The sequence below is a fragment of the Taudactylus pleione genome, unplaced genomic scaffold (genome assembly GCF_031769625.1).
Source record: "Taudactylus pleione unplaced genomic scaffold, aTauple2 ptg000644l, whole genome shotgun sequence".
Taxonomy (NCBI): Eukaryota; Metazoa; Chordata; class Amphibia; order Anura; family Myobatrachidae; genus Taudactylus; species Taudactylus pleione.
The window spans coordinates 1,106,533-1,232,740 of NW_028285046.1; the positions used below are offsets into that span (position 1 = coordinate 1,106,533).

At 45.2% G+C, this 126,208-nt stretch overlaps 3 protein-coding genes and 1 non-coding gene across 8 annotated transcripts; 1 reads left to right on the forward strand and 3 right to left on the reverse strand.

Moving 5' to 3' along the window:
- Positions 1-22,872: 22,872 nt before the first annotated feature.
- Positions 22,873-74,742, reverse strand: LOC148478925 (uncharacterized). Its single transcript, XM_088455189.1, has 5 exons — positions 74,307-74,742; positions 50,196-50,266; positions 47,158-47,284; positions 39,482-39,559; positions 22,873-24,301 (listed from the first exon to the last, which is right to left on the reverse strand). The coding sequence occupies exons 2-5, from the start codon at positions 50,220-50,222 to the stop codon at positions 23,007-23,009; spliced, it is 1,527 nt and encodes a 508-aa protein (XP_088311315.1). The 5' UTR covers positions 50,223-50,266; positions 74,307-74,742; the 3' UTR covers positions 22,873-23,006.
- On the reverse strand, positions 43,530-43,719 carry LOC148478926 (U2 spliceosomal RNA). Its single transcript, XR_015872017.1, has one exon. It is a non-coding gene; the product is annotated as a U2 spliceosomal RNA (small nuclear RNA).
- Positions 74,743-74,889: 147 nt separating the features above from the next.
- Positions 74,890-91,401, forward strand: LOC148478927 (uncharacterized). Of its 5 annotated transcripts, XM_088455185.1 has the most exons (5): positions 74,942-74,967; positions 75,566-75,683; positions 77,912-78,020; positions 81,119-81,206; positions 85,962-91,401. In XM_088455185.1, the coding sequence occupies exons 3-5, from the start codon at positions 77,949-77,951 to the stop codon at positions 87,578-87,580; spliced, it is 1,779 nt and encodes a 592-aa protein (XP_088311311.1). In that variant the 5' UTR covers positions 74,942-74,967; positions 75,566-75,683; positions 77,912-77,948; the 3' UTR covers positions 87,581-91,401. The 5 variants fall into 5 exon arrangements, with proteins under 5 accessions (XP_088311310.1, XP_088311311.1, XP_088311312.1 ...); XM_088455184.1 differs by lacking the exon at positions 75,566-75,683 and having other exon boundaries at positions 74,890-74,967; XM_088455186.1 differs by lacking the exons at positions 74,942-74,967; positions 75,566-75,683 and adding an exon at positions 75,039-75,258.
- An 11,593-nt stretch (positions 91,402-102,994) lies between these two features.
- On the reverse strand, positions 102,995-118,401 carry LOC148478928 (uncharacterized). Its single transcript, XM_088455190.1, has 3 exons — positions 118,344-118,401; positions 110,955-111,018; positions 102,995-106,202 (listed from the first exon to the last, which is right to left on the reverse strand). The coding sequence occupies exons 2-3, from the start codon at positions 110,989-110,991 to the stop codon at positions 104,863-104,865; spliced, it is 1,377 nt and encodes a 458-aa protein (XP_088311316.1). The 5' UTR covers positions 110,992-111,018; positions 118,344-118,401; the 3' UTR covers positions 102,995-104,862.
- Positions 118,402-126,208: the final 7,807 nt, after the last annotated feature.

The following is a 126,208-nucleotide window of genomic DNA, read 5'->3' on the forward strand; positions in this document are numbered from 1 at the left end:
GGAATATGTAAACTGCTATTTTTCCAAAAAAAAACATGATTTTACAATCTATACCGTTATTTATCGGGATAACTACTCAGTTAGGGGCCCATTTTTTAATTATTGCAATGCAATCAGGGCATGCAGTACCGCCCCTCATCGCACTGCAAAATTCCATCTTATCTGCCAGTTGTATTATCCGGGGCATGCAGGGAGACGGGCTCCGAAAAGAGCCTGTCCCTGTGATGTCCCCGGAGGGCAGTCGGGGCCTCTGCGCATGTGCATTCCCGTGGACTGCAAATGAGCGGCGCCCATTGCCGGCGGAGGGATTTGGGAGATCCCTCTGCCGGCAGAAAGGTGGTAAGTCCCTGTAGACTACAGCGGCAAACGCTGTTTTCAGATAGCTTTAGCTGCTGGATCCAAAATCGCTAATGCTTTGCATTCCCAATAATAATACATTTGGAAGCATCGCATCCCCCATAGAAACCTATGGGGGAGGCGGCTGCCGGCGACAATGGACGGGATCACAGCAGGTATCGGAGATACCTGCTGCGATCCCTCTTTCATACATCCAGGGGATACTTAATATTTGAGGTAAACCCCCTGAAAACAGGTGTTTTAGGGAAATTGACTCAAAATTACTTTGATAGATTGGACCCTTAGCCTGGCAAAGATTTACTCTTTGTTTTTGGACAAACGTTTCCCAAACTAAAGTTAGGGTTTGGAAAGCCACCCAGAAAAGAAAGGGAGCATAGAGGGGGATGGATGACTTGTTTGAGGGCAGGACCAATTAGCCATAAGTGACGGGAGTTTGCAGATTTTTTTTAAACAAATATCAATGTTTTAAACACAGATAGATAACATAATGTAAAAGTCAACAAACATAAAATAAAATATGGAAATATTTTAAATGAAAATATAGATTTGCAAACAGCTGTGCTGCTGTGAAAACTGTTCAACATTACTACTACAGCACTCACACTCTAGGGTGGTACAAGAAATCCACTGGGTGGCATCATGATGCCACGTCCATAAATCAGTGTAACAGTGTCTTTGAGGAACACGAAAAGATATTGAGAAAAGACACCACAGTTCTGCACCTAATACAATTGTAACAGATACACATCCATATGGGTTTACCCCAAACGGTAAAACACTATAAAATATGTGGCCTAAAAAGTATCCTCAAAAAATTCTTAAAAATTATCCATAATTCTATTTGACCTTGAAAAAGACCTTTAGCAGTGCACCCAGACATTCATGGAATTAAACAGATCACCCAAAACAGTACCCCCAGTAGTGACCCAAAGCAGTGACCTGCACAATGGCCCCAATAATGCCCAATATAATGAGCCCACTCCCCTCTGCTGAAACACTTACCTCTCTTTACCATGTACACAGGGGTTTGCATATGGAATGTCCGGCCACGCACCGTCTTGTTATCCTAAGTCCCGCGTGCCTCAAACATCATGCCATCACCACCGCCAGTGTGCATAGCCATTCACTAAAACATTATTTGTATGCCAGTGTCATGTTCCTGGTAGCACCAGTTGTAAGGGAATTTAATTCCAGCCTGGTCGGGTGCTAAGCCACATCATATGTGGTCACCGGTGGTGCACTGGTACAGGGGAATGGGGTGTGCAGCCAGCAGACGTGGTACAGCCCTCGGGTAAGTGCTCTTCATTTTCTTGTCACTCTGAAGAAGGGTGACACCCTATACAAGCTACAACCTCCTTATGACGTAATACTGTTTACATTAGTATAAACTAAAAAAAATATTTCAACAACAGTATGTACAAAAAAAACCCTTATTTTTTATATATTATACTTTGTTTGTCTGATTAAAGCAAAAAAAAACTTACAAATTATAAAAAAAAATGTACTTACATGAAAAATATGTATCCAGAAGATCTTGCCTGACTCGATTACCATTTGCAAGAGGTTCATCTGGAACAGACATCACATTGGCATCCACAAGAACTTTGGGGTCAATTTCTGCCAAATAATTCCCAGCTATGCAAATGTTGTGCAGTATACTGCATGCAAGAATAATATCTGAAGCCTTGGAAGCTGAATAGAAAAGAGTGCCTGCAGAACGATCCAAACATCTGAAACGAGTTTTCAGAATGCCAAAAGTGCGCTCAATAACACATCTTGTACGTGTATGTGCAGCTTGATATTTCTTTTCCGAAGGCATGTCAGGATTTGACAATGGAGTTAATAACCATGGCCTGATCCCATAACCGGCGTCACCTGGAAAAATTAAGGTAAACTAAGTAAAATACCAAGTTTATCTAAAAAAAAAAACATTGCAAAGAAACCCCCCCCCCCGCCCAAAAAAAAATGTGGAACACTGGCCCTGATTCAGAGCAGAATGCTCTGACATAGCGCTCGTTCTGATTCAGGGCCGTCCATCCTATTTTTAGAGCGGCCTCCTAGCCACTCGCAAAGCTGTGGTTGACCACCCACAGCTATAGCCAACGGGCAGGAAGATGGTTGCCATGGTCAAGACCATCGCTACCATCGGCCTTGAGACGAGACCCTTGTGGTAGGGTCTCGTTTGCCGCAAGCCCTAGAGTGCTTTCAGCTCTATCAGAGCCGAGAACACTCCCACTGACCTCACTTGTGAGGTCAGTGGGGCCTGGCCCCAGATGGTAGGCGTTCCCATTGGTAATGCCTCCGTTTGGGCAGCAAGGCCTCCTACACGCCCACCAAAGGGGGCGTGCTGTCACACACCATCGACAGCACGCCCCCTTTGTAGCGATTACAATAGCAACGGCTTGGCCGTCGCTATCTGGGTCTCGTGCGTGCACAAGACGGAACCGGCTCCCTCATGCGCATGCGCACTGGCCCAACATCGTCCCGCTTGCGTGCATTTAGTGCTCGCCAGCAGGTCTGAATTAGGCCCAGTGGGCAGAATTCAATTGTTTCTACCCCCCTTTGTGCCTGAGGAAGCTATTCAATTACTGCTCCTGTTGGGCACAATCAGCTGTCAGCACTCCATTTCAGTTCGCAGGCCCAGCAGGGTTCGAATTGAAAAGTGCAAAAATTAACCTGTTTGGCCACATTAACCAATTATCGAGAACTCGCCCAGCACTTTTGTCGGGGGTAGCTACTTTCCACGCCTAAACCCAACCACTTTGGCCGGAATTCAATTGATTATGCGGTCCGGATCTCCCGCCTAAAATGGCTGGAGTTTGTGGGCTAATTTTAAAATGTATTCAATTTTTGGGGCTGATTGCGCCTTGGGAAAAATTCAAATGATCCCTGCCCCCTGCGCGTCCAACTGAGCTATTCAATTACTGCTCCTGTCGGGCACGATCAGCTGACAGCGCTACATTTCAACTTGCAGCCTCAGGGGGTGAGAGCTTAAATGTGCGACAAATCACCTATTTGGCCACCCATACATCACTTTTCACAATCGCGCCCAGCATTTATGTCGGAGTTAGCTGCTTAACGCGGCTAAACCCAACCACTTTGGCCGCAAAAAACAACAAATTCAGCAAAAAAATCATAGCGCCACACGAAAACCTGACACTTTAGACAGGACATGCGGACCACGAAAAGCATTGAAAACCATTAAAAATGTACAGGGTTTAGTCACGTAAAGCAGCTACCCCCGACCAAAGTGCTGGCCGTCTCAACGAAAAGTGATGTAGGGGTGGCCAAAAAATGTACTTTAAGGAAAAATTAACTCACACCCTGCTGGGGCTAAAAAGCTGAAATGGAGCGCAGACAGCAGATCGCAACCAACAGGAGCAAAATTTAAATATATTCGTCGGGCACAAAGGGGGGGGGGGGAAACAATTGCATTCCGCCCTTTGTGTGCAATCACAAAAAAAATGGCAAAAAAACAATAGCGGCCCACGATCACCATTCACTTCAGACGTGAGATCCGGACCGCGTAAACAAATGAATTCCGCCCAATGTGAATTAGAGGGTGGGATTTATTTGGTGGAAACATGTTTTACAAAATAAACAACCTGTTGACGGCAAAAGAGTGGAAATTGTACAAGTTCTTAAATAAGGCACAAAACTGTTTTCCAGCCACTAATTTAATAAAAAAATGTGGCCCTAAGCTTTTTCGTAGCATTTCTGCTGCCATTCCCACAGGTGTGCTAGTTAAAAGCCTTAGGGGACCTTTTTTGAAGGTGGTTTAGGGGATGTTTTCAGGGGTTTAAACCTCAAATCAAAATATGCCATAGATGTATAATGGAGGGACCGCAGAAGGGATCACCGAAAACTTCCTACATTCCCTCCTTTGCCACCGGCAGCCACCTTCCCTATAGGTTTCTATGGGGGATGCGATGCTACAAAAAAAATTTTGAAAAAAAAATGCAAAGGATTTCGCATAAAGACCCCAGCAGCTAACACCATCTGAAGAAAGCTTAAGCCTCTGTAGACAAAAGACAACAGCGCACATTGGGGTACATGTATTATAGTGGCACGTTAAGTGCCGCTATAACGCTTCCTGCTTTGCCTCTTTACCGAGGCAAAGCAAGAAGCACAACCGGTGAGATGTGTGAACATCTCACCGGCAGGAGAGGGGGAGCATTAACTCACCCCTCCGGCGCTACCCGCTACAGACCACATAGCATCAGCCTACTGCTGATGCGATGTGTGTCAGGCCCGGCCGGCTCCACTGAGCATGCGCGGGATCTCGCAAGTATAGCATGATCCCCGTATGCAGCCCTGGAGCCGGCGGCCACCACAGCAGGGACAGCGCTGTCCCTGCTGTGGGGATAGGCTAGCGCCAGGCTGTAGCTGTCGATAACGGCAGCTACAGCCAGTCGAAGGGTCAGACGATCTGACCGTTCATAGCCCAGGCTGTCGGCGCTGCTATCTTGTAGATAGCAGCGGCGATAATGACAGCGGCGCATAGCTCCCCTGTCATTTACCGCCCAGACCCCCGATCATACATCGGGGAGAAACGGTATCAGCGCACATAACGTGCGCTGATACCGTTTCTGGCCTTCATACATCTTCCTCATTATTAGTCGGTGGAGTGATCTACCCGATCCCTCCCCATCTACGGTGGATGTGCATGTGCCATCCATGGGACGGTGCATGCGCAACGCCCCCTGCACTGACCGGACACTCTCTGCTAGCCTGCTGCCTGCAGTGATAACAGTGATACATCCTGACAGGGGGGAAACACCATAACATTTATCATACAAATAAAAAAAAAAACACAACCATTTCTTAAGAATTTAATAAAAAATCTTTATTTAGACTAGGGGTGAGCGGGTTCGGATTTCTGAAATCCGAGCCCCCCCGATCCGAGGCAGATCCGAGTCAGGCTCGACTTTTCCCGCCTGACTCGGATCTGAAATCGAGGCAAAACGTCATCATCCCGCCTTCCGGGTCTCGTGGGTTTTGGATCCTATATAAGGTACCCGCGTCGGCGCCATTTTCTCACTCGGCTGTGGACAGTGAAGAGGGAGGGTGGGAGTTAGGGCTGGCTGGGCTGTGTAGTGTAGTGTAGTGTAGTGCAGAGTAGTGTTGTGCTGTGCTGCGCTGCGCTGTGCTGCTGTTGTCCATAGGGGCTGTGTCCACTACTTCAAAGTCCATAGGGGCTGGCTGTGTTGTGCTGTGCTGCTGTTGTTAATAGGGGCTGTGTCCACTACTTCAAAGTCCATAGGGGCTGGCTGGACTGTGTTGTGCAGTCAGTTCTCCATAGGGGCTGTGTCCACTCCAAAGTCCTGTGCAGTGTCCCAGTCCTAAAGGGGTGCTGTAGTGTTGTCCAGGGGGTGCTCTGTCCATCAGGGGTGCTCCCCCCAAGTGCTAAAAAAATAATATTTTTTCTGTGTTTGTGAATTGTGTGCGCAGTAGCCGCACGTGCCAAGCGTGCGCCTGTGTCATAAGTAAAGGGCCGGCTGGCTTGACCGTTAAAGGGTGCTGTAACCCCCAAAGTACACTCCAGTCCAAACCAAAAAAAATAAAAATTTTCTGTGTTTGTGAATTGTGTGCGCAGTAGCCGCACGTGCATCAACAAAGTAGTGCCAAGCGTGCGCCTGTGTCATAAGTAAAGGGCCGGCTGGCTTGACCGTTAAAGGGTGCTGTAACCCCCAAAGTACACTCCAGTCCAAACCAAAAAAAAAAATATTTTCTGTGTTTGTGAATTGTGTGCGCAGTAGCCGCACGTGCATCAACAAAGTAGTGCCAAGCGTGCGCCTGTGTCATAAGTAAAGGGCCGGCTGGCTTGACCATTAAAGGGTGCTGTAATCCCCAAAGTACACTCTAGTCCAAACCAAAAAAAATAATATTTTCTGTGTTTGTGAATTGTGTGCGCAGTAGCCGCACGTGCATCAACAAAGTAGTGCCAAGCGTGCGCCTGTGTCATAAGTAAAGGGCCGGCTGGCTTGACCGTTAAAGGGTGCTGTAACCCCCAAAGTACACTCCAGTCCAAACCAAAAAAAAATATATTTCTGTGTTTGTGAATTGTGTGCGCAGTAGCCGCACGTGCATCAACAAAGGAGCAGCGCCAAGCGTGCGCCTGTGTCCCATAAGTAAAGAGCCGGCTGGCTCATTTCTTAAAGGGTGGTGTAACTCACAAAGTGCACTACTCTCCAGCAAAAATAAAAAAATATTTTCTGTGTTTGTGAATTGTGTGCGCAGTAGCCGCACGTGCAACAACAAAGGAGCAGCGCCAAGCGTGCGCCTGTGTCCCATAAGTAAAGAGCCGGCTGGCTCATTTCTTAAAGGGTGGTGTAACCCACAAAGTGCACTACTCTCCAGCAAAAATAAAAAAATATTTTCTGTGTTTAGCCGCACGTATATATCAAATCGATATAACATAAATGGAGGACTAAACTTTCTCCGATAAAAATAAAATAGAGAAAGATCAAGAACCACTTCCTCCTAGTGCTGAAGCTGCTGCCACTAGTCATGACATAGACGATAACATGCCATCAACGTCGTCTGCCAAGGCCGATGCCCAATGTCATAGTAGAGGGCACATACAATCCCAAATGACAAAGGCCCTCATTCAGAGCCGTACGCTCTGAGCAGAGCGCACGCTCTGAATGAGGGCCGGGCTCCATTTTCATGGAGCGTCCTCCTGGACGCTCGTATAGCTGTGGGTCACCACCCACAGGCTATACGAGCGTGCATTGTGATGGTCGCAATGGTCGAGACCATCGCGACCATCGAATTTGCGAGCCGGAGCCTGCGGTTGAGGTTTTCAACCGCAAGCTCCGGAGTGATTTTGGCTCTATCAGAGCCAAAATCACTCCCACTGACATCACTAGTGATGTCAGTGGGCCGGCTTCTGACGGGAGGCGTTCCCGTGGGAACGCCCCCGTCAGGGAGGCACGCCTCCGGCACGCCCACCAAAGGGGGCGTGCTGTCAATCAACATTGACAGCACGCCCCCTTTGATCGGACACAACGAGCGAAGGACTTTCCTTCGCTCGTCGCGTCTGGCGCATGCGCACGACGGAGCTCCCTCCGTCGTGCGCATGCTCAGTCCATAACATCGACCCACTTGCGAGCGGACAGCCGCTCGCGAGTGGGTCTGAATCAGGCCCAAAGTTCAGGAAAATGACCTTGAAAAAAACATTTAAATCATCTGAAGAGAAACGTAAACTTGCCAATATGCCATTTACGACACGGAGTGGCAAGGAACGGCTAAGGTCAATCCCTTGTATGTTCATGACTAGTGGTTCAGCTTCACATGACAATGGAAGCCCTCCTCCCACTAAAAAAATCAAAAGAGTTAAGCTGGCAAAAGCACAGCGAAGAACTGTGCTTTCTAAGAAGATATCACAAATCCCCAAGGAGAGTCCAAGTGTGGTGGTGGTTGCGATGCCTGACCTTCCCAGCACTGGACGGGAAGAGGTGGCTCTATCCACCATTTGCACGCCCCCTGCAAGTGCTGAAAGGAGCACCCACAGTCCACTTGCTAATATGCAAATTGAAGATGTCACTGTTGAAGTACAACAGGATGAGGATACTGGTGTAGCTGGCGCTGAGGAGGAAGTTGGCGAGGAGGATTCTGATGGTGATGTGGTTTGTTTAAATCAGGCTCCGGGGGAGACAGTTGTTGTCCGTGGGATGAAAAAGCCCATCACGGTCATGCCTGGGCAGAAGACCAAACATTCCACCTCTTTGGTCTGGCAATATTTCTATCCAAATCCGGACAACAACTGTCTTGCCATATGTACCATATGTAAAGGTGAAATAAGTAGGAGTAGGGACGTCAACCACCTAGGAACATCCTCCCTTATACGGCACCTGCAGCGCGTTCATAAAAAGTTACTGTCAAGTTCAGAAACTTTGGCTAAGACTGTAAGCAGTCCAGGGACACCTAAATCCCGTTGTCCTGTTGTATCCAAGCGCCTGCAAACCACACCGTCAACTCCCTCCTCGTCAATTTCCTCCTTAGTCAGGATCGGAAGTAGTCCTGCAGGCCATGTCACTGGCATGACTGACTCTCCTATCCGGGATTCCTCCGGAGGATCCTGCATTGCTACGCCTCCTGCTGCCGCTGCTGCTGTTGCTGCTGCTGGGAGTCGTTCATCATCCCAGAGAGGAAGTAGGAACACCACTACTTTTACTAAACAATTGACCCTCCAACAGTCCTTAGCGAGGAGGATGAAGTACGACAGCAGTCATCCTGAAGCAAAACGTATAACTGAGGCCTTGACTGCTATGTTGGTGTTAGACGTGCGTACGGTATCCGCCATTAGTGCAGTGGGATTTAGACAATTGATGGAGGTAGTGTGTCCCCAGTTCCAAATCCCGTCTAGATCCAATTCACTAGGCAGGCGATACCGAGACTGTACAGAAACGTCAGAAAAAGTGTCCTCAGTGTCCTGAAAAATGCCGTTGTACCCAATGTCCACTTAACCACGGACATGTGGACAAGTGGAACAGGGCAGACTAAGGACTATATGACTGTGACAGCCCACTGGGTAGATGTATCACCTTACGCAGCAACAGCAGCAGCGTCACCAGTAGCAGCATCTCAGAAACGCCAGCTCATTCCAAGGCAGGCTACGCTGTGTATCACCGGTTTCAGTAAGAGGCACACCGCCGACAACCTCTTAGAGAAACTGAGGGAAATCATCGCCCAGTGGCTTACCCCACTTAGACTCTCCTGGGGATTTGTGATATCTGACAACGCCACCAATATTGTGCGGGCATTACATCTGGGCAAATTCCAGCACGTCCCATGTCTTGCTCACACAATAAACTTGGTGGTGCAGAATTTTCTGAAAAGCGACAGGGGCATGCAGGAGACGCTTTGGGTGGCCCGAAAAATTTCTGGCCACTTTCGCCATTCAGCGACTACGTGCCGAAGACTGGAGTGCCAGCAAACACTCTTGAACCTGCCCCGCCATCACCTGAAGCAAGAGGTTGTGACGCGGTGGAACTCAACCCTCTATATGCTTCAGAGGATGGAGGAGCAGCAAAAGGCCATACAAGCCTATACATCCACCTATGACATAGGCAAAGGAGGGGGTATGCACATGACTCAAGCGCAGTGGAGAATGATTTCCGTGTTGTGCAAGGTTCTCCAGCCCTTCGAACTTGCCACACGTGAAGTCAGTTCAGACACTGCCAGCTTGAGTCAGGTCATTCCCCTCATCAGGCTTTTGCAGAAGCAGCTGGAGAAAGTGAAGGAGGAGCTAAGACGGAGCGATTCCGCTCGGCATGTGGGACTTGTGGATGAAACCCTTCATTTGCTTTGCCAGGATTCCAGGGTGGTCAATATGTTGAAATCAGACCACTACATTTTGGCCACCGTGCTCGATCCTAGGTTTAAAGCCTATGTGGTGTCTCTCTTTCCGGCCGACACAAGCCTGCAGAGGTGCAAAGACCTGCTGGTGAACACACTGTCAGCTGAAGCGGAACGTGACACGTCAACAGCTCCTTCTTCATTTTCTCCCGCAACTGGGGCTGCCAGGAAAAAACGTAGGTATCCTAAGCAACCCGCTGGCGGTGATGCAGGGCAGGCAGGACCAAGTTTGGACATCTGGTCTGGACTGAAGGACCTGGCAACAATTTCTGACATGTCTACTGTCACTACATATGATACTGTCACCATTGACAGAATGGTGGAGGATTACATCGGTGACAGCAACCAAGTAGGCATGTCAGACAGTCCATACCTGTACTGGCAGGAAAAAGAGGCAATTTGGAGGCCCCTGTACAAACTGGCTCTATTTAACCTGAGTTGCCCCCCCTCCAGTGTGTACTCCGAAAGAGTGTTTAGTGCAGCCGGGAACCTTGTCAGCGAAAGGCGTAGGAGGTTGCTTCCACAAAATGTGGAGAAGATGATGTTCATCAAAATGAATTATCAACTCTTCCAGGGAGACCAGCCTCCAGAACGTACAGAGGGACCTGTGGTGGTGGATTCCAGTGGGGATGAGTTAATACTCTGTGAGGATGAGGATGTACACAACACTGAAGAGGGTGAGGAATCGGTGGATGAGGAGGATGAGGACGACATCTTGCCTCCGTAGAGCCAGTTTGTGCAGGGACAGATTAATTGCCAGCTTGTTTTGTGGGGGCCCAAACGAACCAATCATTTCAGCCACAGTCGTGTGGCAGACCCTGGCGCTGAAATGATTGCTTTGTTAAAGTGTGCATGTCCTGTTTATACAACATAAGGGTGGGTGGGAGGGCCCAAGGACAATTCCATCTTGCACCTCTTTTTTTTCTTTGCATTATGTACAGTTTGGGGCCTAGTTTTTAAAACTGCCATCCTGTCTGCCACTGCAGTGTCACTCCTAGATGGGTCACGTGTTTGTGCCGCCCACTCGTGTCGCTTAGCATAGTCATCCAGCTACCTCGGTGCAGCCTTTTGGACATAAAAACACTATTGTGAGGTGTGAGGTGTTCAGAATAGACTGGAAATTAGTGGAAATTAAGGTTATTGAGGTTAATAATAGCATAGGAGCAGAAAAACCAACACATTCTGTGATTTTAGCTGTTTTTATGCTTTTTTTCAAAAAAATACAGATCCAAAACACAAAACCCAGAACCCAAAACATGGAAGGGTGGTTTTGGCAAAACCAATCCAGATCCAAAACACGGAGAAAGATCCAGATCCAAAACCAAAACACAAAAAGTGGCCAGAGCACACCCCTAATTTAGACACATTTCAAACAAAAGTAACTATTTTCAACAATACTCGCTCCCCCAAGGACAATGGAGAAATAATGCGCGTCAACGGGGACAAATAAACGCAAAAAAAAACAAAAAACAAAAAAAACGCGCCCATTACAAAGATTTGAATGGCCATCCCCATTGTGAAATACGCTACAACATGGGCGCTCTTTCTTTACTGTATCGCGTCTTTGTAAAAGGTGAAAAGAATAGCACATGGAAATCGCGCTCAAACGACGCACAAAACGGGAGAATGTGACAATTGAATTCCGCCCAGAAACTGAACAATTTTTTTGAACGATAACGACGTAGTTATAGTTAAATCGTTCAAAAAATCGTTACGTGTGTATGCACCTTTAGTATTTATTTTCAGTTACATAGTACACACATATTCACATGTGGCTAAATGCTCATTGAGTGGAAAACGGGGCATTTTCACCTAGGCTAAAGCTGGGTACACACCTGAACAATGTAACAATGTAATGTGATGGCCGTTCCAGATTCATTTACAATCATATGATCCCAGAACACACAATTTTGTGTGTACACACTATGTTATGTTTGTACTGAGGGCACCATACAGTAGACCGCGTAAGATGATCGTATCCTATTAATCATTGTGCACTATGAGCCTGATTCAGAGATGGATGCGATGTCAATGTTGTACGCTGTGGAGCGATATTTTTCTCCACTGCGTATGAATCTAAGCCGCATGGTGCATGCGCCACAATGTTTTTGCAACAACATTCGCATAGAGGATTTATACGCAAAGTGATTGACTGGTAGGGACTATTTGTGGGCGGGGACAGGGGTGTGGCAGATCAAACACATACGATTCACAACCGTTTTCAGTGCGTGTGTCAGCCTGCGACTAATGCTGGGTACACACTGGCCGATATTTTGTACACACTGGCCCGTCAGCCAGTGTGTACAGGCGTTATGTCTGTGAACCACATAGTTCAGACATATCGCATTGGCTGTGCTGCAAAGCCGATGGACAGATATGTCTGCAGACCGCACACACAAAGAGTCAGCTGCGGGAAGGGGGCCACCCTGTCAGCGGGACCCGCAGCTGCCGGATAGATATTGGTTGTTCAGTGTGTATGAATGACCATCATCTAAAAGATATATCTGAAGATCACTCGATCTGCAGATATATCTTTCAGGTGTGTACCCACCTTTAGATATAGAAATCTTGGCTCTGGCATCTCAGTTCCTGCAGCTACTCTGCGCTACCATAGGTGCGTCTCTGTACGCAGTCACTTGGATTTGCGAAACCACCGGAGGAAGTTTCAATACAAATCCAGGGGGCTGCAGCGGCATCAGCGTACGTCTCTGAAATAGGCCCTATGTGCAGTTGTACATACACACTACACGATGCAGCACATCAGATGGACGATGTAATGAAGGATGTGTGTAAAGGATAGATTGGGTGTACACACTACACGATGGTCATGCAGATTGGTCACTAGTCATATGATTGCACAAAATATTGTATAGTGTGTATCCACCTTTAGTTCTTTGGGGTTGTATCGCGGGTGTGTAAGCGGAATTGTAGTCTATATTGAGTTGTGAGCACTATTATTGGAAAGGTAGAAGATTAAGGGGTCTATTTACTAACCAGTGTTAGAAGTGAAGAGTGAAAAGTGATAAGGTGCCAGCCAATCCGCTCCTAACTGCCATCTCACAGGCTGTGTTTGAAAAATGACAGTTGGGTGCTGATTGGCTGGCACCTTATCACTTTTCACTCTTCACTTTTCACTTCTCATAACACTGCTTAGTACATAGACAACTTAAATAAAGTTCAAATTTGAATCCCTTATAATTTACATTTTAAAATCTCATTGGGAAAACACAGATATCCATAAGCCAAGTGTGGCCAACCCTGTCCTCGAGGACCCCTAACAGTTCCTGTTTTCCGGACCACGAGCTGTTGCACAGGCGTTGTCATTACTAAAGCTGGGTACACACCTAACAAATATATCTACAGATGAGGGTTGTTCATTTACACTGAACAACCATCATCTGTCATCTGGCAGCGGGTCCCCCTGGCCAGGGGGCGGTTTGCGCCCCCTCCCCGTGGCCACTGCTGAAAATATATGGGCAGTCGGCTGATCGCCCATACACACAACACGATGCCCAAATATATCTGCAGATATATTGGGCATCGGCTGTGCAGCACAGCCAACGCAATATGGGCCTCATTCAGAGTCGGTCGTTGCGGCCGCACGTTCGTAAGGGAAAAGGGGCCGGATATGAAAATGATGCACTCGCAAGTTGTGTCCTTAAGATCGGATCGTTAGCTGGCCGACCAAGGGGAGGATGCGGCCGTAAGACAAAAAATATGCCCCCTTCTCGTACGCATTACACGTCATCTCCGGCCATATAAGGATTAATCAAGACCATCGGTAACCATCGGAACTGGTCGTAGAGCTTAAGGTTAACCATACCCTCTCTTAAGCACTACGATCAGGTCAGTGTACAAACCACCCATGTCACGTGTGCCATGACACTACTTTGTTAATTATGCACTCCCATAAAACGCTGTTCGCATAATTAGGCACGCCTGCGTTCGGATCTCCACTACCCCGTTTTAAAGCACCTTCCCCTGTTACCACCCACAAACGCCTCATTCTGTCACTCAAACTACCGACTTGGCTGTGTTCAAAGAGAAATTTCTGATCGTAGCCGCTAGTTTGCGCACACGCATTGCGAACTTTACGCATGCGCAGTTTAGCGAACATCGGTGGCGTACGACAGTGAGGCCGCAACGACCGACTCTGAATGAGGTCCCATGTCTGTGAACAACGTTGTTTAGACATATCGCTGGTACACACTGACCAACGCACACACAATATATTGGGCAATCAATTGATCAGCCAACATATCTGCCAGTGTGTACCCAGCATAACTGTTACATTTTAGAAGAGGTGGTGCCTTCATTCCTAACGGACACATTATACAGATTCACAGGTGGTCTGGAAAACATGAACAGTTAGAGGTCCATGAGGTTCGGTTTGAACACCCCTGCCATAAGCAACTGACTTGGGCAACAATTTTGTGTTATATAAGCAGCAGTTTGTATCTTGTAAGAGTTTCTATAAGTTAAAAAGTAATTACCTGATCAGACGCTATTCTAGATTGTAAGACTCCTCCTTTGCCAAACCTCAGATTTTTCCATCCAAAAATAATATTAGGTTTATAATGAAGAGCCGGCACTGTATAAGTGATAAGCTCAGCAAATCTATGTCTTAGCAGATGGCTTCCAGGACACAGAATGTTGCCGGCCTCATAACAACAGAACACAGATGATGTCATAATTGTTCTGTGACATAATGAAAAGAGTGGTCAACACATGCAGTAACTGCAGTATACAATTAACATTAAATGGGAAGTGTCTAAGGGCCCTGGATAGTCTTTTTAAATTAATAGAGATTAATTTTGCCACTGCGCAATTATCACAACAGAAAGTTCAACCAGACTGCCTGAGCAAACTAGCCTGGTGTCTGACTGCTAAGTCATTATTACCATAAACTCTAATTTTACTACAGAGGATCCCCCCATTGGTGGGTACACAATTAAATGGAAAAGCACTATGATTAACATTGTAATATCCTATTTATTTATTACAGCAAGACAAGCACCTAACAAACTAATAGCATATGATTTATAAATGCGAGAATGTGAACATGAAAAGAGGTAGTGTGTTGAATTATGACTAATTATCTTCAAGATATACATAGGAATGGCCATCTGCAACTGAGGTCCTGTAAATTACAATTCCACTCTAACAGGGAAGTACAGTACCCCCAACTTTAGAGGGCAATAATCACCACAAAATTCACATATTGAATTGTGTGGGGTTACAGCAGAGATCTCATTCGGGACCCTAAATGCTAACACAACTATACGATTAACTACATACAGGGATATATGCAAATAAACACCTCTATAGGGGTACTGGTGATATTGGTAGAAGAGAAACCTTAATAGAGGCGATTTCTACAGACCCCATTGCTACGCTGGTATACAGACAGATAGAAATTTGAATAAGCCATTTATTAGGAAATACTTGTAGCCTCATCTTGTCGCCAAGTCTACAATTAATTCAGAAGAAAAGGAATATATGCGCTCAGCTATAGTTCACCATGCTTAAATGCGGAATGTTAAATTGGGAACTAAAGGATATAATCAATATTCTAAATGTGCTTCTAAGTGACAGGATGAGATATATACAAATGAATAGAATGTAATAAAAGAAAAAACACTTTACTGATATGAAAAACGCAAAACACATATATGAAAGCAGTGTTTGAAAGAACAGAAACACATGCATACAATGAATGCAATATCAAAAGGTCGTAGTAATATCGGGTCTGCCAGGGGAACCCCCAACATGAATAGATGCTAACAAGCAAATAATGATAATCCAAAGTATCATTGACTCTTAAGTGTTCTACTGAGTCTAGTACATGAAAATGTTCCACCAAGAAGAAGTGAGTGTGAAGGAAAAAGCTGGCTTGTACTGATAGTAAATAGCGGCGTCCCGCTAGGGTACAATGTACATACAGTGCTGCTGGCCCAGGGTGATCTTCCCGAGGAAGACAGTACGGGTATGCGGCAATGGATGGTGGAACTCCACACAATTGGCGGTAAAGTGTAAAAAATTGTTATTGTTATTGATCATGGTTATAAAGTTAGACAGTGAAAGTTCACTGCCTCGCCAAATGAAGAATACATCATCGATGCATCTTCTCCAGAGTACGAGATTTGCCCCAAGCTCTGCCCGACCCCAGACATGCTGGTCTTCCCACCAACTCATAAATAAGTTGGCATAGCTTGGAGCAAATCTCGTACCCATTGTGGTGCCCGTTGATTGCAGATAAAATTGGTTGTCAAACCACACATAATTATGTTTTAGTATGAAATTAATACTATCAATGATAAACTCCCTTTGAGTCTCTGTCATAGTATCATCTTTTTCTAAATGGTATTTGATGCTAGAAATGCCTTGTGTGTGGTCTATCACGGAGTATAGTGACGTACTGTCTGTAGTGACAAGCCAAAAATCATCCTCCCATTCAATGTCACTGAGAATATTGAGGATTTGAGTTGTGTCTTTTAAGTATGCTGTTTGTCTGCAAACATAGGGCTGTAGTATTGTATCCAAGTATTCTGACAGGTTGGAAGTTAATGATCCAATACCCGATATAATCGGCCTGCCCGGTGGTCTTGCTGCATTTCACACTCAGACTCTGCCAGGACAGGACTATTCCCCCAGAGAATTATTGCTAGTATCCACCAATTGGCTGAACGTTATACCATCACGTGGTACAACCCAGAAACAGCAGATGGATTACAGGCATACAGAAAGGTGAGTCTCCATTCAAGGAGGGGGTGCACGAGGGACGGCGTCAGCAAGCCCGAGCCTTTGACATCTCCTCCCCGTCCACAGCAGCTTCCGCAGCGTGCACTGCGGGCAGACCTCCACGACGGGTGTGCTGCCGGCTAGAGCACCAGACGTTAGCAGCTTATGTGGAGTTCCACCGTCCATTGCCGCATACCCGTACTGTCTTGCTCGGGAAGATCACCCTGGGCCAGCAGCACTGTATGTACATTGTACCCTAGCGGGACGCCGCTATTTACTATCAGTACAAGCCAGCTTTTTTCTTCACACTCACTTCTACTTGGTGGAACATTTTCATGTACTAGACTCAGTAGAACACTTAGGAGTCTATGATTCTTTGGATTATCATTATTTGCTTGTTAGCATCTATTCCGTGTTGGGGGTTCCCCTGGCAGACCCGATATTACTATGCCATTTTGATATTGCATTCAATGTATGCATGTGTTTATGTTCTTTCAAACACTGCTTTCATATATATGTTTTGCATTTTTCATATCAGTAAAGTGTTTTTTTCTTTTATTACATTCTATTCATTTGTATATATCTCATCCTGTCACTTAGAAGCACATTTAGAATATTGATTATATCCTTTAGTTCCCAATTTAACATTCCGCATTTAAGCATGGTGAACTATAGCTGAGCGCATATATTCCTTTTCTTCTAACCATTTACGATAGAGTCAGCTATCATTTGTATATTGCAGCTCGCCATAGATCCATAGATCCACATTCTATCTCAGTGCGCAGGTTTCCACCCCCTTTCTTTACAATTAATTCAGGACAGATTGATCCAGGTTTTAGAGATTAGCCATTAAATTGCAATACATGACAAGCTAAAACGACACACTGAGCTCATTGAACAAATTCACTTTATTCACTTATTTCTATTTGCACATTCCTTATTTTAATAGTTTGCTACTTAAATTGTGTAATGGGTTCAACAGTATTTAATAAACAAGTTATATTTTGAAAATTGTTGATATCATCCATTGTACCTGCAATCTACCATTTTTTTCTCTTTTGAATTCCTTGTATGATAAACATCTGTCTCTAGTCTGTCTCTTCTCCATCAATTGCAGTGGTCCTGTACAAGTTAGAAATATTCTCATCTACTGACTTGTCTTTACATCCCTATTAGGTTGACAGTATTGTCACTTTCAAGAGCCCCAAGGGTAGATTACATAAATATATAAAGACAAGTATATAGTGTAAAACCTTTAAAACAGATTTGAGAGGAGTGCCAAAATAAAATGATGAGATTCGGAAGGAGCGTGTCTGCACTCGAATCTATATTGCAGTGTAAAAATAAAGCTGTCCAGTATTTGTGCACTATGGGCATGAATCGGCACGGAACGCAATTTCGATCGCAGCTACTTAATCGCACACAATGAAGCTGCGAAAATATGCTAATATCTGCCACCGCGCAGCCAGCATAGAGACGCGTACTGCTGCTTTCTCACATCCGTAATACATCGCAGTTCTGCGTATACATCGGAGCACATCGGCACATCATGCACAAATACAGCAGGTCTGACTTGTCGCAGAAACTGCAAGTCTCATCGCACACAGTGAGTACTCAAGCTGCGTATGCAATTGCAGTGGCTAATTTATGCAATTTTAAAATGGACATACACTCCTGTGTTTCTCCAACCACTCCCCCGTCACCACCCCCAAATGCTGACAGCCTGTCATTCACTCTGCGATGGATTCCTATCTGCGTGTGTAATTGGCTTTCACACATGCACAATGGCTAACAGTATGTGCAGTATGTATCGACTGCCCTATATCAGACGTCGCATCGTTGTGTACACACATCGGCAAGTGTGTACCCAGCTGAAGACTGGCAAGGGAATGAGGTATGAAAAGAGGGAGGATGTAAAAATATGGAGCTGGTGTATAAGGAGAAGAGCAATGTAGGCAGATAAGGCTGTTCACACACTAACATATTTAGGTTAGAGAAGAGGGGGAATAAAGGAAGTTAGGCAGGTAGAGAGTGAGGACAAAGAGACACCCCCATAAATTGGGCTTTTTTTAATGGGCTTTTTAGGAATGGTGCCGGCTTGTTTTTTACTTATAGGTTGCTTGTTTTCCATTTCAGAGTTGGCAACACTGGTGCAGGTTTATCTTTTCCAAACACTTCACATTATCTGTAGTACAAACAGGCTATTTTGAGTACTGGCTGCCACCCCATTGTAAATTAAGTGTGTGTTATTTGTTTATAAAATAGCAACTTATCCTTGTTGATAGTCAGCTTAAGGTTTTTCATATGCAAACTTTTATTGAGTATTAATTAAACATTAGTTTGCAATTAAGAATTTTATGACTGCAATCTGATGCAGTGTGGTGTATGCGCACAGCACCTTAATCAAAGGATTCACTGTAGTTTGTGTGTGTTCACGTAGGGAAGTCCTTAGCAGGGAAATTCAGCTTCAGTTAAATGGGGAGAGAATCCCATTGTTCCCATGAAGAGGTAGATTGATTGTTATAATGCTGATTAGGGTGGCACACCCTGGTTTTAAACCCTTACAGGATGTTTGAGGACTCAAATGCTGTGCAGGGCTCTAGTACCAGGCTTGCCTACCCTCCCGAATATCGGGTGCCACTCCCGACCCCCCGGAAAGGCAGGCAAGCCTCCTGGCTGCCACCTACCCCCCCCCCCGAACTACTGCTAAAAAATCCCGCAGCGGGGGGGCCCGATGACGCGATTCGCGCTGAATTCGCGTCATCGTGGCTCCGCCCCGTTTCACAATGCCTTTTTCCCGCCCCCAAAACGGCATTATAGCCAGGCCACGCACCCCGCAGAATGCAGGCATTCAGCTCCCTCCCGGAAGGAAGGAGCTGAATGTCGGCAAGTATGCTAGTACTGCTATACAGGTTGAGTCACCCATATCAAAATATTCCTAAATACAGAATTTTTTTTAGCATGACTGAGATTGTGAAACCGTTGCTTTTTGATGGTTCAATGTACACAAACTTTATTTAAGGCACAAAATTATTAAAAATATTGTATAAAATTACCTTCAGTCTGTGTATAAGGTGTATATGAAACATAAATTAATTTCATGTATGTACGCAAACTTTGTTAGAGCCACAAAATTATTGAAAATATTGTATAAAATAACCTGCAGACTGTGTGTATAAGGTGTACATAATACATAAATGCATTCTGTGTTTAGATTTGGATCTCATTCCCAGGATATTTCATTATGATATGCAATTATTCCAAAATACGGAATGTTCCGATGTCCAAAATACCCCTGGTCCCAAGCATTTTCGATATGGGAGACTCAACCTGTAGCATGTTCATGACTTTTTAAAACCCTAATCCTAGATTGACTAACCATCTCACACACCCATTAGGGTTGTTAAATATTTAAAGTGCTTATTTAAACTCATGGCTGCTTGGGGAGGTATAGGAGTCTATACGAAGACATTTCTGTGGTTGAGCTTCTCTCTGCAACCTGGAAGAACAGAATTTCAGGGCTGGCGTGGGTTTATATCTCCCACAAAACCGAATCTAGATTAGAGCGCTACATAAGGATGGCAGAGTTCACTTTCCTTAATACCTGCAGGTTTTGTGCATCCATCAAGAATCGAATAAGAGTGTAGCAGAACCTGCAGCATTGTCAGTAGAATCACGTATTCACAATCGTGATATAGCCCAGACAGTAAACCCAATTTGGCTATTAATAAACAAGTACAGTATGTTTCCCTTGTAGTTTACCATTGAAACTGATGGGTCAGTGTATGTAATACAATGCTTACACATGCTGTAATTGTTGTGCTTCTATTTATTATTATCTTCAACATTGGTACTCCTTTTTGATCTTTTATTAATAATATTAACTTATTATGTTTGCGTGGCTGTGGAGTGTGTTCCCACATCCTTAATACTCAGGTCAGGCAATAGGCACAAGGCAGCATTGGAAGGAGCAAACTTGGAAGTAAGAATCATTGCTGGTTATGACAGTTAGCCAGGCACAAAAGCCACAGGATAACGAGCTGTGTAAGGTACCAAAAGACAATGGAGACATCAAGACAGGACTGACCAGGGTTAAGACACCTCCGAACTGCAATGAATCAGTCTATAGCAAAGGAGTACCAGAGGACATCTTTCTGTTCTCATTCTCTGTGGGTCCTGTGTAAGCCTGTGTACAACAAAAGTAAAGTGTCGTTGAAGCTGAATCTCTGCTTTGTTGGCAGAAGGGGTGTGGGGCCCTATTTCTACTGGACCGTGCCCAAGGCAGATAGCCAATCAAAGTATTATTTCCCTATATATTACATTGCAATGTTATACTGTGATTAAGGGGTCTATGTACTAAGCCTTGAAGAGAGATAAACAACCAACCAATCAGCTCCTTGCTGTCATTTTTCAAACACAGCCTGTACAGTGACAGGAGCTGATTGGTTGTTGCTTTATTTCCATCGACTTTCTCTCTCTCCAAAGCTTAGTATACAAACCCCTAAGACTTTCATAAAAGTCATATAGCTGTAAGCGCATTGTACGCTAAATAAACTTTAGGGGGTATATTTACTAACCAGCAGATTGTCAAACCCACCGATTAACAGCAGCTTTGACCAACAGATTTAAAACGGCAATAGAAATAAGTGCTAAGTCAGGCTTGCTTAGCATTTATTTCTATTGCCGTTTTAAATCGGTAAAATCCGCTGATGATCGTCAGCCAAACCGCTGGTTAGTAAATATGCCCCTAAGTATTCTATGTTTAGATGTTTGTCTGGGTATAAAAATACTTTCCCACATTAATAGTTTTGGGCTGGATGGAATGCTGGAAGACAGCCTGGTGAAGCCCAAATAAGTGGGCAAATAGCCTGTATGTGCCATTTAAAGAAAAGAGTGGATCTTAGCCAATGGCAAAATACTGCCTGCACTAATCACTAGCACAATGTGTTGCTGGATACAGAGCGCGCGATGCTGAGTTGCACACACGCAATTGGTCGAAATTTTTCAACGGCTTCTAATTACAGTAGTAAGTTGCACAGCTCATAAGTCCCAAGGTGTATACACACAGTTGTGACAATCTTAGAAACGTATCGGGTGTTCCTGGACGGTGGCTGTACCAACGCACGGAGATGTACCTTCTGATGGCATGTTATAGGAGTATCGCCGGCAAGTTGCATAACTGGTTGCAAATTCAGATGCTTAAATCGCTTACATCAGATTCCATACTCTAGAGCAGTGGCCAGACTATTGGACTCGATGATCTACTTTTAAAACAAAAAACCTTTTGTGGTCTACCAACCCCCAAAAAGGGAGCGTGGTATGCAAATAGGGGGCATGACCTTACAGCAAGGGACGAGTGGTCTGTCCTGCTGCAATCACACATAGTATCCCAAATTCAAATTACTGCACACAGTAGCACAATCTTATTCACATTACACCACATACAGTAGTAGTCCCTTCATTCACGTTACGACACGGTAGTGCCCCTTATACAATGACCACTATTAGTGGCCCTTATTCAATGCCACCAGTAGTAGTGCCCATTATGCAATGCCCCCAGTAGTAGTGTCCCTTATGCAATGCCCCCAGTAGTGCCCATTATGCAGTTCCCTCTGTAGTTGGGACCATTATGCAATGCCCCCCTGTATTAGAGCCCATTATGCAATGCCCCCTGTATTAGAGCCCATTATGCAATGCCCTCTGTATTAGAGCCCCTTATGCAGTGCCCCTGTAGTTGTGCCCCTTATGCGGTTGCCCCAGAAGTGCCCCTTAAACAGTACCCCCAGTAATGTCCCTAATGCTGTTCCGCGAGTAATGCCCCCAGTATTGGTGCCCTATGCTTACTTACCTGGCCAGCGCTCCCACGAAGACGTCCACTCCCTGCTGCTGGCTGGATCTAACTAGATCCAGCAGGCGCACAGGCTCTTCACATCTCGTCATGACGTCACCCACGCTCCCGAGCACTGCATTACTGGGAACGCTCGCCTCTGAAGTGATCAGAGGCTTCTTTAGAGTGTGATCACTTCAGAGACCAGCATCCCCAGAAACTGCAGCAGGTTGGTCGCGATATACAGGCGGGAGCGCCACGAGCTACCGGTAGATCACTATCGACCTTTGGCGGGCCCTGCTCTAGAGAATCTAAACATAGCATGGGGCAGGTGCAATTTTCGATGGTGCAACCGCTGGTAGCGTCTAAAGTACTAATTGGGCTTGTAGTCTCTAAAGACGCACAAAGTTGCAGTCTCAGTTCTTGCACATTCAGGCACACGCTTGTACACCGGGGGATGGGCTGATACTAGTATTAGCATTAAAACACAAATGTGGCTACATCAAAGGACGCTAAAACGTTCACAGTAGTGTTACTCTGAATAAGCCCCAGGGCCTGCTGTATTTAAAGATCCAGAATTAGCATAATTTAAATAAATATTTTATTTGCCTTTAGTCATATGTTACAACAAGCGCCACATACAGCCAATAACCGAAATGTTTAATTTAATGAATAGGAACATTTATGGAACACACAGATTAAGAATTTCCATCTCTAGTCACACCATTGTACTTTTATTGTGAGTCCTCTTGTGTTTAACCAGAACAGAACTATAAGTGAAACTTTTCCCACACTCTGCACATGTGTACGGCCGCTCCCCTGTGTGAGTCCGCTGGTGTTTAACAAGTGATGAGGTTTGTGTAAAACATTTCCCGCAATCTGAACAAGAAAATGGTTTCTCTCCTGTATGAGTCCTTTGGTGATTCACAAGGGCAGAGGTCTGAGAAAAGCTTTTCCCACATTTTCCACATGAATATGGCTTCTCTCCAGTGTGAATACGGAAATGTTTCACTAGTGCTGAGCTGTGAGAAAAGGTTTTTCCACAGTCCTTACAAGCATAGGGACGCTCCCCAGTGTGCGTTCTTTGGTGATTAGCCAAAGCAGACTTGTCCATGAAGGCCTTCGGACACTGGGTGCAGGCATACGGCTTCTCCCCAGTGTGCGTTCTCTGGTGTTTTAGCAGAGCTGAACTCTCTGTGAAACTTTTCCCACATTCGTGGCAAGCATAAGGACCCTGTCCAGTATGAATCCGTTGGTGCCGTACCACATGTGACCTGCGGATAAAACACTTCCCACACTGAGTACAGGAATAGGGCTTCTCTCCCGTATGAGTTCTTAAGTGGGTGAGAAGATTTGAGCTCTGAGCAAACCTTTTCCCGCACTTACTACAGATGTACGGACGCTCACCTGTGTGTGATCGCTGGTGTCTAACAAGATGTAACTTGCATATAAAGCTTTTCTCACAATCACTACAGGTATATGGTTTCTCTCCTGTATGTGTTCTCCGATGTATTACAAGCTGGGAGCTGTCAACAAAACTTTTTCCACATTTGCCACAGAAATATGGCCTCTCGCCAACATGGATTCTTTTGTGCCTTAGAAGATGTGTACTGCGGGTAAAACATTTGCCACAATCTGTGCATGTGTAATGCTTCTCAGTGAGGTGAAATTTACAATTAGCCAGAAACTCAGATTCGGCAGTGCCAGACTCATTCCATGTAATCCCTTTATACCGGCCACTTATGACATCACTATGTGACTCTGTACGACTTTTTGTGTCATTATTATAGAACCTTTGGATGAACAGAGGTCTAAACTGTATATTCAGAGATTCTCGCATAGTATTATCTGTAAGGGATGAAGACAAGTCTTTCCCATTCCATACCCCTAATGGATTAACCTGTTTGTTACAACTAGAGCTTTCTACTCTCCAGTATCTGGTGTTGGTCTTCTGCTCCTCCAAATGCACAGACAAGCGCAACTGTTCCTCTGTAATCTTGACGGGCTGAATATCTGTAAAAGAAAAAATCTGTTATAAATAAATGTTCGAAGTATAAACTTGTTAGAGGCGCATTTATCTTTCTACATCAATGTGATAAAAGCCCCCCGTCCCTTCTCTACATTTGTAGTTGCTGCCATTTCCCATCTCACATCATAATGTTGTCTGTCTTATGCTGGGTACACACTGGCAGATATATTGGCTGATCAATTGATCTGACAATATATTGTGTGTGCGTTGGCCAGTGTGTACCTGCCTTATGTGGGTTAGCGACGTCGTCGACAGACACATCGTGTCAACTGTGCTGCACAGCCAATGGCAGATATATCTGTCCATTGTGCTGTGTGCACGGGCGGTTAGAAGACCACCTGTACACTTGCAGCAGAGGCCACGGGGAGAGTGGTGCGACATGCCCCCGGCCAGATGACGGTTGTTCAGTGTGTATGAACAACCATCAACTGCAGATCAATCGATCTGTAGATATATCTTTTAGGTGTGTACACAGCTTCAGCCCTCAATAATCATCACATCAATGACCATGGCACTAGCTCCCACATGAGCAGCATACTTATCCCCTGTACTGCATTGCGCTTTCCCATCCCAGACTACGGACGTCCCATAGGACCAGAAAATTTGGGCTGAGTAAAATAAAGTGCACCATGTCAAATACATCTTAATAATGTAGAAACCATAATAAAGTAGCATTGTGCCTCAATTCATGCAGGGATGCTTAGATTTACAGGACAGACCACGGTTTTGCAGGGCACATTAGCAGTAAAATTGTTGAAATTATACAAAGCAGTGGCATGGGTACATTATTTAGTTGTGCTGTAAGAAAATGTTCTGTTACTATATGTACTTGTAGAGTTGGATGTCTAATAACACTATGCATACATCCATGATTAAAGAAGCAGAAAAGGAGAGTTAAAGTGACCTAAAGGTTGGGCCGAGCCCACCATCAGCATGTTCACTAATATGATAATCATGTTTTATTTATATGTGTCACATATTCCATAGTGTATGACGCATATGAGAACTGGAAGTTCAACACTAAATGCATGGGCGTAGTTAATATAAATCACATAGCATACTGAGAATATTTTGTGGGACACAAGAGTTACATGGACAAAGGATGTCCATGAGATAAAAGGTACAGATAACCCTTCCAGTGACAGATATATTCTAGAGCAAAAGGTTCTCAAACTCAGGGCCTGATTCCGACCCGGTCGCAAGCGCTGAGCGCTCGCAACCGGGTCGATGGTGGCCCAGAGCGCATGCGCACGACGGAGCCGGCTCCGTCATGTGCGAGACCCGGATAGCGACGGGCAATCCGTCACTCCGGGTCTCGCACCAAAGTGGGCGTGCTGTTGATGTTGAGTGACAGCACGCCCCCTTTGGTGGGCGGGCCGGGGGGGTGGCTGCCCAGACGGAGGCGTTCCCATGAGAACGCCTACCGTCTGGGGGCGGCCCCACTGACATCACAAGTGATGTCAGTTGGAGAGCTTTCGTCTCAGTTTGAGCCGAAAGCTCTCTGGGGCTTGCGGCCACGAGACCCTACCACAAGGGTCTCGTTGCAAGCCCGATGGTCGTGATGGTCTTTACCATCGCGACCATCATCCTGGCCACTCGCATTAGCTGTGGGTGGCAACCCACAGCAATGCGAGCGACCAGGAGGCCGCTACATACAAAAAAAAAAAAAAAAAAGACGCCCTGATTCAGAGCGAGCGCTCTGTCAGAGCGTCTGGCTCTGAATCAGGGCCTCAGTCCTCAGGACCCAAAATATTGCATATTTTCCAGGTCTCCTCACAGAATCACAAGTGAAATAATTAGTTCCACCTGTGGATCTTTTAAAATGAGTCATTGAGTAATGAATACACCTGTGCATCTGAGGTGACCTAGAAAATGTGACCTGTGTGGGGTCCTAAGGACCGAGTTTGAGAACCACTGATCTAGAGGGAAGGTGCATAACAATAGGATCAAGCGGACAGTTAAGTTTGTGGCATGGAACAGGAGCTGGAGAGTGCAGTGACATGGAAACAATATGCAAAGTAAAGGTACACAGTAGTGAAGATAATGTTTAGAAGGTCCATGATGGTGTGATAACAGGTGGTACTAAGGGAGTCAAGACAGGAGTAGTAAAGTAGAGAGTAGAGTAGAGGGAGAATGGAGTAATGTAAGACAGAGGGGTAGATAAGGAAGATACTGGGAAGGGGTTGCAGATAAAAGAAGATAAATATGTTAGGCAGCGGGGATGAATGCAGGTCATTCCCTTGTAGGCCGCAGTAAGGGACTAGAGTTGCTCTGAGTCCAAGTAGAGTGTTTGCTCACCAAGGATTCCTGTGAAATATTAGTGTCCCCTTTTAGGTGCATGGCCAATGCTACAAGCTGTTGTGATGAATTGGGAGGCATGTGGGCCCAAAGAAAGTTGATATCCACTGAGCAGAGGAGTAGGCCAAAGGCGTGATTTGTTGATCCTGGCCAGGCAATGAGAGTAAGGCAGCATCCAAGGGCAGTGATTGGAGTCAGTACGCCAGAAGAGAAGCATCTAGTCCACACTGCTTGTCTCTGTATAGTCAACAATCAGATCAGATCAGTTGTACTGCTCCCCTCTCTTATTTCAGGACAGTACTGACTAGAAATTAAGGTCCCTTTTGGACTGGTCCAGAATCATTCCAATTATTGGATTTCAAAGTCTGCACAGACAGACTCCAAAAAGAAGGAGGGTATTGGGCTTGGACCCTGCCTCATTGGAATAGGAGTGCACAACAAGAATGGTCATTACAGCCCCTTTATGGTCGGGTTGTTCAGTAGGCTCTCTGTGATAAACCCCTTGGCTTTTGTGAATTGTATGGAGTACCCTGGTGTGATTTGAAATTAAATATCTATCTAGGCATTCGGTATAAAAGATTCAAAATAGAATTAACAGCGCTCTAGAGAGGGAAATATCTAGGTGTCTCAGTGGTGGCGGCTCGGCAAGTGGGCAGTCCTACCCACGTATTATAATCTAAAGCAATCAAGTTCTGTGTCAAGCGCTAACCTCTGAGGGTCAGTATTCGTGCATGTAGTGAAATGACATCCAATTACCAAATATGGTGGGGGATAAACTCATTCGTTATGAGGGTGTGCAATTGAAATGCGACTATGGGATGAAAGTGTATTCCTGCTGACATGAAGTAATGGTATTCAAGCAATCCTATTGATCCTAAGGACTTGAAAAGACGTTATTATAATTTCAATATATTTATTAAGAAAATGTCACAGGGTTTGTGTGCACATTTGTAAAATCATCTGTATGTGGTGGCCGGAAGTAAGGATCAAGTGGTAAGTTATGTCCAAGTGAGTCACTTATGTAAACTTGGCATGCCTTGTATGGTGATGAAGTATTGTCTATAGAGATGCGGCATCCCGCGATCTCTATGGGCTGAATTCCTGGTATCAAATGAGCGAATGGAGTGAGGATGATCGGTGGTGTAACGTTGCCCGGGATGTCTTCGGGCTAGGGGGGGGACGCACACAGGTCTCACCGGTGTGTCCCGGTTCGTGCTGCCCACAGCGTGGATCTGTTCGGCCGTGCACTACTGTGAAAGTGCCGGTCGTTCAGTCCAACCTCGTGGGTAAGCAGTCTTGGGAGGAAGCAAACCAGCTCAGGTATGTGAACCTGACGTTGGAAGCCCCCTCCACTGAACGGGAACTTACCTGGTCTGACCGCTCGTGAAACGTCCTCACCCCTCCGCGGAAGCCCTCTCCGTTCCGTCCTCTGTTGTGCTGATCCACTTGCTTCCCGTGGGCGCCCTGTAGTGTTGTTGTTTGTTCAGCACGGTCTGGTCTCCGACCCTATGCGCGTGGACGTGTTGGGTCACGTGACCGTGATCCCGATGATTGGTGACTGGGGGAACAATGATGCCACTGATGGCTGGGTGAGTTGCTGTCTCCAGGAATGTATCCGGAATGTAACCAACGCGTTTCGGCCTATAGTGGGCCTTTGTCAAGGATAACTTTGCGTGTCAGAGATCAGTATATATTCTGTTATACACCAATCAGTCTGGGTGGGTGTGGTGTGCAATCGTCATCAATCAACATTAATTGCCGTCAGGCAGTGCTTGTTATATGACAATTCCACAGAGCTGAGCCTATTTATAAACTGATCGAATTATGAATCCTCATGTGCCTTATATCACTCAAGTGAGTGATAGTCTGATGTATTCATTTATGCTTAATACAACCGGATCAGAAATATGTGAAGTAAAAATGAAAATAAAAATAAAAAGCTAGTGTGTAGAAAATACGAATTATGGGGTCTTGTGTAAAAACACATAGTGTTTGACTCAATATATCTCTCTCTGGCATAAAGTGGATGTAAATGCTGGGTTAATAACCTTAGGTTACCCACTGCATGTGTATTATTGCACAGACTGTGTGGGCCAGAATGAACAAGTATCAAGCTGAGACCATGCATTTCAAAGCAGTGCATTTGTGTTAAATTCAATATTAAGTCCCTGAGGTGTCATGGTTTTCAGTAAGAAAACCCATTTCATCTCTGCCCTGTCAAGCACACGTAGGTAATCACCTCCTCTCCAATTTGGCTGCGGGTGTTCAAGGCCCATAAAGAACAGTCCTGATGGATCAGAATTGTGCTGTTCCTTGAAGTGCTGTGATACACTATGGTTTGAATAACCAATCCTAATATTTCTAATGTGTTCATATATCCTAGTCTTTAAAGATCTAGTGGTCCTGCCGATATATTCTAGATCACAAGAACATCTCAACAGATAAATCATTCCTTTGGTATTACATGTCGTTTCCTCTTTTAATTTAAATGTCATATTTGGGGTGGTGCAGGTAAACTCTGTTAGTTTTTTACCATTTGTGTTGGAGTTCGTAATTTTGCAACCTGTGCATCTACCGCAATAGTGGAAGCCTTTGTGACAGGTTGTTGGAAACATGGTCGACTGTACTGAGCTCTTGGGTTTTAAATGATTCCTAATAAGTTTTTTGTTTAAATCCGGGGCTTTTCTGTAGATGATGTGTGGTGTATCTGAAAGATGTTTATTTAGGACTTCATCTTTCATTAGTAGTCCCCAATGTTTCTGAAGGATTTGTTTGATGGCTCTAGCCGAATTATTGTATTGTGTGATAAATTGCACGTGAGTGCCCAAATCTCTAGTCTCTTTTTGTTTATGTTTCAGGAGCTCATGTCTATCCATACTTGCTACTTCTGAAAATGCCTTTTCCACTGTTTGTGCATTATATTGTTTGTCTAAGAACTGTTGTTTCATAAGACCTCCTTGTGCTAAGTAGTCAGTTTGTTATGAACAGTTTCTTTTGATTCTGCAGAACTGTCCCTTAGGGATGTTGTCCAACCATGCCCGATGATGACCACTGGTGGCTAGTATGTAGCTAATAACATCTACGTTTTTCCTAAATGTCCTCGTGTGAATGTTACCATCTTGAATGAAGATCTCCAGATCTAAAAACTGGACGGTGACCTGACTAATGTTCATTGTGAATTTCAAATTACGATCATTATCAGATATATGATGGATGAACTGGTCTAATGTGTCACGCGTACCTTGCCATATGAACAGAATGTCATCATTAAACCTCCGCCATAGGATCAAGTGTCGCCCCGAGTCATGCCCCCCCCCCATATGCACTCCTCCTCCCATTTGCACATTAAGTGATTGGCATAACTCGGAGCCACCCTCGATCCAATGGCAGTGCTGGTAGTCTGTAAATAAAAAGTGTTGTTAAACCAAACGTAATTGTGATGCAGTATGAAATCTATTGATGCAACCAAAAAATTGATTTGTTCATGATGTAGAGTAGTGTCCTTCTCCAGATAGTATCTAGTACTCTCCGATCCTTGTTGGTGCTTTATTGTGGTATAAAGTGAAGTTACATCACAAGTAATAAGCCAGTAGTCAGGTCTCCATGTTACTGTTTGTAAATTGTTAATAATGTCTGTAGTGTCTTTAATGTAGGATGGTTGATTTTTGACTATGTCTTGTAGAAACGAATCTGTATATTGTGCTAAATTTGATGTAATGGATTGTATTCCAGAAATAATGGGTCATCCTGGCGGATTAAATTGGTCTTTATGTATTTTTGGAAGATGATAAAAAACCGGTATGATGGGATTTTTATTTTGAAGATATTGGAATTGTGTCTTGGTGAGTATACCTGTATGAAGTCTTTGCTTCAACAATGCGTCAAGTTTAGTTTGAAATATCTGTGTTGGGTCAGATTTCAAGGGTGTGTAGGTGTCGGTATCCCCCAGAAGTTTAAGTAATTCGTCTATGTATTGATTCTTATTAAGTATGACTATTCCCCCTCCCTTGTCGGCCGGCTTGATAACAATGCTATCATTTTGTTCTAGTTCTTTTAGTGCCTTTCGTTCATTGATGGTGAGGTTGTCATGATATGGTGTTGGTCTGTGTCTACTCTTTGTTTGAAGGTTCTTAGATTCCAACTTCTCCATATCCTCTGTAACTAACAGTTCGAAGGTTTTGATCAAATGATTTTTGTATTGATGGGGAAAGAAAGTTGATTTGGATTTGAACTGGGTGTGTGTATATTCTCTATGTCCTGACTGATCTGTATCTGTAGTGTTTCTTAGAATTGGGTTACTGGCGAAATATTTTTTGAGAGTCAGTTTCCTAATGAATGCTTGCAGGTCACAATATGTGTTGAATTTATTCGGGCCTCTGGTAGGTGCGAATTTCAGGCCTTTTGATAATACATTTTCTTGGTCATTCGTCAGTGTAATGTTACTTAGGTTGAATATACTTTGTTGGATTCTTGAGTTTGTTTGTTTTTTTCTTTTGTTTTTTGGGAGTGTTTCCCACCTCTGCATCCCCTTCTGCATCCTGTGTTTTTTTTTCCTTTTTGCTGTGATGTGGGTGTGTGGCAGGCTCTGACACCTGCCTCTAGATCTAAAAAAGAATCCCCCCCATTTAAGACTGATGTGAGTTTCAACTTCTACTATGGCGGGTCCCCCTTCCTGATTGTTGGATGACTCAGGTGTTTCCTTTTGTATGTCTGTGACTACTATTGTTGACTCTTGTTGATGGGTATATTCACCTCTTTGGGTATTGATATTGCCAGTGTCAAATGATAGGTCAATGAGATCTTTGTATAAAGTGTCTTCTTCTGAGTTGTATACTGAGAATGACCTATCTGAATCTGATTCTACAACGATCTTCTTTTGCAGTGGTGGTTCCTTACTATTAGTGCCAGTGTGAATGAGTGTCATGTATTGTTGGTACGTCAAACCTTTATGTTTGTATGTCCGGCTGTATGGATCTTTGTGATTGTTTGGTAGTGTATTTTGTAGTGGTGGAGCTCTTATTGCGATCGGATGTTAAATGAGATGTATGCATATGTCGTTGTTTTGTCCCATGATTAGTGATTCTAGTTGTATTGTTTGTTGCACGACCTTTGTGGGACTTGGTATTGATTAAAGTCCGATCTCTGATGATTTTCTTAATTTTTTTCTTGATGATCTGGTTTTCTTTGACTACTAGTCTGGTTTATATGATGTCCTCAGATATGTTTATGTTTGGCTCATGTTTACCAGAGTCAAGCCCTTTGTTAATGGCTTCTATTTGAATTGCTAATTTAGCTAATTCTGTTTCATGGGTGTCAATGAGTAGTTTCATTAAGTTAATGGAACAATCGTGCAAAATCTGGTTCCATGTATTCATAAATGAAGGGTCTTTCCTATGATGTGTTGGTGCTTTTTTGATTTTTAAACCTTTTAGGTATGGTGTTGCATGAAATGTACCAATTGAGTACCCTTTTGTCCCACCATACCCGAGTTTCTTTGTATAGTGTCTTCTCTAGAGTATTGTATAATGCATGGGTGTTGACTAGCGATGGGGAAGGTATAACACGTTCTAGATTCAAAAACTCTTGTCATTCCTATGGGTTCTGATGGAGGGGTGAGGACGTTTCACGAGCGGTCAGACCAGGTAAGTTCCCGCTCAGTGGAGGGGGCTTCCAACGTCAGGTTCACACACCTGAGCTGGTTTGCTTCCTCCCAAGACTCTGCTTACCCACGAGGTTGGACTGAACGACCGGCACTTTCACTTTCACAGTAGTGCACGGCCGAACAGATCCACGCTGTGGGCAGCACGATCCGGGACACACCAGTCAGACCCGTGTGCGTCCCCCCCCCTAGCCCGAAGACATCCCGGGCAACGTTACACCACCGTCCATCCTCACTCCATTCGCTCATTTGATACCAGGAATTCAGCCCATAGAGATCGCGGGACGCCGCATCTCTACAGAAAATACTTCATCACCATACAAGGCATGCCAAGTTTACATAAGTGACTCACTTGGACATAACTTACCACTTGATCCTTACTTCCGGCCACCACATACAGATGATTTTACAAATGTGCACACAAACCCTGTGACATTTTCTTAATAAATATATTGAAATTATAATAACGTCTTTTCAAGTCCTTAGGATCAATAGGATTGCTTGAATACCATTACTTCATATCAGCAGGTATACACCTTCATCCCATAGTCGCATTTCAATTGCACACCCTCATTATGAATGAGTTTATCCCCCACCATATTTGGTAATTGGATGTCATTTCACTACATGCACGAATACTGACCCTCAGAGGTTAGCGCTTGACACAAAACTTGATTGCTTTAGGCATTTGGTATGAAATCCCAGCTGCCGCATGGCCGGCAGTTTGATTCCCGGCAGCGGCAGCCCGACAAAAGAGCAGAGCCTGGCAGCGCTGGAAATCCCGATCGTCCCTAAGGTAAGGGACCTTTCCTCCCCCTTCTAAGTGCCTAACCCTAACACCCCCCCTTCCCCGGTGCCTAAAACTAAGTCCCCCGGGGGGGTGCCTTACCCTAAGTCCCCCCCCCGGGTGCCCTAAACGTAACCCTCCCCCTCCCCGCGGCTGTCCGCTCGTGGCGCCCGGCATCCCTTCAATCGGGATGCCGGGCGCCTGTCTCCCGGCGTCGGGAAAATGACAGGCATCTAGATTTTAGACGCCTGTCATTTAACCCTAGCCGGGATTGAGGATTCGGGCCGCAATACCGACCGTCGGCTTCCTAAACATATCCCCTATCTAGTTATGATATAAAAAGGTACATTTGTATCCTTCCAGCTGGTTTACATAGGTGATTGTGAACTTATGGGGGTACAGGGCACCCTTAGCTATCAGGGCGTGCTGATGGAAATGTGAGCTATGTAGAGTTGTGGCTACGGATAGATACATCTGTTTTCAGTGGCGGCATCTCTTGCACTAAGCTTAGGGCTGGTGCAAGGGCACAATAATAATTAGGACGGGTATGAAATCAAGCATGTGGTCCGGACGGTGAGATGCGCACATATTTGCATATGGATGAATATAGTGCACAATGCAGGTGCAACTGTGGCTGTCTTGTTTTCTACTTTGCATCTGCCTTATTGTGTCTTTTGTCTATTAGCCGCCCCCCCTATATTTGTTGCTTTTGAGAAGGCTCCAGATGGCTATTTGCTATATTGATGATCCAACCATGTTCCTGTAAGATATCTGTCTGGTTGCATGATTTGGATGACATTCTTGGAACACACCAAATGGCTGCTCTCAGAAGCCAGAGATTCATGAACTACTCGCACTTTGGAAAAGTTCTTTATGTTGTCGACATATAACTTGCAAGTGATGACCCACCACAAATATTTTGGGAAACTGATGACGTTCAATTTTCTCTAATGCCTGCAGAATGGACCTTGCTGTATGGTCTTGTATGAATGTATTGATTGAGTCGTCTTAGATCGATGTCTGTCCCAAAGTACCCTAATGCCTTTTCTACAAGAAAAATCTTAATTAAACAATTGTGCCCCTCTGTGTCACAGGATCAGGAGATAATACTTCTTCAGTAAACTGCTCTGTAATTCTTCCAATACTACAGGAGAGGTTGGAAGTCAGGATTCCACAGACAGAGAGAAATACTATCTTGTACCTTTATTGGGTTGGGTATGAAATCCCAGGTGTCGGGATGCCGCTGGTCAGAATACAGACAGCAGTATCACGACAGCCAGAATCCCGACACATATAGGAAGTAACGCAAGTATTTTTCTAACCCTAACCCACCCCGATGCCTAACCCTAACCTCACCCCCCTAGTGCCTAACCCTAACCTCCCCCTCCCCGCATTCTAAACCTATCACCCCCTCCCCAATGCCTAAACGTAACCTCCCACCCCTTGTGCCTAAACCTAACCTCCCGCTCCCAGCACCATAATCCACCCTACTACGGTGTCTAACACTAACCCTCCCCCTAATGCCTAACCCTAACCCCGCTACCTAACCCTAACACCCCAATACTTACCTTCGGGATGCCGGCAGTCGGGATACTGGTGCCGGGATTCTGCGCCGGTATTCAGACCGTTGTACAAACCAATTGATCTTGAGTAGGAGACATCCATGTTTCTGCATACTTCAAAATCCTGTCATCCATAACATTCCATGGATGTTGATCTAAACAAGTCACTACAGGGGCTTTAGCCTCTTTTTTTACCATTTTTATTGCAGAAAGGAGACGATAAAACCATGTAACTGTAGACCCACCAGACTGCCAAAAATACTGCTTCCCCGGCAAACAGTTTCTAGTTTCTTTGAAGTCCTGGTGAGAGAAAGCTGAAGACAGACTTCTAGCTCTCCTACCGTGCGGAAAATGATGGGATCTAAATATACTGGGCCTGATTCTGAGTTGGGAGCAAAGCAAAAAGAGCAAGTAACTGCACATGGACAAACCATATAGCAATGCAAGCGGTGCATATACATTTTCATTTTTGCATGCAAAGTAAATACTTTTACATCAGGCTTGCCTACCCTCCCGATTTGGCCGGGAGACTCCCGATTTTCGGGTGCCGCTCCCGGCCCCCCAGAAAGGCAGGCAAGCCTCCCGGAAGCCTCCGACCCTCCTGTCCTCCCCCCTGAAAAGACTAGAAACCCCCGCAGCGGGGAAGCCGGTGACGCAATTCGCGCTGAATCGCGTCATCGCGGCCCCGCCCCCTGCTTCACAATGACGAAAATAACGGCATTGTGAAGAGGGACGGAGCCACGATGACGCAATAGTGTGGCTCCACCCCCAATGTACCACCAACTGGCTGGCCCGCCCCCGGCTCCACCCCCAATGACCGCCCCCACCCCCACCCCCTCCGCTGTTAGCCGACAATCAGCTCCCTCCCGGAAGGCGGGAGCTGATTGTCGGCAAGTATGTTTTACATGTAGCCCACAATTGACAGACAGCTTTATTATTACACTGCATTTAAAATTTGTGTTTTGACACGACCCACCCAAATCTAATTCTTTCTGCACATGGTACATCTGCCCCACATGCAGTGCAGCATGGGTTTGCCAAGGTACACAGGGCCTGATTCAGCAAGGAACGCAGTTGCTTATACGCACGCAATCGGCCGATTAATTAGCACTGCGCTTGGAAGGATACGCAGACCCATGGTAGAGTGATTGACAGGAAGTGCTGTTTGGGGGGGAGGGGGGTGTTGGGCGAACGCAGGCGTGCCAGTGCGTTTCAACGCTGTTGCATGGGCGTGCAAAAATTATCCACTGCGATACCAGATGCCGCCTGAGGCGTCATAGTGTGCGCATAAGTGCATAAGTAAGCAATTCCGGAGAGGGGTCTGGGCTTCCCTAACTGTCCTATGTTACCGATTATGGCAAAGTATACAGATGTGAGTAAGGGGAAGTAGGCGTCCTTATAACAGGCTGCGATCGCTATGCAAATACAAACATTTAAATGACAGCTGATATTAGCAACGCAGTTGCGTGCGTATAAGCAGAATAGCGATCCGTAGTGAATCAGGCCCACAGTTACTTGCTCTTTATTGATCTGCTCCAAACTTAATATCAGCGCAATTTATTCCAGTAGAAGGCAACTCACCATTATTTGTTTCTAGAATTGTAATAATTTTGTTCACATCAGGAGCATCAGCATCTGGTAGCCACCTTTACATAGAAGGAATGAGTTACAGCCAATGCTTATTGCATCCAATTCGCAATCTGAGGGCCTGATTCAGACCCGGATGCTAAGCTGCGAATGCAGGCTATGGCCGATAATCGCACGTTTGCGCATGCGTCAATATGTGCATGCGCGAATCACTCACTGCGCTCGGGAATCGTGCGCTCGTAGTACACAGACTGGACGCTAATTTGAGTGTCAGATAGTGCCGTTTGTGGGTGGTAACAGGGGAAGGTGCTTATGAACGGGGGGAATGGATGTGCGAATGCACGTGTGTCTGGGCGTCTAAATGGCGTTTTAGGGGTGTGCATAATTAGCAAAGAAGCGTCATTGTACACGTCACTTGGTCGTATTTTTGCCAGCAGTGATCGCAGTGCTTGCCGTGGGGAAGGGTCTACCTCAAGCGCTGACTCTCGATGTATCCGATTAATCACACACTTCCTGGAGATGACGTGTACTAAGAAAGATAGGTGGGCGTCTTTATACTGGCGTGCATTCGCTCTGCGTCCTTCTACCAGACAGTGAGATTGTGGCATTTGCCTACCCGGCCCCTTTTAGCTGCGTGAGAGCGCAGCTTAGCGTCCGGATCTGAATGAGCTCCAGAGTCCCATGACCATTTTATATTTGTATTATTAAATACTGTCTGTTTATTTTGTCTTGCAGAGTCTTAAAAGGATCTCTGCCCATACTATAAGCATCTTGGAGACTGCAGCCATAGCCACAATGGACTCCTATACTGTTCCTGAAGAGGTGTACTCTTTCCTATCCATGGGATCCATCCCCTAATGAAACAGTTGTCTCCAAATCGGTATGATTTACCGCCGGACATGTTAGAATCCCGACATTGGTTGCCCGTCATGGGTGAAAATCCTGATCGTTCCTAAGGTAAGTATTGACTAACCTAATTTCCTCTCCTAACCCTCCTTAGCGGTGCCTAACCCTAACATTCCTCCCAGTGCCTAACCCTAATCCCCCCTCTAAGTGCCTAAACCTAACCTCCCGGGGGGCTGCCTAATCCTAAATCTCCCCCGGGAACCCTAAACCTAACCCTCTCCCCCCGCGGCTATCCGTGCTCGGCGTCCCTTCGAGTGGGATGCCGCGCGCCGGTCTCCCAGCGCCGGCAAAATGACAGGCGTCTAGATCTAGACGCCTGTCATTTAACCATTTAACCCTCGCCGGGATCAAGCAGTCGGGAAGCCAGCTTTCGGTATTTGGTCCGCCGGCTTCCCGACTGCATACCATTGTCTTTGTAGACAACCTGTCTACAGCCCTTCTAAACACTATTAGGAAGTTCCTTCATCTTGAAAAAGGAGGCCTACGGTTGATTTAAAAAAAAAAAAATAAATTGATGCACTTCCATCTGTTCTTATTTTTTGATAATGAGATCTAAAATAACCCGGTGGTATACCAGAAGCACCATGCCTTTACTTTGATGATCCACACAAAAAAAATAAAATAAATTGGGGTATAATCTATCCCAGTGGTTTTGTGAATATTAAGTAGACTATTCACAACATAACCTTGATTCTTCCCCTATTTTCCTGATTCATTGTTTGATGTCAATTAAGTTTAATAAGAGAACCCAGAGTCTGACCGACACCTAAGGGACCAGCCTGCACATCTTCTATGTCAATATATACTGGTCTGGGACTCGTTCAATTAATGAAGTCCTTCTATAAGACAACTTATACTGCATTGATGTCATTACCTATTGATACAATCAATCAATAAATGTCCCACATTATCATCAGCTAAAGGTTTATCACGTGCTGCACAAACACCATGATGCTAGTTTTGTTCCCTCTAGCAGGCTACAGATGTGCCCTCATACACTGTTGCTCAAATCACGCCAAACAGGCATCCTTGGGCAGCATAAAACTTGCGACAAAGCCACAACTCGATACACTAAGACGCAAGAGGGTACACGCCATGCAGTACACTGCTTAACCGCTGGGTGGCCAGTGCTCTGCTGATGAAAACTACAGGTACAGTAGAAGTGGAAGGAGGCGGCACTATAGCGAGCCTTGCCTGGCAGCAAATCCTGTAGGTAAATAGTTGCAGACCTGAACATTAAGTACACAACACAATTCCAGTCGGACGTGAGGTCGTCTCCCCCCGATTTTTTCCAATACTAGCACTAGGCTTGACCAGGCAGGGCTAGTAGAAAGATGGAGGGCAGTGTGTGGGAACCAGGGCTGGCTCCCACAGGGTAGTGGGACCAGCAAAAAAAACAAACTATGCGGTCCAATCTCATTCAGTCCTTGCATTGAGGACATTGTACTAAGGGCCTGATTCAGACCCACTCGCGAGCGGCTGTCCTCTCGCAAGTGGGTCGATGTTCTGCACTGAGCATGCGCAAGACGGAGGGAGCTCCGTCGTGCGCATGCGCCAGACGCGACGAGCGAAGGATTTTCCTTCGCTCGTAGTGTCTCTTCAAAGGGGGCGTGCTGTTCGATGTTGACTGACAGCACGCCCCCTTTGGTGGGCGTGCCTCCCTGACGGGGGCGTTCCCACGGGAACGCCTCCCATCAGAAGCCGGCCCACTGACATCACTAGTGATGTCAGTGGGAGTGATTTTGGCTCTGATAGAGCCAAAATCACTCCGGAGCTTGCGGTTGAAAACCTCAACCGCAGGCTCCGGCTCGCAGTTTCGATGGTCGCAATGGTCAAGACCATCGCGGCCATCAAACTGCACGCTCGTATAGGCTGTGGGTGGTGACCCACAGCTATACGAGCGTCCAGGAGGACGCTCCATTTTTTAGGAGGGCGGCCCTCATTCAGAGCGTGCGCTCTGCTCAGAGCGTACGGCTCTGAATGAGGGCCTAAATGTCCACATTACAGGGTATTCTTTGCGACTGACTTTGCTACAGCGCTGCCTCAATCCACTGCTTTGGATTATTTGACGCATGTGCAGTACAGTTTTGGAGAGATATCGTCTCATGGCTGAAAAATGGTATTACACTCTCTCGTGGCTTAGACCTTTATGGTGCAATTTAGTATGCCATAATGCGCGACTGCATGACATAAGATGCAGCAGGTATTCCGCACTATATGGCGGAATACCGATAGGTGTATGAACATATTTTGGTTTTTGCATAAAAATTGATACAACAGAAAAACAAATGTGATGAGTGCATTTGCCATTGAATCAACTTGAAAATACACAGGTCAGCCAAACCCTTTATGTCTGATCACTCACCTGTATATGCTGTGATGCCATATAACTCTTGTCCTTTTTGAATTCTCAATATAATTTCCGGCTTCTCCTGGATAAAACCTGTTTGGGCGAGCAATATATTTAGTCACATAGTATTTATTAGTCTTTATTTATACCAGTAAGACTAATGGGGTATTAATGAAAGCTTGGCGAGAGATACAATTGTGAAATATAAAGTACCAACCAATCAGCTCCTGTAATTTTTTTTAAACATCCTGTAAAGTGACAGTTAGGAGTAGATTGGTTGATACTTTATCACTCACAATTTGTCACCGCGACAACGGGCGCACTTGACGGCAGACCGAATATGCATATAAGTGCTCGCAGCCCCATAGGCATCCGAGCACAATTATGCAAATTCGGGCATGGAGCGTGCCCCGAGGGGTGCGTAAATAAAATTTGCCTCTAAATAATAAATAATAATAATCACAGTTCTACAAGAGCGAGGAAGATGAAAATGAAGTCCGGCATACACACAGAACCATACAAACAAAGGAAAGTACAGCCGGACATGTCACCAAGGAAACACACCCCGGCAGTCAGGTGCCTCCGGATGGGCGCCATGTGCCCACTAGGGAGTCGAAGAAAGAGACTTAACAGGTAAGCAACATAAGTCTCCTTTTCTTTTTCTTCCTCTAGGGAGCAACAGTGATGACACTGGGACATCCCAAAGTAGTCCCCTATGGACACTCCTGAGCTGCAGTGAGCACAGAACGCCTGAAGAAGGTGTCCGAGGACCAGGCCCGCCAAGAGCCGCGACGACCCAGGTAAAAAGGGGGTGTGGCCTAATCATGACAGCATGGCCACACCCCTAGTTTTAAAAAAAAAGTTTTGCAGCGCCACTTCGTGCTGGCGAGGAGGTGGGGCGTGATTAGCTTGATGGCTCCTCCCACAAGCATAGTAGACTGCTGTGGCTGCTTCTTAGCAGCCGCGAGCAGTCTCCCAATGCAGCTAGCACACAGCAGTGTGTGCTGGGCTGCTGTGATGTCAGACGGGGGGGGGAGGGGAGCGGTGCTGGACCCGGGCCCCCGCCGGGCCCCTCCAGCAAGACCATGCCCGGGTAATTAGTACCCGCCCCCCCTCCCTCTCGGTGCCCCTGTCGAGGACGCAAAAATATCAAACACGGATGAAAGTATGTACAGACAAATATGTTGCAGCTTTACAGAGCTGTTTTGCAGAAGCCTTAGTCTGAAGTCCCCACTGACTGAGTGGAATGGGTCGTCACCATGGCAGGGGTAGGAAGGTTCGTCAAGGAGTAAGCTGGGTGAATGGTAAAGCGGAGCGGACAGGCCAAGATCTGTTTAGTAGCTGGCCAGCGCCTCTAATGAACGTCATATAAGACGAACAGAGAATTTGACTTGCAAATCTCTCTGGTACATTTGACATAAAGCCAGAGAGCCCACACAACATCCAAGGAAGCTTCTGGCTGAGAAGAATCCGCAACCGGAAAAAACAGAACCACAATTTCCTGTTTGATGTGGAAGCACAACATCACCTTGAAAAGAAAACCCCGGCACGTCTGCAGTACGGCCCTATCAGAGTGGCAAACCAGGAACACGACAAGGCACTCAAGTCAGACACCCTCTGGGCTAACACGATGGTAAGCAGTAAAACTGCTTTCCAAGAGAGCCAAAACAGCTCAACCATCTGTAATGGTTCAAAGGGAGCCTATTGGAGAGCTTGGAGAACCAGGGACAGGTCCCAGAGAGCCACAGGGGACATGAATATGTAGAACTCCCTGAAAGAAGGTCTGCACATCAGGTAGCATTGCTATCTGTCTCTGAAAGGGAACAGACAAGGTCGAAACCTTGACCTTCAAGGAAGAGAGCCAGAAGTCCAAATCCAGACCTATCTGCAGAAAATAGAGTACACGGGAGAAGCAAAAAGACCTGGGGTTAAAACACCTAGTTGCAAACCAAGCAAAGTAGGTTCGTCAGCCCCGGAGATAGATCTCAGCAAAGAGGGCTTCATGGCATTAAGCATGGCCGAATGACCCATTGCTATTGAGACGGATGTCACATGAGCCATTCCGTCAAAGCGAGATAGGCCAGATCCGGATAGAAGCACAAACCTTGAGACAGAAGATCCAGTCACAGAGGGAGACACAGTGGTGGGTCTATGGAGAGGCTCAGAAGATCTGAGAACCACACCTGCCATGTCCAATTCGGTGCCACCAGGATCACTGTGCCTCCCTCCCGCTTGAATTTGCGGTGAGCCAGTGGAATCATCAAGACTGTGTGGAAAATGTATTTCAGAGGAAACTCCCATTTAACCGCCAGAGCATCTACCAGGAAAGCGTCGGGATCCCTGGTGCGGGAGCAGAATCTGGTGGTCATGTCTACGTCCCGTAGGCCCCAACTGTGGACCAGCATTTGAAAGATGTCTGGATGTTAAACTCCGGGGATGAAGACCGTGGACAGAACTGGAAGATGATGCCCCACCCAACGGAGAAAGCAGCCGACCTTCTTCATGGCACTGCGGCTGCGAGTGCCATCCAGATGGTTTATGCAGGCAACCGCGATAATGTTGGATGATTGCACCCTGACAGGACGTCACTGGAAAAGAGTTTGGCAAAGCACCCTGTAGACAGCCCGGAGCTCCAGGACATTTATGGACAGTTGGCTTTCTGGAAACGTCCATCAATCCTGGAAGATTAAATGACACAATACCGCCCGCCACCCCTGAAGGCTTGCATCAGTGGTGCGTAAGGCCCAGTCCTGGATACCAAAGAGGGAGGAAGAGTCTGACTTCTTGGGAAATAATGAAAGTTGGCCTCCCAATGTTTGAACCCTGAGATTCGGTTCAGACCTGTTCCATTATGCCAGAATGACCAGTTGGAGAAGCTGGGAGTGGACCTGTCCGTACTCCACCATGTCGAAGGTGGGGACCAGAGACCCCAGGGTCTGCATACAGGTGTGTATGGACACCCGACGGTGGCCCTGGAAGACATAGATCCTGGACTGGAGAATCAATATCTTGTCCACTGGGAAGAAGACTTGCTGAGTCCTTGAGTCTAACAATGCTGCCAAGTGGAGCATCTCCTGAGAAGGAGTCAAGGTGGATTTCTGCCAACTGATTTATCCACCAGTGTGACTGCTGCAATTCCACAGTCAGGTGGATGTGATCCCTGAGAACTGTCAGAAACTAGGTCAGGAGAAGCAGGTCATTGAGGAAAGGCAAGATCCGGACGCCCCTGCGGTGAAGGTGCGCTGCCACGGCCTTCGTGAACACACAAAGGGCCGTGGACTGACCAAATGGTAAAGCTTGAAACTGATTATGTCTGATCCTTATGCAAACCTGAGGATTCGTTAGTAGCTGGCTCAGAAGGGAATATGTTAATAGGCATCCTGGATATCCAACGACTCCATAAAGTCCCCTGGCTCCAAAGCCAGAATGATGCAACGCAGGGACTCCATGCGGAATCTGGAGGAACCTGTTCAGGTGCTTTAAGTTGAGAATAGACTGAAATGAGCCGTCAGAGTTTTGGACCAGAAAAAGACTGGCGCAGAAACCCAACCCTCTCAGCGACGGAGAAATGGGAGTGATAACTTTGCAGGCCAGAAGAGAACTCCTCGAGAGCTACTGCTTTCCTAGCTCTGCGGAAAGACCAGTGGAGAAAAAAAATAAAAAAAACAGGTTGGCGGTTGCTCTGAAAAGAAAGAGCATAGTCCTGGGACACAACACCTCTGACCCAAGCACTGCTGTGGTCTGCATCCACACAGCCGAAAAGAGTGAAGGCCAGCCCCATCATGCGGCAGGTTTGTCCGCTGGATGGGGGAAAGGATGACTGGACCAAGGACTGCTTACCTCAGGACTTGGTGCTCTTGGAGAAAAATAATTGACTTCTGGAAAACAGCTGACCTCTGGCTCTGCCCTGCAGATGAAAGGACAGCGAAACAAATGTCCCAGATCTGGGCAGAGCTACTAAAGGCAAGTAAGCAGACTTAGATGCCGCCAGTGTAGACACAATTTTGTCTAATTTGGGTCCAAAAAGAATATATCCCTTGAATAAGTGAGAGCTAACCTCCACTTAGCCTGCACCGGTCCTGGAAGTACAGCATACCAGGTCAATGCGTGGAGTGGAGAGAGCAAGCTCTACTTCCATCTCCCTGTTCTAAAAATCCATTTAATATATGGCCCCCAGATAGGGGTCATATCAGATATTAAACTGATAAGAACAGATACTACACTTGATCCTAGCCAAAAGGCTGAGAAGTGATCTGGGGGAGGGTAAAAGGTAGCAATATGCTTAAAAACCTGAAAGTGTCAATTAGAGCGAGTCCACTCCACCTCTAGGAGGTCCTCTTGATGCTCTTAAGAAGGGAATTCAGTTACCCCCTTCTCTTGATGCTTAAATACAGGAGCCTTGGTTTTATGTGGCTTCTCCGAATCCTGCGAGTATGGATTTAACTACCCTGATAAGAGCCTCTACATTCTGGATAGTGGTCTAGGACTTTCAGGCGCCGCAGATTTGCGTCTGGGAGCTCTGTCCTTTTCCAGCATCTGTTGAAAAGATGCCGAAACCTGAGCAAGCCTTCGTACAGACTGAGAAAAGGACTGCATACATGGTGGCTCTGCAACCATAGTTGAGGAGCAAGGAGAATGTTAGTAAAAGGGAGTGCAACTAACCATCTTATTAATAGCAGACGGGAGCTAATTACATAATCTTTATCTGAGAACGAGATATGGAGGAGGCAGAAGCCCAAATATCTCTCACCGAACTGTGCTGAGGTGGGCAATGCATAAAATGGCCGCATAGCATCTCAGAGGAGGTGGAGAGAGGGCAGGTTTGAACTTGGGACACTCTGTCTGCAGTGAAGAAGTATGCCCAGGGTTGGGAAAGGGACTAATAGGAGGAGGCCTCCTTCCTCATTTTATGTGGACCCCAGGGTATTGGCCAGACCCGCTATTAAGCGGTGTCCCATTCCATTTACAACCCTGGTGGTCTAATGAGCGGCGCGGAGACAAACGGTGCCCTCGCAACTAGCACCAGCGGTGGTCTCCTGCACCCCGGTGACTGCCGAAGTGGTGCGGCTCCCTGCAATGCCCCCCTAGCAGGGAGCTGCTCTTACCTGTAAGCCGTCCGGCTCTCCCAAGCGTCCGGCTGTGGCATGCAACTCCATCCTGTGGAGTCCACGGCTGAAGTCACTGACCCAATCCCCAGTGCTGTGGCCCCGGTGCTGGGTTGGTGGAGCAGCTGTGATGGCGTCCTGTAGGACGCCCTGCACCTCTTGCTCAGAAAAGTAAAGGAAAATAAGAAAAAATTAAAATGAATCTAATGGAAAGCCACTAAAAAGCAGCCCCCCTGACAAGGTGCCCGCTCCTAGCTGGCACCAAACTACAACTGATGGCCTGTGGCTGGGGGCAGGGTATAGAGGAAAGGAGCCTGGGCTTGTGGTAATTTTCAATTAACTATTTGGTGCCCAGACTCTTCCCTCCAGGCTATACCCCAGTGTCATCCCTGTTTACCCTAGTGGAGGAAGAAGAAATATGGAAAACAGGGATAAAACACATCATATAGAGCAACACTGTGATGCCAACTATTATTAGTGTTTGCGCACGGCATCTATTCACATTAAGGGAGAGCTTGGGGGAAGCCCAGCACCTCCGTAGATGCTGGGCATGCCCTCCATTAGTGTCGCCACCGGCTGGTCACACCCGAATATTGATGGCGGCGGGGCCGCACCAAACCATACAGTGACATCGGTAGGGCTGCGACTCCGTCTGCCCTTCCTGCCCCAAATCCTGGTGGGAACACTATATTATTATGTTATATCACCGTGTTGAAGGCACTAATTTTGTTAAGAGGTGAAGTCTGTCCTGATGGCTAACCAGGGGAGAAATGAATTGTACATTGCATTGTCATGAAACCTGTGGTTACTCCCCTGAGTAAGGAGAAGTGGGTACCAGCAGAGCAGTAACTAGAGTTTTTGGTGCCCTGTGCCAGAAAGAACGTTGGCGCCCTCCCCATATTTTTCAAATAGGGACATAAGACGTGCACCCGAAAAAGGGCCATGACCTCATGGGGAAGGGCCAGTGAAGTGATTGGTGAGACCAGGAGATGCTGGGGATAAAAGAAGAGGAAGCTACAAGTGAAAATGATAATAAACAGCAAATTGACAGGCCCAAAGCACCCCTGCCCTGCGGTGTGGTGCCCTGTGCCATGGCACAGGTCGCACCACCCTAGTTACGGCCCTGGGTACCAGGCATGTTCAAATAAAGCTGCCCAAGATGTTCTCTCCTTCAGATACTGTTGTTTTCACACTTGTATTTGGATATGACATGCACACTGTGATTTCATGTAATTACCATGTTTAAGTCTTTGGAAGAGCTGTACCATCCCACAAACAATTTGCCAAGGTTGCTGCAGACTGCAGGGCTATGCATCCAGAGAGCAGGCCCGGCTCCACTGGAAGTGCAGCAATGCCAGCGCTGTCTACACTGTCAGCGATTAGGCCCCTTTGTTGAAATTATGGGGATATGGTACCTAGAAAAGTAGCGTAGCTGTCACTGTAAGCGACATGGAGAGAGATAGGCAGCCAGACTCCAGGAGATAAGAAGCTCCTAATCGAGGAGTCAGAGAGGAAGAACCCACCCTGTACCGGGGACCCTAGTGTGGAAATTAAAACAAGAATAAAAGGCTGTGACACCAAACGGTAAGGGATATTGAAGTGAGAAAGATCATGGAGGTTTGTGGTTGTTGATTGCAGGTATTGTAGAAGTACGTACTGACAAAAGCAGGATGACACTAAAACAACAGTTGGTATTTACAGTCAGTGAGTATTTGGTGACCAAGTAGTACATGTAGGGGTGGCTCGTAAGAGCAGGTTGCTCATGGTGGATCTTCATAATAAAAGTGTAAAGCCAACAATCCCAACAGGTTGGTGAATTAAGCCATACGGTTATATACATATGTAGCAAATACTAATCCATTCTTTCTGAGATTGTCTTTTAATGCAGTTAGTATTTCTCCTTCCACCAAATGCCAACTGAGATATCGCTTATATACTGAGGTGTCCTCATACACTGTTGCTCAAGTCGCGGCAAATAGCCTTTCTCGGCGCGCTAGGTGCCGTGCAGCTCTGCTTGCGCCAAGTTTGTGTATTTTTCGGCTGAAAGTGCATCTTTGTCACAATGTGAAGAGACTGTGACGCACCAGGAGATAACTCGGATTAATGTGATATGCGGCACATATCTGAGTGCGACGGAGTATGAATCTGTATACAAAGCGCTAACAATGCAGCAGCTGCAGCTTTTTTCCATGCCAAGTTCCGTGGTGTATCATTTACAGACTCAGTCGCACACAGTGTCACATATCAAATGAATCAGTGCGATCTCCTGCTGCGTCTTAGTTGCGAGTCAGATGCATTTTGGACGAAAAAGACTCCGAAAAGATGCCCGTGCTAGAAGAGTTGCGCGGGACCTTGCGGCTCACTCATGCCAGGCGTGTCGCGCCGCATGGTGTACTGAGGCTAGTTGTATGGGGACACATCTGTATGCCCCGCCTGCTGCCTCTCCTGCATTTTATTTATGTTTTATGGGTGTGAATGAGGCCTTATTTTCTATGGGGGAAAAATTATTTGCTGTTCTTTATTTATAAAAGATTATCTTGTGTCATCCTTAGTGGTCCATACTGTTACTACATTAACCAGTCTTACCCAGAGATAAGAGTGTGCGGTAATTCTCCAACATGACGTCCATGTACAGAAGTCTCTGCCCTACTCCGATATAGCCCCACTCCTCTTCTGAGAAATACACAGCCACATCATCAAACCCAATGGGAGCCTAAGACAAACACATGTTCATTACTAGACATGAGAGGTACAGGGTTGGCCAAGATGACTGGAGAAGGCAGCAGCCAATCCTGCTTTCTCTTCCTCAAAGAGAACTATTGGATAATGTCAGGAATCTGGATCATACTGATCTAGGCCCACATTGGCCAGTTTTAAAAGACTTGTTTTCTACAGAGGGTTTTACATCGTAAGAATATACATTTTAAAGGAGAACTTTTAGAATAATACTCACACAAGTCGGAGAAAAAAACTCCACAAAACTCCTAAACAAAGTCAATGGCCATGAGAGGGAGAGCGGCTCTCCGCCTGGCATGGGTGGGAGAATTTGAGGGAGGGGAGGGAAAAATGACTATGTATTTGTTACAACTAATATCAATGTCAGAAGTTGGGATTAACAAGTTAACATTGATATTAACTTCAATGTCAATAACTATCCATTTTAGTCCAACTTTATTAGAATGTTATACAAATGATTGCTTATAATTTTATAAGAAAATAGTGGTATCCATCCTACGTGGGATAGTTATACTGCATATTTGTAATCCATTTAGCGCCCTCCTGCACTCCCTTTACAATGCAATCAGTACTACAAGGCATCCATAAAGGGGAAGTTACTGCCATTTGCTGCTTTCCCCATATGATCCACTCCGCTGTAATGTGATGTTATATAGAATTAAAGAATCAACCTCACTGTATACCCATATGCAAGACATTATCCCTGGGCTTCTTACACCCAGGCGCATTAACAGTGAAACTATTGTATGCTGATTGGATATCAACAAAAGTCTTTGGCCTTGATTCAGAGCCGGACGCAAGTGGCTGCTCGTTCGCTCCGAGCGATGTTTGCCCAACTGCGCATGCGTACGGATCGTTATACGCATGCGCGAACCACTCAGTGCGGCCGAAATTCATGTGCTCGCAAAATAGCGAATGCCTGATAATTTGAGTGACAGAAAGAGGCGTATGTGGGTGGTAACAGGGGAAGGTGCTTGAAAACGGGGAGTGGAGATCCGATCGCAGGCGTGCTTAAAGGTCAAAACGGGCATTTTATGGGTGTGCATATTTAAAACAGCAGCGTCATTGACCACGTCACTGGGTTCTTTTATAGCCAGAACTGCTCGCAAAATTGTGGTAGCAAAAACCAACCACAAGAATAGCGAGCAGTTCATACCCTGGTCGATGTACTCGATTAATCTAATAAATAGCGGACATGACGTAGGATGCGAGCGGCCAGGGGGCGTATTTTTCCAAAAAAGTTTTGTTCGCTCGTTCAGACCTAGAGGCGTGAACAGACCGCAAACAGCGAACGGTTCATTTGAATAGCCACCCCTTGTTTTAGAACGAACGACCGCAAATAGCGAGTGGCTCTGAATGAGGGCCTTTATCCTTATGCAACACAAAACAGAAGGGCGCTGTGGTTATGAAAGTGGTATCCAATGCAGCTCTCTAAAGGGTAGGCTGTACCCTTGAAAGGAAAAACAAGGAAAAGTGTGGGAGAGCGCAATGGGGTGACCAATAATGTTTAATATAAATTAATAAACAATCTGTTGACAATAAATCTATAAATATATCTATACATATAATAACAAATAAAACCATAGATCATGAAAGTACCAAGATGTATTGAATCAGGACTGTATCTGTGAATACAATGCAGATGGATGAAAAATGTATATCAAAAGTACCACATGTATTGGATAAAAATCCAAAAAGGAGAAAAAGGTCTAGATAGGCACTGTGGTGCACAAATTAAAATAAGATTGGAAAAATGGAAATAATAGTCTCAAACGTACTCCAATAACCGTATAATAATCATCCATGCACTGTTATGCAATGTTGAAAGTATAATGAAGAAGTCCCGAATATTTGATGCAGATAACGTATTAGTTAATCCAACATAATTGATGGTTCAACAGCATTTACATAAGCCTCATTAATAGGCTGAAACCACCAGTAAGCTGTGTAAAATGCGGGCTGACCTGTATGGTATGACTCCTGTATGTCCGGCTGAAAACGATGGAGCAGTGTCCGGAATGCCACTCTGATAGTCAAAGTCGCCGTGCAAAGAGATTGTGTAGTCTCCTGATGGGGAGTAAAGCCTCCGATTGCTGGGGAATGTCAGTACGGAGGATCAGCCGCTCCGGTGGTGAATGTCGCCGTGTGTCGGAGTAGTGTAATCTCCTGCTGATGGAGAATCTCCACTAGCTGGGCCACGGGGAAAATTTAAACTGTTTAGACGGCTAGTTTGGAAGCCGCTGATGGGAAGCCGCTCTGCTGATGCCAGGCTCAGTCTGTAAACCATTGGCGCCTGTGGTTTAAACCACCGTGGATCGTAATACAAGTTCCATATATAAATATAGATGAATGAAGAAATAAGGACACCTTCATATCCCAAAGGCAATTTTATAGGGTGAAGGCATTGTTAGCAAGGGTGTTAAGTGGTGCTATAAATAGTCTTTTCAGGGACATAATGAGTGTACATACTACCTGTTTATTCACGTATTGTTGTTGTCCTTTTGTGTATGATCACACGGAGCGGTATTGAGGAGCAGAGTGGCTGGGGAATGCTTCGGGGAAGGGGTGACATGGACCCGCGAGAAGTCAGCATGTGCAATAGGCCCACGAGCAACAAAATATCTTGAGGACTGCGACGGGCCAAGGGAATTTAACATTGGACAGCATATTACAGCATGGGAAAATCGTACTGCACGGCAAACGCAATGGCGGCAAATCGGTCAGAGCTAGAAGGCGCTTTGATACTTGCTAATCTTCATTGTAAATCTATCTAAAAATTTTAATTTTGTGGCTTAGTATTCAATGAATCTGAGATAAATGTCTGTGTGTTCTACGGTAGCTACTTGTCTTTTTCCTAACAATAACATTTTGAAGTTATGGCACTTTACCTCTTGTAACAAAGGGTCTATCTGCATCTTCAGCTTGGACCTTAAAATCTAGCAATGTGTTAACCTGGGATCTAAAGAAAAAAAGAAAAAAAACATAATATTATGTGTCACAACATTAAAGTCCAGTCGTCTGTATATGTACATACATGTCTGAGGCATCAGGGTTAGCACTGGTATCTCACAGCACTGGGGTCATGAGCTTAATTTGCGACCAGAGCCCTAGGCTGGTACTGTTTCCTCCCACACCCCAAAAAAACACACTGGTAGATTAATTGGCTGCTGACTAATATTGTACCCAAATATATGTGTGTGAATTTGTGTGTAAGGGAATTTAGACTATAAACCCCAATAGGGCAGTAACTGCATGAATGAAAAATATTCTCTGTACAGTGCTGTATTATCACAGTCCAGAGGTTTGTGTTCTACTCTACTCTATGATCTAATCTGTTGCACAGAAAACAGTGTTGTAACCCATAGCAGCCAGATTCTAAAGCTGGGTACACACTAAACGATGTGTGTACCCAGCGATGTCGTCGACTATCCCAGTGCCGGCATATCGGGCGGTCCTTACACACTGGGCGATCCGGTGCCCGACCGCCCGATATGCCGGCCCCCTCGCATAGCGCTGCATTGGATCATTAGCCGCATCGCCTGATCTTACAAGCAGCATATAAATTCAGGCGTTTACAGTTACAATGGCAGGAGCCGCATCACGTAACCTAAAGAGCCGCGGGTTGGCCACCACTGCACTACATGATGCAGGGCATACATACGAGGTGTCAGAAGTGGCTAAATCGTTAAAGATATCGTGTAATGTGTACCCAGCTTAGCACTCATTTTCTTTTAGTGTTCCGAAAATGAAAGAAAACAACTGATTGGTTGCGTGATCCCAAACACAAACTGTGTTAGCTAAAAACTCCAATTGTGACCGATTGCAATGTGACAACTGTCTTAAGAACCGGTCTGCAACAGAAGCATATACACATGGTTTACACTAGTCACATGATCCAGACATTTATATCCCACTGGCACACATGTTAAACCATTACATTCATTATTATACATTAAATAAACTCAGTATACTCAACTCCCCTTCTCCTGAAAAAGAAGAAGAAATCACAAATCAGCTGAGTATTCACAAATAGCCAAACAGTTTGGTAACTATCTTGGCCTCCAGGTATTTACACCTGGCCCTGACCACCCGCAAATAACACGCCCTTCTCAGGTATAAACATGTCTTTTCCCGACATGCACGGTCTCCCATCTATCCAGTATTAGACAGGCGTAAGTGGCCAAATCATGCAAAGGCACATATGTGTGTGCAAATTATAAGATCATTCTAGCACCCTGCACCTGTTAAAACCTGTGCAGTTCCTCTTTCCTGCCTGGGGTGTCGCTCTCTGCTCTGATGCTTTTAGCACACACTAGGGCCTGATTCAGAGCCACTCGTAAGCGGCAGCTCGTTCGCTCTGAGCGATGTTTGCCCAACTGCGCATGCGTACGGATCGTTATACGCATGCGCGAACCAGTCAGTGCGGCCGAAATTCATGTGCTCGCAAAATAGCGAATGCCTACTAATTTGAGTGACAGAAAGAGGCGTATGTGGGTGGTAACAGGGGAAGGTGTTTGAAAACGGGGAGTGGAGATCCGATCGCAGGCGTGCTTAAAGGTCAAAACGGGCGTTTTATGGGTGTGCATATTTAAAACAGCAGCGTCATTGACCACGTCACTGGGTTATTTTATAGCCAGAACTGCTCGCAAAATTGTGGTAGCAAAAACCAACCACAAGAATAGCGAGCAGTTCATACCCTGTTCGATGTACTCGATTAATCTAATAAATAGCGGACATGACGTAGGATGCGAGCGGCTAGGGGGCGTAGTTTCCTAAAAAACGACCGCAAGTTTTGTACGCTCGTTCAGACCTAGAGGCGTGAACAGACCGCAAACAGCGAACGGTTCATTTGAATAGCCACCCCTATTTTCTGGACGAGCGAGCGCTAATTGCGTCCGGCTCTGAATCAGGCCCACTAGTCTGTATATCAGAAGTTTGTTGCATCAGCAGAGTATGGGTCTCATTCAGACCCACTCACAAGCGCCTGAGTGCTCGCAAGTGGGTCGATGTTTGTCTGTGCGCACCCGCAGCGGCCGCACTGCACCTGCGCAAGCCCCGGAGCTCCGCGGCTCACTACAAAAGGGGCGGCTGTCGATGTTGATTGACAGCTCGACCCATTTTGTAGGTGTGGTGGGGGGTTGGCTTTGGAAACGCAGGCGTTCCCAAGCTAACGCCTGCCGTTTGTGGGCGGCCCCACTGAAATCACCAGTGATGTCAGTGGGAGAGCTACCGGCTCTATTAGAGCCGAAAGCTCTCTGGAGCTTGCGGCAGACGAGACCCTACCATCGCGACCATCATCCTGCCCGCTCGTTAAGGCTGTGGGAGGTAACCCACAGCCTAGCAAGCGGCCAGGAGGCCGGATCATTTTTTAGATGCGGCCGCCCTCATTCACAGTGAGCGCCCGCATTTTGCGAGCGGCTCTGAATGAGGTCCTATGTTACAACAAGCATCAGAGCATCACCTCAGGCAAGATAGAGTAACTGCACGGGTTATTACAGGTGCAGGGTGCTAGAAGATAGACAGATATACACTAGCTGATGTGCCCAATTTCACCCAGGTAGACCTTAGATATTTACGGTTTCCATCTCACCACTCCACTAACACATTAATCCTTCACCTCTATAGCAATGCATTATCTCTCTCACTGCTATAGTAAGACATTACCCTTCCTCACCTGTGTACTAACCGTGGGACTGATTCAGAGCCGCTCGCACGATGTGTATGCAAATTGCGAAGGCAGTGCTATCGCATAGTGTATGCAGACACCCACCAGCCTGTTTTAAGATGCCCACTTGTGCACGTCATGTCCAGGAAGTGTATGCAACCATCAGTACATGGGATGCTATCGCAGCGCTTGAGGCTGACTATACCCTACCATAAGCACTGTGAGCACTTCAGTATAAAAACAAGCCAGGTGACGTGTCCTAAAATGCTGTCTTTTTATTATGCACACCTCTAAAACGCCGTTGAGATACTCAGGCACGCCTACGTTTGCACCAGTTTTTGATGGCCAGCCCGTTACCACCTACCAACGGCTTCCCCTGTCACTCACTCTGCTGGGCTGCCTATGCGCAGCGAGTGAGTGCATTGTGAACTTTCGCTAAGGTATGCACATGTGCACTGCAAACCATCAATAGAAGCGAGAGTATGCATCTTAGCAAGCGGGTCTGAATCAGGCCCACATTCCACTCCCTCATCTCTGTAGTAACACATATCCCTCCCTCACCTGAGTAAAAACACAATCCCTCCTTCACACCTGTAGTAACACATTACCCCTGCCCACCCCTGTAGTAACACATTCCCCTAACTTGCCCGTGTTGTAACACTTTCCCTTCCCTCACCCCATAGTAACACATTTGACATTCTGCTCCCTTACCTGTGTAGTAACACATTCCCCGCCCATACTTGTGTAACACATTCCCCTCTGTCATCTCTGTTGTAACACATTCCCCTCTCACTACTGCTGTAACACATTTTCCTCCCTCACCTGTGTAGTAACAATTTTCCTTTCTCACCTCTGTAGTAACACATTCCTTCCTTCACACCTGTGGGCTAAGAGCTATTGAAAAATCCATGAAAAATTAGAGTTATAGTAAAACTTACCCTTGTTAACTCTCTTCCTTCAAAGTCCATAGGGTCCACAGGGACACCATGGATGTATAAGGACCGGACACCAAGCAGTTAAGCTTTCAACTGCCAGGATGCAATGGTCCTTCCCCCCTACACCCAGCCCCTGAGCCAAATCAGTTAGTTAACAAGCCCAAGGCAGGAGGAGGAAAGGAGAGAAGGAAGACTGGTACACAGCAGAATCACACTCTCACATCAAAGAGACGGAAAGCTGGTGACCAGGAAACCCAATCCAGAAAAGCCAGGGAAGTCTGGGCGGGCGCCCTGTGGACCCTATGGACTTCGAAGAAAGAGTTAACATAGGTAAGTTTTACCATAACTCTCATTTTCTTCTTCAGTGTCCATAGGGATCCACAGGGATACCATGGGGATGTCCCATAGCAGTATTCAAGGGTGGGGATGCTCCTGAGCTGAGAGGAGAATCTGGCATCCAAATGATGCATCCTGAGAGGCAAAGGTATCGAAGGCAAAAAACCTAAGAAAGGTGTGGAGCGAAGACCACGCGGCCGCCTTACAAAGCTGTTCAGCTGAGGCGCCACGGTGATCTGCCCACGAGGGACCCATAGAGCGAGTGGAATGAGTAGTGACAGTAGTACAGGAAGGGATGCCTGCATGTAGACCTGTGAGACAGTTATGCAAAGCCATCTGGCCAATGTTTGTTTACTGGCAGTCCATCCCTTCTTGTGAAATCCATAGAGCACAAATAGGGAGTCTGTTTTCCTCAGAGAACTGATATGGTCCATGTAGATCCTGAGAGCAAGGACCAAATCCAAGGAGGCCTCACCTGCCGAGAGGTCTGGTAAATGGAAGGCCGGGACAACAATTTCCTCATTAATATGGAAAAGAGTAACCACTTTGGGAAGGAAACCAAGTTGAGTTCAGAGAACAGACCTGTCCTGATAATTAGAAATGGGGAGCAACATGAGAGCGCCCCTAAATCAGGTACCCTTTGGGCGGACGCCACAGCCAGAAGAAAAAGTCTTCGCTGTGAGCCACTTGAGATCCACAGATTCCAAAGGTTCAAATGGAGTGCCCTGTAGGGCCTGAATAACCACTGACAAATCCCACTGAGCCACAGGGGGGACAAAGGGAGATTGTATGCGGAGGACACCTTGAAGGAAGCTGTGGACATCCGGCAGTGAAGCAATTCTATGCTGGAACCAAATGGACAGAGCAGAGACATGTACCTTCAGCGAGGTAAGGCGGAGTCCAAGGTCCAATCCAGCTTGGAGGAAGGCCACGACTCTACAAACCTGAAACTCATGAGGGTCATAGTTTCTGACATCACACCATTGGAAGTATGTATTCCACATTATATGGTAAATCCGGGCAGAGGCCGGCTTACGCGCTCTGAGCATAGTCTGGACCACAGAGTGAGAAAACCCTTTAGACCTCAGGAGGGATGTCTCAAGAGCCACGCCATCAAAGACAGACGACCCAGGTCCGTGTGAAGACAGAGACCCTGAGACAACAGGTTTGGCCGTTGAGGTTGCAGGAATGGGGTGTCTACAGAGAGGCTCCGAAGGTCTGAGTACCAATGTCATGTGGGCCAGGCTGGGGCAACCAGCAGGACAGTGAATCCGTCTTGTTTGAACTTCCGAAGGAGGACTCAAGGAAGAAGGGAGACTGGAGGAAATAGATACACCAGATGAAAGGTCTACTTCACTAACAAGGCATCTACAAAGGCTGCCTCGGTGTCCCTTGTACTGGACCCGTACATTGGCAGTTTGTGCTTGTGTATGGAGCCCACCTGTCCACTAGGAGTTGAAAGATTTCTGGGTAGAGAGACTATTCCCCGGTATGCACGTCGTGAGAGCTGAGGAAGTCCACTTCCCAGTTTAGAACTCACAGAATGAACACTGTGGACATGGCCCGAAGGTGACCTTCGGCCGTTGTGAGAACTTTTGCCATTGCTGACTGACTTCGAGTGTATCCCCGGTGATTGATGTAGGCCACTGCTGTGGCGTTGTCCGACTGCACTTGCACAGTCTTGCCCTGAAGAATGTCCTTTGCCAGAGTGAGGGCTCTGTAGATGGCTCGCAGTTCCAATACATTGATTGGCAAGGTCGACTCGGCCGATGTCCAACATCCCTGGAAGGAGCATTGACCGGTCACTGCGCCACAGCCCTGGAGACTGGCGTCCATTGTAAGGAGAACCCATACCGAAATCCAAAAGGGGTGACCTTTAGTTAAATGTGACATCTGTAGCCACCAGGATAGGGACAGACAAACCTCTGGAGAGTGAACCATCGTCTGTGTTTTGATCCGATGGGGCAACCCATTCCACCTGGATAGGATTAGCTGTTGCAGGGGTCTGGAGTGGAACTGAGTGTAAGTCGAAGGTGGATATCATGGAACCTAGAACTTGCATTGCTGAGTGGACCGACACTTGGAAACTGCGTAGGAATCTGCACACACGTATTTGCAGTGTGGAGATCTTGTCTGCTGTCAGGAAGATTCCCTGACCCCAAGAATCTAAAAGAGCTCCCAGATGGACCATCCTCTGGGTAGGGTTTAGGGAGGACTTCTTCCAGTTGATTAACCAGCCGTGCCTTTGCAAGAAGGCATAGGTTACATGAAGATGGCGTTAAAGAACCTCTGGGGAGCTTGCTAAGAGCAAGAGGTCAACACTTATCATGTATGTACTCCCAAAAGAGCCTAAGAGAAGAGTCCATGGGAACAACAACAAAGAAAAACCCTGCGTGGGGGCTTCAAAGTATGATATGATAGGTCAAAATAAAACTTAACCTTTATTTATTTCAATAAACATAAGGGTGTGAGGTTATGATTTTGTTGTGGACCCGGGGTGGTGATAGGAGCAGACACAGAAGCAGATTTAAATGAAAAAGTGGAGTTTTTAACTGTGGCTTAGAAGACATGGGAATGGCAAATGAAAAAGTCCAGGTATAGCACTAAAGTGCACTTGATAACTGTAGTGGGGGTAAATGGGAGAATGTCCAGATAGTGACAGGCAGGAACAGTCCAGTATACAGGTATGGTGAGCTGTAAAAGAATGCAGGCAGAGGTAATGAAGTCCAGCTGGGAGCGAGTGGAGACAAGGTGCAGGGAAACAGTAGGTTCAGGTACTCAGGCAGGTGAAAAGGTAAATGGAGGGTGCAGGTTGGAGCAGGCAAGGTTCAGGCTAGTAGCACTTCCAAGGAGGCAAGTAAGGCACAGGTACTCTCTCTCAGCCGCAGCTGAGAAACACGTTGTACTGGCAAAGGAAGGAAGGCTCTGGACCTTCCTAAATACTCAGTGCCGCGCTGTGACTGGCTGGAAAGAACACATGACCCACCAGGATTGGACAGCTTGAATCACTTGACCGCAAGAAAGATGGCGGTGCCCATGCCAACGGAACAGAAGCAGCAGCAGACCTCACCAGGCCTAGTGACAATGTGCCCGCACAGAACCACGCGCAGCCAATGCCCCTCGCCAAACACCAGTACCGCTGCCAGTGACCCCTCCGCCACAATGACCTCACAGGTAATACCCAGCGACCACCATTCTGAGAAACCCTGGCCGTGACAAAGGGGCCATATATCTCTGGCCTGTAGAATATATACCGCTTTATTTAAAAGAACATTAAATTAGCCACTAGTAGCAGATATCTACAGTAATGGAGGGTACACACGGTCAGATTTTCTGGAAGATATTAACAATTGTAAAAATCATTACATCGTTGATATCGTTGACATGTTTGACATGCATCGACGAACGATGCGCGTGCCCGCATGTCAGATAACGATATCTGAAATCGACTGTGGCCCTGATTCAGAGCCGGACGCTCTGACAGAGCGCTCGCTCTGAATCAGGGCATCTTTTTTTTTTTTTTTATGGAGCGGCCTCCTGGCTGTTTGCATTGTTGTGGGTTACCACCGACAGCTAATGCGAGCGGCCAGGATGATGGTCGCGATGGTCAAGACCATTGCGACCATCGAGCTTGCGACAAGACCCTTGTAGTAGGGTCTCATGGCCGCAAGCCCCAGAGAGCTTTTGGCTCAAACAGAGCCGAAAGCTCTCACGCTGACATCACTTGTGATGCCTGTGGGGCCGCCCCCAGATGGTAGGCGTTCTCATGGGAACGCCTCCGTCTGGGCAGCCACCCCCCCCGGTCCGCCCACCAAAGGGGGTGTGCTGTCACTCAACATCGGCAACACACCCCCTTTGGTGCGAGACCCGGAGCGACGGGTTGCTCGTCGCTATCCGGGTCTCGCGCATGCGCACGAAGGAGCCGGCTCCGTTGTGCGCATGCGCACTGGCCCACCATCAACCTGGTTGCGAGCGCACAACGCTCGCGACCGGGTTTGAATCAGGTCCTGTGTTTGCAGACAGATTTGGACGATTTCATTCATTTAAATACTGTCAGAAAGCGTTCTTCATTCATGAAATCGTTAGTAAAATCGTTCCATCTAGCAAGTCTGACCGTGTGTATATACCATAAGTTGTGCAACTTGCACATAGGATATATGGTTATTAGTCAACATTTTTCATAAATATTGGTTGCAATTTGTCATATCCATATGGAAAAATTCTGGGCTATTGAAATAAATTCCCAAAATGGTGAAAAAATGTAAAAGGATTTTGTATAGTAACCTCGCAGGCTGCTATGAAATATACAGAAATAATTAAGTTCAAAGGAATCCTGTGTTGCTTCTTAATGGTACTTATTGATACAAATGTATAAATAATGTGTCTAAAAGTGACACCTTGATAAATAGATGAAGAACATAACATTTCATGGTTTCTCAATATGTGAGAATAGCAAGAAATATAGAAGCAAAATTGCGTGTTGTAAGCAACATATAATTATCCATCTGAATATCCATCTCTATCAGCAATTCCATTTCAACATATCTCAGCGTATAATTTGTAGCAATGGGGGGAATTCAATTCAGCGCGTAATTGAATAGCAACGGGAGGGAGCTCCCGCAGCTGTTCAATACACCACGCTGTTTGGGCGGGCTAAGGATCTCTTCTCGCACCCCCCTGGGGATGCGAGGAGAAATCTGACCAAAGTGCCGGACGCGCAGCTGGTTTTCTGCTGAGCGCGTCGCTAACAGCAGCATGCCCGGAACTTTGGTCAGAGAATGCCGGTTACAGCGCCTTAACACCCTTGTTAAGGCGCGATAACCGCCATTCTCCGACCACACAGCGCACTGAATGGAATAGCTCTGGGATCTCGCGTTGAATTGAATTCCCCCCAATAGATACATATCATAGATCGGCATATCATTAGAAAAAATACAGGGCAAATTAATAGATCATTAAATGTATTGCAGCGTTTACAGTTGTCCCGCTTCTATTGTAAGATAAAATAATGTCATAAACGCACACCATAGTTCGTACATTACATATGAGTCTAAGATTATTAGTCACTCCTATCATCAAAATCAAAAAAGAGGGGATGATCACAGTTACAATATTCTTTAACACCTGATGTACCATGCAGCGGTGTCAAATAAGGCAAAAATAAATACAATCTGGATATCCTTGTTTAAGCAAACAAGGGTAGTGTGTATAGAAGATAAAAGAAGAGCAAGAGGTCACCTAGGTATGGCAGCAGCCAGATTCCCTGACAATGCAGGTGGGCCGACATGACCGCCATAATTTTGGTAAAGATCCGTAGAGTTGTAGAAAGTCCAAAAGGGCAGAGCTTGAAATTGGAAATGTTGATGTAGTACAGCAAACCGGAGATATCGCTGATGAGAAGGCGCTATAGGTACATGTAGATACGCGTCCTGAATATCCAGAGATACCATGAAGTCCCCAGGCTCTATAGCCAGTACAATAGAGCGCAGGGTTTCCATGTGAAACCTGGGCACCCTGATTAATTTGTTCAGGGATTTGAGGTTCAGGATTGGCCGATGAGACCCATTTGGTTTCTGCACCAGAAACAGGGTAGTATAATAACCGTTCCCTCGCTATGACAGAAGGACTGGAACTATTACCCCCGCATGTAACAAGGACTGAATGGATTTCTGGATAAGCAGGGGCTTGTTCGAGTCTGATGGAGGGCCTGTGTAGAAAAACTGGTGGGGTGGTCGTCTTAGAAATGAGAAAGCGTACCCGTGAGAGACCACTTCTCTTACCCAAGCGTCTGTGGTGGTCTGACGTCATTCCTGGGCAAACTGAAGAAGTCGGTCTCCTACTCTGTCAGGCGGTTGGCTCGTCCTCAGATTTTGAAGCAGAAGGTCTGGTGGCCCAGGTCTGCTTGGTCCTAGGCTTTGTGGCCCTTGTGGAAGCCGACTGTCTAGGAAAGGACTGACCCTTAGGTATGCCTTGGAGACGAAAGGACCTGAAGGACGTTGCCCGAGGCTTTGCAGTAGTTGCTGATGGCAGAAAAGCAGTTTTTGATTCTGCCAATGTGGCTACAATCCAAACAAGATTTCTCCATTGTAAAGGTAATGCATCTAAGGCCTTCTTAGAGTCTGCATCCGCCTTCCATGACCGCAGCCAAGAAGAGGCCAGGAGACTAGCAATCTAAGTCGCTTCACTAATATATCAAGCTGCATCTCTTATGTGAGCTATATAGGACATTGGATCCCGAGTAGCCTCTGAGGGAAGAGACTCTTCTAGAGCGTCTGCCCAGCTCTCAATTGCTTTAGCCACCCAGGCAATGCTGTGGTCGGGCGAGCAATAGCTCCTGACAGAGTGTATACAGATTTGAGACCAGACTCAATCTTTCAATCCGTAGGATCCTTTAGTGAGGCAGCTGTAGGGATAGGTAATGTAGAGCTTTTAATCAATTGTGTAACATGGGAATCTACTGCTGGGGGAGCCTCCCATTTTGCGCAATGAGCTGCAGGAAAAAAGGGTAATAGGTTTTAGCTCCAAAAATGCCTAACCTCTTACCATGCATCTGCCAAGCTGCTGCCATGTGTTCGGCTAGCTGATCAGGAGAGGAAACTCTGCTGAAGCCATTGTTTGTTGTTTAAATAGTGGGTAGGCTCGTCGTCTTCTATTTGGAGGATAGATCTGACAGCCCACACCAAAGCAGGTATATTAATTTTAGATTGATGCTCTCCGTCCCCTGAGGGAGATTCAGTATCAGAGAGATCGTCAGCGTCTTAAGCCTCAGATGATATCTCAGATTCTGAAAGTTGCATAGACTGTGAAGACAACACAATACGCTTGGTAGGTTTACTGGGTAGGGGCTTCTCACCTTGCAACATATTTTGAAAGGCTTTAGAGGAAGCTGCTAGACTGTATCGAAGTAGATAGGACATCTACCCATAGAAGCACCGGTACTGCCTGTACCTGTTGAGGCAACCCCAAAAGGGGATTACTGCCGGGACTGTCAGGCGGTCCGCAGTAGTAGCAAGCACCTTAGTCAGGGACACCCAAGGAGGCTTCTGGGCAAGGGCAGAAGACGTACCTGGTGTAGTATAACACGTTGTACATATTCCGTCCTGGACAACATCCTCCTCATTCAAACTTGCTGAACAGGATTTGCCTGAGAGAAATGTACGACCAGTCGCTAGTACACCAAATACAAATGGGTATGCAAACATTATTATGTGACAGGATAAACCAAATACAAACGGGAATGCAAACGTTATTATGCGACAGAATACACCAAATACAAATGGGTATGCAGAGACGCCATTATGCGACAGTGTATACAAAAGGGTATTCAGTATAGTGATCCTGCCTATGCTTACATAAGCTGCAGGAGAGAATATGGAACCAAACAGTACGTGACAGCCTTCACTTTTATAAGAAAAAGTGAAGTATAGTTGACCCTGAATACACTTGTATGATAGGGTTACAGTGAGAGGAAAGGGAAAGGCATAGGCTGATAGATTAGAAAAATCAGACAGACAGAGCTAGCAAAAGTGACATACTATGCAGAAACACTAACTGCAAAAAAGGTGCTACCTTCAACTACTCAATGTCTGGTAGGCTATAGCGCTATATAACCTGACTCCTGGGAAAGGTATGTAGGGGGACCGGACCCAGCATATTCCAGAGAGAGCTGTGGCTGAGCCTGCAGAAAATGACCGCCAGAGACCTGAGGGGACTGGGTCCGAGGAGAACAGCTCAGAGCGTCCAAACCGCAGTGGAATGGCGCCTTGAGCTGGGTGAGGGGCCGCTGTAATAGGGAAAGCTGACCTTCCCTGGCTGATTTTTGACTACCGGGACACTGGATTCCCGCACCATATGTACCCTGGTGGTCTAGTGGATCACGAGGTCGAGGCCTGTCCCCTGCATCAGAGTTGCAGTCTGGGGTCCTCCACAGGGCTGGCTAGCAAGGTCCCCGGGAGCCCTGCCGAAAATACCAAGCGATGCTATGGAGTTGCAGCGCCCAGAGGGGTGATGGAGTGGCAGCACAGACTGTCCTGAAGACAGTCTGATGCTGTGCACTCAGTAAAATAGATAAAATTTGAAATCATAAAAATAAAGCTTTGGACTGCATGAGGCAGCCCACTGTTATAAAAGGTGAACCGAGCTCCTGCCAGACACCAAGCAAACTGATTTGGGGGAGAAGGACCGTTGCATCCTGGCAGTTGAAAACTTAACTGTTTGATATCCGGTCCTTATCTACCACCTACACCCCATGGTATCCCTGTGGATCCCTATGGACCCTGAAGAAACATATTTTACCCCTTTGCAGTGCTGTCTGCCGTGTAAGCCACGTCAGGATCATACGGCGGCTCCAGAGGTGGGGCTGCAGCTCAGTCCAATATTCAAATAGGGGAGCCACACCAACTGCCAGTTATGTTTGGCAGCACTTGAGGTGGCAGTTGGTGTGGCTCCACAAGTGGAATATTAAACTGTGCTGCAGCCACAAAAAGTCTGTGAGTCAGGTCTCTGTGCACCTTGGGCTGATCTTGCTGGTACCTGGCCAACACTGTTCTGTTCCCCTCAGAGTTATTTTGTTGGTACTTAGCCACCGTAGCACAATGCACCGTAGGATTAATCTGCGCACATTTCCTTGCCGCATCCTGATATTGCTTACTTCTTTTAGTGTGGGGAGGAGCATTCTTGTGAACAGAAAGAAGTGATGCCTGTGAGGTGGAGTCAGGCTGGTGCACACTTTTTGAGGTTCACGTGGCAGGTACACATCACTAGTGTTCATTCTAGAACCCTGCACCTGTCACAACCCGTGCATTTCCTCTTTCGAGCCTGGGGTATCGCTCTCTGCTCTGGTGCTTCTAGCACACTCTGGTCTGTATCTCAGCAGTTTGTGGTATCCGCTGAGTGTGCTAGAAGCACCAGAGCAGAGAGTGACACCCCAGGCAGAAAAGAGGAACTGCACAGGATGATATAGGTGCAGAGTGCTAGAATGAACAGTATGCATCGCAATAATCCCTAGAGGTCCTGCGTAAGCGTAGCCTTCTCATGGGGTGATGTTCAGCACTAAACTCTCATATAGCTCACCATTGCAGTAAACCTCGAATACGAACTCAAACAGATGCCCAGCCACCAGTTAGCATAAACCACCATAAGTAAAGGGTTGGGATATGTCAAGGAGGTACTCAGCAAACCTGGTGTAGTTGCCCCCCTCGCTGTCGTAGGACACGATGGGGAACTACACCCAGTTGTCCGCCAAGTTTAGGGACTGACTTTACTGATCAACGTCCAGGCCAAACATGAAATTCGGGCATACAGAGATTATATATATATATATATATATATATATATATATATATACATACATCCCATATCCATTAGCAGCGGCACTCATCGGATTTCCAGAAAGAAATAAAGGCACACCCTAAAATGAGATTCAAGAAAGAATTAGACACACTGTTGGAACAAGCATGTATTTAAAGACAGACTTCCCAGTAGTACCATTGTTATATTGTGTACCGAAGATCCATAAAAAAATCATTTCGCCCCCAGGAAATGAGGTCCAAAATTCAAGGGTTCACAGATGGAGCACTACACTATATCACCCAATAGTAAACCACAGACAAACACAAAAATAGACAAAAGAACACAAAAAACAGACAAAGAACTTGTGGAGAGACACTTCATAGAAACACATTAAATGTCAAATAATAATTTAAGCCTCTGGGCTTGACAGTGTCCAACAAAAAAATCCATTTGGACTCCACTTGTAAAAGTTTCCTATGTCTGTCCCCACCCCGTGGATTGTCAGGGATGTGATCTATTATGGTATTAATAAAGGACTGTGGGGCTGATTCAGAGCCGGACGCTCTGACCAGAGCGCTCGCTCTGAATCAGTGCCCTCCTACCTTAAAATGGAGCGGCCTCCTGGCCGCTCGCATATCTGTGGGTGACCACCCACAGCATATGCGAGCGGCCAAAAAGATGGTCGCGATGGTCAAGACCATCTCGACCATCGGGCTTGCGACGAGACCCTTGTGGTAGGGTCTCGTTGCCGCAAGCCCTGGAGTGATTTTGGCTCTATCAGAGCCAAAATCACTCCCACTGACATCACTAGCGATGCCAGTGGGGCCGGACTCAGACGGTAGGCATTCCCATGGGAACGCCTCCGTCTGGCAACCACGCCCCCGGCACGCCCACTAAAGGGGGCGTGCTGTCAGTCACCATCGACAGCACGCCCCCTTTAGTGCGAGACCCATAACGACAGCTTGGCCGTCGTTATTCAGGTCTCGCGCATGCGCACGACGGAGCTCCCTCCGTCGTGCGCATGCGCATTGGGGGAACATCAACACGCTTGCGAGCGTCCTGCGCTCGCGAGCGGGTCTGAATGACTCCCTCAGTTTTGTTCCCACTACAACCTTTAAGGAGTTGGATTGGAAAATTGACCAATGCGGGCTACATCGCCAACTGAAATTACGAGAATACTTTAGTAATAACAAAAAAGACAATACACTGGCACTTGCAGTGACAGAAAAAGTTTTTAAAAGAAAATCGATGTTTGACTCGATATCCAGCAATACATCCATTGCAGCATTTATGAAGGCACTAGATGTACAGGTAACTGAAGCCGTTAAAAAAGACGTGCGCATCAATTATAACTTAACACGTGAAGAATTCAAGGCCCTCAAGCACCTAAGTGGATACAAAGATGTGGTATACCGACCGGCAGACAAGGGTGGAGGCATCGTGGTACAGGACATTGCACAGTATCATGGAGAAATCAGTAGACAATTGGCTGACACAGAGACATACTTGAAATTGCCTAATGACCCTACTATGGGATTCAAGAAAGAATTAGACACACTGTTGGAAAAAGCAGTTTGTGAAGGTATACTTGACTCAGAAACAAGCATGTATTTAAAGACAGACTTCCCAGTAGTACCATTGTTATATTGTGTACCGAAGATCCATAAAAACCTAATTTCGCCCCCAAAACGGCCCATAATATCGGCCAGAGGGTCTTTATCCAGTGTGATATCTGAATACTTGGACTCTTATGTTCAACCTTGTGTCCAAGGAAGGAGCACGTATCTTAAAGATACAACGACGCTGCTGAAGAAGCTTAATGATTTGGGACTGATTCCAGCAAACACTTGGATGTGCACGATGGACATAACTAGTCTCTATACGAACATACCTCACCGACAGGGGATACAGGCCATGCGAGATCTCCTGCACAATAACCCATTATACAAAGGCCCTGATTTAGAATTTTTTCTATCATTATTGGAGTTTATTTTGTATAAGAATTATTTTTATTACAACGGGGAGTACTATGTACAACTAACGGGAAGTGCTATGGGGTCGCATGTGGCCCCGGCCTATGCGAACTCATACATGTTTAATATTGAGCAGGAATTCTTCTTTAATAGGGATGTTAGGGACAAAGTCCTATTTTTTTCCAGATATATAGATGATGTCATACTTTTTTGGTTGGGTAAACATGAAGAATTTGTAACAATGATGGAATTGATTAATAACACGGAATGCCCCATCAAATTCACATATGATCTAAGCTTAGAAAGGATTGTATATTTGGATGTTAGTATTTCTGTGCTCAATAATGAATTGAGCACAGAAATATACACTAAACCAACAGACCGTAATACCCTATTGCTATCAAATAGTCACCACCCAGAAGCTATGAAAAGAAGCCTCCCGTATTCCCAACTAAGGGTTAAAAGAATTACAAGTGATGAGGACAAAGTAGCTGTGTTTGAAAGTGATGGTCAATGGGCGGAATTCAATTGTTTTCGCGGCCCGCATCTCCCGCCTAAAATGACAGGAGATCGCGGGCCGCTATGCAATTGTTCAAGATTTTCTTGCTGATCGCGCCCATAGAGGTCAGGTTTAGCCGCGTAAAGCAGCTAAACCCGACCAAAGTGTTGGGCGCGATTGCGAAAAGTGATGTTTGGGCGCCCAAACATGTCACTTTTCGCACATTTCAGCTCTCATCCCCAGGGGCTGCGAGCTGAAATGTAGCGCTGGCAGCTCATCGTGCCCGACAGGAGCAAGAATTGAATAGCTCCGTCGGGCGCGATAGGGGCTGGAAAGAATTGAATTCCGCCCAATAAGTTCAAAGTGAGGGGCTATTCCGATAAGATTTTGGATAAATCAGTGGAGAGAGTACAAAAAATAACGAGACATGAATTGCTCAATAAATCAATGTCTAAAGACAAGACTAATAAGCTACACTGGGTTAGAAAATATAAAACCTCCCATCGATCTATAGAAGAGACATCACGCTCACTCTGGCCCATTATCCAGAAAGACAGGGACTTACGAGACCTTAAACATATGGAAATTATGTCATGTTTGAAAAGAGGCAAAAATATAAGAGACTGGCTAGTTAAGGCTGATATTACCAACCTTATGCAGTTTGGAGAACCAGGTATGGTCAAAGCAGGTGGATGTTATAAGTGCACTGGATGCAAACATGTAGATACATGATAGCAGGGAAGTATTTCCACCATCCACATACTGGAAGACGCTATAACATCAGGAGTGTATTGACATGCACGAGTAGCTATGTAGTGTACATAGTCAAATGCCCATGTGGCCTTTGCTACATAGGCAAGACCATGCGCACCTTCAGAGAGCGCATGGCCTTGCATAGGTCAGCCATTAGGGCAGCCCTAAGTGGTAAACCTTCAGAGCAGCCCATAGCAAGACATTTTGCTGAATGTAAACATAGCTTATCTAGTTTTAGACATACCATAATAGATCACATCCCTGACAATCCACGGGGTGGGGACAGACATAGGAAACTTTTACAAGTGGAGTCCAAATGGATTTTTTTGTTGGACACTCTCAAGCCCAGAGGTTTAAATGATTATTTGACATTTAATGTGTTTCTATGAAGTGTCTCTCCACAAGTTCTTTGTCTGTTCTTTGTGTTCTTTCGTCTATTTTTGTGTTTGTCTGTGGTTTACTGTTGGGTGATATAGTGTAGTGCTCCATCTGTGAACCCTTGAATTTTGGTACTAGATATTTGAATATAGATTGTTCCCAATCTTTGTAATATTAAGTAACCTAATATATTGGGAGCATAATGCATCACATCTCTTCATTGCTATATGGATATAATGCATTTAAAAGGTATTATTGCAGAATATTAAGTAACATTATGCTCCTAATATTATGTAACAGTATTTAACTGGACTGTTGGTCTGTCTTTTATCTTTATTTTTTTATGTTTTCGTTGTTGGCAATGATTAACAGCTAACATATTCATGCACAGGGTTAGGGGAGGAAAGAGACGCCGAGTGACAACCATGGCAACGGAGGGGTCGCCGGGGACGACTATTCCGGGTGCACACTGGTTTTTCTGAGCACACTGGAAGTTCAGTGAGTGCCGGGGATAACATTTCCAGGTGCACACAGGAAGTCCTGCGGGCGCTGACAGACAGAGCTGACAGGGATCCCGGCGTCTCATCAGTACTTTGGGGTATTTAAGGTGAGATGTATATGTTGTCAATTGTTCCTGACGAAGGTTTGAAATAAACCCAAAACGTAGAATTACACCATGTGTGCCTTTATTTCTTTCTGGAAATCCGATGAGTGCCGCTGCTAATGGATATGGGCTATTGTTGATTTGTATTGCTGGCACCTCGGTCAAGTTGTACATTAGAGGGAGTGCCAACCGTATGGATTATATATATATATATATATATATATATATATATATATATAGTGATAGGATCACTGGTAAAGTGGTCTGTGGCAGGGACATTTATCCCAGATTCCTGTCCTATGTGTTTAAAATCCCCAGGAGAAAGTCTGCAGTGTAGCAGACTTGAGTCTCGGCTTTTTGAAAAGCCGGTTTGGGACCTGGGGGTTGTGGGTGAGAGGAGAGGGAGGGCTCCACCCACGGCCACTCCAGGTTTTGGTTCTCTTAGCCTGGTAACAGGCTTGTTAGGGTTTCCACCTGAGAGTGGCCAATATAAGCCTAGTGTGTTGAGGGCTGATTGTCTCACCTGGGAGAGCAGACAGGGAGTTTGCTCAGAGACACTTGAAAACCTAACTGTGAGTGTTGTACTGTGCTTTTGTTGCTGGTGAGGGCATTAGGCCCTGCCAGGTTCTGATAGTGAGGGAACTACCTGTGAAGTTAGTGCCCCGACAGGGCTAGGATTTACGTTTATGTTTTCTTTGTGTTATTTCTGACATTGCACAATAAAGACTGGCGCCGACCAGCTTGTACTTGCATCCAATCTGGCGTACTGTTTCCCAGCTGCTGTGTGTGAAAGGAAGGAGTCCTCTACCCAGGAGAGGGACCCCCTAACCTAACTGTGTCACTATATATATATATATATATATATATATATATGTATATCCTGGTGTTGTCATTTCCGGTGGCTTCTCAGCTTCCAGTACCAGTGGCGCACACAGCGGAAGTCAGGCTATTGTGATCGAGAAGCTCACAGGGGGGATAATGAAAGTAAGCCTATTTAAGTTTTTTTCTGTATGTTACACTTGATTGTATCCTGATGAAGGGGACCCGCTCCCCCAAACAATGATAACTATGACAATAAATAACTAAAGTTTCTCAAGATCTGTGAAGTCTCCCAGTGCCGCCTTATTCCGGTATGCTGCATGTGGAGGCGCTTAACTCCTAAGGAAGGCACCAGAGCAAGATAGCCCTGCTGGGCCCCAGAGTGCCGGGTCATTTGGCTTTATATTTTATATATATATATATATATATATATATATATATTGAACATGAAATCGTGGCACTCAGGGTACTTGAAAAAAGGCAAATTTAATGCGACATCAATAAAAGCAGCAACGTTTCTGTGCCCACAACCGGCACTGTCCTCAGGCTAAAGAATACAGGACAGAATCTTACCTTAAGTAGCACCCGTGAAACATGCAGACGCCTTAGCCGGAAACGGGACCATACACCCGTGCCAGCGGCGCAAGAGAGTGACGTAATCACTCCCAACATCATATACCCATCACCAAGGTAACACAATACAACAAAACAAAACAAGACAAAACACAAAGCGCTGCTGCACCACTGTGCATAATAGATGAATGAACTGCAATATAGGTACAAAAGATCATAACAGTATATATTACAAAGCAAGACAGACTACACAAGCACTTAAGTCTAAGTGTAAGGAAATACATTGCTAATTGGAGACTAAATAAACACTGAAACCAAACCAAATCAGCATAGCTTAAATGAAGAACATCAATATAATAAAGACAAATACAAACATTGCATGGCATGAAACTGGTAAATTCAATATAGGTGTCACAATCACAACCACTACTCAAATGAAATATTGTAAGCCAAGGTGCTCGTTAAGTCCCTTGGGAGCAAGAGTCCCTAAACGAAAAATCCAGCGACTTTCCAATTGAAGAAGTTTCAAACCGCGATCACCGCCCCGCAGAGATAGGGGGACGTGATCGATCATCCGATAACGTAGAGTAGAAAGTGGATGTGGAACCTGACCAAAATGACGTGCCACCGGTTGCTCACTAGTGCCGCTCAATAGAGCTGCTCGAATGGCAGATCTATGGGCAGCCATACGTTCCTTAAAGGAGCGTTCGGTTTTACCGATATACGAGAGCCCACACGGGCAGATGATCTGGTAAACGATAAACTTAGAATTACACGTAAGTCTAAAATTAATAGAAAATTTTTACCAGATTGTGGGTGACAAAAAGTGTCACCAGGAATTAGAAAACCACAGGTGGTACACGTACATTTGATACAACCTTTCTTACCTGCCAAAAAGTGACTGGGCTTGTGAGACAAAGAGGTGTGAATATCGGGTTTGACAAGAAAATCTCTAAGATTCCGCCCTCTTTTGTAACTAGCCATTAACCTAGTATCAGCTAACTTAAGATCTGTATCAGATTGAACTATGGGCCATAAACTTCTAGATGTCCGATTAATAAGGGAACTAGCAGTGTTATATTTAGTAACCCATGGTAACATATTGGTGTTAGAGCGTTTATCATGTTTCTTTAGTAGGTCCTCTCTATTCATACCAAGAACTTTGGTCTTGGTCTCATAGAGAAGTTTCTCATCGTATCCCCTATCCAAAAATGTACGGATCATAGATTCCATCTGAACATCGGCAAGATTAGGGTCAGAGGTAATGCGCCTAATGCGTAAAAGTTGAGAGAATGGTAATCCTCTCTTGAGTGGGTAAGGATGGAAACTAGACATATGAAGCAAGTTGTTGCGATCAGTAGGTTTAGTATATAAAGAAGTTTCAATCCTACCTCGTTCAAGGGTAATCTGTACATCAAGAAAGTTAACCGTTGTAGGACTGATAGTATACGTAAATTTTACTGGATGATTCAGAACATTATGCTTATCCATAAGTGATTTAAAGGCAGACTCACTGCCACGCCAAAAAATCAGCAAATCATCGATGTATCGTCTGCAAACGGCGATATTATCAGAGATATTGCTATCAGAAAAAAAGACTTGATTTTCAACATCAAACATGTATGTGTTGGCGTACGATGGGGCCACACTGGACCCCATCGCACAACCAACACATTGCAAATAGAAAATGCCATCAAAAATAAAAAAATTATTGTGCAAAACCAAAGACAACAAATCAATAATCAGATCGATGTTAGGCCCACAATACAAAGAATTATCGGTTAGTAAGCGTCTCATGGCTAAGAGCCCTTGGTCATGTGGTATCACAGTATATAGACTAGTGACGTCAATACTGCAAAGTAAAATATCTTCAGTAAAAACTGGCAGTTCATTGAGAGAGTTGAGAAGAGACATCGTGTCCAGAAGATAGTACTGATTTTGCTGGATACAAGGTTGACATAAGGTATCCAAATAAGTAGCCAATGGTTGATAGAGAAATCTGGTGGCCGCAATAATAGGACGTCCGGGCGGCTTAACAAGAGTCTTGTGTATTTTAGGGATAACATATAGTAGGGGTGCAATAGGGTATGCAGGGATCAGCACAGACATTAAGTCAGAGGAAATCAAACCTTCATTAAATGCCCTTTGTAGCATTTCGTGCAACGGTTTCTTAAATACACTGGTCGGATCACCTTTTAATTGTTTATATGTCACAGTATCGCTGAGGTGTCTTTGAATTTCAGTAATATAGTCTGTCGTGTTGAGAACAACCAAAGCGCCACCCTTATCAGCCGGTCTGAACACCAGATCAGGATTTTTAGACAGTCTATTCAAAGCACACCATTCAGTGCCAGTCAAATTACTTCTGGAAGATGACTTGTCAAAACCGGGGGCAGTTTGTTGATCTAACAATCGAATGAAAGTTTTGATGGTAGCATTACTTGACGGGGGGGGTCAAAATTGGATCTAGGTTGCAGCTTCAACAGAGAGAGAGGAATATCAGTATTGGGATTAGTAGTCGCATTTTTAGAAAAAATTCTCTAAGTTTGAGTTGCCTGTTAAGACGGAACTTATCGATTTGCCACTCAAAATTATCTGGTTCATTGGTAGGCACAAAAGATAAACCTCTTCACAATATATACGGGTTTCTACAGGCGATAATTCATAATCAGACAGGTTAATAACTAGGCATTCCGCCCCCGCGCCGACCGACCGCCTTTCACTCTTCCTCTGCCTTTTGCACTGTTGCCCACGTCACGTGAATCTGCGACACCTCCTCCTGTAAATTTTACGGTAATAAAACAACTTGGAGTGGCCTATTTGATGTTTCTCTTTGATAAACCCATTGGTCTGTACTGTTTTATACATAGATTATGGCCCTCATTCAGAACCGTACGCTCTGAGCAGAGCGCACGCTCTGAATGAGGGCCGGGCTCCATTTTCATGGAGCATCCTCCTGGACGCTCGTATAGCTGTGGGTCACCACCCACAGGCTATACGAGCGTGCTTTGTGATGGTCGCGACCATCGAAATTGCGAGCCGGAGCCTGCGGTTGAGGTTTTCAACCGCAAGCTCCGGAGTGATTTTGGCTCTATCAGAGCCAAAATCACTCCCACTGACATCACTAGTGATGTCAGTGGGCCGGCTTCTGACGGGAGGCGTTCCCGTGGGAACGCCCCCGGCACGCCCACCAAAGGGGGCGTGCTGTCAATCAACATTGACAGCACGCCCCCTTTGATCGGACACAACGAGCGAAGGAATTTCCTTCGCTCATCGCGTCTGGCGCATGTGCACGACGGAGCTCCCTCCGTCGTGCGCATGCTCAGTCCATAACATCGACCCACTTGCGAGCGGACAGCCGCTCGCGAGTGGGTCTGAATCAGGCCCTATGACCCTTATTAAATCCCACTCTGCTCTCTACCCATGTTCCCCATGTCTGTACCTCTTCTGCTCTCTTGTGTACTCTGCCCTCCCAAGTCTGTGCCCTGTACCCCTCTCCAAATGTTCGTACCACTTCTGCTCTCTTGTGTACTCTGCTCTCCCACCTGTGCCCCGTTCCCTTCTCCCCATGTCTGTACCCCTTCTGCTCTCCTATGTACTCTGGGCCTGATTCAGGAACACTCGCAAGCGAGTCGATTGTTAGGCAGTGTGCATGCGCGAGCCCCGGAGCGAGCGCAAAAAGCACTCGCTCAAGCGCTCGCATCCAAAAGGGGCGGCTGTCGATGTTGATCGACAGCTCGCCCCGTTTGGAAGGCAGGGCGGGGGGGTGGCTGGGCAAAATGGAGGCGTTCCTGCAGGAACATCTGCCATTTGTGGGCGGCCCTCCTGACATCACTCGTGATGTCAGTAGGTGGACCTCCTGCTCTATTAGAGCAGGAAGTCCACTGGGGCTTGCGGCAACAAGACCCTACCGCAAAGGTCTCGTCGCAAGCCCGATGGTCGCGATGGTCTTGACCATCGCGACCATCACCTGGCCGCTCGCATAATCTGTGGGTGGTAACCCACAGCTATGCGAGCGGCCAAGAGGCCGCAACTAAAAAAAACTAACCCCCGCCCTGATTCAGAGCGAGTGCTCGCTTTTTGCGAGCACCTCTGAATCAGGGCCTCTGTCCCACTCCCTATGTCTGTACTCCTTCTCCTCTCCTGTCTACTCTGCCCTCCCACCTCAGTGCCCCGTTCCCTTCTCCCCATGCCTGTACCCCTTCTGCTCTCCTGTGTCCCCTCATAACCTCTCTCTATATCTGTACCCCTTCTGCTCTCCTGTGGCCCCTCATAACCTCTCTCTATATATACACCCCTTCTGCTCTCCTGTGTTCTCTCCCCTTCCATCCCTGTGCCCTTCTCCCCATGTCATGCTCAGTGCAAAATATTTAGCTATAGGTGAGTTTTTACATGCTACAGGTAGAGGGGCATAAACTGTGATGGGACCCAGAAACTGTGGAGTAGGACCCCAATTTTTAAAAGTGAGGGGTCCTTGGGAGCCACATTTTTTTTTGTTCAGCGCGATCACTGAGATAGATAGATATACAAGGATACGCTCTTCGAAATGTTGATGTTGGATTAAATTTGATACTTACACCGTTAGGAAGCCTCTAAGTGCCGCCTCTTGCTGCTTACAGTATATGTATATCGATAATCATATCGAGGAGGACACCGTGAGCAAGCATCCTATTCTTTTTGTTTGAGTGCCAAAATTAATGACGCACACATTGTGTGTGTGTGTGTGTGTGTATATATATATATATATATATATATATATATATATAAACATATAGGAGTCCGGCACTCTCCTAAAAATATATGTATTGCCCCGGTGCCACAACAAACCAAGAGGTAGAATATACACGGGAAAAAAGAACTGAAGGGCACTCAACATGACTTCCACAGCCTATATAGATTCAATCAAGAAACCAGGCAGAGCCAGATATAATGTCAACGTTTCAGCAGAGGGTGCTTTTATCAAGACATGATAAAAGCACCTTCTGCTGAAACGTTGACATTATATCTGGCTCTGCCTGGTTTCTTGATTGAATCTATATAGGCTGTGGAAGTCCTGTTGAGTGCCCTTCAGAGGTAGGTAGGTGTGTGTGTGTGTGTACACAATCAGTTGCCAGATGCCACATACTGTATACATGCACAGTTGCCTGAAGCCACATATAGTACATGCAGTTACCTGATGACATTAAAGCCCTTGTCGTAGTTTTATTCCTTATTACTCAGGAACGGGACGCTGGGAGCCACAGTCCACACATGGTTTGGTTTGAGGGTGGGTGTTGCTGGGACTTGTAGTGCTAGAACAGTGACTGGACACACAGCTGCAAACACGCTTCATGTCTGCAGCAGATCACAGCGCCCTGCCCTGACATCTCACGGGATGAAGCCAGCATGACGAGGCCAGGGACACCGTACATGTCCACGGACAGCCAATGCCGCTGTTCGTTTGCGGTAACCAGGACAGGACAGCGCAGCGGAGGGGTGATAGCTGCTGCCAGGCTCTATATGCAGAATGGACTTCTGGGACGCGTTGTGACTCGATCACTAGAAATCATAACACTGTACAGCAGGAAAACTACAACCCCCGCGCTGCCACGCTAGCCATGTGATGCAGGGAGACAGTAAAGTTTGTCCGCTCAGCATAGTCTTACAGCGGCGGTAGGGTGAGCGTTGGCCAATCACAGCGGAGAAAGGAATAAATTACCCGGAATCACTGTCAGAACTACATCTTCCGGAACACTGGGCTGCCTGCTGACGTCATGCACTGTAGCATCCAATTGTAGCGCTCATTTCCGGCCACACCCCCTTCCCCTTCCAACACAAAGGCAGCAGAGCAGCAGGTAAGAATCCAGCAGTGGCTAGAAATCATCCATGTCTGCCTGCTAGCAGCACGTCAGCTCGGACACTGCTTTCTGGCCTGAGATCTGACTATTTGTTCCATCACGTCTACCACCCTCATACACTCATTGCCTATAGTCTGATTTCTTTTGATTGGCCTCATGTATATTATGTCAATTGACGATACTCTTCTTGCTTTGGTCATTTCGTGTGTTTATACTACAGTATTTGGTGCAACACTGATGGATAAATCTGCAAAAAAAAAAAAATACACGATGAAAAACAAACTAATGGTAATAACGTTTAGCGATTTAATGATTTTAATTTCGTTCAGCATCACTGAAATCAAAAGTTGCAATAAGTTCATGGCGAATGGTAGAATGATGTTACATGTATCTTTGCATTTACACAGTGTCAACATTCTTTTGTTGTATTGTTGCACAACGGCAACAGGAAAAATTGATTTTAATACATTCTACTATCACATATATATATATATATATATATATTACACACACATGCACGAGGGTGGTTCAATAAGTAAGGTAACAAGAGCTCTCACTTGTGTAAAGTCCTCAACTCATTCTTATTTCCCACCAGGCCAGAGCAGGCAGACTGCTTCCAATCACGGCCATTAGACTGCGCCTCATATCAGTCATACTGTACCAACATCAGCTGTAAGATGGCGAGGCTGGCGGAAACCTGGTCAAACATTTAGGTGCGTAGTGTGATCAGATTTCTGTGTCTAAATAGCACATCAGCTGAAATTCTGCGCCAACTTGTCGAGGTGTACGGTGATAACGTCATGTCATGGAAACAGGTTTGGTGCATTGCCTTTGATAATGGCAGAATAGACGGTCAAGATGAGCCGCGATCCGGCCGGCCAAGCACGTCCACCACAGATGACAATTTGTGCCGCATTGAAGGTCTGATTCAGGAGGATAGATGCATTTGAGTTAGTAATATTGCTTATGACCTGAACATCTCAGTGGGTACTGTGCACAACATTGTTAATGGGCAAGTGGGCTACAGGAAAAAGTGCTCACGCTGGGTACAGAAGCATCTCACAGAAGTTCACAAAACCAATAGGATGGGATTATCTCTCGTGCACTTGACGCGGTACCATGAGGAGGAAATGCAGTTCCTGCAGCGTATTGTTACAGGCGATGAAAGGTGACTGCATCATGTGACACCGGAGATGAAGCAAGCATCCATGACATGGAAACAGGCATCATCCCCGCCTTCAGAGAAATTCAAAACAACTCCATCAGCAAAGAAAGTCAGGGCGACCATGTTTTGGGACCACAAGGGCATGCTTCATGGTGATTTCCTCACCAGGGGATATACTGTGGATGCTGTCCTCTATTGTGACACGTTGAGCCAGTTGCGTAGGGCAATACATCGAAAACGATCTGGGTTGCTGCAAACGGGCGTCCTATTGCTTACGATAACGCCAGGCCACACTCAGCCAACCAGATGAGTGAGTTTTGGCGCTACCATTGGGAGGTACTGGATCATCCTCCCTACAGCCCTGACCTGGCACAGAGTGATTTCCATCTCTTTGGACCATTGAAGAAGCACCTGGGTAGAAGGAGTTTCACATGTTCAGCAAGCTGTCATGTCCTGGCCTCAGGCGCTTGACACTGATTTCTTCTGTCTTGGTGTAACGTTATAACATGCTTAGACAAGTATGGGGACTATATGGAAAAATAATCTGTACCAAGGCCATACTATTGATTATACGTATATATACGAGTTGAATAACATGACACAATCAGAGGTCTTGTTACCTTATTTATTGAACCACCCTGTGTATGTATATATACATGAGCAACGCTAATACAGGGAGCTGGTGGCTGTGGGGTCTATTTATCAAGCAGTGAAAAGCGTGGAGAAGTGGACCAGTGGAGAATTGCCCATAGCAACCAATCAGCTCCTGCCTATTATTTTATCGACTGTACTTGATAAATGCTGCTTCAAAGATGATTGGTTGCTATGGGCAACTTCTCCACTGGTTCACTTCTCCACACTTTTCACTGCTTGATAAATAGACTCCTGTGTCTTCTGCAGTCTGATTTCATTAACTCCCAGCTGGGTATGCCTGAACAAGTCATACATTGGAGCACTTTGAGAATTGCGTAGGGATCTCAAGTAAATGACCTCTGCACTTCTACTTGTTTGGGGCAAGGGTTGGGCTTTGAGAGGGGATGTAAATTAGGAAGCCAACGGTCGAAATGCCGACCGCCTGCTTCCCGACATAAAATCCCGGCATGGGACTAATGATAGGCCTCAAAATACTGACACCTATAATTATCCCCATGCCGAAATCCCGAAGCCGGAAGGATTAAGGTAGTTACTTACCTTAGTTGGGATTTGATCCGCCAGGCTGAGGTCCGGCGGTCATACAAACTGATTCCCTTGACCTGTTTTAAAAGCTAAATACTTCTGAAACTGAATATATTTGGTGTGTAATTCCAGAAGTTAAACATATATGCAAAATATTACCCACCTGACCCAAGATGTCTCCAATATTTGGTGCTGTCAGTGGGAGGCCACACTCCCTCCTGTAGACAGTGTTTAAAAGCTGCTTTTTGATAAAAGACAACTTTGGCTGGAGCTATAGACTGAGACAGACACGCGGTTGACTTTAATTACCCCAGTTGTGTATGTATGTATATGTGTGTGTGTATATGTGTGTGTATATATATATATATATATATATATATATATATATATATATAAATAATCTTTTTAAGAACACACTACTGCATGAATACATTACTAGCGTATGAGAAGCTTTATAATTGCTGAGTCTGCCACATAAGAACGTACATAATTTATCATTCATCAACAGTAGGCCTCAACTCCGGAAGCACCTCTGATATATGTACCTAATGATATACTGTAATATGGTACCTAAATATATTGTGCACACTTTCTGTGCAGCTCCATATCTCTGCTGGTGAAGATTCACACTGTGAAGATGTCAGGCATTGATCCCAGCCCTGCGGGTGAGCAGACGTCTGATGATGAGTGCTCACAGGACAATAAAGAGGTGAGGAATTATGGGTGTACGTTGGAGTACATGCGCTGTGTCCTGGGCCAAAGGGTAGTATCATTTTTCAAAAATAGTTGTGAGATAAATCCTAGTTTGAAAGTAGACTGTATAGAGAGAAACCAGCTAAAGTCAAGTTTTAGCACTGGCATCAGTAAGCTGTAAAGAAAGTTATTTAACTAATGGGGTGGTAATGTGAGCACCTTAGCAAGTGGTGATGGCAGCATTGGGCTCTAAGTTGGGCTTCATGTAATTTGAAAAAAAAAAAATCTGAATAGCTAGAAAGGCTTGAAATATGTGTTCATTATTTGTCTTGTTTTCATTATAGGTGGTTTATATTTGTAATGATGTACTTTTAGAATAGTGCAGTTTGCATATTTTGTAGGTTGAACCAATATTAGTGTTCATGCCTGTCAATCCATTAGGGAACAGTGATTTCACTAATGCACAAACCATTCCTAGTGCATTGATAGGAATGGTTGTATGTCGGTACATCCCACAGAATAGCGGCCACTCTTGCAGGGCTGTGGAGTCGGAGTTAGTAGAAATTAGGGATGTGCAGGCTCGGATAGGTTCGAGTTTGCACGCCGAGTTCGGATTTTTCCCTCAAAAAAAACGGAACTCAGAAAGAGGCAAAACGTCATCTTGCATGGACAAACATCATCAAGATGACGTTTTGCCCTTTTCTGAGTTCCGTTTTTTTGGAGGGAAAAATCCGAACTCGGCGTACAAACTCGAACCTATCCGAGCCTGCACATCCCTAGTAGAAATGTAACAAATTTTGACTCCAGCTTCAAAATAAAAACTTCCAGGAGTTGACTCCGAGTTGTAGTAACAATGGAAAGAACCCCGGCGCTAATGAGTTAACTGCTTGCCTGCAGCTGTGTGAGGTAGTCAGGCTCACTAATACAAGAGAATACAAAATGGAAACAGTGCTGGGGAGCAGAGGGTGCAATAAAACCCCCACTGTAAAAAAACTATTTGCAGGTCGCAGTCCCCATTATTATCAATGGAGACTACGATCTGACATAGGGTACCAAACTCTGAAAAGCAAAGCTTTTCTCAGTTTGGTCCCTGTAGTTTACACCATCTTCAGATGAGCGTATTGAGGCTTAGGAGAAGGAGACCGATCTTGCGATCTCTCTCTCGCAGCCTCCGGACACTGTGAGCATGCAGGACAAGTCTTTCATTGCCTCCATCAGCCTTAAGAGTCATGGCAATGCAAGATTCATGCTGTTGTCTATATGTTTTCTCCCTACCATCTGCATGGTGCAATTGAATACATGACCCGGTTCTAAATATTCACTGTAATTCCTGTTCCTGTGCAAGCTGGGTTTCACCCTGTTTGCAGCAAATAGTTATGGTGTACAGACAGGCTTCTCTAGCCCAGATGATGTAATGTACTGTTCGTTGATAGACCATCTGAATGTTATAAGGCTAAAGTGTGACGCAAGATAAACCCACAGAGTCACTGAGTTCTTCCTCCTATAACACCAACCCGTTGTTTCCTTAGTGACTGAATATGCACACCACTCTTTAGGCTGACGCCAGGACTTACTTTCGGCACAGTGTGGGCTTATCTTACTAATTATCTTTAATGGTACGCAGTTGGGACGTACCTGAGCTGGCAATCTCGATCTGAGCGGAGGCTGAATCTGAATATCCAGCGATGGGCTTGGCGATGACTGATACGCCAGTAGGTGGATAACAGATAAGGCAGTTCCCTGTTGACATTGGAGATGGTAATTCCGCAGACATGGTCGCACATCGGAGTGTGAGTGGACCGCAGGTAGTGATGGAGATATGCTATGGTAGGGCTGCACTAGATGTAAGAGTTGCAGGTATGAATGGGAACCGCTGACTTGTACACAACTGGGCCGCAGGAAGGAACAGCGGTTGGCTACAGATGGAGCAACTGAACTGTAGACAGGCTGGCAACGTGGCTAGGCCGCAGGCTGGTAACATGTTCACAGCAGACTGGGAGATACTTGACCAGGATCACAGATGAACTAGCACAGATAAATGGCTCTGACAAGAGACCGGAAACAGGATGAAACTAAACAGAGTGGACACTAGGAACAGACTATCAGCGGCAGGGAATGCTGGGACTGACTGCAATTTAACAGGAAGAGGAACCAATGCAAACCCGCTTCCTTGTTTGGAGATGCATTTGCAGCTGAGAGCTTGATAACAGACTGGCTGCAGCTGAAAACTTCCGCAATACTGACAGCTTCTCTGCTGCCTAGAAACTGCCAGGACTAGAAACTGCAAGGCTGTCAGAAATCCCGGCAGCAGATCGTAACACTAAATTGGACGTAAATAAGATTATCCATAATTTGATTCCCTGTTGCTTGTCTGTGGGACTGAATAAGACTGCCCACTTTCTGTTCCGCTAGAGCATCCAGTAGCCATTTTTGACCACAGGCCTTGTGCGCAGGCTGTTTTTTGTCTGCTGCTTCACTCTAGGGATGGCCATCGATGAGCCCATCAGTGAACCATTGATGGTTTGCACCCCCTCGATGGGTTAGGCTTAGGCACCACCTGGGGGGGGGGGGAGGTTAGGGTTAGGCACTACTGGGGATGGAGGTTAGGGTTAGGCACCATCGGAGGAGGGTTAGTGGGGACGAGCTAGGCTACTTACCGGCCCCTGTTGGGATCCTGAACATTGGGATGCCGCTGTTGGTCTTCTGGCCGCCGGCATTCCGACCACCGATCAATTGTATGTATTCCAGTTCAATATATAGTCTAGATAGATTGCACGTAAATATACATTTGCCATTTATGAAGTTGTCGGACAGTAGTAAAATAGAGGAATTGGAGTAAAAGGTTTGGCACAACTCTTGTCTGTAGAAAGTGGAAAAAAGTGACAAGTGTCGTTAGGCGACGTCTTGGAGTTCTTTCAGTTGGAGAAAAACTATCTTAGACCCCTTATGTACATTGTGGAGATTGTACTTCTGGAATTTAATGCAGTTGCTACAGTTTCCAAGAAACCTGAAATCTTACTGCATATAACCTTTAATAGGTAAATGTGTTTTAATAGTCACTGTAGATCTGTAGTGTTTTACTTAGTGACAGTAGTTTCAATGTTTGTTCTTTAGAGTCCTGTGATGTATTATAAAGATGGACATTTTCCAGAATCTGGAAACAAACAAAATACTGCAGTATTTGACGAGGATCCTGATAAAGGTAAATATCGTTTTTTAGCCTTTATACCTTAAAATCAACAATATTGTTCTTTAGGGAGGTTACCCTATATCCAAATATTAATTGTTGGTGGTCGCAGTACACCGGTGGGTTCCCACTCTACCATGTGTCAACTGGTGCCGGTCTGTTTTGGCAAATATGCTGATGAATGCGTTTAATCCACTCCCTTTCCTGCATACTGTAATATGGGTGATCATTTCACACCTAAACAGGTATATGCTTTTTCATAAAGATATTCTAGTTTCAAAAACACCACCAAAGGGGCTGCATCCTACCAAGAGTAACATAAAATAATCTTACTGTGCACAAGGATCATTTATTCAGGGTTCACACCTAAGGCTATGGACGATGACTACCTTAGTAGTGCCGGTAACTTCTCTTACTGTAGGCTTGAGCATCAGCTCGGGCATCATCCTGCTTTTAGTGTATGCCAAAAACCAGCAGGCTGGCACTCAGGGTGAAGGTCACAATTCGTATCTGATCATTGCTGTCCTCGGTTGTGTCAGCCCAGTGGGAACTGTACTCTACAGCCAGTATTATCCTGAATACACCGTGTTTTACCTTCTAGTAATTCAGGCTTACATTCGTATATCTCTCCGCAGTTTCCATGCTGGTGCCCTCTCTCTGGCTACTGGTGAGACAGAAGGTCATAGATCCTACTTATCTGGAGGGTCTGGTACAGAGAAAGTTCTGCCTCTCGCCCTTATTCCCCCATATGCCACTAGTGATTCTAGCTCTTTTGAGATATTTGTTCAGGGATACAGCATCACATGAGCGTAGGGTGCAATACTATATCAAAGCACTGTTAGACATGGATGGGGTCACTTTTAGATCTTTTGGGGTACAATGGCGTAATCATACAAGAAGTTGTATACACAAGGGGTAACACTTGGATATTTAAGTATCGCAAAGCATGTGCCCTACATAACTTCATTGAAAATGCCTGTACACCTGTTTGATCAACTAGGTAAAATCCCTGAATTGTGTTATTTGTGACCAGAAGCTACCTGATAGTTTCTGGAGGAAATTTGCTCTAAATGCAATATAGATCAGCAGGGGTAACAGTCCCCTCACATTGTGGATCTTATTCAATGGGTAAAAATAACACTTGCAGATGCCTATGTCACTAATGCCGCGTACACACTGGACGATAAATTGAACGATAGCTATATCATTATCGTTCATCGCGTTCAGTATCGTCCAGTGTGTATGAAAGATATCGCTAACGATGCGCACTCCCATGGATCGTTAACTATGTCTTTCATCGCCCGAATATGCAGGCCAACCTGACTATATTGTCAGGCCCTGCATGTTTGGGGACTGTGGCCGGTGACGTCACTGAACAATATTGTTCAGTGTGTATGCTCAATGTCGGGAACGACATTGAGCCCAGCAGTTCGGGGACAACACTTAATGATATCGCTCATGTAGCATATCGTTAAATGTGTACCCGGCTTAAGGGAGTTCTATATCAATTAGATCCATTAGGTGACAGTAATTAGTATTGACTCTGAAGAATATGAACCAAGTCCAATTTTAATATGGATTTCATAGGTAACCCGTTGAGAGCTATCTATAAAATAAAGCGCATTGACAAATCTAAAGAAATACTGTCATTCTGGGAAGCACTGTTTCACAGGTCAGAGAAGATAACCCTGTAAATTCCCATTAACATATTTATTGAGGCACAAATAGGGGAAAATGTGAAAGTCCATAAGGCACCGTCTTCCATTTACACTAAATAAGAGCTTTTCTTCATCTTCTTATATGTGCGTGTAAAAGAGGGAATATACATATATTAAAATAGTCCTTAATAGTTGAAATACCCGCTGTGACTGTATATAACCTCTTAAAATTAAGGTGTAGCCGTTTCCAAATACGATAGAAAGAACCAAGAGAACCAGATTTTGGAGCGATATAAAAAAAAAAAATATATAACATAACTTCTATTTCACCAAACAATAGAGAGGAGTATTTATTCCTCGTATGCCTCCAATTCTCATACACTTGACCTCCAAACAAATGATCCCACCAGGGGAAATGTAGTTCCAAGAAGAAAAAAGTGGAGAGCAATCCAGTGCATTAATCCTTTAAAAAGTGTCATTTTTAATACAATAGTAATGTACAAGAAATTATACACAAATGAATATACGTAAGACAGCAATAAAACAATGGGAGGTACAGTCCGCCTACCAGAAAATAAGTACCATAACAATTGGTACAAGTAAGGCATATATCAGTCATTTGCAGGCTCTCCGGAATACACCTTGATAAAGACTCTGGAAGAACAGATGCGCGTTGGTGTTTCTATACAAAGGTTGGACACAGTCTGCCAGATATCCCGGACGGTCTCTTAGGAGCAGTAAGCAAGAGTGTTGTTCCGGAGAGCCTGCAAATGACTGATATATGCCTTACTTGTACCAATTGTTATGGTACTTATTTTCTGGTAGGCGGACTGTACCTCCCATTGTTTTATTGCTGTCTTATGTATAATCATTTGTGTATGATTTAATGTGTTTTTTAAAGGATTATTGCACTAGATTGCTTTCCATTTTTTTTTTACCTACATTTCCCCTGGTGGGATCCTTCGTTTGGCGGTCAAGTGTGTGTGAATTGGAAGCATTACGAGGAAGAAATACTCCTCTCTGGTGAAATATAAGTTATGTTATATTCTTTTTAATATTGCTCAAAAATCTGGTACATTTGGTTCTATCCTATATGGAAACGGCTACACCTTAAAAGGATATGGTCACAGCGGGTGTTGCAACTATTAATGACTGTATTTTAATATCTGTATATTCCCTCTTTTACACGTACATATAAGAAGATGAAGAAAAGCTCTTAATTTGTGTAAACGGAAGACAGTGCCTTATGGACTTTCACATTTTCCCCTCTTTGTATTTTATATTGTACTTTATGGTTGTACATCAGTTGATAGTCTAGGCCAGGGGTTCCCAACCATGGTCCTCAAGGCCACTAACAGTCCAAGTTTTAAGAATAGCCATATTTGAGCACAGGTGACTTAATCAGTACCTCAGTTATTTTGATTTAACCATCTGTGCTCAACCATGGTTATCACTAAAACCAGAACTGTTAGTGTGCCTTGAGGACCGAAGTTGGGAATCACTGGTCTAGGCAAATTCTTTGTTCCAGTGCAGTATTTTACAGTTTCATACTTTTTTATCATATTTATTTAATGATTCATTGAGGAAGACTAGAGACACCCAAAGAAACACCTATTCAGTATGAACATACTCATTTGCTAGTACCTACTCTTTCGAGGAAAATAAAATCTCTGACACACTGCCAAAAGTGGATACTGCAATAACTAGACCATGCAAAAAAACAGCTTTTTTTTTTTTTTATATATATATATATAGAGGGGAGAAGATTTTCAAAAACCACTACTGGCAAATGGGTATTAGCAGTGAGATGAAAAGGATGTATGACAGAATTCCTAGACTTGCCCCAAGAAACAATTTACACGGATCTACAAGCCCGAGATTTAGGGTAGGATAAGAAACCATGAGAGAAAATGTACAAAGTAGGGGTGAGCGGGTTCGGTTTTACTCGGATCTTTTTATTGGCTATCGCCGAACATGTGTTTTGAATAGCGAATAAAATCGAGCCAAAATTGCGGTAAAGTGGCGATAAGAACCGAGTAAAACCGAACCCGCTCACCCCTAGTACAAAGCCTGTTGTAGCCAAAAGTATTTAGCAAAGTCCCAGCAACCCAAATAGGAACAGGACTTTATTACAAAATATTAATTGTGGGGAATAACAGTGGAGGTTTTCACATTATTCTAAACCTAAGGAAACTTAAGATAAACTTTATACTAGAAAATTCAAATGGAGTCAGTAAGGATCATTCTGAAGGCAAGAGAAGTAATGCTGGGTAAACACTGACAAATATATTGCCCACTCCATTGCGTATGGGTGCAATACAGTATAAATAAGGAACAATTCAATACAGAATATTCACAAAATATTTTAATAGTCTTTAAATTTTAATATTACATTGTTCTTTGTTACCATTTGTTTTCTGTCTGCAACGGGCCATCTACATTGTCTTAAGTGGGTTTAGTATATAAGAAAGAAATATTTGCCGATGGCCTGATAATCTCATGATACCTTTACATGTATATTTATGAATGTTATTAGTGGTACTTTCACATCAGTCAGTTTGTATTATATGTTTTAGTCTTAGTCAGGTAAGTACTTGGACCTGATCATATAAGTATTTTTCGTTCTATATGTATATGTTTCTGATTAGCAAATTCTTATTTTCCTCACAAGCATTATTATTCTTATTATTTATTTATTTCTATAGTATTATTTGTCAGTTATTTATAGAGTGCACATATTTGCAGTGCCTTACAGTACAGTAGAGCTTACGATCTATATTCCCTACAACATGCATGCAAACACACACATCTATACACTAGGGTTCATTTTTTGCCAGTGAAAAACAATAACCTACCTGTATGTTTATGAATTGTGGGAGGAAATCAGAGTAAAGGAGAACATATAAACTGCACACAGATAGGGGCCATGTTGGGAATCAAACCCAATACCTCAGTGCAGTGAGGCCGCAAATTAATCCTTGTGCCACCATGCTGCCCCTGTGCTTTACAATCGGGTACTATCCGTTTTTCCATGTAAACAATTTTTACAACTGTAAAATTATGGATTATTTTTATTTTAACCGTATTGTGTTTTTGTTTTTTTTTTCCCCAGATTGTGTTATGATAAATGAAATAGGAGAACCTTGCACAACATCCAGTCTGTTTCCCGAAATAAGCAAGACAACAGCAGAAAAGTATGTGTATAATATACCAGACCAGTCTGTGATGCCTTACCCCAGGATTGTTGATAACTGCTACAGTATCTTCAATGCCATAGATCCAGAAACTGGAAGAGTCATGGAAATGACAACATATCTATGCATTGACTGTGGGAAAAGCTTTACGGATAGCGCCCTTTTTCTGAAGCACCAAAAGTCCCACATGGGAGAGAAACCCCATGCTTGTAATGTGTGCGGAAAATCTTTCTCCTATAACTCGCACCTTGTCATACATCAGAGAATCCATGCTGGGGAGAGACCTTTCTCATGCTCTTACTGTGCAAAGAGTTTTACCGACCGCCCATCTCTCGTGAAACATGAGAGGATCCACACAGGAGAGAAGCCGTTCACCTGTACAGTGTGTGGAAAAAGCTTTACGGACAGGTCAAACCTTGTAAAGCATCACCGGATACACACCCGTGAAAAATCCTTCACGTGCATTGAGTGTGGAAAGAGTTTCACAGACCGGTCAAATCTTGTTAAGCATCAGAGGATCCACACGGGAGAAAAGTCATTTGAATGCACAGAATGTGGAAAGAGGTTCACGGAAAACTCAACCCTGGTTGTCCATCGGAGAAGCCACACAGGGGAGAAGCCTTATGCATGCAAAGAATGCGGTAAAACCTATTCCTGCAACTCGCACCTTATTGTGCACCAGAGAACTCACACCGGAGAACGCCCATTTGTTTGCCGGGAATGTGGAAAGAGTTTCACAGACAGCTCAACTCTTGTAATACATCAACGAGTACACACTGGGGAGAAACCATTTGTGTGTATGACATGTGGAAATAGGTATACGAAAAAGTCGGCTATGGTAAAACACCAGAGGACGCACACTGGGGAAAAACCATTTACTTGCTCTCAGTGTGGAAAAAGTTTCATTGACAGCTCATCTCTGGTCAAACACCAGAGGACTCATACCGGTGAAAAACCTTTTGCCTGCATTCTATGTGGGAGAAACTTTGCTGCCCGATCCACTCTGGTGAAACATCAGAGGACCCACACTGGGGAAAAACCATATAGGTGCACTGTATGTGGGAAATGCTTTTCTTGTAACTCGCACCTCATTGTCCACCAGCGCTTCCATACAGGGGAAAAACCATTTCCATGCACAGAATGTGGTAAAAGCTTTACAGATAGCTCGACTTTGGTCAAGCACCAGAGAATACACACAGGAGAAAGACCCTATGTGTGTAATTACTGTGGCAAAAGCTTTATAGACAACTCTACCTTGATCAAACACCAGAGAATACATACTGGTGAGAGACCATATTCTTGCAAGGTCTGTGCAAAGCGCTTTACGGATAGTTCAACATTGGTAAAACATCAAAGAATCCATACCGGGGAGAAGCCCTATACTTGTAATGATTGTGGAAGAAGCTTTACCGATTGTTCAACTCTTATTAAACATCAACGAATTCACAGGAGAGGGGAACACCTAACCAGCACCATAGCAGGGAACCCTGACCCTGGACTGCTAGAGTCTGCCATGGATAAAAAAGTAAAGGTATAAAAGTGACGAGAAAACACTTTTGTTGGATAAAATGTGGAAAGGACACCAGAGAAATGTCCATATATCATGCTAAGAACATAGAGATGTTTCAGAACATTTGAATCTAAATCCCTTGACTTATCACCTCACACATTCTTCAACATGTAGATGTCAGGCCTACACATCTCTGTGATTATCTGCAATGACAATATATTGGCATGCCGAAGACTAAGACTTGGTGCAATGATTCAAATCGATATTAAAAACCATGTATTAGGAGGATCCTTAACTCCCCTTTGTATTGTTGAATATACTCTTGTGTTAAAACAAGGCTTGGAAGTGCTTGAGCCTTGTAGCCATGTAAGGAACATTTTGATGTATCTGTTCTTGATCTCACATTTCCAATGAATGAATTTACCTGAATGTACTCCTCTGTGATTTTATTTTTTCTGTTTAGTACATTTTGGTGATTGCCGATATCTCTGAGATCAGCGTAACGTCTCTAGATCATTTGCCTGGTGGATTTAAGCATTAACTGGACAATAAATTATCCCATGCATCATTGACACTTAGGGGGAGATGTATCAAACCTTTGAGAGAGAATGAGTAGAGAAGTTACCGATAGCAACCAATCAGCTTCCAGCTATCATTTATCTAGTAGAGTCTATGAAATGACAGAAGCTGGTTGGTTTCTATGGACAACTTCTGCATTTTGTCTCAATAGTTTAATACAGCTTTAAATGACATTATAAACTGTGTTGAAGACATTTCCGCAAGGAGTCAAGCAGTTCAATTATAGTGAAGGAGGTGGTATTTGAGGCCATAGAAAGTCAAGTTAACCAGATCTATTTGATGGAAAGCGTTAGAGCCTTAATATAAAGTTATAATACAGTGAAAAGCTACTGAACCTAAAATACAAGTTTAGTCAATGTGAAAACTCATCTTGCACTGTTCACAAATGTATGCAATCTTCAATAGGCTTACACATGTATACAGTGCATATGTATATCAGTGCTAGTCAGGTGTGCTCCTGCAAGTTAATGTATACAGTGCATATGTATATCAGTGCTAGTCAGGTGTGCTCCTGCAAATTAATACATACAAGTAAAATAATTTGAAAAATGTACTAGGACAGTTAAGATCATTATGTGTATGTTCAAACAAAAGAAAAGAAAGTCTGGCACTCTAAAATAAACAAATATAAATAACTATACGTAGCATAAATATAAGTAGATTTTGTGCACAATGCAGCCATATGGGGTTAAGAGAGTCTGCCAAATTCAAGGCTGGCAACACTAAAGGTGATGCCGTGACTTTCTTTTCTTTTATATATTTACATGATATAATTTGTGAATATTGCTAGTGGCTCTTTTGTGTATTTTATGTTTAGTGGTACTTTAAAGGGGGTTTTCATTTTAGGCCACTCCTCATCTTCTTTAGTTCTTGAATTTCCTTTTTTTGACAATTTAATGATGTTAATTGCCTGGAATTCCCCCAGTTTCCAAATAGAGACATTGGACTGAACCTGGTTTGTACAAATGACACTGGACTACGGATTCAAAAAGCTTTTTGGAGCCCATTTACAAGGAATAGGTGGGTTTCTATGTCAATAAACGTATTCTCTATTGTCAAACTTACAGATTAGACATGGTCAAACATTCATCACTTTCTGTTTAGGTGAGTGGCTCCTGCTGTCATTGCTACATATTGAGGAAGGAACTAAAGTGGGAAGTTGTCACATCATTCATAACTCTTATTTATAGTTATGAGATGTGAACATCATAATGACACCTGCATATCTCATGGGCTGAGATGTACACGTCCATTTGCATATCTGGTGGGCTGAGAGGTAGACGTCTCACCTTCGTATCTGATGGGCTGAGATGTACAGGTCCATCTGCATATCTGGTGGGCTGAGAGGTAGACGTCTCACCTTTGCATCTGGTGGGCTGAGATGTACAGGTCCATCTGCAAATCTGGTGGGCTGAGAGGTAGACGTCTTACCTTCGTATCTGGTGGGCTGAGATGTACAGGTCCATCTGCATATCTGGTGGGCTGAGAGGTAGACGTCTCACCTTTGCATCTGGTGGGCTGAGATGTACAGGTCCATCTGCATATCAATGTAGAGATCACATCTGCATACCTTGAGTACAATTTAATTTCAAGAAAACTAAACATTATTACAAAAAGATTGCGAAATAGAATGAAACCATGCTGTCAGTGGATTTCTAAAGGTAAATTGTCCACAGAAAGTACAATCCCAAAATAACTCCATCATAAATGTTACATTAAAGGAAAAAACTGTAATCTATATACAATTTTAATATGATTTGTAAAATGTAACTTTATAGTTAATTTTGATTAAACTGCGCTAGTTGCCTTCACATCACCGGAGGCAGCTGTTTTCTATTCTAAATCAAGAATGTGTTTAATTCTCTAGGCGAAAAAAAAAGTACATATCGGTATATAGGATTCATTATAGGATTCATTCTTATGGCCCAAAAAATATCTGATGTGCCTTGGTAATGGCACTAGTTTATAGATTAATAAAAATAGCAATCTCATGGAGGAAAAAAAGGTTTTTTTTTTTTTTTTAATAAAATTATTTTGGTAATTAACTTTTTTTTCCATTTTTTTGTTTTTTTCAGACTGGTATTAATCATTTATATTTCTGAAGACTTTCCACAGTTTATTATATTTACTGCGGTAACCAGTAATATGGCACATTACGCACTGAGCAGAGAGGCTTTAGAACACCTTTCTGGGCCCATTGTGTGCCAGACGTAATGCGTCTCTGAGCCATACTTGTTTTCCTTCCAGATAGACCTTGGAAAAGGACATAATGCTGTGTAGGAGGAAAGCTAAGTATATGTATATGGCTACATGATGCACTCTTATTAAGTACTTAACTTGCTATGTAAAGAGAAAAAAACTGTGGAATTGCTGCTGTAATAGTCTGCATTCTTATGAATGTTGGTTCATTTCACTAAATGGCTTCAGTATTATATTTGCCTGTTATATGTGATCTACAGTTTGTAAAAATGTTTATACTGTTTACAAAGTTCAATTATATTTTAATTTGCACATGTAAAAAGTTGTGATTTGCTTGTCAGTTCCCTATTAAAGGGGAATTATAAATATTTATACTATATGACCTGCTCAATGTGTTACATGCTTAGGAGATCCATGACTCAAAAGGTAATATGGAGAGTATGCATTTGTTACTAATTACGTATATTGCAAAGTCCAATTATATTTTCTATATGTTATGTTTAATATATGTGTCTAATATACTCTTCTTAATTTAAGGGACATGTTGCAGTATAAACAGTAAAAAAGGTATTCACCGGATCTCCACTGGTAATGGAGGCCAAACATATCACGTTGTGTCTCTCTTATCTATCTCCTCTAAAGCCGCATACATCACTACACGATGTGTGTATGCGGCGATATCGTCATCGACGAGCCTGGCGGGGGCGCCGGCATCGACAAGTGTATACACACTTCCCGATGCCAACCAGCGACGGAGGACCACGGGAGGGGGGGAGCGGGGCCATGCTTCATTCAGCAGCGTGGCATCGCTCATGATATCCCCAAGGGCTGCATGTACAGCCGACTGGGGATATCGTAAACGACCAGCGGGAGCGCGCATCGTTGGTCGGTTAACACATACACACTGGCCGATAGTGTGAACAGATGAACGATAACGTATTGTTCAAAATATAGGCAAGTGTGTACGCGGCACTAATATAATACCTGATGGCCTGTTTTCATGCTGTGTGCTATATATTCATTTGGAAAGGTGAAATATGCACTTTACTCTGTTTTCTATTGAATAAACATTAAATGGAATGTAAGACTGCTTCCATTTAACTAAATTAAAAAACGATTTGCCATATGTTCTTCATATATTATTTTCATATTTTTATGAGAGACATTTTTAGGAATATAATATACAAGCAGAACTGTATATAACAAAGTCATCTTCGTGATAACCAGAGCTTAGACATTCTTCAGTTCGCCATCAATCTGTGGAGGATTGAAAGCACTGCATAGATCAGCATGATCTATGCAGGCTTTGTTATGTTTAAAAGTGAATAGTTACATTTAAAAAATGTATGGGGTCACACACAAAAACAACCAGCCCTGGACCTCGAAGACTGGGCTGGTATTGGAAAATAGGGCGGAAAAATTGTGTGGAGTACCCCCTATTTTCCAATAACCCACACCAGAGCCAGCTAGGTGGATAACACTACAGCAGGTAGACACACAGCGTGTGATCCCCCTGCCATAGCATTAAACAGCCCCAAACTTGTCAGCCTGTGGCTGGAAGTCAGGACACCCATCCCCCCCCCCAATAAAAATATTGGGTTCAAGCCTGCCCCAGCATGATGGCACAAGTTGAACCACAAGTACCAGCATGCCCGGACATTAAGGGCCTGCTGGCACCCGTGGTCTGCCTGTAAATATTAAAATAAAGACCAGTGCACACACCGAATGTTATCAAAATTGATTAAATAACCACTTCCCCACACATCATTCGGTCACCACTTCAATAAAATCCAGGGATGAGGTCCTCTTCGATCCAGGTAGGCATCCACGAGTGTTGGCAAAAAAAAAAATCGAACTAGCTCTAAGCCCTATAGTGAATGTCAGGGTCATTAACAGTCATTCTCCATAGAGATGAATAAGGATGCACTGATTGGCTGAGAGAGCCGCTCCTACACTCAGCCAGTCAGGTCCATTTGTTGCTGTTCTATCTATCTACCGTATATACTCGAGTATGCCGAGTTTTTCAGCACATTTTTTGTGCTGAAAAAGTACCCCCTCGGCTTATACTCGAGTGAAGTGTAGCGCTGACCGGACGGAGTTCGGTCAGCGCTACACAGCACAAACACACAGCCGCCGGAGCCGGCAGCTGTGTGTTTGCTGTAATCAGCAGCCGCTGAGAGTCTGTCAGACTCTCAGCGGCTGCTGCTACTCCCACTGCGGGAGCCATCTTCCGGCTATTGCAGTGGGTAATGGAAGAGACGTCATGAGTAATGACGTCTCTCCCATGCAAAGCGGCCGGGGGAGCTGTTACCGGCGGGATCAGGAGCAGGAGTTTCAGATAAGTGATTTTTTTTTTTTATTCTTATTACGTCTCTCTACTGGGGGAGGGGGGGGACTACTGGGGGCACTACCAGGGGGCGATTACTAAAGGGGGCACTCAAAGGGATTACCACTGGGGGAACTACCAGGGGAGGATTACTACAGGGGGCACTAAAAGGGGGGATTACCTCTGGGGGTACTACCAGGGGGGATTACTACTGGGGGCGCTAAAAGGGAGGGATTACCACTGGGGGCACTACCAGGGGGGGATTACTACTGGAGGCACTGAAAGGGGGGATTACCACTGGGGGCACTACCAGGAGGGATTACTACTGGGGGCACTACCAGCTGCTGCCATTTCCCAACCTAGGCTTATACTCGAGTCAATAAGTTTTCCCAGTTTTTTGTGGTAAAAGTAGGTACCTCGGCTTATATTCGGGTCGACTTATACTCGAGTATATACGATACATATATATATATTTTCAAATGTCCTGACTCATTAACGCCCAGCCCAACCCCCTGGACCTAGAAACATGAAAATCTGTAAGAATATTCCTTCCATGAAGTAGGTAACCAATAAGGAGGGATTTTTTGAAATTCGACTCCTAAGGGGGTGAAAAGGGTTAAAATATGTTCTCCCCCTGTGCAATGTCCTGCCTGACTGTCTCATCATGGCTGTAGCACAGTTCATATTCAAACACTGTCATCCCAAGTGCTGCCAAACATCAATAGCAGTTGGTGTGGTTCCCCTATTTGAATAGTGAAGGAAGGGACTCTGTTACTACAGAGGTGAGAGGAAAATGTGTTACAACAGCAGTGGGAGGGAAATTGTTAGTATAGAGGTGAATATTACTATAGAGGTGAGGGAAGGGAATGTGTTACTACACAGGTATGGGATGGGAATGTGTTACTACACAGGTGAGGGAGGGAAATATGTTACTACACAGGTGCCAAGCGTCACTGGCAGTTGGCGTGGCTGCCCTATTTGAATAGTGAGGAAAGGGAATGTGGGTGAGGTGAAATGAAAATGTGTTAACAGAAGTGAGAGGGGAATGTGTTTCTATTGAGGTGGGGGAGGGGATGTGTTAATATACTGATGGAGAGGAATGTGTTACTATAGAGGGAGGGGAATGTTACACGGGAAGGAGGAAAATGTTTTACTACACAGTTGAGGGAGGGAATTTTCAAATGTTAGAGGAATGTGTCACTACAGGGGGAGCGAGGGTGATGTGTTACTACAGAGGTGAGGAAATTTAATATGCTACTACAGAGGTGAGGGTGGATAATAAGTTACTACAAATGTGAGTGAGGGTAATGTGTTACTACAGGTGTGAGGGATGGATTGTATTTCTACACAGGTGCCAGAGGGGAATGTCGAATATGTTACAACACGGGCGGGGGAGGATAATGTCTTACTATAGCAGTGATGCATTACTTTAGAGGTGAGGGATTAATGTGTTACTGGAGTGGTGAGATGGAAATGGAAACAGTAAATATCTAAGGTGAAACCGGGTACATCAGCTAGTCTAAATGTATAACCAAAATCAAATGTCCTGACTGACTCATCAATGCCTAGCCCAAACCACTGGACCAAGAAATATGAAAATCAGGGAGTATATTCCTTCCATGACGTAAGGTAACTAATAAGAAGGGATTTTTCTAAATTTGTCTACTAACAGGGTGAAAAGGGCTAAAGTGTTTCCTCCCCCTGTGCAATGTCCTGCCTGACTGTCTCATCGAGGCTGTAGCACAGTTCATATTCAAACACTGTCATCCCAAGTGCTGCCAAACATCACTGGCATTTGGGGCGGCTCCCCTATTTGAATAGTGAAGGAAGGGAATGTGTTACTACAGAAGTGAGAGGAAAATGTGTTACAACAGCAGTGAGAGGGGAATGTGTTACTACACAGGTATGGAAGGGGAATGTGTTATTACACAGGTGAGGGAGGGGGATGTCAAATGTGTTACTACAGGGTGAGGTAAGGGAATGTAACCCCATAACTTTAAATAAAGCTTTCAGCATTACATCAGGTATATAACACTTCTGAAATACCTTCTCTGCACTTTCAGGAGAGACAACAAAAATGTGATGCTGTTGATAGCCATGAGGGAAAACCAAAACTAAATGTTAATACCCCTTTTTTCCACTAACCTCAAAATCCCGGGTTATTACACGTGAGCATGCATGCATGAACCTGGGATTTTTGGCAGTGGAAATGGGACAACCTGGGTCCAGTGTCCCGGGAATCCAACCCTGGTATCTAGCAGGGTTTTACCTGGGAAGGACCTGGGTGGGGCTCAGGGGAAATGGGTATCCCGGGTCATTAGACCCGGGTCCCTTTCCAGCATGGACAAATTAGCACTTGGAGATGATGTCAATGCTCTGTGTTGTGTGTTGGGCTGCAGTGTGTGTGACCAGGGAGAATACTGCTGCTGATTAACAGTCTCCTCTCCCCTTCCTGTGCTTGGGAGCGATCATCACACTGATTGCACGCCCCCCACCTGGATTTGCCCCTGGCTGAGGGTCTCACAACACCCCCCTCCACAGCTCACAGTGCCACAGCAAATATGTTTTTTTTTTTGTTGTTTTTTTTTTTACTAAGGGGAGAAGCCGGCACTTATTAGCAGGGCCCCCTTACTCTTCCCCACCTTCCAAAAGTAACGGGGCCCTGCCTATAGGTGACGGCTTCGGGGATTAATAAATTCGCTGGGGGATCAAATAGACTGTGGTAAAGTACAGCGGCAAATTGAATAACGTACGTTTAACGGGTGTTGACACAGGTATCGGGGGGAAAAAGGTGCCTAATTGAATAGTATAGGGCGATAAAGCATGCGGAAACCTCCCTTTTCACCCTCGATAATTAATTGGGGCTAGTTGAATCTCGCCCTAAAACTTTAGATCGCAGACATCCAGGCACAAGGCTTACTGCTTTCTCTGCCCACTAACGGGAAGTTATATAATGCTTAGACAGACAGTTAGTCAGATTGGATTCAACCACACAATGCTCAACCTCATTTGTTAGTGTATAGTAAGTTTGATCTCGGAATGATTAGATGTTAGATATCAGTTGTTTTGCCTTTATATTATATTTGTCAATTTTGATTACAAGAGTTTTTGACTCTCTTTATAAATGAAATGAACAGTTCAGTCAATCATGTTAAAGTGCTTAGTATTATGTTAGATATTAATAGAACATTATGGCATTCCTGGGACAAGACACTGCATAAGATTCATGTAGTCAGTCTGTGAGTGGCATCCCTCAGAGGCGTGCCACTCCATAGAATCTCTGGCATACCCATACACCTTTCCAATGACACGTTAAACACATTTAAGTTCCAGCTTGCTTAAATGTCGTCCTATATATATATATATATATATATATATATATATGCTAAAAAATAAACAAAGGGAGCGCCTAATAGTGCATTATCTCCAAAACATTTATTGATATCCAGTACATAAAACCATAAGTCTTGAAGCACGTACCGGAAAGAGCGGTCACACACCGCAGGTAAAAACTTTTACAAATAAAACGAGTCTCCGGGAGCCAGTGAGTGGTGTCCTCGGCAGTCTCATACCATGTAGAATGTAACGCTAGGCCACGCCCCTACACGTTTCGTCAATAGGACTTCGTCAGAGTCCTAGTGACAATTATTATATATATATATATATATATATATATATTTCTACGTCAGGGTCCATAGGGTATACACAGGATACCTTGGGTGTGACGTCAGTCATCGGGCACCATAGAGTTAAGCTTTCAGCCTCCCAGGATGCACTAGGGTCCCCCTCCTATATCCCGAGCCAAGGCACCTCAGTTTCGTTTGGTGCCCGGCCGGAGTCGGGTGCACCTGTTGGAGTGGGGGCTAGAAGAGCCCCTGAAGCTTTTCTTCATGCAGCTGTGGCTGCACATCTGGATGTACAGCATGGACAGTCAGTCCTGACGTCCATGCTGTCTTCCCTACACCCCCGCCGGTACCAGAACGCCGGTACCGATCCAGGGATGCTGGTGAGCATCTGGGGTCACAGCTAGCGGTGACCCCAGATGTTCCGGACCATGGCCGGATTCAAGGGGGACAGCAAGGTAAGCAGCGGGGTCCCGCGGTGGGTCCCCGCTGTTACATGGTCCAGAGTCCCCAGGCAGGGGGCTCCCAGGGGACTGGCTGCAGCGTGGAGCCAGGTAAGAACCTGCGCTTCCACTACCCCCCTGGGACAGCGGACCGCAGCAGAGCGGTAGCGCAGCGGAGTCCCGGGGGTTAAATGCATGCCAGGGGAGCGCGCCTTCCCTGTCTCACAGCCGGCGCCTCCCCCGCTGCACACAGCCCTCTCTGCACACTGCCGACTGGTCCTGTAGCAGCGCTATTCCCCCAGGCCAGCCTCCTCTCTGCTCCTCGGTGGCCATCTTTCCTCAACGCATGGTGAATGCTGCTGGAAGCACTGGACGGAAGCATCATGGTCTGGGTCCCCCCGCATACCTCTCCTCCGCTGTGGCAGGTCTGTGTATGCAGTGCTGTGTCCTACCAGGCCCTGTGTCTGCGTAGTTGAGCGATCAGCGCTGTTAGTGCAGGAATTGATTTTTCTTTGCATTGTATGTGACTGTGCTAGCGCTGCTGCCTGTAACTTTTCTTCTGTCAGCTTTATTACTGTCCCTGTCCTTTCTGCTAAGCCCTTGCGGTGCGGTGCTGCAGGGTGGTCTCTCGCCTATTTAATATATAATTGGTGAGAGGGGTCACATACTTGGTGCCATCATGTCTGAAAGTGATTTTACCCTCCGGCAACAGTGTACTACGTGTAAAGTACCGTTAGCGGAGGGTAGCGCGGAGGGCCTCTGCCGGCAGTGTTTGTCAATGACGCGGCCTATTACGGTTACAGCACCGGTACAGGAGCCGCCCTGGGCTTGTTTCGCTCAGGCGCTTACGACCTTAGTGGGCCAGTTAGCTCCGCAGCCGCGTTTACGCAGATGGGTTTGTCCCAGCAGTCAGTGGTGTCGTCACCCATGCAGGGTTTCCCACGACAATTGGTGGTACCCCACAGTCTCCCTATTTCCCCGCTCCCGGTTTATCAGAGCCGGCGTGGGTTAACTCCCTGACTAGTTCTGTACAGCACTTGTCGGATGTGTTGCAGGGGGAGTCTGTGATGCGGCCACATAAACGGCCGGTGGCGTCTCTGTCGGCTCCTTATGAGGATGACGAAGGGACGTCTGATGATGGGGAGATTCTGGATCCTTACGATCAGGAACCTCTCCATACTAAGGACGCTGATGCTAAGTCCAAAGTATATATTCCTGGACTTATTCGGGCAGTCCGCACAGCCTTGGTGATTGAGGACGAAGTTCCCCCAACGGCTAAATCCAAGTATGCCTTTTTGAAAGATGTGAAGGGCGATGCCACAGTCTTTCCTCTTTCGGGTCAGTTAGTGGACCATTTAGAGGAGGCGTGGAAACAGCCTGGCAAACGTTACCTGCCGCAAAGGCGCCTGGGGGTGGCTTATACGTTCGCGGATAATTATTTTGCAAAGTGGGAATCCCCTCCACAGGTGGATTCTCATGTGACCCGTCTTGTCCGTAGTGCCACATTGCCGATGCCATCCATGTCCTCCCTTAAGGATGCTACGGACCGCAAGGTGGAGATCTGCCTGAAGTCCGCTTATTCCCTTGCGGGGGGGGGCAGCACGGCCGGCTATGGCCATTTGCTGGGTTGCTAGAGCGATGGAGCGCTGGGCGGATTCATTAGAGGCGTCTTTTGATTCCGGCTGTCCGGCCGATCAGGCGGAGTTGATTGGTAATCTCCGTGATTCGGCCACTTATATCAACAAGGCGGCCTTAGACATCAGTACCCTGGTGTCTCGGATTTCTTCAGCAGCGGTGGCTGCTTGTCGCACCTTGTGGTTCCAATCCTGGAAGGCGGACGCTGATTCCAAAAAGGGTTTGGAGGCGTTGCCATTTACCGGAGAAGTTCTTTTCGGTCCGGATCTGGACAAGATTGTGGCCACGCTGGCGGCAGCCAAATCGGCATGTCTCCCGTCGGCCGCTGCTCCTTCTGGTTCGGGACCATCGTCCTTTCGGTCTTATAGGTCCCAGGGCAGGCCCAAACCACAGTCTTTTCCTCGACAGGCTGGTCCTAAGAAATCGGCCAAGCAGGCATGGAGTACCAGATGTCCGGCCCCTAAGCCAGATGACAAGCCTGCGGCCTGACGGTCCGGGCCTCCCTTTGGGGGATCCCAAAGTGGGAGGCCGCCTGCTGCAGTTCGCCCGGTGTTGGCCGGTTACCACGACAGACACTTGGGTTCTCGAGGTGGTCTCCCAAGGGTACGCCCTCTCTTTCCGGCACAGACCCCCGGCTCGATTCTTCACCACGGGTCTACCATCAGACCGGAACAAGGCCACGGAGCTGCGGAAGGTCTTGCACACTATGCTCCAGGCTGGAGTTATAGTGCCTGTTCCATTCGCCCAGAGGGGCCAGGGTTTCTATTCAAATCTTTTTTTGGTGCAGAAACCCAATGGGTCGTATCGTCCGATTCTAAACCTCAAAGCTCTCAACAAGTCTTTGCTGGTGCCGAAGTTTCGGATGGAGACCCTACGGTCCATCATTCTGGCGCTGGAACCTGGGGACTACATGGTGTCATTGGACATACAGGACGCTTACCTGCATGTCCCTATTCTTTCGCGCCATCAACAGTTCCTCAGGTTTGCAATCCGCAGCGACCACATCCAGTTTCGGGCGTTACCTTTTGGCCTGGCGACAGCACCACGTGTGTTCATCAAGGTGATGGCGGTCATGGCGGCTTCTCTGCACTACTGCAACGGCACGGCTGGTTAATCAACTGGCAGAAGTCCACTCTAATCCCGGATTCTGCACCTCGGAGCCTTATTGGACTCAGGACAGCAAAGGATCTTAGTGACGGGGGAAAAGATCTCTGCTTTACAGTCGAGGGTGCGCAGTTGTCTCCACAGCTGCCGGGTGTCTCTACACTTGGCGATGAGGTTACTGGGCTCCATGGTGTCGGTGTTCGACATGGTGGAATATGCCCAGTTTCACTCCAGACCTCTGCAGCACCCGATCCTGTCCAAGTGGAACGGACTGCCTCAGTCTCTGAAGTCCCAAACGATTGTGCTCACCCCGGAGGTTCGCCTGTCCCTTGCCTGGTGGTTACAGACGACCCATCTCAGCAAGGGACGTCCGTTCTGGGTTCCAAATTGGGTCCTGTTGACAACGGACGCCAGTCTTCGGGGCTGGGGAGCAGTTTCGGGTCCACACTTGTTCCAGGGCAGGTGGACGCCGACAGAAGCGGAGCTTCCAATCAATATCTTGGAACTCTGTGCGGTCTTCAATGCTCTCCGGCAGGCACATCGGGTTCTCCAGGGTCGTCCGGTACAGGTCCAGTCGGACAATGCTACCACCATGGCCTACATAAACAGGCAAGGAGGAACCCGAAGTCGGGCAGCTCTCGTGGAGGTCTCTCGGATCCTGGTATGAGCGGAGCGCAATCTTCCGGCCATATCAGCGGTCTTCATCCCGGGAGTGCTAAATTGGGAGGCGGACTTTCTAAGTCGCCAGGACGTTCATCCGGGGGAATGGTCCCTGCACCCGGACGTTTTTCAACTGCTGGTGGACAGATGGGGTCTTCCAGAGATCGACCTCATGGCGTCCCGGCACAACAACAAGTTGCCGGTGTACGGGTCTCGCACAAGAGACGAAGGGGCGTCTCTGGTGGATGCTCTGTCTGTCTGGTGACCTGTTTCCTCCGGTTTCCCTTCTTCCACGGGTAATCCGGAAATTCAAACAGGAAGGAGGGACGCTCCTGTTGATAGCTCCCGCGTGGCCCAGACGGCACTGGTTCTCAGACCTTCAAGGTCTGTCCGTGGACAGTCCTCTGTGGTTGCCGCTACGACCGGACCTTCTGTCACAGGGTCCCTGTCTTCACCCGGACCTGACTCGGCTGTCTTTGACGGCGTGGCTGTTGAGACAGCCATGCTGAGGTCCAGGGGGTTTTCCAGCTCTGTGGTGCGTACCATGTTACGAGCTTGGAAGCCGTCTTCCGCGAGGATATACCATCGCGTGTGGCATACGTTCTTCCAGTGGTGTCAACCGAGAGGTTATGCACCGCGGGAATTTCGTCTGTCTCGGATACTCGCCTTCCTACATGCGGGACTAGATCATGGGCTTCGCCTTGCTTCTTTGAAGGTACAGGTTTCGGCCCTGTCTGTCTGGTTTCACCGTAGGATTGCTACAATTCCGGGTGTGCGCACCTTTATGCAAGGTGTTCTCCGCATTCAGCCGCCCTTTGTTCCACCTGTGGCACTTTGGGATTTGGCTGTGGTCCTGAGGGCTCTCCAGGGACCGCCGTTTGAACCACTGGGCTCAGTGGATCTTAAATGGCTAACAGCTAAGACTGTTTTCCTTCTGGCCATAGCTTCGGCCAGACGTGTTTCTGATTTAGGGGCTCTCTCTTGTAGACCCCCTTTCTTGATTTTTCATGGGAACAGGGCAGTGCTCCGCACTCGACCTGAATTTCTTCCCAAAGTTGTTTCCCAGTTTCATGTTAACGAGGAAATAGTTGTTCCGGCCTTTAACTCACCTGGTCTTTCAGTGGGTGAGGCCATTTTGGATGTTGTGCGGGCCTTAAGGACTTATGTTGACCGCACTTCTTCCTTTAGGAAGTCGGACGCCTTGTTTGTCCTCTATGGCTTCCGTAAAAAGGGTTGGCCTGCTTCAAAGCAAACTTTGGCAGCCTGGATCCGTATGGCTATTTCTGAAGCTTATCTTCATGAAGGCCTGCCGGTTCCTCCTTCTGTGAAGGCTCATTCCACTAGGTCTGTGGGTCCTTCGTGGGCAGCTCGACGTGGTGCCTCTGCAGTCCAGATCTGCAAGGCTGCTACGTGGTCCTCTGTCCATACCTTCGTGAGGTATTACAGGTTTGACACCTTCGCCTCTCAGGATGCTTCCTTCGGGCAGCAGATTCTCCTTTCAGCACAGGAGCGTCCCCACCCTTAAAGGATACTGCTTTGTGACATCCCCAAGGTATCCTGTGGATACCCTATGGACCCTGAAGTAGAAAATATGAGATATGGTAAGAACTTACCTTTGTTATCTCTATTTCTACGAAGTCCATAGGGTTCCACAGGACTCCCGCCCTGTCGCACCTGTGCTGCAGATGGGCTTTGATCTGGTCACTGGTTTTTCCGTCTCCCTCTGGTGAGAATGTGATTCTTGCGTGTGTCCAGATCTTTTTTCTCTCTCTTCCTTCTCCTCCTCCGGCCTATGGCTTGGTAACTAACTGTGGTGCCTTGGCTCGGGGGCGGGGTATAGGATGGGGACCCTAGTGCATCCTGGGAGGCCGAAAGCTTAACTCTATGGTGCCCGATGACTGACGTCACACCTATACCCCAAGGTATCCTGTGGAACCCTATGGACTTCGTAGAAATAGATAACAAAGGTAAGTTCTTACCATATCTCATTATATATATATATATATATATATATACACACACACACACACACACACACGAAGGTGAGTCAAAAATTAACCGCACTCCAGTAATAATAAAACTTCTGTTGGCCGCACTGTCTTATCAACACCTTCCGTACTAGGTCGCTGTCTCCCCAGTCACTGCTGTGCAGGTTTGAGCGTATTACGTCATTTCATTTGTTACTGTACTGCAAGAAAAAATGGCTGCCCCACTTGTGATTTTCAGGAAAGAGCGGTATGCAGTGATTAGTTTTTTGGGGTCTGAGGGTGTGTCTGGAGCCGATATTTATCGAAGACTTTGTGCACAGTATGGAGAAAGTGTTTTGTCGCGAGGAAGTGTGTATGAATGGATAGAGAAGTTCAAAAAAGGTCGCACAAGTTTCAGCCATGAAGAAGGAGCCGGATGCCCATCCACGTCCACGACTGATTATCCTTGTTTTGAGGTGTTAAAGCAGTGTTGGCTAACCTTGACACTCCAGCTGTTATGGAACTACATAACCCAGCATGCACTGCTACAGTTTTGCTATTAGGGCATGCTAAAACTGTGGCAGGGCATGCTGGGATATATAGTTCCACAACAGCTGGAGTGTCAAGGTTAGCCAACACTGTGTTAAAGCATCCTCCCTATAGTCCTGATCTTGCCCCATCAGACTATCACCTGTTTGGTCCCCTGAAAGAAGCCCTAAGAGGACGAAGATTCACATCTGAAGAAGAGGTGAGGACAGCGGTGCATTCGTGGCTCGCAGCTCAGCCTAAAACATTTTTTTAATGACGGAATATGAAAGCTTGTTGACAGATGGACAAAGTGTAGTGAAAAGCAAGGATATAAATCATGAATTTATTTTTTTAGATGCACAATAGCTCCTGTGGTTATGATAGTAGACTCTCATAATCAAACTTTACATTAAAAACAGAATGACCTAAAAGGAGGCAAAACAAGTGATTTCACAAAACAGAAACAAACAAATGTATTCTCAGCATAATTTACTTTCCCTTCAGTTCATAGATCAATTGTGTTTAAATTTGGAGGTGTGAAACCTTATATAATACAAAACTCCAAACAAAAAAATGGCAGCTGCTCAATCAATCTGGTAGTACTATTTTCAGGTGCATGAAAGGGAAGGGTCATACCAAGTAGAAAAGAGAGGGGGGTTTAACCCCCTATTGTTCCTCAGCACACTGAATTATACTAGCAACAATATATGAACACTATATGGTAATAGAATTTCAGAGATATTAGTTGCATGCATTTGCAAATACATGGGAGGCTGCTAGGCCTCGTCAAGGCTTCTCTGTCACTAGCAGTCCCTACACTAAACGGTTCACGTTCGGGGCGCAGAGCACCCCAAAATAACGTCCAGGCCAGGACCCCCCCAGGGCATCACACGAAAAATGGAAAGAGTGACAGTGCAGTGTAAAGTATAGAAGTGTGCAAGTAATTACTAAGTGTTAAGGGGTTAAAATATATGTGAAAAATTACATGAATAATAAACAAACATAAAAAAGTGATGTGAAAAGTAACTATGTGTATTAAGTGGTGATGCGCTCAGGAGGCACAGCCAGAGCAGCTTCGGGGGCCCTGCGCCCAAACGCTCACCCCAAATGTAATGTATGCCAATTAAAGCCTCATAATAAAGGCACATATATATTTTTGGCAAATGTAAGGCCTCATGATAAAGGCACATACATAAATGCATTCGAATTGAGAGCCAGCTTACCTGGGAGTCACCCTCTATATTTCTATACTTTACACTGAACTGTCACTCTTTTTCCATTTTTCTTGCCTAGAAAGTGCAATCAGTTTTTTCTGTATTCTTTACACACTTGGGGTCTCTCTAATTATACCAGTTTTTGTTTTTTTCTTCTCTTGTCTTTCAGAGAAAAGAGCATCTATTATCATGTCATTCTTAGAAGCTACTTTACACCCAAAGTAAACTGTACAGTGAAAGTCTTATTACCCCGGATATGGGAGGTAGTTATGAGACTGGCGGCCGTGATGCCGCCGGTCTCAATATCAACAGCTGAATCCCGACAAGGGACTTAAGCTAGGCAGCGAAATACCAACGCCTATCTTAATCCGACGCCGGAACGCCAGCCCAAATGAGGTAAGTCCGGGGTGCTCTTAGCATTAGCTGCGGGGAAGGGAGGGTTAGGTTTAGGGAGCGTAGCGGGGTAAGGTTTTCCTGGGGGGAGGTTAGGGTTAGGCAACACTGAGGGTAGGGGGGGTTAGGTTTAGGCACTAACGAGGAGAGTTCGCGGAGGAAGGGTAAGTATACTTACCCAACCCATCGGGATACCAACCATCGGGATGCCGCTGTTGGTATTCTGACAGGAGGCATCCCGACAGCATTACATACCCATTCCCCCAGATATACCCAGCCACATAGAACTGTTTTGGTCACTCCAAAGTCAAGCTCTCGTTATTCTGAAGACATGAAACATATAACTGAAAAACTGGGCATGCAAAAAACTGGAGAAACTGGTAGCAAGTAAGCTTGTGGGGCAGAGCTCATGAAGGCCAAACCCCCCATGAAGCAGTGTACATTAAACTTACAACATTAAAACAGGGTCAAAATGCGGTATTATTATACGTAAAGCTTTGTTACATGTTCAAAAAAAACACAGACAAAAACAAACAAACAGTAAGTGAAAAAAAAATCCCTCTCTGTATAACAGAGGGTAGAGGTGCAGTTACTTAGCGCATAGTCGCTGAATTTAACATATTTGGGACCCTTGTGATCTATTTATTTTTGTACTGTTCGTCCTCCTTATGTACTTCTACCACATTCCTCAAGAGAACTTGATGGGTTTTTTGATGTGTGAGTAGAACTGAATTACATGTAAAGCTGTCACCACACTCTATGCATGGGTACGGTTTCTCTCTTTTGTGGCTTCTCCGATGAACCAGGAGATGTGATCGTCGAGTGAACGTCTTGTCACACTTAGGGCAACCATGAGGCCTCTCAGCTTTATGTGTCTTCTTGTGAGCATTGAGATGAGACCTCCGTATGTATCTTTTGCTACACAAGTTACATCCGAAGGGGCGCTCTCCAGTATGCTTCGCCTGGTGCTTGACCAAAGAAGACCGTACCACAAAGCGCTTCCCGCAATCACAGACAAACGGCTTCTCTCCAGTGTGACTTCGCATATGAGTGGCCAAGTAAGATTTTTGAGTAAAGTTTTTCCCACATTCCTTACATACAAATGGCTTTTTCCCGGAGTGTGTTTTCTGGTGGCTGGCAAGGTTAGAGCTGCTGGTAAAACATTTATCACAGTGAGAGCAGGAATATGGCCTTTCCCCTGTGTGGGTTCTCTGATGTAAAACTAAGTGAGAATTCCTAGTGAAGCTCTTCCCACATAAAGTGCAAGCATAAGGTTTCTCCCCTGTATGAATTATCTGGTGTCGGACGTAGTTAGAACTATCTGTGAAGCTTCTACCACACTGTATACATGTATATGGTTTTACCTCATTGTGTGTTTTTTGGTGCTTAACCAAACTTACATTACTTGTAAAACTCTTCCCACACTCTCCACATGGAAATGGTTTCTCCCCTGTATGAGATCTTCTGTGTATTACTAGGTAAGAGTTACGAGTAAAACCCTTTCCGCATTCTCTGCATGCATACATCCTCTCCCCGGTATGTGTTCGTTGATGGACCACAAGATATGACCGGTAGATGAAGCTTTTTCCACACTCGAAACAGATGTAATTCTTCTGCTCTTTCTGGTTTAAGTGCTTACAGATATACTTTGGTTTATCCCAAAAGTGTTTTCCACTCTCTCTGTTTTTTGAAGGAGTGGCTTCTTTGTCAACAGGTTTTCTGTTGGTAGTGGAAAAATTCTCAGTAGAGTTTGTGGTAGTTTGTGTTCCTAATGTTTCTTGACTTGTTATGTCCTTGGCAGTGGTGGGATTGTCTGTAACAACAGACTCTCTTAGTGGCATTTTAGCAGCATTGGCAGGAGCTGTGAAATTATTATCGGTGGAGTAATAAGGAGGAATGGTCTCTCCCATTGTCCAACCTGTGCAATAGATATCAATCTCAGAGTCCCCTATTTTATCCCGACAAAGAGAGTTACAGTCTGCAAAAAACACACAACAACAACAAATGGAGTTAGAAAGTAGTCTGAGAAAAGGCCTCTAATTCTACATGAAAATAGCTTTATAGGAAAGAACAACACGCTACAAATATGCAAAACTTTCAGAAACTTCAGAGCTGAAGATATTCCAAGTAAGGTTATGATTTAGGATTTATAAGCACAGTGGTGAGCATGCAATAAAATAACAAGTGTATTATGTAATGCCTGACATCATAAAATCTAGCATTTTGGAATTTTACCATACATATTTAAATATTTGATCACCCTTATTTTTAAATCTAGGTGCTCTTTATAGGGGCTCATCTCAAAATGATTCGTTCATCTGCAATGATTGTAGGAAAATAAATGTGAATATTAATGTCTGGTATAAGATGTAACAAGTGTAAGGCAGATGGGGTGCAGGAGTTTTGTTTGTACCTGAAATAGTCTTCTCTAGGACCACAAGCATAATGTTGTTACTTGACTGTGTAACTGCTGTGTGTAGCAGGCACTGGCACAGGATGTACAGAGACCTTCTATGTAAACATTTATACATTACCGTTCAAAAGTTTGGGGTCACCCAGACAATTTTGTTTTACATGAAAACTGACTTTTATTTATCAAATGAGTTGCAAAATTAATAGAACATATAGTCAAGACATTGACAAGGTTAGAAATAATGATTTTTATTTGAAATAATAATTTTGTCCTTCAAACTTTGCTTTCGTCAAAGAATGCTCCTTTTGCAGCAATTACAGCATTGCAGACCTTTGGCATTCTAGCTGTTAATTTGTTGAGGTAATCTGAAGAAATTTCACCCCACACTTCCTGAAGCATCTCCCACAAGTTGGATTGGCTTAATGGGCACTTCTTGTGTACCATACGGTCAAGCTGCTCCCACAACAGCTCAATGGGGTTGAGATCTGGTGATTGCACTGGCCACTCCATTACAGACAGAAAACCAGCTGCCTGCTTCTTCCCTAAATAGTTATTGCATAATTTGGAGGTGTGCTTTGGGTCATTGTGCTGTTGGAGGTGGAAATTGGCTCCAATCAAGCTCTGTCCACAGGGTATGGCATGGCATTGCAAAATGGAGTGATAGCCTTTCTTATTCAAAATCCCTTTTACCTTGTACAAATCTCCCACTTTACCAGCACCATAGCAGCCCCAGACCATCACATTACCTCCACCATGCTTGACAGATGGCGTCAGGCACTCTTCCAGCATCTTTTCACTTGTTCTGCGTCTCACAAATGTTCTTCTGTGTGATCCAAACACCTCAAACTTCGATTCGTCTGTCCACAACACTTTTTTCCAATCTTCTTCTGTCCAATGTCTGTGTTCTTTTGCCCATATTAATCTTTTCCATTTATTGGCCAGTCTCAGATATGGCTTTTTCTTTGCCACTCTGCCTAGAAGGCCAGCATCCCGGAGTTGTCTCTTAAATGTAGACGTTGACACTGGCGTTTTGCGGGTATCATTTAATGAAGCTGCCAGTTGAGGACTTGTGAGGCATCTATTTCTCAAACTCGAGACTCTAATGTACTTGTCTTCTTGCACGGTTGTGCACCGCGGGCCTCCCACTTCTCTTTCTACTCTGGTTAGAGCCTGTTTGTGTTGTTCTCTGCAGGGAGTAGTACACACCGTTGTAGGAAATGTTCAGTTTCTTGGCAATTTCTCGCATGGAATAGCCTTCATTTCTAAGAACAAGAATAGACTGTCGAGTTTCACATGAAAGTTCTCTCTTTCTGGCCATTTGGAGAGTACAATGGAACTCACAAATGTTATGCTCCAGACACTCAACTAGCTCAAAGGAAGGCCAGTTTTATAGCTTCTCTAACGAGCAAACCCGTTTTCACCTGTGCTAACATAATTGCACAAGGGTTTTCAAGGGTTTTCTATTCATCTATTAGTCTTCTAACGCGCTTAGCAAACACAATGTACCATTAGAACACTGAAGTGATGGTTGCCGGAAATGAGCCCCTATACACCTATGTAGATATTCCTTTAAAAAACAGACGTTTGCAGCTAGTATAGGTATTTACCACATTAACAATGTATAGAGGGCCTGATTCATAGCCGCTCGTAAGCGGCCGCACTTTCGCTCCGAGCGATGTTCGCACAACTGCGCATGCGTATGGGTTGTAATACGTATGCGCGAACCAGTCATTGCGGTCGGAAATTGTCTGCTCGCAAAATAGCGAATGCCTGCTAATTTGAGTGACAGAATGAGGCGTTTGTGGGTGGTAACAGGGGAAGGTGCTTGAAAACGGGGAGTGGAGATCCGAATGCAGGCGTGCCAAACGGTCAAAACGGTCGTTTTAAGGGTGTGCATAATTAACAAAGCAGCGTCATCGACCACGTCACTTGGTTGTCTTTTAGCCTGAACTGCTCGCATGATTGCGGTAGGAAAATGCTACCACAAGCACTGCGAGCAGTTCAGATGCCTTTCGATGTACTCGATTAATCTAATAAATAGCGGAGATGACGTATGATGCGAGCGGCCAGGGGGCGTTTTTTAAAAAATAGCGAGCGCATGTTTCGTTCGCTCGTTCAGACATAGAGGCGTCAACAGACCTCAAAGAGCGAGCGCTCTATTTAAATATCCGGCCCCTTTTTCTGAACGAGCGGCCGCAAATAGCGTCCAGCTCTGAATCAGGCCCAGAGTGTATTTCTGATTAATGTAATGTTATCTTCATTGAAAAAAACAGTGCTTTTCTTTCAAAAATAAGGAAATTTCTAAGTGACCCCAAACTTTTGAAGGGTAGTGTGTATATACAAGTATATGTCTTTATAAAAGTCTATTAGATAAATCATGATGAATCCTTGAAATGGGGTTAGCATGCCATCAAGTGCCCAACTGGTACAGTCATATACTTCCCAACGGCATCACTTTCGGTGAGACAATCACCGTTTTCTAAGACTGTACTACAATCACGTTCAGGGTGTTCATCCCGACTTGAGGGGATTTGGCAGGTGTAGCACTGCTGTACACTGTGTAAATAAATTTATTTTTTCGGTAAAAAAGCCTCCAAGTGACTTGCAGCCACACACTGCCTCCTATGTTGGGAGGTATGCAATCCGAACACAAAAGAAAGGACCATAACGCAAGGATTTATATCAGCTACATATTCAAACTTACTAATTGGAAACTAAACAATGTCATGCTGAGTGATGAGGAAATCATGAATGTGACTTGGGCTTCTGAACAACCATTGTGCTAATGTTAAAGTTTACAGAAACTTTAATGATTAGGGCAATCATTGAAGTGGTTCTCAAACTTTTTTCTGCTGTGATACACTGAAGAGTGACATTCACATATAGGACACAAAATCTTCAAGACACAAAAATGAATATTCTGTAAATGTATTGTACCCAAAGCAAACACTACCAATGGTTCATTACATACCAAACAACCCTATCCCCCATGTTCCCATTAATCATTGAAGTTTACTTACCTTAGGACTCCTTTCCTCTTCATTTATTCTTAAGCTGGGTGCACACTTAGCGATATTTTGAACGATTTGCCCGATTCTGATGGATCGGAACAACAATCGTCAAAATCGTTAAGGGTGTACGCTCTATGTCAGGCGCCGCGCACTCCCGTGGGGTCATCAGCCGCATCGTCAGGTCGGCCCTACATGCAGCCCAACCTGTCGATGCGGCTGACATCCCCATGCCGCAGGATGCGGCAGGGGTCGACATATCTGGCAGTCGGGCATTGGATCATCTAATGTGTACCAGCCGCTCGATATGTCGATCCGTCAGCAGGGGGGGTCGTCACTCGCCTTGCTGGGTACACACATCCTTTAGTGTGCACCCAGCCTAAGTCTCCCATCCGACTGAGTATGCGACTGCCTGCTCCTGTGACAGACTACATGATGCTGAGACATCTGTCCTGCTGCAGCTGCCTGCCGGCTCCTGTCTCCTCTCTTATGCTGCAGGAAGCCAGAGGGCAGATGGAACTTTGTTTTGACAAACCTGGGCAGTATTCAGTGGAGCAGGGGGTTGAGCGCACTCTCCTCCCATTGCCCTGCCGATTAGCCAGAGCATGTACTAGAGCAGGGAAGAGAGCGGGAAAGCACACTCTTATGCTCTGCTGATTGGATGGAGCACATCCTGCGGGACCCGGCCTGTGCTGTTATCACCCCACTGTCACTGTGTATAACCAACCTGCAACACACAGTTTGAAAAGCGCTGCTGTAGAGGCTAAATAAATCGGCAGTAAGGTGGACATCACCTATACATTTGGTGTATATGTTAATGCTTCCACCTCAAAGCATTATTGAAACAAAATACAGATGCTGTTGGCACATTACTGACCAGGGGTGGGATGCAGCAACAGGAGAAATGCGGTCAAACCCCCAAAATGCAGGTTTGACCGCATTTCTCATATGCACCAAGCCCCAGAATGCCATTCTTCAGCTGTTGTTACCCTATTGAAGCCTATAGGCTTTTATTCAGAGAGTGCTGTAAGAGGAATCCAATCGGATCCCTCCCAGCATCCTCCCTTGTGCATGCGCAGAATGACACTAGAGGGTCTTCCTCATTCGCAAAGGACAGCTCTTATCGACAGAGCTGTCCTTTGTGATTTTGTTCATGCATACCAGCATGCATGGGAACAGTGGCGGGCTGAATGTCATGCGTCATGCATCCCGCACCAGATCTAAAAAATTGTATGCCCGGCTTATAAACAGGCTAGGTTCTCACTATGATGAGCATGACTTTATTTCTGTAAAATACACACTGTCTTACCATAGGAATCTGTGGTTTTCTCAATTATTCTGTCCATGATGAGTGTTTCTCAGGATTTTCCTTCCTGCTAAGAAAAGGGTAATGTTTAATTACAAAATTGTCAGCATAAGCTACAGTAGCATTATTGTAGCCAAGTGTACGTAAATATGGTTATGTACAATTCAGCAGCCAGTAAGGGGGTACTTTTCGAACCATCTACAAGAATTCTGTAAATTATCAGAACATTTGTACACTTTCTTATTATGGACTAACACACACCCTATTCTATAATATAACCATACTAAGGTCCTAATTTACAAGTGCACACTATTGTGTTTTTTTGCGGAGTCCAATAATATGCAAATGCTAGCTTCAGCCTTCCACCATGTGCAGGGCCGTAACAAGGGGTGTGCGAGTGGTATCATCGCACAGAGGCCCTGATTCAGAGCCAGACGCTCTGACAGAGCGCTCGCTCTGAATCAGGGCCATCCTTCTTCATTTTTAGAGCGGCCTCCTGGCCGCTCGTATAGCTGAGGGTGACCACCCACAGCTATAGCGAGCGGCCAGGAAGATGGTCGCGATGGTCAAGACCATCGCGACCATCGGGCTTGCGACAAGACCCTTGTGGTAGGGTCTCGTTGCCGCAAGCCCTGGAGTGCTTTCGGCTCTATCAGAGCACTCCCACTGACATCACTTGTGATGTCAGTGGGGCCGGCCCCAAAAGGTAGGCGTTCCCATGGGAACGCCTCCATCTGGGCAGCCACGCCCCCGGCACGCCCACCAAAGGGGGCGTGCTGTCACTCACCATCGACAGCACGCCCCTTTTGTAGAGAGACCCGGAGCGACGGCTTGCCCGTCGTGCACATGCGCACTGGGCCAACATCAACCCGCTTGCGAGTGCTCAGCGCTCGCGAGCGGGTCTGAATCAGGCCCAGAGAGCAGTACTCTGCAGGCAGCACCATCACTGTCCCACAGCCCGTGCATTTGGCAGTCTGTACAGCCACCCGGAGCATCCTGAGCTGTACTGTGCTGTACTTCCAGGTGTTAGTGGCCCCTCCCCCTCCGTGTAACATCATAATGTCCTGCCCATGCGCACTAGCGTGCAAGCACTGAGACACACACTTTCAGAGTCTCTTCATGTTATAACACCACCGGTGATCTTGACATATCATCATCATGTCCACCATCGACACTTGCACGAGCCCTATGGCAGGTGCAGTATCTCCATCTGAACATGGCCTCAGCGCAGGGATAGACAGACCTATTTACAGCTGGGAAGCTGCACATTTCTCGTGGGCCTCCCCGCACCACCCCCCACTCCCTTTCCCCTCCCTCTCCCCTTACTTCAGTTTGAGGCGGAGGTAAGGCGGGTGGGTGGGGTTTTAAACTCTGCGCTGTGCAGGGTGCCCGATGCCCCACTCGTCAGCGTATCATGCTTAATGGTTGGACCGGCGCTGCCTCTGCGGAAGCGGCTCTGTGACTGAGAACGTAGCCGCTTTCACTGACATGCCTACGACGTTCCCATAACACACCCATGGTACGCATTTTTTTTGTTTAAACGTCAGGTCACCTCCTAGTCATGACCATCAATTACTCTCCTGCCCCATATCTGATACCGTCTCTCCAGAGCACAATAGTATCGTTGTGCATACAGATGCACCATAGGGGTCTTCAGGACTTTTCGAGTATGCCCAGTTGCAAATAATTTCTCAGCTACATGAATATCGGTGTCAGGCTCTAAATGTCACCTTTTAAATTTTAACGGTGTAGAGAGCTACTCAACATTATTCTACAGTACTTTGGGGCTGATGCAGAGTTGACCGTATGTCCGTTTGTGGAATGTATCTTGTGTGAATGCTCCAGAAATAGGTGCACATAAGACTGAGCAAAGCACAGGCACTGCGATCACAGCTAAATTTACCACCAAAGAAACGGAACTGGCTTGTAACAGAGGGAATCAGTATGCTTTACCGCCGGCCGCATGGTTCAAATGCCGACAGCGGGGGCCCGGCAGTGAAGATCCCGCCAGGTGAGTATTTTTTCTATTTAATAACCTAACCTCCCACCCCTAACCCTCTCTAAGGGGTGCCTAACCCTAACCTCCCCCCCAAATGCCTAACCCTAACCAACCTCTAAGTGCCTAAACCTAACCCCCCCCTTCCCCCCAGCCTAAACCTAAGTCTCCTGGAGGGGTGCCTAACCCTAACCCCCCCTTCCTCTAGCATAACCCTAACCTCCCGGGGGGGTGCCTAACTCTAAGTCCCCCCCGGAAGCCCATAACCTAACCCTCCCCCCGCGCGCGGCTGTCCGCGCCCAGCGCCCGGCTTGCCTTCAATCAGTAAGCCGGGTGTCAGGCTCCCGGCGTAGGTCTAATGACAGGCGTCGAAATCCGACACCGGTCATTAGACACTTGCCGGGATTAGACAGTCGGGATGCCGATGGTCGGCATTTAGACCGTCGGCATCCCGACTGCATCCCTAACAGAGTGCTCTCCTGTAAGTGTAGTTCACTGAGGTTGCGTTCATGCAAATGCAAACTATACACAGTTGGATGTAAATAAAAATACAGGCGCATATTTTGCACCCAGTATACAGCAGTTTGAAAGTACTCACTGACGATGGTGACTAGTAATGATCCAGGAGTGCTCGTAGGGGCCGTCACACCTCGAGATGTGTACTACTCTGCATAATTATGTATATACACATCTTTTCTGTACACACAATTTTTTCAGCAATGTACACTTGATTAACAAAGACTCACTGTGTTCGTTATCCATGTATAGAGAGATTCAGGGCTATATTTATGAAGCGGCTGCTTTTGTAAGCTGCCGCTTCTCAGTGGGTTGGAGCTGAAACTTAAAAGAAGCACTCACATTCAGTGTTAAGCCAATTTATTTCACTGAATGTGTGTGCCACTTTCAGGTTTCATTTACAACCTACAAAAGCTGCCGTTTTGTAAATATAGCCCTCAGCATCATTATACAGTGCATTGTGTTCACTATCAGTGTATAGATATTAAGGGGTACATTTACTAAAGTACGAGTTTTTAGAAGTGAGTTTTAGAAGAGATGTTGCCCATAGCAACCAATCAGATTCTACTTAATATTTAACTAGCACCTTCTAGAAGATAATAGCTACAATCTGGTTGCTATGGGCAACATCTCTTCTAAAACTCAGTTCTAAAAACTCTCACTTTAGTAAATTTACCCCTCAGCATCATTATTTTCATTATCAGTGTAGACACTATACTGTGCAGAGTGATCACTATCAGTGTATTAATACTCAGCATCATTACACAGTGCATCATATTCATTATCAGTGTATAAATACTCAGCATCATTATACAGTATTATGGAGCTCATTCAGACCTGCTCGCTAGATGCATTTGCTCGTACCCAGCGTATGCAAATCCATTGCATGCCCAGCAAGGCAGGCGATAGCACTGCAAGGCATTAGCACGCCCACTATGTCTTGGTGTGCGATCACTTAGAGTATGCAGACGCCCACCAGCCATTCATAAGATGCCCACTTGTACACATCATCTCCTGGAAGTGCATGAAACCATTGGTACATTGAGCACCATCGGATGCGATTGCAGTACTTGAGGTTGACTATACCCTGACGTGTATACTGACGCTGCCTGTTAATTATGCACGCCTCTGCAACGGCGTTAGGACGGTCAGGCATGCCTGCGTTCACACCTCCACTCCCCTATTTCTAGCGGCCAGCACTTGTTACCACCCACAAACGACTTCTTCTGTCACTCAATCTGCTGGGCTGTCTATGCGCAGCAAGTGAACGCTTCCCGATCTCTCGCAGTGGTTTGCGCACGCACATTGCGATGCGTGTGCATGCGCAGAAAACAACAATCAGCCAGCTATGAGCGAACGCATCCTAGCGAGCGGGTCTTAATTAGCTCCTATGTTCATTATCAATGTATTGATACCCAACATCATTATGTTCATTATGAGTGTATAGAGATACTCAGCATCATTATACAGTGCAGTGTGATCATTATCAGTGTATAGAGATACTCAGCATCGTTATACAGTGCAGCGTGATCATTATCAGTGTATACAGATACTCAGCATCGTTATACAGTGCAGCGTGATCATTATCAGTGTATACAGATACTCAGCATCGTTATACAGTGCAGCGTGATCATTATCAGTGTATACAGATACTCAGCATCGTTATACAGTGCAGCGTGATCATTATCAGTGTATAGAGATACTCAGCATAGTTATACAGTGCAGCGTGATCATTATCAGTGTATAGAGATACTTAGCCTCGTTATACAGTGCAATGTGATCATTATCAGTGTATAGAGATACTCAGCATCGTTATACAGTGCAGCGTGATCATTATCAGTGTATAGAGATACTCAGCATCGTTATACATACAGCGTGATCATTATCAGTGTATAGAGATACTCAGCATCGTTATACAGTGCAATGTGATCATTATCAGTGTATAGAGATACTTAGCATCGTTATACAGTGCAATGTGATCATTATCAGTGTATAGAGATACTTAGCATCGTTATACAGTGCAATGTGATAATTATCAGTGTATAGAGATACTTAGCATCGTTATACAGTGCAATGTGATCATTATCAGTGTATAGAGATACTCAGCATCGTTATACAGTGCAGCGTGATCATTATCAGTGTATAGAGATACTCAGCATCGTTATACATACAGCGTGATCATTATCAGTGTATAGAGATACTCAGCATCGTTATACAGTGCAATGTGATCATTATCAGTGTATAGAGATACTTAGCATCGTTATACAGTGCAATGTGATCATTATCAGTGTATAGAGATACTTAGCATCGTTATACAGTGCAATGTGATAATTATCAGTGTATAGAGATACTTAGCATCGTTATACAGTGCAATGTGATCATTATCAGTGTATAGAGATACTCAGCATCGTTATACAGTGCAGCGTGATCATTATCAGTGTATAGAGATACTTAGCATCGTTATACAGTGCAATGTGATAATTATCAGTGTATAGAGATACTTAGCATCATTATACAGTGCAGCGTGATCATTATCAGTGTATAGATACTCAGCATCATTATACAGTGCAGCGTGATCATTATCAGTGTATAGAGATGCTCAGCATCGTTATACAGTGCAGCGTGATCATTATCAGTGTATAGAGATACTCAGCATTGTTATACAGTGCAGCGTGATCATTATCAGTGTATAGAGATACTCAGCATCGTTATACAGTGCAGCGTGATCATTATCAGTGTATAGAGAAACTCAGCACCGTTATACAGTGCAGCGTGATCATTATCAGTGTAGAGATACTCAGCATCGTTATACAGTGCAGCGTGATCATTATCAGTGTATAGAGATACTCAGCATCATTATACAGTGCAGTGTGATCATAATCAGTGTATAGATACTCAGCATCGTTATACAGTGCAGTGTGATCATTATCAGTGTATACAGATACTCAGCATCATTATACAGTGCAGCGTGATCATTATCAGTGTATAGAGATACTCAGCATCATTATACAGTGCAGCGTGATCATTATCAGTGTATAGAGATACTCAGCATCATTATACAGTGCAGCGTGATCATTATCAGTGTATAGAGATACACTCAGCATCGTTATACAGTGCAGCGTGATCATTATCAGTGTATAGATATACTCAGCATCATTATACAGTGCAGTGTGATCATTATCAGTGTATAGAGATAATCAGCATCATTATACAGTGCAGTGTGATCATTATCAGTGTATAGAAATACTCAGCATCGTTATACAGTGCAGCGTGATCATTATCAGTGTATAGATATACTCAGCATCATTATACAGTGCAGTGTGATCATTATCAGTGTATAGAGATAATCAGCATCATTATACAGTGCAGTGTGATCATTATCAGTGTATAGAAATACTCAGCATCATTATACAGTGCAGTGTGATCATTATCAGTGTATAGAGATAATCAGCATCATTATACAGTGCAGCGTGATCATTATCAGTGTATAGAGATTAGGGATGTGCAGGCTCGGATAGGTTCGAGTTTGCACGTGGAGTTCGTATTTTTCCCTCCAAAAAACCGGAACTCAGAACGAGGCAAAACGTCATCTTACATGGACGAACATCATCATTCCTGGACTAGTTCGGATTTTTCCCTCCAAAAAAACGGAACTCAGAACGAGGCAAAACGTCATCTTACATGGACGAACATCATCATTCCTGGACTTGTTTTTTGGAGGGAAAAATCCGAACTCCACGTGCAAACTCGAACCTATCCGAGCCTGCACATCCCTAATAGAGATACTCAGCATCATTATACAGTGCAGCGTGATCTTTATCAGTGTATAGAGATACTCAGCATCGTTATACAGTGCAGCGTGATCATTATCAGTGTATAGAGATACTCAGCATCATTATACAGTGCAGTGTGATCATTATCAGTGTATAGAGATACTCAGCATCATTATACAGTGCAGTGTGACCATTATCAGTGTATAGAGATACTCAGCATCGTTATACAGTGCAGCGTGATCATTATCAGTGTATAGAGATACTCAGCATCGTTATACAGTGCAGCGTGATCATTATCAGTGTATAGAGATACTCAGCATCGTTATACAGTGCAGCGTGATCATTATCAGTGTATAGAGATACTCAGCATCATTATACAGTGCAGTGTGACCATTATCAGTGTATAGAGATACTCAGCATCATTATACAGTGCAGCGTGATCATTATCAGTGTATAGAGATACTCAGCATCATTATACAGTGCAGCGTGATCATTATCAGTGTATAGATACTCAGCATCGTTATACAGTGCAATGTGATCATTATCAGTGTATAGAGATACTCAGCATCGTTATACAGTGCAGCGTGATCATTATCAGTGTATAGAGATACTCAGCATCATTATACAGTGCAGTGTGATCATTATCAGTGTATAGAGATACTCAGCATCATTATACAGTGCAGTGTGATCATTATCAGTGTATAGAGATACTCAGCATCATTATACAGTGCAGTGTGATCATTATCAGTGTATAGAGATACTCACCATCATTGTACAGTGCTGTATGGTGGTGGATACTCTTCAGTGCAGAATTGTCAGTGCTTGGAGATGCCTACATTGCTATAAAGTGCAGCATGAGCATCATAATATCAAGGGACCTTTTTACTCACTGTGCCATAAAGCATGTTTAATCATAATGGCTGTGAGGTTGTGCAAATGTAAATCTGCATTATTTGGCAATAGCATTTTATAGAGCAATGACATGAGGGATGTAATCAGCATTCTAAAATTGTAGCTTGTTAAAGAAAAATGAGTTCATTCTACAAGGGGTATTATTATTGCCCAGCGCACTTTATGCAGGAAAATGTGCACAATGAAAGTCATTACCTGCTGCCACTGAAGAACAGCCTTTGTACAGGACATGTGGGAGGAGGTCACAGCCAACCTGAGAACGGAGGAGGCCGAGCGCTGTGCCACTGTTCTCCAGCGGAGGTCTCACACACCTCACTGGCATTATGGGAACTATGGTCTAACGTGTTGGTACTAGACAGGGAAAGCAACGAGTTTTAAACTACATTTCCCAGCATTCACTGCCTCGCTATTCTATTTCATAAAGAATCTGCACTATGGGTTGAAATTAAGTTGATAACCCTGAGGGATCATGGGACTTGTAGTTCTTTCTGGAAATATCAAATAGGAGTTATATTTGTTAACAAGAGTATTATGGTGACTCTATCAGACACCTGGCACTGGCAGCAGAGGCAATTGCCAGCACCTCTACATAAAGGAGTACCAGGGAAGTGTTCAGTAGAAATCAGTTCAAGCAGGAAACTTGCTTGACCCTCAGGGATTAAGATGTGCAATGTATTGCAGCCGCGACTATGGGGTCTATGTACTAAGGAGTGATAAGTGACAGAGTGAAAAGTGATAAGGTGCCAGCCAATCAGCTCCCAACTGCCATCTCACAGGCTGTGTTTGAAAAATTACAGTTGGGAGCTGACTGGCTGGCACCTTATCACAGACTTAGTACATAGACCCCTGACAGGGGTATTCAATATGGAGCGAAAAGTCATTTTTTTTTGCGATAATTTCGCACTGATGATGTCATTTTCGCTGGTTTTGGTTTAACACCGTATTCAATTTCAAAGACTTTTCGCAGATTCAAAAAGTCTTTGAAAAAAAACAGGGATAACTTTTCACCACTGAATAGGTGGCGAAAAAAAGTGCAGAATTGGGGTTTAGGGGTGCAGGCTTAAAAAAAATAGCCTGCATCCCTGGGAATGTCATTTTAAAATAACTGTGTCAAAAAAAGTTTAAAAAAAAATAGGGACACCCCAAAAAAATTATTCCAAATTTGGGGTGAAAAAAAAAATGGGAAAAAAGTGTTTAAAAATAGGGAAATAGGTTCAGGGCTATTCTGCAAGTATGCGGCAGGTGTATTCTAGAATAGGCTATTAGCGGCAGGTGCATATTTGCAGATTTTTTAAATAAAGACTTTAGGTACTTAAAAATCTGCTAGTACCCATTTTCATGTACCCCAAAGTTGTTGGGATCACTTCTTCAATGTCGGGAAAAAAACACCTGCTGCGGCTATTTAAAACCCTGACTTTCATTTGCAGGCTAAAACGGGGGTACCCATAGTGATCCCCCATGTTTTTACAGCTTTAGGGGGGTCCTACAATTTATTCCAGGTAAATTTCGTATTTTTTCACAGATCGCACTTCGCAGGTTCCTGTTTTCGTAGCTTTTATATTGAATACGGGGATAAAGCGGGCGCGCACCCGATACTTTATCCCTGGAAAATCTCCAATGTGGAACGAAAAGTCCAGCATGGACTTTTCGCTCCCATATTGAAAACCCCTGTTAGTCTTTTGCAGCAGCCTGCCCTGACGGCATCTATATGTAGCAGCAGATAGGATTTGTACAGAGAAACGCCAACTTTCTGAGCCCCTGTCCCTGCCTGTGTCGGATGATACAGCACGGCGCTATGATCACATTTTGTAATGCGATCATGCACGGTAATGTCATGGTTGGCTGTATTTCCCCTTCGTGCTAGGGACCTGGAAGTGACGTGTGTGAGGGCGGAAGAGCAGTTCCTGCCCATGACAGACAGCTAAAGAAGTACTTTGTCCCCACTTAAACAGGTTTGTTGTCCCCTCGCGCTCGCCACGCTTCGGTCACGGTGTCTCGCTACGCTCGCCACATGGTTATATTCCCCCTCTATGCCCACTTGGATTCGCAGGGAATGACGCTGGACACTGAATAATGACGTCAGGGTCCTCTCCATGAAGGGGATTTAGACATTACTGTAATGTCATGCCCAGATAGCATTGCAAATGTGATCATTCATAAATGGGCCCCTAGGTGTTACATTTATTTCTGCTGGGACCCATGCATTTATGTGTTTTATATATGTAGGTAAATTTCAATTGCATTGTATGTATTAGATATATTAAAATATTTATTTTGATGTTGCACATGAACTTTTACTAATGTAATAGACTAGTCATGTGCAGCTCATTCCTTTTTATATTTACTGTATATGTATCACTTTGGAAATAGCAATACTGTATCAATCCTGAATATTGATATGGTCCTGCCTATTGTGTGCATAGGTGCGCGCACACTTTGTTAAAAGTGTATGTTGCTGTCGCTCGAATTTTCCAAAGGCAGCAAAGATGGACATTTTTTTCCACACCAACACAATCTGTAATGCATGGTCTGTCCCAGCATTAGGTTTTAATTTAATAGTGCAACACACAGACGGTGATAAGCAAAGATAATTTTATGCTGTGTTATACACAGTTTACTAAATAGAGATGGTTGAGAGACAGATTAAGCAGACCCTGCAAGCAAAGTTAGAAGTAAAGTAACAGGCGCCAGAACTACAACTCTCAGCATGCATTGCTGGTGTCTCTTCAGAGCCAATGAATTCAGGGCATGCTTTTTTGCCACCCATCACCACAAGGAGGATACCTTATAGATATAGGCGCCGGGCGGGAGGTGGTGGATGCTATGCATATCTCTCGCAGTCAGAAGTCTATTGTAACTGTTTTGCGGCAGTGAGCTGATAGGCATCTGTCTTATCCCGATATTTTGTCTGTTCACATTCAGCTGCTGTCCGGGCCATGCAGTTATATTATATTTATATATATATATATATATATATATATATATATTATATTTATGTATTAGGCACCAGTGGCATAACTATGGAGGGTGCAAGATGTGCACTTGCTATGGGGCCCAGCAGCTTAGAGGGGCCCACCAGCCCAGCAAGCAACCCACTGCACCGTGCAGTCTTTACCTTCCCCCCCACTCCATGGTGGTAGACAGTGACCACAAATGAGGACCAGGGACTAACTTTTTCAGAAAGGGTTGGTCCCCGCCCCCCACCGTGTCGTCCAATCTCCGGCTCCTGGTTACATGATTGATGGCCCTTCGTGGACTTCATGTACCCCCACAACGATGGAATATTCCAGGAAGATGACGCAAGGTATCATCGGTTCCAAGTTGTCCCTAATTGGTTCAAGGAGCATTCTGGAGAGTTCAGACAAATTGTGTGGCCACCACATTTGCCCGAAATAAACCCAATTGAGCATTTATGGGACATGGTGTAGAGTTCTATTTGCACCCAAAATTCTGCACCCACAAATGTTAGAGAGCTGTGGGAAGCTATCTAGATGGCATGGGTCAACATATCTCTAGAGGTCTTCCGTCCACTTGTGGAATCGATGCCACATCAAGTTTCTGCAATTTGCTGGGCTAGAGGTTGTCCTACATGATATTAGGCATCTATCCCATGACTTTTGGCACTTCAGTGTATATATGGTACTTTAAACAAGATCCAAGAGTTCTAGCAACCAAATTAAAATGTCCTTGTATACCAGTTAAGTAAGATGCCCTTAATGACAAGCATAGTCTAAACATAATTAGGAATCCATAGTGGAGGCGGTATTAATTAGAAATACTTTTTTGGGCTATGGCAGAATCTCCATAAATTACAATCCCTCCAGTAAATCCAGGATATATGCATTTATAATGACTCCCTTGTTACAAATATATTGCTTTTCCTGCCCCTGCTGCTCAGTTCAGGAAGAGTGGTAGCCTGACTCACAAGTTGAGCAAGTGGAAAAATATAATAGTACCACGTATTTGACCATAAAAGAATAATTCACTTAATTCATGTGTTATCCCAGGATTAACCCAGCATCTTTTTGGCTTAAATTGGCTAAATAGCTGACTGTCACTACTGGCAAATGATGGCTGAAAATTTAGGAAGAAAGTTCCATAGCATCTGCTGGTGTCTCCAGTTGCATGGATGCCCTGATAAGCCCAGGTGAAGATAGCTCCTTTAGAGGAACTGTTCAAGAATCTAATGGTTCTTTATAGAACCCACCTGGTTACATTAAGGCCCTCATTCAGATCCGCTTGCAAAAAGCGAGCGCTCGCTCTGAATGAGGACGGCCACTTTTGTTTGGAAGGCGGCCTCCCGGCCGCTCGCTAAGCTGTGAGTGACCACCCACAGCTTTAGCGAGTGACCAGGTGATAGTCGCAATGGTTGAGACCATTGCGACCATCAAGGCTTGCAACAAGACCCTTGCGGTAGGGTCTTGTCTACCGCAAACCCCAGGTAGCTTCCTGATCTAACAGAGCAGGAAGCTCCCTACTGACATCATGGTGATGTCAGTAGGGCCGCCTACAAACAGCAGGCGTTCCATTTGTCCGGCCACCCCACCCCGCCTGCAAAACGGGGCGAGCTATCGATCAACATTGACAGCCGCCCCTTTTGTAGCGAGCCCCGGAGCGAGTCAATTTGTCACTCGCTCCGGGGATAGCGCACGCACACTGCGAGCACTGCGCCTGCGCAGGCCCTCACCATCGACCCGCTTGCGAGCGGGTCTGAATGAGGGCCTAAGTGCTCTAAAACACCACAGCTGTTGTGCAGTAATACATGGCATAATTATTCAGTATCGGTGAGAGTGGATGCCAGATGGGATTAACCTTTGTTGTGTACGAGGTATGTCTTGCACCCTGCTCTGACCACTGAGAATTAAAAATCTCTTCATGACAGAGCTATTCTGTCACCAAAGACATTGTAAGAACGTACAGTACATCCATGGTTACAATACATCAACATCTTTTGAAGTTTAGTGGGAATTTAGTTAGAGGCAAAAGTGATGTTTTTTTGTGGGTGTTAAAATATCATGAATATCTAAAAATATATGTATGTTTAAAAATATAAAACCAGGTGTTATAAATAAGCAGGTATTAAAATGTATAGGTGGGTGTTAAAAATATAAATTAAGCGTCATAATGCAATGCTGATCGAAAATAAAAATAAAATAGTATAAGAATGCAGTGATATCTACAATGTCACCAATGTTTATGTTCTTTAGTGACAGTTTAGGAAATTGGCTGGTATTTATTTGCCCGGGTACGCATGAAGAGGTCTCGTGCTCGATCTTGAGTTATCTATACTAACTATCCCTATTCCTAACTTCTCTCCTGGCGCTGGTCACACTCTTCAGATTTTCTTGCGGTATCTTCTCCGCTGTACTGTCCGTCCAACCAGGGTATTGTGTCACCAATCCTCATCGCGTTTCGTGCGGTTGCACTTTGTCATCCTTGACAAAGTGCAAGTTTTTTTTTGTATAATAATGATCTACTTAAATTGGGGGTGCATGTAAGTATATATTTGTGTAATTTTAAGCCACTTTTAAAAAATGTAATTACATCCACGCCCCCCCGCCCGCCCACCAAAGGCGGTGTGCTGTCACTCAACATCGACAGCACGCCCCCTTTGGTACGAGACCCAGAGCGACGGCTTGCCCGTCGCTATCCGGGTCTCGCGCATGCACATGATGGAGCCGGCTCCGTCGTGCGCATGCGCATTGCCCCACCATAGACCCGCTTGAGAGCGCTCAGCGCTCGTGAGCGGGTCTGAATCAGGCCCCAAGTCCCAACATTTTTACCTTAAAATCGTGATTTTCCCCAACTGTTCACCTGCTCAAGAGGTGGTGAAAAAAAAATTTGCATTAAATCTATTGATACCTCTAAATCTATATACCCAAAATGTTGCTCTTTAGCGCTACAAATCGCATAAGAAATAATTGCTTTCCAATCCAATTGTGATTCCAAAGCACAAAAAGTTATATTAAAGAAAGTTACACGCTTTGATCTAACACAATTAGCGCAAAAAACAAGTAAATACAAAGATACAAACCGATACATACGCGTGTGCTCTTGTCCAGTATGCAGTATTTCAATCCTGAATCTGCGGTCATCGTCACCCAAGGACATGGAGAAATGACTGCCCCAGCTCACAAGCCTATATTCGGTACAGGTTTCAGAGACAACAAAGGCACAGAATAACAGATGCTCATTGGTTCTTGTTTCATGTCACTCCGTTCATTGGTTAGTTCATATGGTATCACTGGGGGTATGTCCCAGATCTTCAGATGTTGTTTTGTATGGTTTTCCCGCCGAAGAACTAATAAAATAACACTACATACAGAGATACATTCTAACCTATAATTCATATCTTGCGAACGCATGCTGCTATCTCCTTGCCAATAGAACCAGAGATCTGCAAATGAACAGGGATTTAGAATGGTACCAAACATGACATGTCTACTAGTTCTATACTTTAAATACCATATACATACATTTGACAACATAATTATATGCTACTAAAACCTCTAATATTACGTTTAATGTGAAGGAACCTTTTTATAAGTACGTGCATATGTGAGTGTGAGATAATTGTGTAAATTCACTAGGATGCATTGTGCGTTCGAATGTATGTATGTGAGGACATCCATGGGCATCCATATGTATGCATGTGGTTACACATACGAGCGTTTATGTGTAGGCATGTAGTCTATGTGTGTGCGTTATGTAATTCAGTGTATTTGTGATGGATTAATATATGTATTATCCATTTCTAACAGATTTTAATAAGTTGCTTAAATTACATTCCAAAATGTTATAAGCAGTAAAGTTTATTTCTAAGCAGGGAGAGACCCACAGCTGTTTGCTGTTGCCACCTGGTCTGGTAGCTTGTGACAGGCTTTTCTTTACTTAATTAGAGTGTAGATGTCAGTTCCTATGAATCAAAACAGTATTGAACAAAATGTATACAATTGTTAACGATTTGCAGGTTCCTGACAATGATTCTTAACTTTGCATTTAGAACCCTTCTCTGATCATACCACTATCTGTGTTACATATTAATTATTTGTTACAGACATATTATATTAGTATGCAGTTTCTCAATTCATAGGAAAACACCCACAGACAAACACATTAAACCTGTTTTGTTCACACACTAACTAACCCTTGCAGTAATATATGAATATATATATATATATGTATATATATATATATATATATATATATGTATTTGTTCGTATCAGAATTGCGCTGACGCAGAGTAGCATCCAAGCAATTTGTCATCAGACCATAGACGACTAAATTGTCAGATAATATTTGTACAGTGATCATACTCAATTATTTGACTTCGACAAATCCTATGGAGAATAATACCCCTTTTACCCCAGAGCTAAAACTCGGGTTATTGCAGGGTTAACCCAGGTCGGTCCTTGGTGTAAAAGGGGAGATGGTTGGATCGCTGGGTCGAGTGACCCGGCAATCCAAACCAGGTAACTTGCAGGGTTTAACACGGAAGTAACCCGTGAAACCCTGCTGTGTGAACGGCGCACTCCGGGTCACGATGACCTGGAGCGCGCCGCATGCTGGCCGATTGGTCCGGCTTCAGTAGCGCTTGGAGATGACGTAATCTCCAAGCGTCCACTTCAACGCCGGAAAGCCAGGTCTATGCAGACCCGGCTCCGATGTGAACGGCGCCGACTCAGGAATATCCTGGGTTGGCGCCAGGGAAATTCCGTGTCTGATCTGGGTTGGAACTCTGTTCCAACTCTGGGTCAGACCCGAAATTTCGGTGTAAAAGCGGTTTTATTGGTGTTGACTTCACCTGCAATTGAATTGAGCGATAACCACTTTTCACGACAACTTATCGACAATTGAATTCCCCCCTTAGTCTTGTTAAATACATTTTCACTACATTCAGACCACATATAATTTTCAGGCCAGTACATTGCATTTGAGGATAGAGACTGCACTCCATAAGATTATTTATTACATAGATATTCTAAGAATACATTATTTTCTGTAACCATATATTATATAGGACTATATAGATCTATGCAGTAGTTACTTCCCCTTTCCCT

Coding starts and splice junctions, on each gene's coding strand:
- LOC148478928 (XM_088455190.1), bottom strand. CDS start 110,991: ATGGACAGAATAATTGAGAAAACCACAGATTCCTATG. Junction 106,203..110,954: donor GAAAACCACAGATTCCTATG/GTAAGACAGTGT, acceptor TGTTTTTTGCAG/ACTGTAACTCTCTTTGTCGG.
- LOC148478925 (XM_088455189.1), bottom strand. CDS start 50,222: ATGCAGATAGACCCTTTGTTACAAGAG. Junction 47,285..50,195: donor TAGACCCTTTGTTACAAGAG/GTAAAGTGCCAT, acceptor TGTTTGTCTTAG/GCTCCCATTGGGTTTGATGA. Junction 24,302..39,481: donor TGGCATCACAGCATATACAG/GTGAGTGATCAG, acceptor TTTCTTTTACAG/ATATTCAGCCCGTCAAGATT.
- LOC148478927 (XM_088455184.1), top strand. CDS start 77,949: ATGTCAGGCATTGATCCCAGCCCTGCGGGTGAGCAGACGTCTGATGAT. Junction 78,021..81,118: donor GCTCACAGGACAATAAAGAG/GTGAGGAATTAT, acceptor TTTGTTCTTTAG/AGTCCTGTGATGTATTATAA. Junction 81,207..85,961: donor TGACGAGGATCCTGATAAAG/GTAAATATCGTT, acceptor TTTTTTCCCCAG/ATTGTGTTATGATAAATGAA.